The 144,179-nt window shown below is 40.8% G+C and overlaps 9 protein-coding genes across 12 annotated transcripts in view; 4 read left to right on the top strand and 5 right to left on the bottom strand.

The window, feature by feature from the left end:
* The window catches only part of prlhr2b (prolactin releasing hormone receptor 2b), a gene marked incomplete at both ends in the record, with an annotated part of 2,177 nt that extends 1,130 nt beyond the window's left edge, over positions 1–1,047 (top strand). The window contains one exon of the mRNA XM_080510194.1: positions 414–1,047. Within this exon, the coding sequence (XP_080366320.1) occupies positions 414–1,047 (634 nt within the window). The remainder of the gene's footprint in view (positions 1–413) is intronic.
* A 2,904-nt stretch (positions 1,048–3,951) lies between these two features.
* On the bottom strand, positions 3,952–8,168 carry brf2 (BRF2 general transcription factor IIIB subunit; the record flags this gene model as incomplete). The annotated part of the gene is made up of 4 exons (XM_080510191.1): positions 3,952–4,923; positions 5,666–5,987; positions 6,107–6,166; positions 8,021–8,168. 4 exons carry the CDS (start codon positions 8,166–8,168, stop codon positions 4,089–4,091), a joined length of 1,365 nt encoding a protein of 454 aa, XP_080366317.1. The 3' UTR covers positions 3,952–4,088.
* Positions 8,169–9,630: 1,462 nt separating this feature from the next.
* LOC308140406 (uncharacterized protein) lies at positions 9,631–23,931 on the bottom strand. Of its 2 annotated transcripts, none has more exons than XM_080510175.1 (6): positions 23,516–23,931; positions 16,185–16,588; positions 13,728–16,077; positions 11,076–11,876; positions 10,488–10,596; positions 9,631–10,335 (listed from the first exon to the last, which is right to left on the bottom strand). In XM_080510175.1, the coding sequence occupies exons 1-6, from the start codon at positions 23,863–23,865 to the stop codon at positions 10,129–10,131; spliced, it is 4,221 nt and encodes a 1,406-aa protein (XP_080366301.1). In that variant the 5' UTR covers positions 23,866–23,931; the 3' UTR covers positions 9,631–10,128. The 2 variants fall into 2 exon arrangements, with proteins under 2 accessions (XP_080366301.1, XP_080366302.1); XM_080510176.1 differs by having other exon boundaries at positions 9,631–10,332.
* Positions 23,932–25,527: 1,596 nt separating this feature from the next.
* gpat4 (glycerol-3-phosphate acyltransferase 4) lies at positions 25,528–30,659 on the bottom strand (the record flags this gene model as incomplete). The annotated part of the gene is made up of 12 exons (XM_080509906.1): positions 25,528–25,633; positions 26,000–26,079; positions 26,185–26,313; positions 26,386–26,471; positions 26,588–26,643; positions 27,019–27,134; positions 27,248–27,341; positions 27,527–27,616; positions 27,783–27,857; positions 28,125–28,422; positions 28,514–28,583; positions 30,492–30,659. The coding sequence occupies 12 exons, from the start codon at positions 30,657–30,659 to the stop codon at positions 25,528–25,530; spliced, it is 1,368 nt and encodes a 455-aa protein (XP_080366032.1).
* Positions 30,660–35,850: 5,191 nt separating this feature from the next.
* On the bottom strand, positions 35,851–49,620 carry cabp1b (calcium binding protein 1b; the record flags this gene model as incomplete). 2 transcript variants are annotated; one of them, XM_080510192.1, is made up of 8 exons in its annotated part: positions 35,851–35,899; positions 36,657–36,729; positions 36,849–36,923; positions 37,408–37,517; positions 37,612–37,755; positions 37,876–37,906; positions 38,890–39,057; positions 48,943–49,620. In XM_080510192.1, 8 exons carry the CDS (start codon positions 49,618–49,620, stop codon positions 35,874–35,876), a joined length of 1,305 nt encoding a protein of 434 aa, XP_080366318.1. In that variant the 3' UTR covers positions 35,851–35,873. The 2 variants fall into 2 exon arrangements, with proteins under 2 accessions (XP_080366318.1, XP_080366319.1); XM_080510193.1 differs by lacking the exons at positions 38,890–39,057; positions 48,943–49,620 and adding an exon at positions 41,494–41,535.
* Positions 49,621–60,284: 10,664 nt separating this feature from the next.
* Positions 60,285–69,987, top strand: ggt5b (gamma-glutamyltransferase 5b; the record flags this gene model as incomplete). Its single annotated transcript, XM_080510197.1, has 12 exons — positions 60,285–60,457; positions 62,399–62,526; positions 62,653–62,748; positions 63,588–63,783; positions 65,417–65,577; positions 65,706–65,852; positions 66,288–66,418; positions 67,158–67,345; positions 67,442–67,533; positions 67,648–67,757; positions 67,849–67,959; positions 68,141–69,987. 12 exons carry the CDS (start codon positions 60,285–60,287, stop codon positions 68,285–68,287), a joined length of 1,680 nt encoding a protein of 559 aa, XP_080366323.1. The 3' UTR covers positions 68,288–69,987.
* A 2,915-nt stretch (positions 69,988–72,902) lies between these two features.
* Positions 72,903–80,631, bottom strand: ggt1b (gamma-glutamyltransferase 1b; the record flags this gene model as incomplete). The annotated part of the gene is made up of 12 exons (XM_080510188.1): positions 72,903–73,049; positions 73,796–73,909; positions 74,748–74,860; positions 75,142–75,269; positions 75,362–75,549; positions 76,794–76,930; positions 78,220–78,369; positions 79,174–79,334; positions 79,420–79,612; positions 79,897–79,986; positions 80,088–80,218; positions 80,465–80,631. 12 exons carry the CDS (start codon positions 80,629–80,631, stop codon positions 72,903–72,905), a joined length of 1,719 nt encoding a protein of 572 aa, XP_080366314.1.
* A 5,573-nt stretch (positions 80,632–86,204) lies between these two features.
* Positions 86,205–112,134, top strand: lrrc75bb (leucine rich repeat containing 75Bb; the record flags this gene model as incomplete). The annotated part of the gene is made up of 4 exons (XM_080510196.1): positions 86,205–86,513; positions 91,805–91,933; positions 94,534–94,646; positions 111,531–112,134. Exons 1-4 carry the CDS (start codon positions 86,223–86,225, stop codon positions 112,132–112,134), a joined length of 1,137 nt encoding a protein of 378 aa, XP_080366322.1. The 5' UTR covers positions 86,205–86,222.
* Positions 112,135–121,588: 9,454 nt separating this feature from the next.
* On the top strand, positions 121,589–142,473 carry rnf34b (ring finger protein 34b). 2 transcript variants are annotated; one of them, XM_080510189.1, is made up of 8 exons: positions 121,589–121,650; positions 130,468–130,686; positions 132,827–133,375; positions 136,623–136,685; positions 136,797–136,998; positions 137,105–137,128; positions 137,579–137,620; positions 140,072–142,473. In XM_080510189.1, exons 1-8 carry the CDS (start codon positions 121,603–121,605, stop codon positions 140,254–140,256), a joined length of 1,332 nt encoding a protein of 443 aa, XP_080366315.1. In that variant the 5' UTR covers positions 121,589–121,602; the 3' UTR covers positions 140,257–142,473. The 2 variants fall into 2 exon arrangements, with proteins under 2 accessions (XP_080366315.1, XP_080366316.1); XM_080510190.1 differs by lacking the exon at positions 137,579–137,620.
* The last annotated feature ends 1,706 nt before the right edge of the window (positions 142,474–144,179 follow it).

Genomic DNA, 144,179 nt, shown 5'->3' with positions numbered 1-144,179 from the left:
TGCACTGAAAATGGTTTTGCTTCTTTTAGCCTGAAGTCAATTGATATGTCAAGTGATGCTTTTTAAGCACCAGCTGAAAACTCACTTTGCTCTGGCTGAGATTTTATCCCTGCCGCTCTTTTGTGATGCACACCTGTGTGCAATCAGAGATTTTTGCTGCCGTTTCCCGTCTGTATCCATTTCGTCTCAGTCTTTTTGCGAACAGATTTGATGTCCCTATTGTGAAGCATCATTTGAAAGCGGGATATCTTCCTAATAGCTAATTTGACAGTTCTACATTAACGACTACATTTGCAAGTGATTTATCGGGGTTTTTTTTTGTGACGACCATGCTAAAAGAGTTCCTGTTTCCATTCATTAGTGCATAATTAGCTATGCATTACTTCCCTCTGTATATCTTCTCTTGATTGCAGATATTATGCAACAGTTCACCCCTTGAAAAAGCGGACGTCTGTGGCTACGTGTGCCGTCGTTCTGACCGGGATCTGGCTGCTGTCCTGTGCCTTGGTGGCCCCCGCAGTGACCCACACCTACCACGTCGAGTTCAAAGAGGAAGGCTTCACCATCTGTGAGGAGTTCTGGCTGGGTCAGGAGAAAGAGAGACGCGCATACGCATACAGCACGCTGCTGGTCACCTACGTGCTTCCACTCTCTGCAGTCTTTGTCTCTTACCTCTGCATCACCGTCAAACTCAGGAACTGTGTGGCTCCGGGCCACAGGACAAAAAACCAGGCCGGCGCTCATCAGGCCCGCAAGAGAAAGATCTTCCGTTTGGTTGCCCTTTTGGTGTCTGCCTTCGCAGTGTGCTGGCTCCCCATTCACGTGTTCAACGTGCTGCGAGACATCGACATCCACCTGATCAACAAGCGCTACTTTTTGCTCATTCAGTTGCTGTGCCACCTGTGCGCCATGAGCTCGTCTTGTTGCAACCCTTTCCTCTATGCATGGCTGCACGACCGCTTCCGCGCCGAGTTACGGAAGATGTTCAAATGCCACCGCCGCATTGGCGTGCCCGCCAATCACTGCGCTGCCAGTGTGGTCCTTTAAATAGAATAGCATTCTCTGCCTTTAGTGTTTGCAAGTTTGCAGCTTATTTCCCTGGAAAGCAAATTAGTCCAACTAAAATGAATCCGGTCAGTTACATTGTATTGGAGGCTTTTTTTTTTTTTTCAGTTTGAAAATATTAAGGCACTTAAGAAAAACATCACCATTAACATCTGGGATGAAGAATTAAATAGTAGGGAGGTACATTTTGGTGGCTGTGAGCAGTTGGCAGAGGGTCATCTTTCATTCAATGGCTTGCACAGACACTGTGTTGAAATATCTCGGATTAAGACACTAAAATGCTCCCAATGGAGGCCGAGCACCCTGAGCGGCAGAAATCACCAGGAGAGCATGTGAATGGGTCAATGTGACAAATACTGTCAAGACAGAGCTCTGAGACTGCTGAGCCTGTCAAAACACAATGTATATATTGTATTTATTCGCTATGAAACTAAAAATATTCAAAGTTCAGTGTATTTAAACTGTTGGATATCTTGTGTGTATAAAAGTGTGTATAAAATGCAAAGGGTGGCGCCAGTGAAAATAAAGACTCCAATCACGGGGAATCACTAGAGCATCCATTGAGTTTCGTGACTTCTTGAGCTTTGAAATGTTTCACGTTCCAAGCAATGTGGTAGAACTGATCCCTACAGAGATGGAGATGAACACCATCACTATAAGATTAAAAAATAAATGTAAAAAATGCTGTATGTGTTGTGTGGCCACACTTTTGCTAAACCAATAAGTGTCATGAGTTTGTTGATAAAACGTTTGCAATAGATTTTGTGGGAAGTTTCTGCTGTGAATCTGGCAGAGAGCTGACGGGGTTGATGCTTTCAAACTGAAAGTCCAAAGAGGTCAGACAGAGGTCATGTAAGATGACGTCGCCTTATTGAATATGAGGAGAAAACATAAGCAATAGTTTGAATTATGTTGGGAAGTTGCTGATGTTGCCACTTGTCTTTGCATTTTGTGGAATGAATAAACGATTTGAAATTGCCTTGTAGGATGACAATTTTTAGCATTATTTGCCTGTAGTATTAAACAGATTAAATTAATGATATTAATCAGATTGTTTTGGGTTTTTTCTCTGCTCGGTGCTGCACTGTGTTACCATTTGTACAAAGGTGCATGACTACTTGTTGTGGCATTAATGAATAAGCTTACAGTTACAATCCTGAAATTATATTAAAAAAATGTCTGTCAGTATTTGTTTAGTGTCAGCATCTTTTCTCCTTTCACAGTATTGTTTTGTATCATCATACTTGTCTCAGGACAGTCAACATGAGGTGCTCCTTCTGTTAAAACAATCTTGTGCAGTTTATGTAACACTAGAGCTTTTTTTCCGTCGTGGTGCTCGCTGATGTTTGTTTCGGGGCTTCTGTTTCCTCACATCTGTCACCGTTTTTCTTGTAGTTTTGTGGCGTATTATGTGGAAGCGGTATTGTGTAGCATGCACAAGTACTGTACTGTGGAAAATCGTGAATTAATAAATATTCAAACGAAAGGAGTGTTTGATATGAATGTGAATTTGTGATCGCAGGAGGAAGAATTAAATTATGCCGCACTCGTTCAGAGAGCGGTTGCTCATTTGCTAATTAAACGATTGAATGTGTCTGCATATTAACCAGGCCTGATCAAGACAATGAAAAAAAGTTCTGTTAATTTATTGATCTCCAAATCATGTCAGCACGTCAGGTGCTTGCCAACAGTGACGTCCGCTGCAGTAAAATGTCGTTAACTCAGCAGTTTGGCCAAAGTTAATGCGGAGAAGCAAATAATAAACATAATATACTGAAATGATTGTATTTTTCGCAGATCACATGATTATTGTAATGCAATCAAATGCAGCACAAGCTGTGAATCTCACATAAAGATGTTGGAGCTTAATCAGATTACTGAAGATTTTACATATATATTTTTTTTACCAAAGGATGTCAATCGGAGAGTTTTGGTTTTATTTGTGATCTGTTGAAAGAGTTGGAATTTCCACGCAACTCGTGTACAATTAAAATAAAGAAAACAAGCAATTATTCTGTCTGACAATTTAGATTATATTTCTTGCTAAAAAACAGATGTGAATGTTGTACAAGGGATTAAAACTAAGGATTTCTTTTATTGCCTTTTCCTCTTTGCAGCTTAATTAAACTTGAATTAAACTGGAATCGACTGTTTTCATATGGAAAACAGGAATGCTGGAAAGTGTTTCACATGGGAGATCAACACACAGAGCAACAGAAAACATTCAGTGTGTGAATTATTGATGATTTTCTGGTCTAAATTGGCAGGACTGAAGCTCACACACAGACTGACGACACTCCTCAGAGAGAAACAAGACCGCCTGACGAAACGCCATCCATGAACATTCAAAGCACTGGTCAGTAGCGTAACCGGTTGCAGACAATCCTGGAACATGTTTATTACGTGGGTTTTTATTTTTATATTTACTGAGTTTAATACAGAAGACAGCAGGTCATCCCCGGGGGAGCAGAGAGCGTTTAATGTGTCTACAAGTGGTTTTTCTCTATGTTTTCTGGTGCAAACACATTAAACCTAATTCAATTCAGAGATTATTGTCAATCAAGCAGTTCATATTACCTGCACAGAACTGTTAGCCACAGATTCAACAAGTTTTATAAATCACACAATGGTGACATATTAGTTATTTGGCAACACAACTCCCCAGTCAATGCTGCATACCTGAGTAAACTAATAAATTACACATATGGTATGTTTGGTACCTCAGTTGTAGTATTTTACAAGCTTGTGTAAAGATACGTATATATGAAAGGACTGAGAGAGAGATCATGCCTAAATGTTTTTAATATCAAAATTCCATTAAAGACACCAACAACAACAAAAAACATTACACAGTTCTGGCTCCTTCACATTCCCATCAGAGGCTGCTTACTCATTTTATTGATTTCAACTTACAGTTTGCCACTTGGATTGAACACTAAAATTTCAACAACAAAAAAAAAAAAGAAAGTTGAAAACAAAGATGAAACTGAAATAGTCAAAAAGCTTAATCCTGACTACACAATTCACGACTTCCTCATTTCAGATAATATCTCCTGCGACTTGGCAAAATCTCGAGTCTCCTGAGGGGTGCGAATATATGAGTCGATTTCGCTGTCGGAGATTTCCTCGTCTCCAGTAACATCCCTGAGTGTGTCGGGCTGCTCCACTCTCTTCCTCTTACAGTGAATCACACACGGGGGAGCAAAAAGCTCTCTTTTACCCCAGTGTGTTTCCGTGTCTGGGCTCTGTGGTGTGTTGACGCGCTGCAGCACTGTGGCTGGATTACTTTCTCCATCTCCTGTTTGCTCCGTCTTTGCAGCAGCCTTTCCATTTTGCTGCACGGATAAGTCATTTGGAGTCTGACCGACGGGCTCAGAGGTCTGGGAGGGAGCGGGTTCCTCAGAAGGACTGTCCCCGGCACCGCCGGCCGGGCACTCGGCCAGCAGAGCCTCCTCGTGGTTTCGCAGAGCCTTCCTCAGCAGGGCGCTCCTGTTCTGCAGAATATCCTCCACCTGCCGAATCACATTATCTGGAGTCACTGCCTCCCTGATCCAGGGGAGTTCCCTCCCGAGCTTACACAGCACCTCCTTCATCTCAGCGATCCTCTTCAGTGCGGGCTTCTGCTGTTTCACTTTGGCCATCTGACAGAATTTGCTCAGAGAGAAACTGAGGCGAAGCTTACTGGGTTTCAGGGACTGCCAGGCTAAATAGACTGCCGCCATCATGACCGGGATGGGCTTACGGCCCGTCACGATCCAGGTATCTGCTGCCAGCTCCACCAGCGCCACAGCTCGCTTGGTCAGGTCACGGGAGTTCTCCGATAACTCTTCGGGAACCTGAGTCGCACTGATTTTGTATCTGCCAGAAAGACATAAAAACATTCTCAGACAGTTTCAGATTTTTTAAAAACAAGCACGTTTGAACTTGGCACATTTGATCTAATCTTTTAACATAAAAGCACCTTGTATGAATAATTGAGACCACTGCTGTAGTTTATATTCTACCAAGCAGCTTTCAAGAAAGACAAGTTACCTAAAATAACTGCAGTTAAATCATTATAAAAGCTTGACAAAGGTTCAGACCTGAGATGGCGTGTCTCAAGGTAAATCAAGGCCCTTCAAAGCTGAACATTCACTTCAGAAAAAAATTAAATCCCTTTAATTACATCACAACAAAACCAAATGAAAATCATGTAAATTCACTTTCTTTCAAAAACACCCTTAATCTACCCATCACTCAGAACTATACTATAATTTTTTTTTAAAGAGTGGTTTGAATAAAATCAAACTTGATTTGTATAGCACTTTTAGCCCAAACAAATGCAGCAAAAAGTGCTTTACAAGGTAAAAACTGAATAAAAACAAAGTGATACAAACCCGCCCAATGTCATTGTACTGTATATACATACATATAAATAAATAAAATAAATAAATGAATATTCAAAGAAAAAGGGGTGAAATGGGGACCTTATCTAAAAGCCTCATTAAAAAGGAAGGTCTTGATCCTGCCATTTAAAACATGATGGTAAAGCCACGAGACAAGAGATTGGCACTTTTGCACGACTGACAAATGTAAAAAGAAATATTCATTTCTCACTCACTCTTCACTGTGAGCCTGCAGTACGTCGGTGACGCCGATAATCGGAGCATCGACGTTGAGAATCTTCAGCATATCTTGATAAATCCCTCCAACCTCGACTGGGTGGGCATCCACCAGGTAGCCGATGGTTCCCATCGCGAGGGGCCAGTTGCGCTGTCTGCAGCTCACGAGCACGCAGCAGCCAGCGAGAATGTGCTTTTTATGGAGAGTGACGTTTATGAAACTCTGATGCCGGTACGCCCGGTTGTAATACGCATCTGAGAGGTCTTCGATTTCTTCGTGGACCCTGAGGATTCGACAGATGGCTTTTACACGCTGGAGGCCTAAAACCATGGAGCAGAATGTATTAGTGTGTGTGTGTGTGTGTGTACATACAGCAATGTGTAAAAGAGAGAGGTTATGGCGCGATAACATTTACAGGATGCGACAGGAAAGAGCTCACCTTCTATCAGGTTTTTACAGGGCTTTTTGTCCACAGCTGTGGTCCTGCTGTAGCTGACAGCTGCAGGAGAAAAAAAAAATAGCATCACAGAATGTATTTCAATTGACAAATGAAAAGCTTTTTCTTTAAGGGATACTCTGGATTATTTGAAATTACGTCATAAGAAGTACTTATGGCTTTACTCTACTGATGAGGTTTTTGTGTGGCCTGTATGTGTTGTAATGTCGGTCCGGTGATGCTGCAACACTAAAAAAAAAATCTGTTGAAGGTCCTCTGGAAGAGTTGTCATACTAGCATGAGACGCATGTTGTGCAAAAACTTCAGTCTGAGTGTCTATTTGAGGCGTACACAGAGTTCAGTGCATTGATTTCTTGCATTTTAGGAAACTGGAGTTCAGAGTACAACGGTTGTTGTGGTATAGATGGAAAAAAAATCTTTTGTAACTGAATAATCTACCTTAAGCTGTGGCTCAAGTCTCTCAAAGGCTGTGCAATTCCATACTAATAGCTCATTTTACTTCTGATCAAACCGCAAACGCATTACCTTGAGTCACAAGAAACGATTAAATTCATTGAAGAATATAACATTCAACTGAGCCTTAATTTTGTAGTGTTACACCTTACTGACACAAATATTATAATATTATGATAAGGATTTATGTCGGACTCCAAGTTTATTCCATAATAATCATAGATTAGAACAGAAATGTTATAATTCTTGAAACCCTTTGGCTGCCTTCTCCAACAGGTAGTAATAATAGATCGCTTGCAACAGACGTCACATTTCCCATGATCCTCTCCGATTCGCTTGGGTCCGCCATCTTTTCTGCATACAGCTGCATAACAACATACATTCAATGGCGGATTCATGTGATTTTTCCCAAATTTATCAAGGGTTAAATATTCCAGATAAAGCGAAGTATCGCAGTAAGATAGAGGAGTGCGGTAGGGCTGACCCCTGCTGCGACAACACAGAGTGAGTGGAAATGGTTCTATGTTGACTGCCTGGGATTGAAGAGAGCTCCTGAATCAGGGCTATGCTCAGCATGTCACAAGCTGCAAGATTTTTTTTTAAAAAGAGAAAAGAATAAGGCCTGTGGCACAAAATGCACTCTTAAAGCAGTTGAATGTTTAAGTATTCTCAAAAAAGTGACACTCACACTCTAAGAACGTACCAGTGTTAAACTGTGTTGCTATGTACCCTTTGTTTTGCCATGTGTTTTGTACATTTCTATAGTCCAATAATACAATTGTCATAACAATACAGTCCTCGTGCTATCTAAATCTACATGCACACAGTCTTTAGTATAAATTTAACGTTTGGAAAGTACACAAGGCAATTTATTAATTCACAGGTGCATCATAAATGTCGTAACAATTGATCTCTGCTAACTTTTTAGTGGGAAATGTGTACTTCCACTTCTCCTAAATATTCTAAAGTCATTCCAATACTATGCCCGTAAAGAATAGATACAATTCTTGACTTTCTGTCTTCATTCGTCCTTTTCTATATTCCTGGTAGAATTGTTCATTCAAAAGACACAAGTTGGTCAGGGCACAGCCAAGTCTAACAAGCATGTCAAGTGGCATGTCTTCTTGTCCCCCCTCACACACGACAGTCTCTATAGGCAAAGTTGACTGTAAAATCTGGCACTTCCTTCGAACTAATCCAATCACTCGTTCAACATTTGAATTCCGTGATCCACTGACTGACCCGGGCTGACCCGGGAAAATTTTCCGCGAAAATCTCCCGCGAAATCCTGTGGGGGTTATTTAATGTTGCTGCTTCCGCATAGCTTAGGATGTAGAGCCAATCATCTACTGTAATGCAGAGAAGTGGTAAAACACTGTGTAAAATCGTATATGTTTTCTTTTAACATGTACTTATTCCGCTAGTTTTCCCAGTTTCACTTGCCTGTTCCTTCGAGCGGGTCCGCAGCCAGAACTCCTTCCGACACCACGGAGCCGCAGTCCACGCAAACCATCTGAGCCTGCGAGTACAAATCATCCTCCACGATGTTCGAGGAGCCGCAGCCAGGACACAGCAAACCAGCCGCAGACATGATCACCGCTGAAACACTGCAGCTGCAGGTTAAGTTTCAAGAGAAACGAGTGAAAGAAGCTTCGAGCCAGACGATAGCTGTAAACAGCGCGAGCGCAGCATTACCGGACCGACTGTTAAATTTGTCCGGGCTTGTAAACACAGCCCGGACGCTTAAAGGTTCCGCTTCGCTGAAAAGTTCACAACAAAATGTTTTTCTCTATTTAAATCAAAAGTCTGCAACCTATATTATGAAAAAAAAAGCCACTTGTGTCACTTTCCACTAAGTCAAATATTACTGGAGCCACAAAACATGTTTGCTTTCTAAAATGAGGCTGACACACCTTTTAAAGTTTTATTTATATATATAATCTTACATTGCATTTATGTTAGAGTTCCCATAATAAGTTAGGAGAGTAAAAACTGTGTTCTCAGCTGTTTTCGCACCTGACTTTTTAAAAGCAATGTAGAGATTTTAGCAGTCTACTGTGACTTTTTTTTAATGAATTTTGTACGTTTTTTTTCTCTCCAATTTAAAATGCCTTTTACAAATTCTACTAATATCAGTTTGTTTAAGCATTTTTTTAACGATGTTTTAGAAGTTGTTATAATTTCTTTTGGTTATAACTTATTTGTCCCATTCTAGGTAGTATTTGTTTTCAATCCCTTTTTAACCAAGAGATGAGAGACCTTTTGAAAATTATTCTGATGTGCAAATAATTAAAAAAAGATCAAATGTTACTTCTGTATAATTTTGAGAACGGTTCAGGCAGCCACTGTGGCTCCAGACCTGCAGGTCACAGACCCCCGATTTCAATGGATGGGACTGGACATACAGGGGTCCAACTCTAATAGCCCTTACCCGGTTCCTCCAGCTTAGGGTTGCAGGGATGTTGCCACAATATACTGTAATGTAGATTACTAATAGTTTGGTCAATTACCAATTGCTCTCAATGCACAGTTGTCTTGTAGCATCTGTTCAGTCTCTGTAGCACAGGATTGACAGTTAAGGGATGTTCAATATTCATCCCAGTCATTTCCCAAGCACCCATAACTACTTCAGAACAAAGACACCCAAGCAGTGTTTCTATTTTGGGTATGGTAAATTGATTTCTCTTTTACAGTGCTTTTACGGTTTGAGCAGCTCCCAAAGTGCTTCACACTGTTAAAGCTGCAAAAAAGAAAATGAAAAGGTTTCACAGATTGCTTGGTGCTTCCTCTTTTTTTGGTGTCGGTTGGTGTTCAATAGCCACACGAGTGAAGTTGCTTATTAAGCAGAATGTGTGTGACTCACAATGAATCACAGAAACCATCTCAGCTTTTCAGAGTAAGACCTTTAAGTAGCTCACCAAAATATTAAATTGTTAAGAAAATACAGAAATCAGTGAATTTATTAATGCAAAGGTTTATTTAATTTCAGAATGCAAAGTTGACAAAGCAGCAACCTTCATACAGTACAAGAATTCAGTGTAAGCTAATTAAAGTGCTTAGAGGGGGTTAGCAAAAATCATGTAAACTTTTGACGTTAAAGAAACTAGTGTATAGACTCAGAATAAGGCTCGTTCCGTTTGAACAACAGTATGCATTTATGCATTGGACACTTGTCAGAACGTCCTGGAGGATTCATTTTACTCTGCATAGAATGTGTGACAGAATATAGTAAGGACATGTCGGACTAGGGTATCACACACTGAAAAAAAACATATAACAAAAAACACTGTTTAACTGAAAGAAATTTCAATTTACTGGAAGATACCCATTATAAATGGGCTGTAGGTGAAACTATCAATGCACTTGCATTGCCATCTATACCCTGTGCTCCAATATGTCAACCTTGAAAAGCAACTGTACACTGTCAATTAAAAAACATTTCCAGTTGTCAGAATTTATTCAAATGGTCCTTCAAAGTAAAGTTTCAAAAGGCAATATAAAGTTAGATCATTGTGATTTAGACAGTAATAAAATGGCAGCTGTGAATCCACCTATGCAGGTTTCTTCACAGCACTCAGGGACATCAGGATACTTGGCTGCTCCTCTATAACTCGCACGAGTAAGCTATCGATGTACAGCTCCAGGTCCGATATCTTCTTCTGCCTCTCCGAGAGCTGCCGCTCCTGTTTCACCACCAGAGAGATCAGCTCCTCCTGAGTCAGCTGGGAGTACGGTCCTTTGTTCCCTGTGTCAATCTGCTGAAGTACATAGGGAACATCAAATTAAGTTTTACATTAGTGCCTGGCTATAACAGAAAAAAAAAAATGTACCTTGTGTTTGTTTGTTTGTTTTTTAAATAGCAAAACACACCAATAACATTTAACTGAAAACAAAGGGAGATAAACGATACCTTTGTTTTGTCTTGACTGAGGATTCCTGGAGACTTGTTATCATTTTCTCCTTGAATGACTGAGACGGCCGGCTGTTCCACAGGATTCAGAGGCTTAACAGGCTGAAGCCTGAAAATACAGAGTACAAGCAAGAGTTAAGCCTGTCTACATTAAACACATTACAAACAGAATGCAGAAAGCTTTTTACACCTACAATCAAATTGATTTATATTCATTTATGGCTGTATGATTATTAAAATATGCATAAAAGGAATTTTCACCGCCGAGCAGTTTGGTATATGGTGGAGAGAAGCTCATGCTACAAGAGGAGGCGCACTGTAATAATTAGTATAGAAGTGCAAATCAATTTCTCACTTATCATAAAGAGTCTAGGAGTCATGGTTATGAGAAGTGTGCATATAAATTATGGTTGGAAGTGAAAATAATGCACACACCAATAGAGCATAATTTCTTACAAGGAAGAACAAATAAATATCAAATACAAACGTTACTGATGAATTACTTTACCGTTGAAGAAACGAGCATTGTACATGCATCTAAACTTAAAGGCAGCATAATTATTGAAGTCAGTTTTTGCTCCGTCTCACCTGCGTGAAGTCACGAGAGTGCCCTGCTTCTTCACACCTGCCTCCAAGTCATTCTGCACCGTTGTAGGTGGAGCTTCTTGCAGCGGCCTCTCCTCCACATGGTCGGAGCGGAATCCCTCAATCGGTACTTTGTTAACAGCTTTATCGGGTTCAGTTTCACCGGTATTCTCCGTGATAGTGTCTTGGCTGATCGCGGCACCGGATGTGGGATCGTTCTGTGCAGGCGATGGAGGAGGAGGAGCACGGGCCACTTTGGAAGATCTGATTTTGGCCAGAGAGGCCGCGTCGTGATCGGCGGTCGGCGACACAGACCGGGTGCCACCAGACACCGTCGTGTCATCATTGACGGCGAGCTCACTTTCATCTTCGTCGTCTTCAAAAGGATTCAAGCCATGAACAACTTGGACTCGCTTCGTGCCCGAACCATGGGGACTAGTGTTCTTCGATGGCAGCTCTTCAGACTGAGGTTTGGACGGCGCAGGACATTTAGCTGGTTTGACCGTTTCTCTGACAGCAGCACTTTCCGTCAAGCCGTGGGCATCCCTCGAATCTGTGGGACACCTCGTCAGCGGGGAGATCGACTGCACATGGCGTTGAGGGGGAACACTGACGGTTTTTATGTCTCTGCCGTGCTTGTTCATTTGCGACTGAAGTGGCGTGGAGGCAAGCTGCTCCGTCTGACAGGGTTTCTCAGGTTGATTTCTTCCCGGCGGCTGCGGAGCCGGTCGCTTCTCCCGTTGGGAACCGACCAGGTCCTTCTCTTCAGCGTTGCTTCCAGACGATGACATCGCAGACTGACACCTGGGAACAAGACAAACAACTTAACATTTAGGGAAAGATACAAGTTATAGTAATAATGTCTGTCAGTCAAACTGTATCTGCTTCGATAAAACTCCATTTTACTCAAACTTTGGATTTCTTTTCACTTCTTATTCACACAACATCTGACACCAGAGGGTGCATTGAGGTCAGTCTGCACACTCACGTAACCCAATTCTCACACACACAGAGTTGTTCAATTTTCATGCCGGTGTTGAGTTGCATTACACACAGACGTGCCAAGAGGAACAGCTGCTGGATTGTGCCAAAGACAAAAAAAAAAGGAGATCAAATCTAACACTTTGTGTGGATTATGCTTTATATATTTTCATCAAGTGTGAAAAGTGTCACTACTTCCTCTGCTGCCATGTTCTGCTTTAACTCGGTATTCACTGTGCAGTCCCAGAGCCACAACTCCACTTTAACCTCGACTGAAATATCACAACAAATATTACGTTTTGTTTATGGATTTCAAAGAGTAGATTTTTGCCTTTACTGGTCATAAGTTTTTGTCATTATTTTTTATGTTTGTTTTTAGATGTTTCATGTCTTAACTTGTATTTGTCATTTAATTAGTCAAACTTTAAGTATAAATCCATCTGTAGCTTACATTTAATTTTTTCTCTCTAGTGTGCTGCACTGTATTTACTACTGTTATTTTATTCTCGTCTTATCATTGTCAATTATTCTATGAAGTAAATATGATTATACCAATGTAACTGGAAAAAAAAACAGAAATGAAATGTGAAACATGTGATTGATTGATTCCGATATAAAAGGACTTTCATGGCCACCCTCAATCAGTTTTAACAGCTGGGGTGACTTTTCATCCTTTGAGTCGTCAGTTCGGTCCTTAAATTCTTCTGATTGGCTGATTTATGTTCAGTTACAAAATAAAACTATAATACTTATAGACAAAGTGCGAGTAAGACTGTTCTGTTGAGACATTCACAATTTACATTTCTCGCAACCAATTATCTTTCACTTCTGAAAATGTATGCATTACTTTGCATTAATTTAATGATTTATGACTACATGGGTTTGATCAGGTTTCCATTTTCTACCACAGAGACACTTCACAGCTCAATCACAGGGGTTTTCAATGTTGACAACTTGGACCTGCTCCAGCTGGATTAGTGAATGGATGTACATAATCTGTAAGAACAAAGAAACTTGCTCATTCTATCAACACGGCCAAAACAAGAAGTTATTTTTTGGACACTTGCATGAGAATCGCTAGTGCACAATTCCTGTTTGCATAAGATTCGGACTACCCCTTTCCATTAATCATTAGCGCTCCTTAGGTGCCTCACAAGATGTGGCGTCTATACGCAAACAGACACAAGGAAGACGTGTTGAGAACGAGCCAGAAGAACTCGAACCAGAGTTGTGGGGAAAATAACGTAGCGATTTTCTCACGGCCCTGGGAGAGAAAACGCAAGATTCTTCTTGTGGGATAAGCAAAGATGTTTAGTGGGAAGGCTGTGGTAGAAGAAAACAAGTTAGTAGAGCAGGTTGTTCTTCAATCGTAAGGTTACAGCTTCAATCCCAAATGTCTGTCTCCGCACCACACAAGTGAAATCAATCTACCATTCCTGTTAAAGGAGGCATAACAAATGATAAATCAATTTTCTTATTTCCGTCAAATCGTTACATTTCTGTTTTGCCACGTCTGTTAAACGACAATTGTTGCACGAAAGGTGAGGGTTGCTGTTGTGCTATTCAGTAGAACGGCAGCTCCGCCCGTGTTCTTTTGTCCGAGCGCTGGTGATGCAGGTCGTTCAGACAATGGAGCAGAAAGCGTTTCTGGTCGACGGCACGTCTTTAACTGACCTTTGTTGAGAAGCCGCCTGACGTCCAGAATCGGAACTGCACGGCTCCTCGAAGGGATTTGAAGAAAAGTCTTCATCAAAAGGATTTGTGGAGAGGATTTCTGCCGGGACGCTCAGTTTTATTCTCCTCCCTGCAACTTTTTTAACATGTTCCTTTTTCTCCTTTTCTGAACGCTCCTTCTCCAGCCTTCTTGCCTCCTCCGCTCGCTTTTCTCTCTCCTTTTCCTTTCGAACCCTCTTTTCTTGTTCTTCCTTTAACTTGCTTCTTTCTTGTTCCACTCTCTCCATTTCCTTCTTTTTCCTTTCTTCTTCCCTCCTGTTCTGCTCCTCTTTCCTCATTCTCTCTTCTTCTGCCAACATCCCATGTTCTTCCTTTTCCTTCCCAATTTCTTCTTCCTCCACTCTCCTGATTCTTTCCTTTTCCTCTTTTTGCATTTTTTCTTTCTTCAATCTCTCTTCTTTCGCTAGCCTGATTTCTTTTTGTCTTCTCACCCTCATTTCCTGTTCTTTTCTTTCCCTTTCTTCCTCTTCCTCAATTCTTTTCCTTTGTGCCTCCATCCTGACCCTTCTCTCTTCCTCCAGTCTGATCTTTTCTTCCTCAACTCTTTTCCTCTCTTCCTCAATGCTTTTCCTCTCCTCCTCCTTTCTGATTCTGTCTTCCTCCTCAATCCTTTTCTTCTTTTTTGCAAGCCTGGCTTGTTCCTCTTCTTCCTTTTGGATTCTCTTCTGCATTTCAATCCTTTTCCTCTCTTCTTCCATTTTGATCCTCTTCTCTTCCTCAATCTTCTTCCTCTCTTTGTCCAATCTGATCCTTTCTTCCTCCATTTTGATCCTCTCCTCTTCTGCAACCCTTTTCTTCTCTTCCTCAATCTTCTTCCTCTCTTCCTTCAATCTAATCCTTTCTTCTTCCTCCATTTTGATCCTCTCCTCTTCTGCAACCCTTTTCTTCTCTTCCTCTTGTTTAACCCTCTCCTCTTCCTCAATCTTCTTCCCCTCTTCCTCCAATCTGATCCTTTCTTCTTCCTCCATTTTGATCCTCTCTTCTGCAACCTTTTTCTTCTCTTCCTCTTGTTTAACCCTCTCATCTTCCTCAATCTTCTTCCTCTCTTCCTCCAATCTGATCCTTTCTTCTTCCTCCATTTTGATCCTCTTCTCTTCTGCAACCCTTTTCTTCTCTTCCTCTTGTTTAACCCTCTCGTCTTCCTCAATCTTCTTCCTCTCTTCCTCCAATCTGATCCTTTCTTCTTCCTCCATTTTGATCCTCTTCTCTTCTGCAACCCTTTTCTTCTCTTCCTCTTGTTTAACCCTCTCGCCTTCCTCAATCTTCTTCCTCTCTTCCTCCAATCTGATCCTTTCTTCTTCCTCCTCCATTTTGACCCTCTCCTCTTCTGCAACCCTTTTCTTCTCTTCCTCTTGTTTAACCCTCTCCTCTTCCTCCAATCTGATCCTTTTTTCTTCCATTTTGATCCTCTTCTTTTCTGCAACCCTTTTCTGCTCTTGTTTAACCCTCTCCTCTTCCTCAATCTTTTTCCTCTCTTCTGTCAATCTAATCCTTTCTTCTTCCAATTTGATCCTCTCCTCTTCCTCAATCCTTTTCCTCTCTTCCTCCAATCTGATATTTTCTTCTTCCTCCATTTGAATCCTTTTCTCTTCCTCAACCCTTTTCCCCTCTTCCTCCAATCTGATCCTTTCTTCTTCCATTTTGATCCTCTCCTCCTCCTCAATCCTTTTCCTCTCTTCCTCCAGCCTGATTCTTTCCTCTTCTTCCTTTTGCATTCTCTCTAGTGATTCAATCCTTTCCCTCTCTTCCTCTTGTTTCTTCTCCAACGCTTCTCGTTCCCTCTTGGCCCTCGCCTCTTCCTCTCTTGTGGACTTTTCCTCCTCTTCCCTTCTATAGTTCTCTTCTTCAACCCTTCTCTTTTCTTGCTCTTGTCTCGTTTCCTCAGACAACTTCTCAAACTCCTCTTGCTGTTTCCTGCCCTCCTCTTCCATCCTCGACTTTTCCTCTTCCTTCACTCTTGATTTGTCTACCTCTTCTTTAGGGTTTTCTTCTTCAACTGCCTCTTCCTCCTCCTCGGTCCAGGGTGAACACTGCCTCCCTCCTCTCAGTGACTCAATAGATGAAGGGGAGTTTTCCGGAACATATTCCATTGATCCGTGCCCTGAACTGGTCAGACTGAAGTTGGAGCCGATGCGCGAGGTCCGAGCAGGCGGCTCTTCGCAGTACACATGACTGCCGTTGATGCACAGGTTACTCTGTTCCACAGGAACCTGCTTTTGGCCAGATGATGAATCCTTCAGGTCCGAGCTGCCCGACCGTTTGTGTATCTTGAACTTAAACTTCTTCTTACCTGAAAAGACATGAGAGTTACAAGAATGTAAAAAAAAAACAAAAAAAAAAACAACTGCATGGAAAAAAAAAAAAGCGTAGTGATGCGGATTAAAAAAATGGACTGACCCTGAGAGGAGTCTAGGTTCAGACCAGATGATTGGCTGCCACTCAGAGAGGAATTGTTTGCAGGTAGAACAGACATAGACTGAGACATGGTCTTCTGCAGATTGGACTTTGAAGAAAACAAAGACTTCATCTTGTGTTTTTTAGTTTTTCCATCCCCGTTGGCCTCGTCCTCGCTGTCCGTGAGAACCTGAGAGAAGGATGGCGCCACACCAGACCCAGAATCCGACTCCTTTTTCTTGCCCCGAACCTTATCCTTGAGCTTGCCCAGGCGAGACCGGGATTTCCCGGCAGCAGAGAGGTCGAACATGCTGGAAGTCATGTTGTTTCTCATGAACTGAATGTCCAGAAGAACTTCTCCCCTGTCTTTGTCAGGCTTCCCAGTTTTGTCCAGCAACTTAAACCATCTGTTAAAAAAAAAAAAAGGGGGGGGCACATTGTTAGATGCTTTGCCAAATAAAAAATACCACATACAAAACAATTGCTTATGAAACCCCCCCCGTTATACAGAAACACATTTCGAAGTGCATTTAAGCCCGACCCAAAGTGGTTATAAATTTGACAAATAACTCCAGTAAAAGCCCATCAATAATATGAACATAGAACTTATCCAGTTGCTCTGCCACATCTTTACACTGACCCTGTTTTTTTTTCTTTTTTTAAGCGTCTCTGAAGTAAATACAAGTGCAGAAATTCTTTAAACATCAATACATAATCCGTCTGATCTCCAGCAGAACACCGGCGGTTCACCTCAGCTCATCAGTTTTCTCCAAAACACATGGAGGTTTTATTCCTAGTCATTTTCTTTGTGGAAACTGTAAGCACAGGGTAGTAAATGGAAAGCGTCTCTGCAGCAACTCAAATGTTTTTGGAAAGTCTGATGATCTGAGCACATCGACCAGAAAGGAAAGTCTTTAAAAAGAAAAAATGGGGGGGGGGATAAAACAACTCGCACTACCATGTCTGTAGTGTGGAGCCAATAAGGACAATTTATGAAAGCTTGGATGCAGTTAAAATTTCATAAACATTGTTCCTTTTCGTCCTCATGCCTCACACTTTGATAGATAGTGACAGAACTGAAATAGAAAATAAAGAGTTACAAAAAGATTCCTCATTGTGGCAAGAAAGAGAACGCCAATGCGAAACGACTGCTCAGCAAAGTCAACAGACCACCTTTCCTGCCAAATTTACTGCTGATCTACAAGGAAAAAAAACAAAACAAAAAACTCAAACTAAACAAGGATGTTGTCTAGAAACTTGACAAATACTGGTCACAACAAGCAAGTAAACTCAAAGCGTCAAAACTGGCAGAAGAGTCTCAGAACAATTTAACAGAACTAAAGGAAAACAACAGTCAGCACAAAAAGTGCTTATCAGGCAGAAATCTGAGGTCAGCTCACCACTGGGCAAACAACTCCAAATGAAATCTGGATTCCTGGGGAAATGAGGAAATGATGAGGGGGGTGTGAGGGGGGACATTTTGTCTCTGTGTGCTATCTCTGAGTTGAGGCTGTTAGCTTCTTGGTTGTTGTTTAATGCATCACATAGGAGTGTTAAATACATTGTGCCATTTTATGTCCCACAAAGTATATTTTCCTTACTCGATAAGAAAAAAAAAAAAAAAAGGCTTCCTGTAAATCACTGATAAGATATAAGATGTGAATAATGCTGCTCTCCCATCATGGCCTGGTTTAACCCCACCCCCACATCCAAGAATGCTTCAGATGTGTGCCCCAAACAAATTAAAGAGAGAAACCGCTTTCCTGGAATCTGTGAAATAGTTGAGTGGTCGCGTACCTTCTTGGCCTCCCACTTGCTGACAAATAATGAACAGTACCATACGGATCAGAAGGATATTCTACTGCAGTGATCTCCCTCATGAAAGTTGCTTCATTTCTCAAGCAGCATTTTTTTTTCTCCCAAACACATCAACTGTGATCAGAGTTCTTAGCCATTATGTGAAACACTGATGTTACACCAATCTGAAAAGAAAACTAAGTTTAAATCATAATGTAATGACCACACTGCGGTTTTTCCACCATAAAAGTAAAAAAAATCCAATCGATCATCATCATGGTACATAATTAGTATATTAAAACAGCTGACCTCACAGGGGATATGTTAATAATTTGCATAAGCAGATCTACAAATGCCTTTGATTTTGCAGTAATAAACCAAATTATGTTGTCCAACATTGTGAGGCTTGCATAACATACATTTTCCTCACAAGATATAGTATAATATACAAATGACATAAAGCAGCTTAATACAGCACTAAACAGCATGTGTCATAGCATAGCAGAGTAGAACTAGTAGTCGAGTGTAGTTCAGTACAGTATTCCAGTTAACAAGGCACAACACTGCATATATGACATCTGTAAATTATGCTATATTATGGTTTAACAGTATCACGTGACATAACATAGCTTTGTACAGCAGATGAGTATAGAGTATGTCAGTAAAGCACATCAGTTTACCGGTTCATAGTTGTGAAGTGAATTATAAGTGTTTGAATTGTACAGCCAAATATGCAGGAGGCAGTACACTGCCATTTAGTCCCTTGTTGTGTAATGCAATGTGCTCCAGCATAAGTCAGTGCAGTACAGTAACATATAGCAAAGAGCAGCATAAAATACTGCAGTATTTCATACAAGATCCAGTGCAGCACATCATAGAATAGCAGAGGATACAAACGCTACAGCAAATTTTAAAGAACATATGAATTCCACAACATGGTGGGGAACTACTTCTGTTGAATCAGACATTGCAGGAAGTTGCAACAGTTCATGGGCGTTAGCTGGTTGGGGTGAATGCAGAAGGCAGAAAATAAAGTGGCTCCAACTTGAAGCCCAAGTGATGATACAACTTTTCTGCAGATCTCAATGCGTGTGGTTTGCAGAAAAAGCACTGCTCTGATGGAGAGACAGTAACAGGAGGACAACGCATGACTCTACATTTTGCAAATTTCTGCCCACACACATCCTTCCTCGTTGTAGCCTGAAGCACTGATAAGACCATGTGCTGAGTGGGTCAAGCCTTTCTTATCACAGAACACAGCTGTGACTGGGGGAAAATGAAAATGTAGCCATGATAATGTCAGAGGACAAAAAAATTAAAACAGTCCAGGACTTCTTGTAACTAAAAGGGTCATTCATGATACAAATCAGCACGACAAAGAGTTGTCTCAAACTGAAAGGGAGTCATCTTTCCTGGGTATCCCAAAACCAGCTGGAGTAACTTATTTGTAAACCAAAGCTAATGACATTGCATGTTTAAGCACCAACTACAATTTGACAATGAAGTGGCACCAAATTGTGAATAACTTCCTGAAAAATGAAATCATTAAACTCTTGAGCTTAAGCTCAGTGTAATTTATAGAAAGCTTGTTTTTTATGCAGATGACCTCAAATAATTTTCCAACAGTATTTGGTGCCATCAGAATGAAGTACATGCATTCATCCTCAATTATTAGAGGTTTTCATGTCATTGTGGATGATGGTGTATTTTTTTTCTTTTTTAAATGACTGGCTTCTATATATATCTATATATCTATATAGATATATATATATAAAAGCCAAGGGGCAAGTTTTGAAGGGTCTGACAGCTTGGTTAGCTTATTTTATCATGTTGCATTACTCTTCCATTTACACGTTACAAAGATCCCCACCTTGTGATCAAAATCAAATAATCATCACTTTGGCTTATGTGCCTGGCTTAAGCTCGGTTTTTGTTACCATTATATCTTCTAATGGGGAGCCCATTTTACTTCTTCGTATTTTAAAAGCTTTAAATAGGAATACATTGCTATTGAAATAAATAAAAAATTAGGCAAGAGGATGTCAGCAGAAAGTTTGGGTTTCTATTGCAGATGCTTCAACTGAAACATTCTTTTTTTTAACATGCTGGGGGCAATAGAGGCTCAGGGCATTTGAAAGAAGGTTTAGAAGGAGAAAAAGGTTTAAAAGCGAAGCTAAAACTGCCAGTTTAGACAGATAGTGGGACAGGGTGCTGTAGAAAAATGTAGCAACGATAAATTAAATGCAATTTTGTTCATTGAACTAAAAAAAAAAATGAAAAGAAACTTGTGAATTAAAAAAAAAAAACCAGTACAGTTTACCGTTTGTGCATGAACCTTGTGGAGACGAAAAGCAAAACAACTTTAATTTCTCTCAAAGCTCCACATTTAAATTTACATTTCGGGATTCACAAGAGGCCCTTATTCATACAACGTGAAGACGCCGACAATACAGGTACACACATTAGTAGCTGGAAGACAATGACAAGCTGAAGTGCAGAGTTCTGTTCCAGCAGGAATCAGCATGGAGCGCTACAAGGACAAGTGAAGTGCATCTCATCTTTGATGGATTGGTGAAACGGGCCTGAAGCCGTCAGGGAGGTTCGTTAGATGACACCAGTTAAGAATTTGATAAAGAGTTTAGCTTTAAGCCTTTCATTGTGGTGAAAGCTACATTTCAAGTGCGCTCAGCTTTATCAACTGAAACCTTCGTCATGTTTGTCAGCTCAGACGATCAACTGGCAAAGTCAGTTTCTCTCCCTCTCGAAAATGAGCTGAACATTTACTTGGTGGTTTTCAAAAGGCCCTTGAAACAGAAGTGCTGTTGTACTGGCGGCTCCTGGCATGTGCGGCACTGTTTGTCTGTCCAGACTCAATATAACCTCGGTGCTCAGAAAAACTGACCTCGCTTCGACGGCCGCTGTTGCTTTCTCTGTTTGTTTTTCTTTGATAAGACAGTGAGGAATGTAAGGCCAACGCGGGACTGAAATCTCAGAGGTGACGTGGATTCAGCCAAGCTTAAAAGAGAAATCGAGACAATTTCCGCTTCAGCTCGGAGAAATTTGTTGAAAAGAAAAAAAAACAACAACACACCAAATTATTTGTGACCCACAGCTCATTTCATGCTTACACAGTGTCCTATACCAGGAATGTTTTCCACGTGGCAGCCTGCAGAGAAATTCCAGTAGGATCACTTGACTACTTGCCCTGTTTTATGAACAATTTACCACAATGGGAACATGCACAAAAAAATCCTAGCGGTTTTACAACGTCCGCAAATACGAGATGTAAATAACCATAATACAGTGTCCGACCCTCTGGACTTACTGCACTGCTTCAACGCTTCAAACAGAGCAGGCAAGTCTAAAAACAAGGAGGGGCTGTGTGTTTGTGCATGTAAATAAACAGACTGATGTTGCTGTAATACTGGTCACACGTGCAGGGGCCGAAACCCTCGGGAGCAGCTCAGCACAAGAAAGCATTCTCCATTCTCACTGCATAACAGACGTCTAGCTGTTATGGGCAGATTAGCCTTGCATATCAAATCTGAACTTGCACTAAAGATAAACCCAGTAAATTGAAGAAAAGAGCAGATTTTCTGCTTAAACAAGCAGGTATAATGACGATTACTGCGGCTGGGTTGACGAGGGCTGTAAAACCTGATCACTGCCATTAAAACTGCACAAGAAGGGATGGCCGTAAATATTTTGTCAAGATAACAATCTTTACTTCCCTCACTTAATTTTCCCGGGGCCCCATTTGGAGCATATGGACAATTTTAAAGTCCTGACAGGTCTTTGAATGGATTATCTTTATGGGAAACATGCAGTGAAGTGAAGTTTGAAGTCTTCTTTGGTGGAATTACTTCCTTGTTGACAAACGAAGCCAGTTAAAGTGACTATTTTAACTCCCTTCATTCACCTGAGGAAGTAATGCTGCTTGGCATCCTCAAAGCCCGCTGCCAAGGGAACAAATCCTTTAAGCTGCACTGGAGCGAGTGGGAAACATTCATGAGTCGTACACACCAGAGCCGTTTGGTGCAGTTACGCGTGTCTGCTCAAATGGCTCACATCACTACCGACATGGCTTCAAATTTCACTGAGAGGAGTAAAGGCTCACCTTCAAAGAGGCAGAGGTAATAAATTAAACAGAGAACATGCGTGGAATAATTTCAGTCAACATTATCGGGGGTTCAATTCAACAGACATGAAGCACTAAACCTCACTGGTGCATCATGACTGACAGCACCAGGAGTTCCCCCATAATGCAGATGAAAAATCAGTTACTCATAATTTATGGTAAAAACCTGAATGTCCTCATTGGCATGCAGGCAGGAGTAACATTTTTAGTTTATCGAAGAGGGCCAGCTGTCAACTAATAGACAGCTCGGTCAATAATTCAAAGAAACTCAAGTGTTGAAACGATGGTGTTGAACTTAAAATTGAAAGATGAAAGCTTCTGAAACTGACGAGTTGCTCAATCATTTTACATGACATTGCATCTAGTTTCATTGTTATCTTAGTGTGAAAAGCACGTCTTGGACAGACGCGTTCAGACTACAAGGCCTTCTAGTTGACATTTTAGATAAGAGTACTCAATATATGTATATATATATATATATATATATATATATATATATATAATTACTTGCAGTTTTTAGTCTAGATCCAACCATCCATTCTTCTACAGGTGGGAAACTATATTAAAAAGCTATTTCATCAAAGTTATGAGGCAGTGACAACCAGTGTGTGCACCTCTAACAGCCATTGTTGTGTTATTGACATCAACCATTGTTTAAAATTTCCGCCATTGTATAATGAAGAGAAATCGAACCCAAGCAATGAATGCTATTTGAGAAGGAAGTGAGAGATAAGAACAGGTTCTTGATTTCACTTTTAGGGTTTTTCAGCAAGGTCGTTCAAATGTCAAAAACAAAAGAAATTAAAGTTACACTCTGATGATAGACAATGGCGATTGTGTAGCAACTCTTGAGGCAGGATACACCCTGGACAGGTCATCAGTCCATCATCGGGCAAACAGAAGGAGACCGACAACCACACACACTCAAAATCACAACTTGGAGAAATTTCAGGTGACCAATTAAAATCACATGCTGCAGTGACTAAACTGATGCTGAAGGGCACAATAACCAAGCAGGCACATCACATCGAATCTAAATATTGTTAGAGGTGTATCAAGGTGTCTTCTACACCCACTCTACAAAGAAATGATGAACGTCACCCAACTACAAGTTAAAATATCCCTCAAGTTTAACCCCCTGTAAGCCACAGTAAAATGTTCATGAGCCTTCCCTGCAAAGTATTATTACTCCATAACCTGTTCAAATAAAGTCCTTCCTAAAACACGTGTAGGGATAGAAATAAGGTATTTATCCAGTTTTGAAATACTGTGTTGCCAGATCAACCTTTTAATAACTTTCTTTTTGTGCAACATCAACACTTTCATATTCCCATTCCAATACACCGAGCGCGTGTTTTCCTCCAGTGGATGACCAAACGGGTCTCCTCCTTGAACTTACTCCGTCTTGTTGCGGCTCTTGTCGTCGCTGAGCTGCAGCAGGTTGATGACAGCCTGACCCAACAGCTTGTCCGGGCCCACCAGAGCCCGGTGCAGGACGTGGACGTGCAGCGTGGTGCGCTCCGTCCCTGCGCCTCCGCCTCCAGCCGCCGGCAGGTCGAAGGCGGCCTCCTCCTGCCACACCGGAGCCACGCTCTTCTCCGCCACCGACGTCTGGTACTTCTCCTTGGCCACTTGCATGACCGCGTACGCGTCGTTGGTGCCGCTCTTGCCCTTGATCCTCAGGCCCCGGGCTTGCAGCGCCGTTACCTGCACGCTGGTGGGACTCCACTGCTGCTCCGTCAGAGACATGCTGACCCGCGGTGGTTCACCGGATCAACGCCGCGAGAGAGAGAACGAAAACCCCAGCCACGAAAAGTAAAGTCCGCGTGTGCCACGGGGGATCAGCTCACCGTCTGGCTCATCTGGAGGGAGGGAAAGTTTTCTCAGGAGCTCCACTCCACTTCATGAGCCAAATCCATTGGGCGTGGTTACACCGTGGAGGTTCCCCTTTACGCACGGCGCCACCCACAAAGCAACAGGTTGCTTCGGCCCTCAGACAAATGGGGATTGGGAATACATTTAGACTGGGACTAAATTGCAGGGGTCTTCATTAAATCGGGGCTGAAATAGGAGGATTCTGTTTCTGGTGTTGTGATTAATGATCCCACCGACTGTGCCAATAACATGAGCCTGTCCTTTAATGAGTCTGTCACTTGAGGAGAGGACGGGTTACTCAACAGGCTTCACCTGATATTGTCTATTGTTCGACTCACTTCCACATGCAGATGAGGTCCTGATTGTTATCAGGATGATGCGTCTTCATCCCACCTACACATTGATCCAAAACTCTAAAATAACTGGAAAGTATTTCTATCAGTTAGCGAACAGTCCTCATAGGCCATGAATAGGGCTCACTAAATATATAGAAAATATTTTTTACTATTCTTATAACATGTATTTATTGCAACCATAGTATGTCTTGATTTGTGTTCAAATAGTGACTCCTGCTGTTTGAGGAAGGAAATAATCAAGCCCGTTTATAAGGAACAATTGAACATAATTGGAAATGTCAAATGAAATAAGCTTGACTGACAAAAGAAGTAGATTATAACCCTTCATTGTTGTCGGTTGCATTCTTTATAGTGCTAAAAAAAAAAGCCAGACTTCACAGAGCTCTGAGGACATTTATAGAAACTTGAGCCAATTAGTAAATTGCCACGTGTGTTGACATTACCGAAGAGCCTGACTGTGACGTAAGAGACTGTGTGCCTGCAGCCTGCTGGCAAACTGTGTTTTCAAGAGATGCTTGGAAATATTTTAATACAAACTGCATTTTTCAAAATGTTTTTAACATTTTAAAGTTATTAAAAAAAACTTAAGTCATCTGGTTACTATGACATCTCAGTTATATAGAGACTACATGAAAGAAAATGTGAAATTCTCATGATTTCATGCAGGTAAACTGAATTAGTATCTTCCAGTGATGGTAAAAAAAAATTTAATTAAAATCTGTGTTTTTCATTAAAATGCCTCAATAAAAAGACAATTTTCATTTTTATTGAGTCACAATTGTTTGAGTGAGAACTCAGAGGTACTCGCTGTGTGTGTCATTCAAAATTAAAGCAGGGGTGTGTGTGGTTACCTTAATAAGAACCGTTCAACACTCGCATTTCAAGTTACTTTCAGGATTTATTTGTATTTGCTTTGGAACAAAATGACTTGTCAACTACACAAAACTTAAAAGTAATGACATTTAGAGCCACAATCTTACCATCAGAATACACGTTGGACACTCCGCTACTCACTTTACTTGTGTCCACAATAGATAGGTTTAAAAAATATTCATCATTATTAAAAGCTCAAGTATCAAAATATTTCTTTCCCCATTTTACCAACAAAAAAGGCAATTCTTATATTTGTTTGTAATTCATCACACCCTCAAGGTCAGTGTTGATAAAAGTTCATCTTTTTTCATCTTAACTGATGGTCACTGTTGTCCACGAGAACGCTGCTGTAAAGTGTCTGCTGTTTTTCTTTGTAGATTTTCTTTACATTTGCTCTTTTCAGCTCCCCATCCCTGTGAAAAGAAAATGAGAACAAATCAGCAATATCATGGGTAAACCACAAAGTTGTCCCTGTCCACCCTCAATAAAGAACACATATATATTACAATTAGGTGTACAACACTCAGTATTACTCACTATTAAAGTGTGACCAATTGTTGAAAGATTGATAGCTAAATCTGACTCCAGTAATTAAACAATATAAAATAGATTAACATTTTTCTATATTTTAATGTTTTGCTGCGCAATACCCCTCTAACACCAATCCTACATTCATCCTTGAGTGACAACTATTAATTAATGTAGTTACATACATTCATTTCATAGATAAATACCTAACAAAATCCAAATAAAAAAAATTAAATACAAGAGGGACTCACCAAATGAGATCCATCAATCCTCCCTGAACAGCGATTGCTGCTTTCACTCTGTTGGCAAACTGGACAGCATCCTCCCCTTCCTAAACCAGGAAGACAGGAAAAAAAGAGGTGATTAAAATATATAGTGTAAGGATATGTATCAACAGTATTGTCAATATGCTGAATGTTAGTTTGTGAGGTTTCACCTGTTTGTTCATAGGAGGCAGGTACCAGATGTTGCAGACGATGGCCCAGCTGCTCATCATGGTCAGGAGGTAAGTCACCAGCCCAAACTTACTGCTGTTCCAGAAAGCATTTCCAAACCGTGGATCATACTGTTGACCAAAACTCCCGTCAGAATTAGATGGAATATCTAAACAAATGTGGAAAGAGAGTAAAGTTTCTACCTTGATGGCAACTGGATAAACTGTGCAGCCAATTTCAAAGCTGCCCTTCCTGAACATCATCACTGATGTGTTGTTAATGCAAGTACCTGGAGAAGAAAGTCTGAAGAGCTCAACTACACTTAATACATTTTATAGACTTATCACGCTAAATATGGATTATATCATGAGCTATATGAAATAGCTACATGAGAGTGACACAAACCCTCAGGGAACATGACAACGGGTGGTTTTGTTTTATCAGCAACATGATCACTCAGTCTGAAATCACAAGAAACATGTATCAAAATCCAATATGAACTCATACTTCTACTAAGTTGGAGACCTTTATTGTAATTTAACTTTCAGTGAACAAATTACTCATTTAATGCTCAGTCATTACTTTTGTTTATTGAACTGACCTTTATTTAAAAAATAAATATATATTTGATTGTTTTACATTTTCTTGTTTCCCTTGCATTTATCTGCTTTTCATGCCTTGCTGCTACAATGTGCTGGATAAACGAGGAAAAAACTTTAATAGTTAAGAATGTTGACACCTTCTAATAAAGTACAATTACAAGTTAAGAATCAGCGTTTGTATTTGGCGTTTTCTGCTTCAGCGTTAAAACTGCTGTATAGAAAATGTCGTTTCACCTTTTGGCCACTAGATGTCGCTCTTTGACTTCTGTTCTTTCAAACCAGATGTGAGGAGAAGATTTCACCATGGCTCTTTGGATCATTCCAAACAACCCTTGATGGAGCTGGCCAACCTGAGAGATAAACACACTTAACCTCAACAACAACAACACTTCTCCACATGCAACGCAGCGATGGTTCATGATTTATTGATTTTCAACACACTAGAAAAAAAAAAAAAGACTACCATTGAGCAGCTGCCATCATTGGCCAGGATTATGACATCCATCGGTGTTGTGTGATTGGCCACACAGATGCCATCATTTTTTGGTTTGTTCTCTCTGCATTTAAACAAGATGCAGACATGTACGGTAACTCTTTGACGCTGAATACAGGTCAACGTTTGTTATTAATTCACAAGGTTATTTTCGGTGATCTAATGGTTAATTCATGAGCAAGACCTACAAAAGATTGCCATTAAAAGTACAAGAATATGACATGTTGCTGAATATTTAGTATCCTGTACCTGTTGTTGTAGGTGATGACTGCAGTGAGAGATGTGACGCAGATGCGATAACCAAGCCAATGAACCTTTTCACTCAAGTAAAATCTTATCCTGAAGACAGACAGCACAGTGCCACACCAGTAAACCCCATCACCTCAGATTGTTGCACACGTATAGTGATCACCACTCTCTTGCGTTTATGACGATCCAAACATAATTCGATTATTGCACGTCACAATAACTGCATAAAGTGTAATGCAGAGGAGTCAAAAGTCACCTTGTGTTTGGTAGCAAGCCCACGAACATGGTCGAGACCAGGAACAGACAAATTCCAGCAGCTGCAAGAGTAACCCTGCAGAAAACAGAGCATGTTGATCAGTGTTATCCAGCAGCGCCACTAATGTATTATTGTCAATGTCTTCTTTGCTCCATCACACCTGAATCTAATGTGTCTCTGAAGAAAGCCTGATTATAAGCCACGAATTGTGTTGAAGGAGGGAAACATCTAAAACACTCTGAGATTTTTTTTTTTTTTTAGTTCACCCCGTTATTGACAAATTCTGTATTGAAATAAGAACAAACAGTCTTGTTGCCTCTGCAGCATGTGTTCCCCTCTGACCTGACAGGCAGCAGGACTGCATAGCGGACCACGACCCCCAGGCCCCACAGGACAGTGACACTTCTAGTGATGTGACAGAAGTTTCTGTTGCTCCGCGTCAACAAGTTCCAGCCCTCCAGTTCCTGGGCTGAAAAGCACTTGGTCACCTCATCATCCACAATGCTCTCCACACCTCGCCGGCAGAAAAACATGACGTCCACCAGCTTAAACTCTGAGTATGACGTCAAGTCATCCACAGGACCCCGGATCTTCTGGATCTCCTGCTGCAGCGACACTATTGGTTCTTTAACTATGATACCTGTAATAGTAACAAGGGGAACAGAGTCACTTGTCAGCATACAATACCGACAACGTTCAATACTCATTCAGGTGCACAGACTTTGCTTTACCGGTTGCATGTGGTTTGTAAAGTTGCTGGTTCTTTTCCTTTGCTCTCAACTCCATTTGTATGGTTGCCCACTAATTCAAGACAAAAACATTGAAATAGAAGGATTACAGATGCAGCATTAGCATGTACAAATATTGGTGTGTTTAAGTAAAAAATTACAAAAAAAACACTTAATACAGTATATACTATCAATGACGAATAACTATGGATATTTCATCCACCAATTCATCTTTTGTATGAGGTTATCCAATTTGGACTGACAGCCGGGGGACACTCAGGGCAGGTTGCTGCTACAGACCAGATGAAGAGCAAAAGAAACAGTCTCATACACGCCGACAGGAAATTCAAAATTGATGACTCTGCCTAATTAGTATGTTTTTGACCAGTAGGAAGAATTGTGCCCACAGAAAACCAAAAGAGGAAATTTGGGACTCAAACGAGTGACCTTTTATTTCTAAAAGTAACAGTGCTACCACTGACTCTACACTGCAGTGTGGATGTTTTATTCTTTTTTTTATATGTCCATGGTTTCATTAAAATTGGCTATATATTGACATTTCAGTAATTTTTTGTATCAATTGTTTAATTTCATGAAAATAGACATTTGCATCACATATACTCCACACCAAAGAAAAACTTTATAGTTTAAATTTAAAGGTTATTATGGCAATATTTTACTGGTAGGCCCACTCACGATGAAACTGGGCTTTATGCTGCCCCTGAACTAAAATGTGTTTGACGCCACTGCACTAAAGCCAGCATTTGCGATGCCTGTTCTTCGTTCGGTTTAAGACACAAACAATTCAGCAAGAGACTTTAAACAACCTGTAAATAATCACTATATCAATGCAGTAATACAGATTAAATCATAGAAATGAGCAGTGGAAATTGCATTTGGATCCAAGTCATGCAACTGCAGCTCTGCAATAGAAATAGTTTGTATAGCCTGTCTTGACAAAATAACATGACATAAAAAAAAAATCATACAAACATTCATCGCAGTTGTGATTCAGTTTCAGTGGCTCTGAACAACTCAACCATGAACAGGACATGCATTTGATGGCTCTGATCTTAGTGCCAGACCAGGGAGAGGATATTTAAAGCGGCACTGCCGAGTTTGTGCTCTTGACTGACCCTTTTTGCGCCTCTGTCATTCACATGGGGAGATGTGGACTAAAGGCACAAGAACATTTTATATTCAAGTCCCTCCAAATAACACCTTTTTTTCCCCCTGCGTGTTTGTTTGTTTGTTTGATTTTCAGTGTGAACACTTCCATTCTGGGTGTAAAGTCGGACTTCTAAATATGACAACTGCAAAAACTGCGACACCACAGGGGTTTAGCTTGGGAAGGGAATTATCATATGCCCAGATATGCTCCTTCCCAGGAGTCCAGGAGCCCTCCAGGGTTTGCATCAGACAGTTGTCCCATAGCTGAAGGCTTGTTCCTCTCTTTGTTGTGTCCCAAAGCTTTACTCCCGGAGGGAGGGGATCCAGAAGCACGTGTCTGACAGGCCCTCTGAGCATTGAAAGCAAAGGGCTCTTATTCAGTGTGGAGTGCATTTTTCTAAAATGGTGGGATAAACACAGCAACTTTGTCTAAAAAAATCAAATCAAATCTTTGTGTAACTTCTATCAGGACACTGTTATGTCACAGTAGAACAGCCTTGGGGGCTTTTTCAGTGCAGAGTTTGCATCTTCACTCTATGCCTGCATTGGTTTTCTCTCGTTTCCTGCCACACGTGAAAGACATGCTTCTTTGATTGATTGTGGGGTTTTTATTTCATGACTTGACCTCAGATGTGAGCGTATGTATCCATCTGGCTCACCGGTGTACCCTGCATCTTGCCAGCTCGGATCATAAATTTGGACAAAGTGATTGAAGATGGATGGATGGATGGACCCTGTACTCATTTCATAATCTCAAAACAATTTGACTTTTACCATTCTTAAAGTGAATGTGACTCAATATCAAACTCACGTCAAATATCTTGAGGAGGGTCCTCAGGTAGAAGGCGCTGACACCGAAAACATCTCCCAGTACAGCTGGAACAATGATGAAGATGACGACAAGAGCAGACCACACCGTGATGCTGATGTTGAGACATTTCCAGAGCAGACCGTCAGCAGCCAGCGTGAAACAAGCCATGTTGTCTTCTTTCAGAAGGCTGAACACCAGACTCACACCCAAAGCTGAAGGCAAGACCATCCGCTCTGTTGGAAAACACAACGACCGACAGTGGTTACTGATTATTTATTGTCTGCATGAGATTACAATGCTCAGACACACACCTAGTCCATTGTGTTTACTTTCCTGGGGACATATACTCTTTAAAAGACCTTATGAAAAACATTGCACGTTGATGAAGACTGGGTACCGATTTTTCTTCCTTGAAAGCTTTTCTATGAGTTACTTTTGCTTTCTAACAATGGGGTGGTGGCTGTTGCTCACAGCTGCATGTTGGCAGTCATTGTCAAAACTGGAATAACTCTTACGCAAGCTGTCAGAGTCGATGTGTGAATGCAGAATAGAATTCATGAGGGCTTATTTGGTGACTTGTGCACCCATCTATTCATGCAAGAGTTAACATGCTCCAAGATTTTATATAATAATACTTTATCATCTGATATAAATTAGTATTAGTTTAGTTTCTGTTGAGCAAATATCTGGATTACTAACTGGGCGTAAGGGAAGGAGGGAAAATAGAGTCAAAAGTTTTAAGATAGGTGGAGGTAAATCAAAATAGTTTCTCTTTGCTGGTTTCATATCAAACTAAATAAAACTCGAGACAGCTCTTAAAAAAGGCAAATATTTTTTCTCAGTGTGCTGTTTTTTGGAATGATTAGGATTTATTTCCAATGAAAGAAAACTCAGAATTCGTCCCAACTCTTGCCAGTCTACCGTTTCCTATAAAGGGCTGCTATATGTTGAGACTGGTGGGATAAATTCACTGAGGTGGTGTTTCTTTTTCTCACTCCAGATATTCATGTGTCACAAACTGTCTGAGAATGAGAGAGAGAGAGAGAGAGAGAGAGAGAGAGAGAGAGAGGTGCAGGAGGTGCAAGCGGGATGCTGACCAGAAAAGCAAGAGGCTAACAGACGAAGAGCAAGAGAGAGAGAGAGAGAGAGAGAGAGAGAGAGATTCCAGCCTACTCACTACACTATTAAAATGGTCCATAACCTTTTATTTTCACTTATTCGCTATTAGAATATTCACACAGTATTAACTATACACTGGCCTGACCCATAGGTAACATTATAAAACAAATATATGAAATGAAATAAACCCTCTTCTTCTCTGTGTCCTTCATCTGTGCAACACACTTGTATCTTTCTCAAAGTGACAATAATATGACGAAAACCAGGAAAAGACTGCAGTTCTCTGCAGGTAGGCCCACTCTCTTGGAAGAATCGGGAGGAACAGCAGATGCTGAAATAACATGACAGGTATTTGACCTCTGGTTGGAAAAAAAACTGATGTTTCTGATTCAGACTGTCTGCTGAGATGCACCGCTACCATTTCCAGGCACTCAAGATGCTCATGACAGAAAGCAGAAATAAACTATAATGTTGTTGCAATAAGGTGACACACGTCACCACTTTTGAGTGCATTTTGATAACATCTTGGGCAGGAAGTGTGCCGGTGCCGACCACTCACCGTCTCATTTGCACCGTGTATTTGGCCTAAACCGTGGGGAAACTCCAGCACAACTCAGAGAAATGTTTTGTGAATGTTTTTATAGACTTGTTGCAATTTGTATGCCATAAATAAATTCATACTCATTTGGAAATGTTAATCTGCCACCTTGTTCTTTTTAGTCCGCCACAACGGAAAAACATCCCTCCATGTTTTGGCACCAAGTCATCAATTGAAACACACCTTGATCTCACCAGTCTCTGTAAAAAAAAAAAAAAAAACCCACTAGAATTGGTGAAGAGTTGTCTACCTGCTACTAAATGTGGGTTTGGAGTTGTTCAAATCTGCTGCACTGGAGCAACATCTTATAAAACAAATTTCATATGCAACAAGATTAGCGCATACAAACATCCTGTCCTCATATATATATATATATATATATATATATGAGACCCTGCAGAATAAATGCTGCAAAGGTGAATGCTTCAAAATGCCTCTTTTTATACAGGTGAGTTATTATTCCACAGCACTATTGACATGAACCTCAGCTCACAGCACAATAGTGTTATGAACCATTGACACTATATAAATTGTTAAAGCTCATTTTTGTGGACATGCATGTCAGATTTGCTTTATTGTTCATGTATTAGCCCATCAAGAGTTAAATGGCATTATTTTTTTAAGTTAAATGTTGGAGAAGTTGTATTTCCATGTAAATTAGTTTTGTTTTATTGCCTTTTCACCTTGTTAATAATCACATTTTCAAACAAAACAAAAGCACTGAAGGACATATCATTTATGTCACAATGTTTTAAATTCATTTAAACATCTCACTGCTCATGTGTTTAAAAATCGGTTTTGATTTTGTAGTTGTTAAATAAATCCTGTGGTGGAGCTGAATGTACTGAAAAAAAAAACCACTATTAACCTGTAAGCTTTCTCCCTGAACCTTAAAGGCTTTCCAATTAAATAAATACAAAAAAAAAATGGAAATGAATTAATGTAACTGATCTTGGGGACCTTAATGTGGTCATCAGCAGAGTTTTTGACATTGCATCAATGCTTTAAAACATCATTTAATTACTGGTGTAATTAAGGCCAGCCTCACCATCACCAGTCGATTATCAGGTCACGTCATGCAGCCACTATCCTCCACAGGAGTGATCCAACTTTACTATATTTTTACCACCTCTACAGGGAGACTCCTGCTGACTTAAATAATGAATTGATTATCAGTCCTTTGAACTTCCAACATACAAACAAATTGTCAATATATCAGCACTTAACTAATAGATCTAGTGGAAGCACTTACCGTCGTCTTAGCAGTGGAGGATTGAGATAACAAGGACCAGGTGGTGCTCCATCTGGACTGTGCAGCCTGAACTGCTGGGTTTTGCAGGATCTTAGTGGTATGTTGCAGCTGCAGCCTGAGTTGTATTGAGTTGTCACAGCAACAGGTGGCCAATGAGAGCCGCTGTCACTACACTGTGGACTGGCTGCTAATCTGATTACAGTAGATCCAACACAAAGCACCACAAGAAGCATGCAGCCAGACACAAGGAATTTGTACTTTGTATTCAATGCAAAGCATTTATTGTGACACCTGAAATTCACCAGTAGGCTTTGATTTGACTGTTTTTTTTGTTTGTCTATGTTTTTCTTGTGATGGGCTGGTTAACAGTCCAAAGGGTGCATTTGTACGCAGTCAATTGATCAGCTGTCCACCACAATCCTATACTGTTTAAAGCTGGACAAAAGATGAATGGATATTCGAAGAAACTCAGGAAAAGATATATGCTAAATAGGAAGAAAGTCAGAAATTCATTCCCCTCACAAATGCGAAATGAACTGTAGCTTTACTGTATGGCCTATCTACACACAAACTATATCTGAAGGTTTTCAGCTATGTCAACTCATGTTTGGAGGTTTGTTTGGCGATCGGGACACAAAATTGCCCCTTTTAATCAGAAATGTTGCCTGTACGCTCTGATAAGAGTCAAACTACGACAACCACATTTTTTAAAAGAAAGGGTGACAATCTAAAACATGAACCAATAAAGATTTACTTGGTCTGTGATTAGTCCGACTGAAGCAGAGATTTTATAATGTGTCTCTCTGGACGGACTCTTATTCAAACGACATGATTAGTAGAAACACACAAGCACTTCTCAGGTTGAAATAAAAACCTTTATTGTCATATCATCTGCTGCAAATCGCAGTTCTTTGAAGCATGCATAGTTACACACAATTAAGACAAGTTAAATCACGCAGTATGCTTCCTTTTTAGAAAGCATCTGAACTTCATCGCATGCATGTACCAATAACTCTATTCGTGAACACTCTTCCAAACCTGCATCTGTCCAAACTATCAGAGGACATTTACAGCAGTCATTGTGAAAAGATCATCCACTGCATGAGATTTCTGAAAGATACAGCATGAACTTACTACAATAAATTAGACTCGTGATATTTTTGTAAACTTTCTTTGGCTTTTTGCATAAAGAAGCTGAGGCAGCCTCCTTACAAGTATTGATAATGAAGGTAATGCAGTAGGTGCTCGAGATCAGAGTGCGCTGACATTATGGATGAGGTTGATTGTTCAATTGGATTTGAGGTATTCAAGTTAAAAATGTAAATGCTGCACCAGAAGTGAAACATTTTCACCTCAGAAGTTTTCTGCAGACTCATAAAAACCCAGTAAACAAACATATGTATCAAAGCTCTCGGATAAACGATTTAAAGCATCAAGAGAAACTTTCTTTTCATCTTTCATAATGCTCCTCTGATCACCTGCCGCAGTGAGGTGCAGATTATTTCTCAGCCGCAAAACAGGTTTTATGTGTTCTGAGTATTCATGCCGCAGAGTAATATTCAGAATGAGGAAAACATGGATGTAAAATGACAGCTCCCCAAATGAGCAAGTATATTTTTCACTCAAACAAAAGTACCAGCAATGCACTCTTGAAAGTTATGTTTTTATATATATATATATATACGTACATCACAGTAAGATAATAATGTCAGAAGAACTGTATCATTGCTACATTACACACAATTCCCAAACAAATGCAGTCACATCTTAACAGGGGTTTAACAGTAGTGTCCAGTGACATAATAATTCTACAGCAAAGGATAGAGAGAAAAAAGGTATACATGAAACACAAACACAGATCTGACAGGACCACATGAAATCCTTTCGTATTGCCTTTTTGTATTTGTGCTTAGCTGTACCGTACTGGCTTGAGTGTTTGCTGGCATACCGCAAGAAGCAAAGTCTTGATTGCTACAGTTACAAACAACAACGTTAGCTGCAGGTGTTTGAGCAAAATGGCTCAAATGTCACATTAGTATATTTCAGCAAACACATCGACAGTACAAACCCTGTGTTCACGGAATAGAAATAGATTTTTTTTTAATATACTTTGCAAAAGTCACTGATAAAGTGATTGGGTTTGTTTATTCTCTAAGGAACAGCAGCAGCTTAATATTAACAGTGTTGCTTCTGGCTGTTTTTACCAGCCTTTGTGCTTCAGCAAGGCAGTTTCAGGGCAGGGTTGATATGTTTTTGCTGTCTTGTTCATTGACAGTTCAAGAAATCCACAATCCTTTAGTTTTGTTTGGTTTTTTTTGCTTTAGTTTTTTTGTATGCGTGTTTCACAGACCCACTCCTCTTCCCTTTTTTATTCAGCCAAGGATCCAGGTTGCAATTCGATGGTTCAGATCTCTCATCGAGACATCATCCTCACAAACTCTGTGAATTACAGAAGAGGGTCGTAAGGAGGACATATGCAATACAATTCTTCATCCTAGTTTCTGGTGCTGGAAGCAGCTGATACCTCTGTCTGGTTTAACAGTCACTAAATTGTTTGTTGCGAGTCAGACATTCAACCAAACTACTTAACACTTTGTAAAATATCAACCTTAGATAGTAGTTCAAACCTGCATGTTTAATTTGAGGAAGAATATACAGTTAGTTTGAGAAAAGTGCATAATCTACCAGCAGACTGAGCAGATTCCTTCAGCAGTCGTGTTCAGCTCACTCTTATTGCACACTTTTTCTTTCCAGCTTGAAAGCTTTTCTCTCTGCTTCATGTTTCTCAACACAAAACAACCAAAAAATGTTCCACTGACTGTCTGGTGAGCACAGTTAGATATTTTAGAGCTAATTATTTTCTGATGTTTCAAGCCTGCTAGACACAAAAATATGAAGAAACACAGTTATAAACACAATGGATGCCACTTTGTGTTACCAGTTGATGTTGCACGTATAAAAGAGAGAATGCCAAATTAAAAAGGAAACAGGCAAGACACATGTTGGGGTTTTTACTTATTCTTAAAATAATTCTGTGTGGACATCTGGGGTGTGAGTATAACTTTAACATATTTACAGACGTATGTGTGCCAACATACAATTGTAACTTCTGATCACTTTTTCTAAATGTGAAACATCATATTGCACATGGTCTGAGTATAGTGTCATTGTCCATAATTTAATTAAATGAATTTACCTTCAAAGTCTACATGTCCATCTCCATTGAGGTCGATGTCGCGGAGGATGTCCTCCAGGTCTCTGTGTCCAACCTGCATGTTGTTTGGAAATGTGTCAATGTCTGCTGCACAAACTCAGATAACATTTATAACTATGAAGTGGAGCAAATTCAGTGATTGATGGAGGACAAACTCTGCTCGCAGCACTGTACCTGTTGTCCTAACAGTTTTTTCATCGCCTCTCGGAGTTCTGCTGTGCTGATCTGGCCGTCGCCATTGGTGTCAAACTAAAAATGTAAAAAAAGAAAAAGAAAAAAAGAAATGGGATGTAAAAATACATTCAGTAAGAAAACTATGTAATATTTTTTTTCATATTCAACACTGCTTGGATAATAAGGAGTCAAAGTCAGATCCCTCAATGCTTGTCTTCAATGGTGGTAGAACCGAGAATTTCTAACCTGTTCAAACCTCATCATTACAAAAAAAATCCACCAGCAAAGCCATTGCACTCTGCTGTGAAACGACGGGTTGACAGGTGCTTGCAGAAGACCTGTGCTCCTTCAGAAACCACAGGTCAATCAGAAAACATGTATTGGGCAGAAGCAGTTGTCATTTCCTGTTGGCCGATGGCCGGCTCATTTAGTCGTCTCGCTCGCATCCTCTTCTGAACAGACACATTAGCTCTGTACTCAAGACTCGTCTTTGTTATTTAGAGAATGTAGTTGGTAGATAATGTCCTGTTGTCAGGCCAGCTTTTCTTTTCTTGCTCACCTCCTTGAACGCGTCCCTCAGCTCCTTCACTCCAATCATGTCTGCTGTTTCAGCCAGAAGTTTTGGCCCCATGAGTTCAACAAAGTCCTCAAAGTCAACGTGTCCTCCCACTGATGGACAGATTGCAAAAAGGAAACTGAGTTAGCATCAATACACAAAGACTGACAAGAGCATATATGAATACTCAGTTACAGTTTTAATCACAGTTCATGTTGATCTGCTGGCTCAGCTCGATGAGCTCCATCTCTGTTGGCATGTAGCCCATCGTCCTCATGCAGTTTCCCAGGTCTTTACAGCCAATGAATCCATCTTTGTCTTTGTCAAACTCCTTAAAAGCCTCACGCAACTCTGAAAAAAAGTGAAACAAAACATGGGAATGAGCCAGCTTCTGTTTTTTTGTTTTGTTTTCTGAATTTAATGAAAATTGCAGTGCTTTTGCATCATATCCTTCTTGTGAATACACTGTACCATCCATTTCTTCTGGCCTCAGCTCTCGGTCCTGTAAAAGATCAGAGAGCGGGGTTAGGCACCAAACACGGTGTCTTAAAGAAATCATGCCAATAAGCAGTCTGCTTTACGCAACATGACGCTGTAAATGATGAGCAGGCAATGACTGCATCGTGCCAGCAGCACTTCAAGTTTCCAGCTTGAGAGGAAGATCAGTGAGATCACACAGTGAGGAAAACATGCTGTCTTGGCATTATGTGACATGATAGGGCATCAAGAATTATTTGTAATAGGACACTGTAAGTTAGTAGAGAAAGCCTTTTAAACCTTTTGTGGCAATGCTGTGGAGCTGTGTGAGATTAACATGTTTCTGCTGGTGGTGTTGCTGATTTTTCGTGAGGTAGAGTGACTTAGTCGCAGCGACTGTATCCATGTATCCGGGATGTTCATCACCAGAACAGTTGTCAACACTGAGGAGTTCGGCATTGTTTTCTTTCATAACAAGAAGTCGACTCGTGTCGTCAACTGCTGGAGGGGGGGGGGGGGGGGGCATTACTGCCATGTGAAGAGTCATTCTGGTGTCTCTATAGCCCCTGTGAGTAATCCTCCATCCTGCAGCAAATGTCCAGCATATTTTTGTGTGGCCTCTCACACACACGCACGCATGCACACACACACACACACATACACACACACACACACACACACACATACACACACACACACACACACACACACACACACACACACACACACACACACACACACACACACACACACACACACACACACACACACACACACACACACACACAAAGCATACAAACATTCCAAACATAAACATTCTGAGCTGTCGTATTCTGAAAATACCCGATGCCTCAGCTCCACCGCTCTTCTTTATATGTGCTGACATTACAGTGGAAGGTGATTACTACTACACACATTCCTGATGAGATTTGGTTATTGTGCATGTACTGCACTGTGTGCTAATCTCTCTCGGCATGCATGCACATGATATTTTCTGGACTTACGTACAGCCTGCCGGCTCTCAGCGAAGCCCTTGCGCAGAAAGATGCATGCGGGCCCCAACACGTTGTGCATGTTGGCTCCGTTCTGGGCCAGGGCCACTAGTGGCTCAAGATAGGCCCCCCCAGATCCCCCCTCCTCACAGGACTGCACTGCTTTGTAGTTCTTCTTCTGGTCCTGGAGCAGCATCCGGAGTGGGGGGGGCCGGATGTGGGAGCAGATGCAAAGACAGGGGTAGAGACTGTGACTCAGTTTGTTGATGCATTTTGTCAACAAGGAGCCAACGTGGAGTCGGGGAGGAGGGATGTTCACTGAGGGATCATAATCAACTGACACATGTCGGTCAGCCACAACAATGTGTTGAGTCGGGTCAGTCTGATCGAGGAGAGGTGTGATATCATGACAGAGCAACTGATGCCATCTGTGACTTCATCCGGTAGATCACCATCCTGTGCGACTCAGTCTCCACATCATGTGTGAGATCAGGTCACTGGTTGAATTGATCATTTAGCCCTCTGTACAGCAGATGTATAATCATCATTCAACTGCATGGATTCTTACTTTAAAGGCTTATTTACTTGCGTTTTTGTAGTTTGAGCTAACCTGATACCCTGTATCATCCTGTTAAAATCACACTGGCTTTACGTGGAGATATGCCCATTGATAGAATGATCAATGGGCATATACATGTTTATCTCTATTATTGTAGTTTTTCAAATCTCAGAAATAAATCAAGTCAATATATTATTGTTATGCCAGACAGGAAAAAATCTAATCTGACTGATGCTGTGCTAAACTTCGATGATTTGAAATATAGAATCTACAATAGTGCATTTCTGCTACTTTGGAACTTTGAGGGAAATTCAAGGGTTGACAGCTCATCATATTAATAATCAAGGGCTGGACTCATGTTGCAACAGCTCCTCAGATTTCTCCTCGATTCTGAAGATGACGTCACAGATTTCTTGATGAAATTTCAGTTCACTCAGCCATGTAATTATAATCACCAATTAACCAGTCAACCAGGGGGCAAATGTTATTTTTACATCAGTGGTCCCAATTACTGAGAGAGCTACAGGTTAATTAAAATCAGGCAATCACTGCCTGGCTGTGGACAAAAGCTTCCTCGAAACAAAGCCATATGAGGGACAACAATTGCTCTCACTAATGTTTAAATTAGAGAGCAGCAGCCTGATGCCATTCACACAGGCTCTCGGAAAATTTCCTCTGTTACTACTGCACATTTGCATCAAGCCGATTTGAAGGTGGTAATTTATCGGGTATAAAACATGTAATTTTGGTTTGGTCTCAGTGGAGAAACATTCAACTTGAAGCAAGTGAAGTAGACTTCACATCACAGCAAATCAACAAGGGAGCATTTTGCTGCTGCTTTAAATCTCCCTGACATGACCTAATATTATCTCCAGATGAGTTATAGAGCAAATATAAGACATTTTCAGGAATGCGTAACCAATATTAATATGCATTTTTGTCCTTTAGGTAAATGCACACAGCGTCATGGGCTTTTCAAATGACCTTCACACTTGATCTGTTATCGTGCCAGTGCTAATGCCAGCCCTTGCTTTCCTGCAGTTCTCACCACAGGAACGGATGCCCACTGGGTAATCTGACCTAGTGATGCATGGAGCAGAGCTGTCCAAGGCTGTATCGTGCCAGATAACTATGATGAAGCAACGTTTTAGCCATTATATAAAAGAAAAGGAAAAAGAACGGAAAAGAAAAGAAGAAATGCACGCACGAGAACAGAAAAGAAGAAAAAAAAAGACTCAACTCGGGCAAGAACTTCTGTAGCTCTCCACCACCATTTTGCACAGATGGCATCAACAGTTGCTTGTCATATTGTGCTTCCTCAAGGATGTGCAGCTGCTGATATGAAGGAGGAAATTCTATTTGTGGGACTGACTCTTTGCCACACTGAGAATCCATTCAAGCATGCATTGATAGGACAAGGACAGCAGATGCAAGAGATAGTAAAGTGGATGTGGTAATATACCAAACGACCCACTGCCAGTGGTGCTTTTGAGCCAAAGGAATCTGATGTGGTTGCATGCCTGTTTACTAAATTTCTACTGACTGATTATGTCCTGCAGGTGAATGTTCAACAGGGCAGCATCTTGTTCTCGTTGGGAAAGTGGAATTCATGGTCGACTTGACTGCCTCTAAAGGTTAGTGACATGGTTGTAATTCATAATCTCAGTCATCAGGTCAAGTTCTGACCTCCGTCTGCGTCCATGATCTGAAAAGCGTCACGAGAATATATATTCTAAAACCTTTGATATTGTCAAATCACAAAAACGTCTATGTCAGTAAGCCACTCTGATGGTAAAGGTGGACTAAAACAACAACAGTGGACACGAGCTTTGCATTGAAGTAGTGGTTCATTATTCTCCAACGCGCTCCAGCATGACAAAACACAGTTTTAAAACGTTCATCACAACAGGTAAAATACAAAGAGCTCTGTCAGTGCACATCCAGTCAAATAGTTGTTGGTCAAAGTGGGAACACACCATGAAAACAAGCATGCATCAGAGTCGGGGGGGTTTCGGGTAGGGGAGACCACACCGGAGTGAAAAACTTCAAAGCAGACCTTACCTTTTTGGTGAAAATTTTAAGCGACTTTACAGAGTTGCCCATTGCAAGGAAAAAAAAAATCCTTCTTGTTTTATGTTTTCTCTCTAACTTTGTCTGTGTTTGTGTGCCTGTATTTAAATGCACGTGTATGCATGTGTGTATGCATGTGTTTCCAGGCATGCATGGGAATAGCAGTGATTAGAAAGGGAGAGACGGTTCAGTGGGTCATTGACTAATATAACGGGACATTTGGGAAAAGGCAGGGAGAAGAGCAGGGGTATCATTAGGAGGGACAACGGAGCACGAGGGAAAGGAGTTAGCAGGGAGGACCTCAAGGCAAGGACAGTGGAAGGTAGAGGGGAGGGAGGGATGCTCAGACAAAGGAGGAAATATGTAAACAATAAGCAAGGACAGATCAGAGCAGCAGAAAGATACACGAGGAAAAGGAAGCATGCATGTGATCAGTGCGAGATGCAAGAGGCAGGAGTGGAAAAGCAAGATTGCTTATTCATTCCATCCTCTCTCCTACAGTGTCATTCCTCCCTCCCCTGTACGCTCTCTCTCTCTCTCTCTCTCTCTCTCTCTCTCTCTCTCTCTCTCTCTCTATCTCTCTCTCTCCCTCTTTCTCTCTTGCTCTTCGTCCGTCAGTCTCTTTTGCTTTTCCTCCTCACTCTCTCCCTCAGCTCCTGCTCACCCCACAGTTGTAGACCGTCTATGCGAACGTGACAGAAAAAGCTCGTTCGGACAAGCATATTACCTTCCCCTGAGCAAGACGCTGGAGACAGTAATCCAAACACGCTCACGCTCACTCACACACACACACACACACACACACACACACACACACACACACACACACACACACACACACACACACACACACACACACACACACACACACACACACACACACACACACACACACACACACACACACACACACACATACACACACACACACACGATTAAACCCACATGGATGTGGGGCTGTAGAGCTAAAAATACAACACCACTCTCTCTTTCCCCCTACTCTACCCACAGCATCCATCCCCCTCTTTTTCTGAAAAACACACCAAGATACACACACACACACACACACACACACACACACACACACACACACACACACACACACACACACACACACACACACACACACACACAGAGGCAGCACAAAGTCATGTTAAGCTTGAGGGGTTTTGGCTTGAGATCAAAGTGAAAATGTGCAAGAAATGACACATGGATTCTGGAGGAAGCAAAACAGCACGTGCAAATGCAAACAAACGCACACACGCACACACACATACACACACTTTTTGTTTTTTGCCACAATATCTAAAAAAGGTTCTTTCTAAATATGGAGCTTTTCTTAACATTGTGTGCTACAGAAACAAAATCATGTCAGCACTGCAACAGCTTCTGGCATTATTTTCTGATTAATACTCTGGAACAGTAACCTGCTTGGAATGGCATCAAACCCACTATAATAGCATTATTATTATTTCCCTATATGTGTATCACGCTGTACTTTTGCCTTAAGTTGTTTCAGTGAGACAATATTGAATCCAAATACACGACTGATTATTGGAATATACCAGACCTTTATCACCATTAAAGGGATCATATTATACAGCTTTTCAACACTTTCACATGAGTCTCATTGCAATCAACAATGCCTGACTAGTACTGTGCCAGAATAGAGCTGCGGGAGGTGGGAGGGTCAAAGGGAGGGCCTACCTTGATTGGGATAGGCTAAACGACCGATGACACTATATAGGGTTTGGTTTCTGATTTGCTCATTGGAGGACACATTTTTTTTGTTCAATGAAATGAGACAGGGAGAGAGATGACAGACATTTTTCCATTTGAAAGTGAATTTTGCATAATATGACCACTTTAAAGACAAACATGTTATTAAGCAAAAGGTATATTTGATATTGACATAATTCAATTGAAGGCCAGATTAATCCTCATCAAATGTAAGGTCTTTATCAAAAAGCAATACTAACAAGTGACTATAGTTAGACAATGGCCTGTGGATCGTATAAAGCCACTCATAGAAACACAGGAGTGTTTAGGGCTCAAACCAGCATGGCATGGAAGGCAGTTGGTGTCCACCCTGGTGTGGCTGCTTTCACAATACATTTGCTCCGAAATGCAGGTTGAGCTGCAATGAAACCACGTCTTCAGGCGAGTCTCAGTGTGATGGTTTTGCTCAGCAAAACAGTGTAAGTGTCATGTTGGTTCCTTCCCCGCTACACTGCACTCGGTCCTAAAATCCAGCTGGGTCCACCAGAATTCACCAGGTGTGAAAGCCAGAAAAAATATAAATGTAGTCATGTAGAAATAATGTCATCCTAAAGAAATAATTTGTTATTTACGGGGGGGAAAAAAGTCTGAATTATTTATTAGAAAATAGTGCTTAGAATTTAATTCAAAGTGCATGTGATGATTATATTGCAAGTAAAACAAATATGTATCAACCGGGTGATTTCACTTGTTCAAAATCCAACTTTAAGCACCAACCTGCTGTTTGACTCAGACTTCCTGCCCCGTTATGCATTATCTCCTGACTCCATACACTGTTGCCTCCATAATCACTATGACTGCTCGATGGGGGCAAAAATCTGTCCTGGCAGGCCGAACTGACCTCCTGGCCTTGTAAGTGACAAAAATCGACAGTTGTAGTAATAACTTTTGAATCTACTGCTACATTTTCGAGCCAGATGTTGTGCTGTTGTGCCGCATACAGAAGCGACAATCCCGCTAACAAATGCTCCTTTTGTTAAAGAGTCAAAGTTCACCCAGATCAAGTATATAATTACCTGCAACACCAATATTATAGCATGCATAAGAGCATTTTGATGATACATGTACAGTTTTAGATAGAAGCTTTTCTGGGGGGGGATTTGAAGGAGCTCTGTACTTCTCCAACCTCTGTCAAAAACGCTGCAATTCTACATGCAACAAAAGCCATTTCTACGGGGAACCCTCTTCAGTATCGTTCACTGCAGCACAGGCGTACATCGGCATTCCCCTCTCCCGTTCGACCTTGTTTGTTCTCTGCTATTTTTAATAAACACATTCACGCCAAACTTGTTTCAGATCTCACTCCCATTCAGTATCTGCGCTGCTCCTCTGTGCTGCTCCACCAATGATTCATCCAGCCTCTCACCGGAGGCTCATTGTGAACTTCAGAACACATCAGATGTCAGACACAGGAACCGTCAGCTCTCATAATGTCATTCTATATAGTATGCAAAGGAAATAGCTCTCCCTCTCTTTTTCTCTTGCTCTCTCTCACTCTATTACTCTCTTACTTTCTTTTTCCTTTTACACACACGACTCAGAAACACTGGATTTAGCAGGTAACTGTTGCAGCATCAATTTATCAGGAGCCATTAACAGACTCATTGAGATCAACATAGTTGTTTCTGTAATAAATATATTTTTAATATAATATTTAAACACTTAGAAGATGGAAACTTCACTCAGGGAAGAGATTCATTAAGACCATAAGGTGAAATATGATCCTATTTTGTGAACTGTTACATGAGCTGAGATAGTAGAGGACAAATATTGTTTCTGCAGACAAGATATTTGTCCTATAAAGTGGAATGATGTGAACATTTCACATACTCATTGATTATTCCTCCAAAGCAAAAAGCAAGTCAGTTTTTTTGTTTTGTTTTTTATCGCAGTGTATCCTGATGCAGAGAGTGAAACCGAGACCTTGAGGCTTTTCTGTGTGCATGTTCATCATCAGAGGACGTCTCTGCAGTAAAAAAAAAAAAAAAGAAGAAGAAAGAAATGCACAATGAATACTTGCGTCATCTTCTCGTGCGCAAACTGAGACGCCACGGTTTCATCTTCCAGCTGATTAAACCATTCGAATCAGATTAGCTACAACTGTCAAAAGAGGAATATTGTGGGATTTGAGAGTAATTTTCACAAAATACAGTCACTCCGGTTTAACATCTCACACCTGCATATCAATTAAACCTCTGCTGTTTTCCCTCTGACTCATTCATCCTTTGTCCTCGGTCTCCTTTGCTGTGATTTACTCTCTGCCTCGGGTCTCTATGAATATTTAGCGTCATCATGCATATTGTGGTACTATGCAGTTGTGTGCATGGGCTTTAATCCCCATCTCAAAAAGGGGTTTAGCCAAGAGTGAATTTTCTACCGCCTCCTTTTTGCCAGCACTGATATAAAAATACCCATGTGTGTCCAAAAATAGCCCGTTACACTCCAGATATAGAGGAGGCATATGCTGTAGTGAATGCGCTGATGCCACTCGTTTCCTCCCATCTCCTCTCAGATTTCCCCCCTTTTGTGAAACTCATTTTCACCCTTTTTTATTATTTTTTTTAAAATGAAGACTCTTTTATCTTTTCCCCTGTCAGATGTCATCAAGGTCAGTGTGACCCAAGAGCAAAAAGAGGAAGAGAAATGTTTTGCAAGAGCAAAGAATGAAGGAGAAATTGACTGTCAGACTGGAAACATGAGTTGGCTGCACATGCAAGGAGAGTAACAGGAAAACCATTCGAGGATGTAAGGATCTAATCTGTGTTATAAGACCTTTCCTCACATTGTCTTCTGAGTTGTCAGGTGGGAGCGGGGAAGTGAGAGCTGATGTGTGTTTGTCTTACATAACAATCATCAGGTCTTCCAGCCCATTTTACTCTTTGTCCTCCTGATTTGTCCAATTCCCTCTTCACTCTTCCTCTCTTGTCCTTTCACTTTTTCCGAACTCAGTGATGTGACACGCACTCTCTCTCTCTCTCTCTCTCTCTCTCTCTCTCTCTCTCTCTCTCTCTCTCTCTCTCTCTCTCTCTCTCTCTCTCTCTCTCTCTCTCTCTCTCTCTCTCTCTCTCTCTCTCTCTCTCGGCTCTCATTGGCTTTAAAGCATCTGGTTCAAATGGTACTTGCTCCCTCTGCTGGTTAACACGCACGCACAACTCCATCTCAATTTAAATTTGAATTAGACTGATCCTTGATAATGTCTCTGCAGAAGATAGCGGCGCTTCGCTCAGTAATGGGCCTGTATTCATTCCCAGATTTGCTGTGAGTGTTTTCTGGGACAAGGTCAGAGAGGGTCACAAAAACTGACGTCTGAAGTGATTATTCGGAGTTTCTTAAAATAGAAACATATCTATTGGGACAGGGGAACAAAAAAACCAAAAACTGCTCGTGTTCTGCCCTCGAACAAGGTGTCAGTTTAAACTTGGGGTCAGAATGTGCATCCATCTATGACGCAATAAGGCCTTAAAGATATAAAGTAAAAAATGTAAAAGCACATGAATTCATTGCATCCAAACCTACATTTGACCAAGAAATATGACCCCACACACACACACACACACACACACACACACACACACACACACACACACACACACACACACACACACACACACACACACACACACACACACACACACACACACACACACACACACACACACACACACACACACACACACACTCGCTCAGCTCTTCGGTCACCATGATTCATCCTACGAATATAAAAATGTGAACTATAAACTGGCAACACAGATAGAAATAACTGCACATGCTGGAAACTACTTCTTCTTTTATTGGCTTGTGTTTATGATTGTATTTCAGGTGGAATGTATTTCGAATTCTTTGAAGATTTTAGCAGGACAAAAACAAAACGAAACAAAAATTTCTCTCTTCCCTCCAGTCTCTCATAATCAGGTCTTGATGCGCTATTTTTAGCTTCTTCTACTCGCAGCCAGTGAGTTCAGTTGAGATTGTATGCAGATCTTGATGTTACATAAGAAAATGTGAAATGAAAGAGTTGGAATCTGATTCTGCATCATGTAACTAGCCGTCTTCCAGGAGCAAGATGAGAAGAAACCTTTTCATTACTATGGGGTCAAGTGAGTTTAACAACTTTAGTCAAATTGAGCAGGTGAAAACATTGTTTTCAAACTCTCACATTCACATGACTTCAAGCTCTCTATATTTTTCTTGTACTTTCACATGATTGATCTCTCATTCACACTGTATAACAAAATGGTTTATATCCACATATACAGTCTTTCTGACTATTAAAAGCTTCTTTTGATAGGTGATAATGTCGATGTGACTTCATGCAGTTTCCAATCACTTTGAAGACTCAGAAAAAAAACAGATTTGCTACAACTTGGAAGCAGTCCCTCTTTACACGCAGACACACAGGCACACACACACACACACACACACACACACACTGACAGACACACACATCTGCAGCTCTGGAGACCTTATATAGCACACTGCTGGATGGGTTTCGCCTCACTGGAACCCCTAAGACTGATTGAAGCTCTGGCCTGGATTGAAGGAGTTATTTCTGGAACACATTAGCGCACACAAGGAGGTAATTGTCTCCTCCTGAGCTTTTTATCATTGACTCCTAAAGAAGGATTTCAATGAAACAAGAAAAGGAGTGGGGGGAGGACAGATCACATCCTCTGCGATCTGTCCGAGTAACTGCAGAAATTGGTACCTTGCAGAAAATGTATGCAATAGTAGGCAAACAAAAGCCTATTGTGTATCAAGTAGTCAGGTGATGTTGAAGTTACATCATTGTGCATCAGCATGAATGGATCATTTACCCTTGGCTCTGTGTTGTCAGTGAATGAGTGCCTGACAAGTGTTTATGGTTGAAGTATTTTCCATACAGAGGGAAAGTTGATCCCCGCTGGTGACACAAACAAAGAAAGTGACTGTATGAACTTCACCGCCCCATTGAGAAAGTAATGGATCCCAGGTATATACAGGAGCCAGGTTTTCATTGAAAACACATTAATTTTTAATCTGTTCTGCTGAGGTGACTGGACGTGCGTCTCAACTGACAACCATTTCTGATAGTTACCCATGTTAATGTTAATACTAATGCCAAACCATGTTAGTCAACCAAATGTGAACACGGGAGGAGGAAACTTCAAACTTAAAAAGAGAAATATGATACAAAATAAGGTTTATTCTTGAAAACTTTTTAAGTTATTTGATCTTGCCATATATAGTGGTTTCCTTTTCCATTTGTGACTGTTTTACATCAATTTTGTGTTGATGCCTCATTGTACACTGTGAATGTGACTGGGATCAATTGAATTTTAAACAATTTCATTATACACAGCAGTAATACAAGTGTGATCCCTGATGATGATTTCTTTTCTTTCAAGCTTGTAATGCAACCCTGTGCACTGTGCCACATGGAAAAAGACACACGCTTTTCAGAGCTTAATAGAGTTTTGAGGAATATACTATGTTGATAGAATCCTCTTCAAATGTCCTTTTATGTGCTTTAAATTATGAAAGTTGGAAAGAAGTAGATGAAATATTAAGACATCGTTATATAGTGCATAGACTAATACACGTGGTAGATTATCTGCAGTTACTTTAGTTTTAAATAGTTCCATGGCGGTTTTCGGGTTTTATTTCCCCTCGATACCTCCTTACCTGCCCAAAGACGGACTTGACTATGGGATGGAGAGAGGAGTCATACTCAGACAACGTTGCGCTCAGGCGTTTGGACGTGCGGCTGGATGCGGGCTTTGCAGGTGCGCTGGCAGCGTGTTGGTCCGAGCCGAGACTGGAAGAGGACACGGTGACGACTCTCTCACTGGACTCGAAGAAAAAAGCCGCCTCGTCCGCGTGCTTTGGGTACGATGGGGTCGGTGACGTCCTCCTGTCCTGCCGGGAGCCGGCGTGGGGATGCGGTGAATGAGGCATCTCACCTCTGGAGGAGTCATGGTGATGCTGCGACTGTTTGTATTTGGAGGACTTGCCACGCTCCTTTGAGTGTCTGCTCGCCCTGATCCTCGCGTCCTCCGGCGCGTAATTGTCATCCAGCGACCCTGGCTGCCGGTGAGAGTGGCTCTTGTGCGCCCGGTGGGGATCACCTGAATGTCGAGAGTCGGCGTGTCTTGGTTGACAGAGAGGTCTCCGCGCACTGGTCTCGCAGTCCTCCGTCCAGACTTCATCGTCGCCGCCTCTGGCTCCGGTGGAATGATGATGGTGCGCGCGGTTGCTCCGGTGACCGTGCGGACCGTGATCGGAGTGCGCAGACCTGCGGTTCAGACCGGAGGACCTCAGCAGGGAGGTGGTCGACTCGCTTTTGGGCAGAGAGGAGCTCATCCTCCGCTTTCTCTCGCCTGTACAGTGCGAAGTGAATTTGACGAGAGGCTGAAGGTCGTGCGCAAATGAAAAGAAGGCAGTCCTCCTCCACGTGCAGGTGTGCAGTCTCACACTCCTCGCTCTTCTACCCCTCGTGCACACCGCGGACCCTCGCCACCTGACTTCGCCCTTTGCAGCAGGAGATGTGAAGTGCAGCTGGAAGTGGCAGCCAGGCGGTCGGTCGGTCAGTCTGACGCCTCTCGTGGGGGCTCCGCGAAGTTTGGATGGCAGCACAGTGTTGCGCTGGCGCGTGTCTCACCGAGATGCTGCACACGCACAAAGTTCATCACGTCACCACAGATGGGATTTCTTGCATAATGAGCCGCTTGGTTAACCTTATTTATTTGCTCGTACAAGAAATTCATCTACCACTCATTCACACATATTTTGACGTCACGTGTCTTCAGAAGAAGTCACAAGCGTCTGTGGCCAAATATTTTTAGAAACAGTGAAAAGTCAACAAGTGTCTGCAGTGACACTAATGCCAGTGGACAGTGGTCTTTTTCAAGGACGTGTTTGGGAATGGATGCGTGTCCTGCAGACAGGCTGCTGTAACCTTTAGGTCAGTTCAACTAAACACAAGACAAAAAGAGCACAAGTTGTTCGTGAAAATAAAAACAAAAAACATTTAAATGAGTCCCTCAAATAAAGCAATATGGTATAATTTATCACAATTCAGGAGCTTGATGGAGCTTTGAGAATAACCTGAATGAAATAGGTTAACTAATTGGTAACATTTAGGATAACCATTACTTTTGGAATAAAGAATTATATCACCAAGCAAAGTAAGATTCAACAAAAGTTTTTTTCAAAGTTTTGGCATTGTTTTTAGTTTAACCAAGAATAAAAATAATTTGCTATCTTGAAGTACCTATACAGACTAATTGTTCTAAACATCTTCCTAATATTGCTATTAATTTATCAAACTTACTTTAATTTAGTTTTAATAACAACGTAGTCATGGTTTCATTTAGGAAGTTCTTAGGCTGTCATTCTTTAAAAGTTTCCTGTCCACAAGAGACCATGAAAACGATTCAAAACAATATAGTTAATTTGCCCGTAGGTGGCACTGAAACTCAACGCAAATGTGCCCATCCCCATGTCAACGCCCAAATTAAAATTTCTCCTGTGTGATTGTTGTCATGATGTGATTTCATGGCACAGCATTGTCTTGTGGACCTTGTGAAAAACAGCAAAGATTATTACTTGGTGTAGGACGATGCAGGTGCATCATGAGTACTGGATGGTGCATAATGCGTTTTGAATTCTGTGACGGCTCACGCTTTAAAAAGTGGATGAAAACAAATATGCAATATCCAGTGATGTACAATTAAGACAAGCTGCAATTGTAAGAAACTGGTAAAGCATTATTCAGAAGAAATAGCAGTTGGTAATGTGTCACACTGTGGATGTATATATATATAATTTATTATTATTTTTTTTTTAATCAACACAAAGTTCTATAATGATCACTGGGATTTTAACCTGTGAGAATAAATCATAGAGAGACCCAGTTGGCTCTCTGTCACTTTTCGGTAAACAAACAACACTGTTGTGTAATCACAGTGTGATGGTGTCAATAACCTGATAATTTGTCTTTGGGTTACTAAACAACAGTGACTACGAAGTTCAAACGGAAAAATTGACTTGAACAGCAGCGTGGCAATCCTTCAGCCTCATCCCATCTGCACACCCAGGGTCATAATTCTCAGAGCAGATGTCCGGGGATGCAACGCAGAAGTATGTGAGGCTGTGAACGTATGCGGCCAATTAGACATACAAGCTCTCACGAATTGTGTGTCAGTGTGCAGAGCTGAGAAATGAGCAGATTTTGCCCTCTTCTCTCAGGGGAATTTTTGTTCTCTGACATCTGTGTCTCTGTCTCTTTTTGCTCCAGGGAGAGGCAAAGTATCTCAACTCCATCGCACCCATCCCCCTCCTCCTCTTCAACACAGGCCTGTGCTGACTCCTCTGCTACCTTTTTATCCTCTCAAGTGCAGGAGAGTGTCGCCAATGCTGAGCCACCACTACTCTGCACAGTCAATATCAGGTGCCGCACTATTGCTCTCGTCATACAACATCCCCCTGCTTTTAATTATCAGTTGAAATCGTGCTCTCTTTAAATGTTATTGAGAAAAAAAACAAAAAAACAAGAAGAAATGTGATTCTTGTCGATAATGACATTTTAAACATTGATATTTTTTTCCCCCTATGTGTTGCTCTTAATGTGCCCCTATGTTTACGTCCCCCTTCTGACAGACTTTGGGCTCCAGCAGGGGACATTCTTGCCTCAGGGTGCAATATGGCCCAATTAATGTCCACACAGACGAGGTGAGAGTTGAAAATGGGAAAATATGATCTGCTTCAATAAACAAAAATAAACACGAATAATCTGAAAGGTTTCATCTAAAGCATTGCTATAAAAAGCTGTATAAAAAAAACAAAAACAAAAATCTAAATTAGACATATCTTTTCAAGCTGTTTTGGGTTTAAATCATCAACCCCCACCCTGCTCACCCCAACATCACACTTGAACTCTCAGCAGGGTCAGATGGCAAAACTTTCATGGCAAGTGCCGCAATGCACCCAGCTGCTGCCCCGCACTCACTATCAGCACAGTCACTTTGAATATTTTGGGATATGCTTGAAGACTTTAAGAGTAAAAAGAGTCTTATTTCAAACACCGCTTACTTGCTTTTTTTGCTCCCGTTGAGACCAAAGTCTTCATAATTAGCTACTGAGTGGCTCTTAGGATTGAGATTTATTCATAAAAATTTTTTTTTTTTTCAAGGGTTAGCCAAGGGAGGGACCCCAAACACCAGGAGAAATTTGCTTCACACAATCAAGACTGTAAAGTACTTCTCTCTGAGAGGTCCCCTGCATCTTAACCCTGTCCTCTAACACAGTATGATATTAATGAAAGATTAATCAGCAGAGTAAATAATTAACCACACAGCAGCTTGGGGCCCATGAGGTGAAGAAAGAGTTCGCTCTCCCGAATCATCAAAACATTTTCCCCCACTTACTAAACGAACATCTCCTGCAGAATGTGATATCAATACTGAAATACAACTATGCTGCATCATAAACTGATACCACAGCCTACGTGTTTATTATATATAGACGGTAACATATTTAAATGGAAGCTACAGTAAACCATTAAGCATTCTGTAATGAAATATTTATTTAACACTCGACACTTTACACCAGGCTTTCAGTGAAGTTTATGCACTTATGGGAGCATCTGTGTGTCACAACTGCAACTCTGGAGTGATAATTTCCCAGATAGCAAAGCTTCGAGCATCAACTTTATGTTCTGGAATGATTTTCACTTTGTATTCTGATTATCGCCACATATTTCTCAGAGTTTACTTTCATTCAACAAGACTAAACAAGTTCTGCTTATGTGGAAGTTCCACATAGCTGTCAATGATTTCACCGATACTAATATGTTCTGCTAGTATCAAAAACAAGTTGTTTTTGTTTACATGTTTCAATAAAGCTATTTAAAGTTTTGCTTCAAGAAAATTGTTCCCCAAGTAGTTCCCCTTTTGTGTGAGTCGCTCATGGTTTCTAATATTTTTGATGTGTTGCCTGTTCGCTGTTTCTCCTCTTGCCTCAGTTGTGTTTCTCAGCTCTTCATGCGTTTCACCTGATTGTTTCCTGCTGTGTATCATTAAGTCTTCACTCCATGTGTGTCATGCCATGTTATCTCACTGTTTGCTTTTCTTAATCAGTTTTGGAAAATTGGTTTTCTTGCTGTTTGAAAAAAAACTATTTTTGCAAACCACTTCAATGTGCTTCTGTGCTCCAATTCCCAATAGCTCTCCATCTTCAAAGTTGCAAAAACATCTTTTATATAAACATTTATATTATTGTCATTTGCTTTTTTTTTTTATTCTCTATTTTGATTATTTGATCCCAAATCATTATTTTCTTACTTTCATTGGATGATTTGTTTCCGCCATGTCAAATCTATTCATGTTGTGAAAAGCCTGTCTTTTCCTGAACAGGCAAGTCATGACAAGGAAAGCAAAGGTGTAATAATAATAATAACTCCAATTAACGCTGCTGTGCACACAGGTGCTCCAGCACCCTTTGAAAGCTCGCAACCACCATCAGAGGAGGACATTAACAAGTTATCTAACACAACATAAATCACATCTACTTCCTCGACGTGACAGTTTTGTCCAACGTGTGTGTCATCACAAACTGGCCCAAAGTGTGTTTGACAAGGAAGGAAATGGCTTCAAGGTCGAGTGCCAGGAGTTGTTATTGTTTCAAGTCTCTGTGGGAGTTCCAAGATTAAAAACAACAGCAACAACAAAAAACGTACACGCATGCAAACACACGAGTGATGCTGCGATTATGACTGTGACCATTTAATCAATATATTTTTATCTTAACATGTTGAAGATATTTTAATTATTTTAGTTCAAAAATACAATGAAAAGTGATGAAAAAGCAATAAATAAAGAGCTAATAAGGTTTTATAAAATGTGATCACAAAGTATATATAGTGTTTAAAAAACCCCAATAATCTTTACGTAATATTTGGTTTACATGTAACGTGAAGGACTAGTTAAGTTAAGAGTAAAATATGGAATATTGTTATGTCAGGCATTATGGACCAGAACTAACATGAAAACACAGAACTTTTTTTTTTAATGGTCCTTGAAGTGCACACAGTAATTATGCTTTATTTGATCAATATTCACATTATATTTCTGTAATCATACCTTTTTATTGAAATTGGTGATCCTGTTGGGCATTTTATATGATTGCAGAACATTTATGGTATCTTAAACTGAAAGTTATTTAACACCGAAGAAAGACTATGTTTGGTAATTCTATGCCTTTGACCTTGTTGTAATGTTTCATGGTGTCTGTCGTGTCTGCTTCAAAAGCTGTGCGAAAGATGTCAGTTTGAATTGTGGATATGTAACTCCCACAAAGTGGTTGCATTTCTATTCACAGTGGAGATAAACAACATCTCCTGCTTTATGTGTCGGGAATCTGACTCGATAGAACTCCTCTCTTCAAAAGACTTCAACATAATCACTTGGTACTTGTTTCCTGGGTTGTTGAAAGTGTCTCAGATATTCTTTGCTGCTGCTACAATTCTGTTTCCTGGTTGTGTGAGGCTCAGGGGACTGAGTTTGTTGTCAACTTCTTGTCAATTATTCAATTGTTCTCTGCTTCCCTACACACTGCACAATTCTATTTAAACCAGTTTTTTTGTTTTTTTTCATTGCAGAAAACTGCAGGGCCACTGAATTCACCTATGATCTAATTTGATTTCTACAAAAGCTCTGTCGGCAAACACGTGCTTTATGGTGTCAGCCAATCACAAAGCCTTTCATACTTTGTGATCAATATGCCAGTTGTTTCTTCTATTGATAATTTTCAATGGTCCCATGTCTGTCTGTGTTTTGGTCTTCTTGTGTTTTAACATCCAGGGATCTACGTACTTTTGCTTCACTCTGTTGACTGTGTTTGCTGAAATATCTCTTTCTGTTTGTCTGATCCGTCTTTCAATATGAAGTTATTGTATTTTTATAAGATGGTGTTTTTCTCTAATTTGAGCTTTGGTCAGGTCTTGGCAATAAAGTTGATGAATTGACATAGATTTAGTCTCATCTGTATGTTCATGTTTGTGTTTAATGTTTTGTTTTTTGGGGTTTTCTTTGTGGCAGGTTGATGTATAATTGTGCAACAACATCCCGCTTGCTTTAGAGTGCATCCCTCCCCACCGTCTGTGTGTCAGCTGTTCCCTGATTGACTGCACCTGCCTCTTGTCAGCCCTTCTCCCTCTCTGTATGTTTATAAGCCTTCATCCATGTTTTCTGCCACTTCGTTCTCTGAGTGTTTGGTGTCACTTGACACCCCCGTTCCTGCCACCGTCACTCTTGACTCTTTAAGTCTCCATGAGTTTTTCCTCCTCCTAACCCTCGCCTGATATCTGGTTTTGTCTTTTGTCTTGTCCTGCCCGCCCTTTGTCTCATGTAAAATCCGTGTTTGACCGAACAAGAATAAACACTTGAACCAAATACTGTTTCTGAATCTTGTGTTTGAGCACGGTATTTAATCAAGAAAGCCACAAGGGAAAAAAACAAATAGAGCAAAAATTCTTTAGACACAAAACATTAACTGACCTCCAGTCATCAACATTACAGTTTTTTACATGCATGTGAACATCTGCCACCATTAACACTTAATCGGACCAACATACTGCTTTGGAGAAAGTTGCTCAATAGATTTGTGGGTGGAAGGATGTGTGGATGTCCAATCAGCTGCAGCTCTATGGGGGGAGCATTAATTCCTTTGGAGCTTAAACTGCTTAATTTCCACCCACTCCAATAATGGTTTCATCACAGTAAATGGAGGGCTGGTGCAGCTCAATCGTTTTTTCAGTCAGCAGACACAGTGGGTGTGTTTCAGTTTTAATGCAGTCGATTTAGGGAGAAAACTAATGTTTAAACTTGTGTTACTCTGTGTTTCTTTGCTTAACCCCATTTCAAGTAGAATTTTTAGAGAGTACACTTATTTTACCTTTATTTTACCAGACTTAAGAATAATCTTGACCAAATACAAAAGAAAGCATCAAACACAATCTTGTTTGAATCAGATGTTATAATTTGACTCTCCGGTGTTGTCTGTATATTAACTATACTGAATGCATAGACTGTACTCCTTACTATATTCTATCGTTTGGTTAAAACTGGGATGTTTATAGTTCATTTGGACATTTTATATTAAATAAAAATGTATACAATTACATATGAGCCATAATGGAAAGTATTCCAAGTTTGTTGTCTTTTTAATGAGCAGATAAAACCTCTTATAAGCATTATAGGGCTGCAGAAGTTAGTAGCAATGTGTATTTTGGCTGAGGATGCAGTGGAGTCAGCAAATAGAATAGTGAAGATATAATTAAGTTCACTGGAAGGGTGTACACAATCAGAGCCACAGCAACCCAGTTCAATTTGTTCATTTTGTCTGTTTCATGGAATTGATTATTAAAATCGGGATACATGGTATTTTACAGAAATATAAAATCCTATTATTTTTTTCAGATTTGATCCAGTTTAATGAAAACAATGATTGTCAATCCTCTTGCACAAAAGAAGGGCTTGAGTCATTGTTTTTCAGTGCATAGTCCACATAATTTTGTCTGTACATTTCTCTCCATTGTCAACATTCATTGTGACATTTCCAAAAGAGAAAAAGTAAGATCCCATGAGCCAGGAGCAGTGAAAGGGAAATGCTTTCACAGGCTGGTGCATTTGAGTGAACGGGGGCTGGTTGGGGGTTTCGATGTGACGTTGAAAAGGGTCAAATAATAACCATACACTATTTATAGGATCCACACTATTTATAGGAACACAGCGACCTCCAGTATGAAGCTTTGCTGAATTTTCTCCTTCACCACCCCTGTGTGCTTACGTGCACTAAATTTATAACACACTGTCTTCTATTTTACCCGGATTAATTATTACATCAATGCTAAAAATACACTAATCCACCTCCCTCCTGCTGCATACACAACGTTACAATTTATAGTGTAATAATGTTCTTATTTTTAAATTAACGGCGTTTATTATAAACTGTCTTATCAAATGACACAACCATGATTTATTAAATCCCCTTTTTAATGTTTCACTTCTTTTACACATAATGTTCAATGAAATGAGAGCTCAATGTTCATTTGACAAATCCATCATCGAAGTGAAGAAGAAATTGACAAACAGAAAAAGTTGTGCAATCAATATTATCAGCATCAGTATTGTTATCAGTGGCTGTGAGGCATCATTTACAGTTATTATTCATTGGAAACGCAGCAGTCAAGGGCTTAAACGGTGAAAAAAGACACACCATCTCCCCCTTGTGTTGAAGATTTATTGGGTCGTCGGTGGCTCTGGACACTGAATTTAAATAATATACTTCCTGTAGAACAATAGTCACGTAATATAAAGCTGTCGCTTAAAAACCATAAACATCATAAGTGCAATTCTTCACCAACACGTTACTGTCAAAACAAGGTATACTTAGCAGTTCATGAATGTTAAATACAACTAATGACTAAGATAAAATTAGATCCACGACAATAATTGGTGTAAATAAAAATTGAAGGACCAAAGCAGGTTGCTCTCATGTCTTTGAACTCTCACTTTGCTTATTTGGCACCGACAAAGCGGTCAACGCCCTGGAGAGTGACGATTGATGCCATCTTTGCAAATTCAGGACCTTGGTCAGCGACAGATGTGCCGCATGCAGGAGGGCGCTGGAGTCAGGTTGCCCTTTGGCAGTTTAAGCCTGTGTTTCACCCAGAAACTCTGCTTGTGTTTGAATCCCACATTGGGATGGTGGCGGCTGCTTTTCTAAACATCTGTGTCAACTATATAAGTATCTGATACATCAGATGTGGAAGTCTTTTTTTCCTGCACCCCATTTTTTTCTTCAATGTTATTTTTTTTTTCATCTTTAACACAAGGAATATGATTTTCACCCATGCATCAAGCAGAATATGAAGAAAACCACTTTGACCTCTATTCAGCCATAGTTTATATGCTTTTCTACTATTTAGATCTAATAGAAATTTAATCTATCCTCAAATTCATCTTTTTCGATTGTGGGACGAAACTGAAGGATCCTGACAAAACCCACATACAGGGAGAACATGGAAATTCAGAAAGGCACCAATAGCCAGCTCCAGACTCAAACTACAGTACAAACATTCATGCTATGAAGTGAAAGTTATAACCATTAGTCCACAGTGCAGTTTAATTAAGTTGTTTTTTATTAATGTGAGTTTGAGTTTAAAAAAAAAAAAAATCCTGTTCTTTCATAAGTATTCCATCTCTTGGCTAATTTGTCATGACCCCAAAACCAGGTTATGACCTAAAGTTTCTGTTGTGTGCTTTTTACATTCTTTGTGTTAAATGTCAGGACAATCGCTGAAACACGTCAATTGTCAGACTCCAGGCTTTCTGAAAGATGGAAGCAGAGTAAACAATGGACTTGGTCTGATAACTTAATTAACCTTGCTGGTTTGTGTTGCCAAGTGCTGGATGTGTTGAATCTTAGTTTGGCTTTAATTCCAAATGTCTCTCACATCTGGTTATGAACCGAAAGCCCACATACTCAAATGTCTTGCTGTTTCAGTCACCCGCTGCCTCTCACATGCTCTGGGTGAAGCATTTTCTAACTCGACGCTGCCACATCTAGTTGTATCAACTTCCAGACGCAGGCGAAGGGAGCAAGGTTCAGTGACCATCTGAGGTGTTGAAGGAAAAACGATGCAATTCTGTTGGTTGTTTCTGCCACCTCTTGCTGCTCAAGCCATCCCACTTGGCACATATACACATGCTGCAACGTTATTTTGTCTGGAGCCGGTCCTATTCAGAGGAAAACCAGTGAAGAAGTTTGTGGTCGGTCCTGATTTCATCATGTGTCATCACTCTTCATTCACTGACACCGGATGATTCCCATCAGCCTGTGTTGCTTCTTTGCAGGGTTCAGATATGCATTATTCCTCTTGACATATAATTTTACAGATTAAACTGCATATGTTGAAGAAGCATAACAGAAAAATTAAAAATTAACATTATTGGCTCAGATAGCTGAGATATTCAGCCTTTTTTAATTAATAAAATCTGATAAGACATCATACATGTCAGTACAGATTTTCTGAGTTGTTTCCATCCACTGAGCAACATTTTTATGTTGCAGCTTTTGATTGATTTACTGTCTGCGCTTTTCCTTTCTTCCTGGGCTCCTGACACTGTCTTACCCTCAGGTTCCTTGAAACACACACTCCTCTCTGACTTGTAATATATTCCACTTAAATCCAAAGCGCTGATACTTTATCTCTCTTTTGTGACACCAGTGTCTCATTTAAACATCTCTATCACTTTTACAGATTCATGGAACATTTTTAAATGAATTAATCTGCAGAAATGTATTGCTGAGAAATGTACCTGGATTTGGAGGTGAGAAAGCCACTGCATCAAGTTGCAGCAACATTTAATGGGAAAAGCTCAGCACTGGAGGCAAATGCTTACAGCCTGCAGTGTAGATTGGATCTGCAAGGCAGCATCTGCAAGGTATCTCGCTGTGCCTGTCTCCACTGGGTCACTGACACTGAGTTCACGTGGCCTCCAGCAGGGTGCTGCGTTGCTTCCCACATTCTCAAAATAGGGAGGGATGTTGGAGGCCCGGGTAATGGAAAAAATAGGGCACGGAAGTAGGATTCCATCTAATGTTGCGCAAAAATGACTTAACATTTCACCTCCCATCCCAAGTGCTTAAGATGCCTGGAAGTGATACAGGCTGCCTTGTTCACACTAAATTCCAGCCATATAAGTCAACCAACTCTCCTGGGAATTTCCCCATTTTTTTTCTCCCCGGATTTTTTATTTCTTCTGTGCTGTCCACTCATTCAGTCTTTTGGGCTGTTTACTTTCACTTCAGGAGAACAGTAGTAGAAGGAGGGGGAGGGAGGCCCCCGTTGAGGATAAGACCGATTTGAATGAGCGTGTGTGCGCACTGATCGCTCTCAGCAGCAGCAGCAGCAGCAGCAGCAAGCAACAGGTCCGGAGGCACAAAACTTCTTCCAAATTCAAATGGCGAAATATAAGCCTTTGCTGGTGGGCTGCTTTATTCTTGTCGGGATCATTTGCACGGTTGCCCTCGTCGCTCTGTGCATCGCTTCACTCGCTGACAGGAGTTGCTCCGGTGGCGGTTTCAGACACGCGGCTGTTTCTGCAGACTCACTAATGTGCTCCGAGATTGGCAGGTAAGTCTCCAACTGACACCCTGCATCAAGTCTGAATGTGAATTCACCTCAACTTTCAATAAAAAAAAAAAAACCCAGCAGATTCCTGGGACATTTCTTGAAATAAATGTTGTGGACTGCTCATACATGCTGTAACTACTTTGTGCCAAATATTGAAGAGGTTTATTTGACCAAGTTTGGACAATACTTGTTTCGTCATTCTCAGAGTTTTGCTGTTTTTGTTTTTTTTCCCCCGTCAGTGTTTGCAGGCTACTTGCAGGCTGCACCTTCCTGCTCATGTGGGCGAGGTAAAACAGCTGAAGTGAGCAATGGCATAAGCAGTTTAAGAGATTTGATAGGCTCCGTCTGAAGAATAGAGATAATACTGTGAGGAGACGGCTTCTCCTCACCCCTTGTTGATCCTTTTCTAACTTCTTTTTTTTTTTACTGGATGTGGGACAAAAGTCCAAATATCCCAGCCAATTTCATTCTTTATGATAAGACGTGACATCGTGTTAAATTTGAGACTCTAAAATCTTTAGTCTCAGGCCTGAATGTCCGAATTACTATATGTTATGAAGTACTCTGACCCCACAGACTATGAAAAGAAGATAAAGAAGCATTTGGTATCTTTGTTCAGCACCTGTGTAAATAACTGTCAGCTCATTTAATTTATGGTTTACATCAGTGTTGACTGAAGTTTACTATTAAATAAGCTATGCAACTTACTGTTAAGATAGGCCTGAGTGCCAGCTGTTACTTTTCCTTGTGTTAATGTTTCACTACTCTTCCTTTCATGTTATATTTTAATGTATGTTCAGGTTGTTCAAAAGCCCACTCCTGTGTCTGAATGCTGCTATATAAACAAACTTGCCATGTCTTGCCTTCCTTTCACTCTTCCCGGTTCACTGTCTTGAAACAGTTTTGTCTTGTGGTTAACAAGAATGTGGACTCAGTTAATCTATCATCATAGGTCCAAATATATAAAAAAAAAAAAAAAAGGAAAAGGTGATGTTATTTAATTTTTTTCCTTCCTCTCTTGACAATGTGTTTTGGATGTGGTTTCTGCCTCATTGTTCTCAGTTGTAAAGAGAGGTTTTCTTTCCTTTTGTCCTCTGCCAAAATCTGTGAGAGGTTCATTTCTCGGGTCACAGCAGAAACAATGAATGTGTTCAGGTCACAGTGGCAGAGATTACAGTGGGCCAACAGGCCGCCTGGTGAGAGGACATTTAAGAACAAGCCCTGACTTTCGGATTCATAAACCCAGTAGCAGTGAGACAAGGCAGTGTGTTTAGTCAGAATGATATAATGAGCTAAACTTCCGCAAAACTTTTTTTTTTTTTTTTTTTGCATGAATTGAATCATTTCATTGTATTGATCAGTGCATGAGGTTCCTTTGTCTTTCTGCCTCTTTCATTTTCCCCATCCTGAAAGACTCTGAGCTGGCTTGACCTCAGCAGAAGCAAAACATCCCTAAAACTGGCATCTCAAGTCACTCAGTGAACACTTCTGATCTCAGGCCAACTTCTCAGTGAAAAGACCCATTCAGTGGCAGCTTCGACTTTAGGTGATGTGCCCTGTTGTGTCTCTTGATTTAGTTGTACAACCGATTGAAAAGTGCTGACATGTCTCACTTTACTTTCTGAGTCAAGTTTATAAAAGTGCCCCGGTGACTTCCTGGCATTGAGACTGAATTCTACACTGAGCATCAGCACATGGTTCAAACTTGCCTTTTGGCAACACTCGCACTAGTACTTTGATGGCCTTAAAAAAAAAAAAAAAAAAAAAATCCCGTTCTGATCTCATTCGGCAATTTAAAAAAAAAAGAAGAAGAAGAGAAAGAAGAAAAAAAACAAATTTGTGAGTTTGGGGGTGGGAAAATATGTAGGCAGAGAGGTAGTGACTGAGCATGTGTTCACACAGTTCCCATAAATGAAGACAATAAATCCGGATGTTTTCCAGGAACATGCTCCTGCAAGGGGGATCAGCAGTAGATGGCGCCATTGCAGCTCTTCTGTGCACGTCGGTGGTCAATCCTCAGAGCATGGGCATCGGAGGAGGATCCATTGTAACTGTGAGGAACAAGACAGGCGAGTCCTCTGCTGTCACCTCTTTGTCTCTGTTAAGTTTTGTTTGCCCGAAAGCATAAAAGAAAAATTCAACTGAAATGTTGTTTTTGTTGGTTTTTTGTTTGTTTGTTTGTTTGTTTGTTTTAGGGGGCATCCAAGTCTTTAACTTCAGAGAGACTGTCCCAAAGTCATTCAAACCCACGCTGTTAAATGACTGTCCAAGTACATTCAGGCTGTCCACTGGTATGCTGCTTCTTCTTCCATTTACACAAATTCAAAGTGTTTACTGACAAATATATGTTCCTGGGACCCAAATACATTGAGCAGCTACATTAAATTCATTCAAACCCTGAATTCTCATTTACTAACCTTTCTAGCGATTAAATTAACTGCCTATACAGGAGAACTTAAGACATCCTTATACCTTAACGTACATTATATTTGCTATTAAGAAGTGCGCGTTAATGTAGTCTGTGGTCTGTTTATAAAGCAGACATCACTTCCATACAAATAGGAGAGGTTGAACTTGTTAGTTTTTAGCATAAAAAAAAATAGAAATATATGTTTTCAATGTAATCCATTCAACCGTCATCTAAACTGCTGTTTACTATATATATTCCAGAATAAGATGAGACTGCTTAACATTATTCCGCCATGCTGGCCTCAGGTCAATCCAGTTCTATTCATATTGTATCAAAATCCATATCCGAGGAGGAATCCAGCCTCGGAGAGGAAAACATCGCTAACAGATCTCGATAGGAGCTTTTCTGCTTGTGCTGGTTGGGTTATAGTGGAGGAGTTGGCATCAGACGGAAAGCCTATCTGCAGCATTCTTGTGAGGGTAGAAAGCATGGATCGTAAACTTTCAGTTCCACAGCCAGAGTTACCTGCTTAACCATTATGTTTATGTTGTTGATAACCAATTAAAGCTTAGAGCTTTGGGACTTTTATTACATAAAACACATTTCCACTGTGTCATGAAAAACTGTCGATAATTACTAATGAAAACACATAAACTATGGATATCTGGTTAGCAAACGTCATCTATTTCAGCTGCTCTATTTCCTCTTTGCTCTTCAAAGGTGCCCAGTGGATCGGCGTTCCTGGAGAGCTGTTGGGCTACGAAGAGCTTCATAAACAGTATGGGAAGCTTCCCTGGGCCAAGTTGTTCGAGCCAACTATTCAGCTGGCCAGGGAAGGCATACCAATGCCAGTCTATTTGGGAAACTTCATGAAGTCTGACATTGTGAAAGGCTATGTGGAAAAGTCATCTCTCTGGTACAACTCCTCACACTTACTGGCAAACTGTCTCAAGGCCCATAGATTGAATCACGTTTGAAGAAAAAAAAAAGATTTCTTTAAAAGAAATTAATGAGGTTGTTACAGATGCCATCATTTTAATGCTGCTGTTGCTGCACAGATCCCAAATCAAAGGCATTTCCCATAATTGCATATGCATTAACTTATTTCATGCCCGTTTTACGTAACCCCTCGGTTAACAATTGACTCGGGGAATTTATCCCTCTACACATTGCATAATAGTTTGGCCCATTTGCCATGCTTGATGTGATAGCAGAGCGGTGCAGACAGTTGTTTCTAGCATAACATTTCAGGAGCAGGGTTCACTGGCTTGGAAGGAGTAGAGTTCTTTTGGGGGGGTTTTCCCCTGCAAAATTGGTGCGAAAAGCCTGGAAAGGTGTAGTTAAAGTTGCACAGACGTCACGGTTTTACATGTTCATGAGCCAGAAAGGAGCCTGAGTGTCGGTTAATTCTGCAACGCAGGTCTCAGTTAGACAGTCAAGATTTAACATTTGGCTGATTTCCAAGAAGCCGTTCAGGGACATGGAAAAAGAATAGAAGGGAATAAAATATATGCTTGTGGCTGCTCCTTTCCCCCCCTTGTTTTTTGTCAGGTTGCAGCTCTTTGGTCTGATCGCCTCTGGTGGTGTCTTGAGTATGTGAGTCAATCAGCTCCGGGATAACAAGGGTCCATAAATGAGTCTTGTTTTGGGTGAACTTTATCCAGACGTGCTTTTGATGCAGCTCAAAGGATTATGAGTCACACTGCCTTTTATAGAGATGGAGGAAGTGGGAGGTCAGGGGCCGGTCATCGGCTACTTGGCTGATCCTCTCATACATTGTGTTGATCACTATCAAGGCGTAAACACTCTATAGTAGCATAACTTTCACACTGTTTAGACGTTGATACAAATTGATGAATTTGTTGCATTCCCATGGGATTCACGCACACGTCTGAGACTTGACCCTGATATTAGATAGAACTGCTGGTCAAAGGAAGTGCTGAAGCTGTCGTTTTTTTCTTGTTTGACGTTAGAAGTGCGTTGTACTTTGTATGTCTGGTGATATCATGGATTTTACATAATCTACTGATGGTCAGTGTGTTTATAAAACGTCATTGAGTCCGCAGTCAAGCTGAACAAAAAAAAAAAAAAAATACCTTGGAATTTAAACAAATTAAACTTGTGCCTCTCTTTAGCATCAAATTACAGTGGCAAGAACAAGTTTGTGAGCCATTTCCGATGAAACATTCTATGTGTTATTAGTAATGCATTTCGATGTGAGCTTCTTTCAAGTCAGACATAGAAACAAACAGTCATTAAAAATTGTGATGAGTAAAGTGCAGCTCTAAATTTTTCACAACTAATTGAAGCTTTTATGATAAATGCAGGTCAGAGCTGAGCTGCTTTCAGGAGCAGTTTGATTCATTTGATTCATTACAGCATCTTCAGCTTGGACATATTCTGAGGACCTCTGTAAGAACAGCTGAGACTGTTGGACACTTATTGTTTCGATGTCTGATAAGAAACATCTTTCTTTCTCTCCTACACTTTGCTGATTATGTGATTAAATGTATTTGTCTGTTTTTTGTTTTTTTTCCTTCTTCTATCAGTGAAATTTTGTGCAACAAGAACAAAACTGTTCTGGGACAGGGAGACGTCCTGAAGTTTCCTAAACTTGCAGAAACCATGGAAACCATCGCACAGAAAGGGGCAGATGCCTTTTACAATGGCAAGATAGGACAAGACTTGATTCAAGACATAAGAGCCGCAGGTTGGTGCTGTGTCAACACAGACAAGCTTGGGGATGCATACCTAAAGAAGGCTTTCAGCTTTTTGTTATTAGAGTGAAACATTATACGTGCATTTACAATCAATCAATAATCTATATGTCTGTCTTAGGTGGAACCTTAAAAATGGAGGACCTGAAATCCTTCCGGGTTCGGGTACAGGAGGCCTGGACTGTTCCACTGGGAAACTATCAGATGCACGTCCCTCCTCCACCTGCTGGAGGCGCTCTGCTCGCCTTCATTCTTCAAATCATGAAAGGTTTGGTGTGACCAGTGTTAATTGCTGTGATTTTGTGATGATTGGTCATGTGCAATGACTCAATATACAGTTTAATCTAGTGCAAAGCTATAACTGAACCTTGATAACAAAGCACAGAGCAAACGGCTAAGATTGGGGGATCATGAATGCAATTTTAATATTTCGCATTCGTTCTGCACCCGCATCACAGGAATAGGATGTATTTATAGCACATATGCATGTGGATTGTTATTTACATGTTAATTGATCCCAGAGCCAGCACAATTGGAATTATAAGTATCAATATTTTAGTGAAAAAGTTCCAGTGAGTCAATGCAATAATGCAAAGAAGTGCTTTTTGTTATAATACTGTCATTCCTCAATAACAGGAAGCAGAACATTTTGTGTGTCACAGTTACATCAACGTCTGTTGTTTGTTCTTGTTTTATTTTGCAGGATTCTCCTTGACTCCAGACTCGCTGGTTGGAGACAAGAAAATTCAGATGTACCATCATTATATAGAGGCTGCAAAATTTGCAAATGGACAAAAGAAGAATGTTTGTGATCCAAGGTTTAACCGTGAGAAGGTTGGTATCTAAATCTCTTTTCAGTGTATATATACGAAAACAAAACTCACATGATCTTAAAGATAAGAGCATGTGTTTGATAACAGTTATACTAAAGTCACAATTTGCACTGGGTACAACTGCAATTTGCTGAAGTCCTGAGGAGTGTTTTAGTGTCTGTTGGTTTTTATTGTTTTGTATGTATAAGGTGTAACTGCTTCGCTCGAGAACTGTTGTCTTCAGCCTTGTTTCCTTGTACAGCTTTTTATCAGCAAAATACTTTTTTACATTTTAGATGTTTGTGTGAAAAGACAGCTCAATGCAAACACATTACATATGTTGGTGATTTTGTTAAAAATGTTTTCTGTTACCTTATTGAGACTAAAATTCTGTTTTCTGATGATTTTGCTGGTTTGTGTCACTAAAAACTAACCTGGCTGATCTACCATAAAAAGAGTGTCCTTCCTTTTATTGTGATCAGCCGAAGACACACCTGTGCAATAATCCCGATGTTTAGTCAGCATCTCAATATGCCACACCTGCGGGGTGGATGGATTACAAAGAAGAAGTGTTCACAAACACAGATTGAGACACGTTTGTGAAAAATATTTGAGAGAAATAAGCCTCTTTGTGTACATAGAAAAAATACAATACCACAGAATATTCAGTAAAATAAGGGGAAAACTTTTTTTTTTAAGTTAAAGATGAACACACCAATATTGCATTATTTCAGATTATCCAATGATATTCTTCTTTGCAGAGTGCTGCCCACTTGATTGACCCCTCGTTTATTAAGCGCATCAGAGAGATGATTTCATCAAATCGCACTTTTGACAACTCTTACTACAACAACATCGACCCCGTCTCTGACCACTTTGGGACCACACATGTGTCCGTCCTGGATGAAGATGGACTGGCAGTTTCAGCCACCAGCACAATCAATCAACTGTGAGCATGAAACTAGAAAAAAAAAAAATCATCAGTAAATTGTGATATGATATCTGTTTATTGTATGAGTCTATGTTTGTATGTTTTGCTGTGTAGGTTCGGTGGAGCGGTTTACTCTCCAAGAACTGGCATCATTCTCAACAATGAGCTGGCTGACTTCTGCGGGAGAGTGGACACACTGAGGGCAGGTAAAGTCACGGACATAAACATTTCCTTTCAAACTATAGTTTAATCGAATCAGGCACCGCAGTCAGTCGGTCTGTTTCCTGTCTGATGTGCTCTGTGATTTTTATCTGACGCAGGTGAACAGCCTCCCTCTTCCATGGCTCCTGTGATTCTGGAGTCAAAGTCTGGGAGCATCCTTGTGATCGGTGGATCGGGAGGAAGCCTGATTACCACATCAGTGGCCTTGGTAACGCAATGATTTTTAAACTATTTCTTTTTTTGTTTGTTTGTTTGCTTCATTGTTTGTTTGCTCACACAACTCTCCTTTAATGTTCTAGTCTTTAATTAATCACCTGTGGCTGGGAATGGACCTAAAAGATGCCATTAAAGCTCGTATAGTGTTTGTGGACGCACAGAACAATGTGAATTTTGAGCCTGGTTTCGACGAGGTGAGGCAGTTTTTGGTGCTGTACTCAAATTACATCATTATTCCCTCATCTGATTAAATTTGCTATTTAAATCACTGGATTCAGACTCCGGTTATAATCCTCCGAAGTCGGACTTGATCTCATAATCACTTCAGGAGTTTCAAGGTAAGACGTATTAATGTGTTCGTGTTTGTGTCTTCAGCCTGTGGCGGACGGTCTCAGAGGTTTCGGCCACAACGTTGGGAGGTGGAAATACTTTCTCAATGTGGTCAATGCAGTTGAAAAAGACAACGGCTGCATCGGGGCCGTGTCCGACAGCAGGAAGATGGGAGCGTCAGCTGGATACTGACCGCATGGACACTTGACCTTCCCACTAAAATATGACCTTAATACTGACAAAACCTTTGGCCTTTTAGAACCAATGAATGTGACGCAGCAACAAAAATGCTGAAGTTTTCTTGCCTGTGTGAAGCTAGTGAGCAACACAGTCAAAAAAAAACCCCAAAAAACAACAATTCAGCCTGAAGGTAATTACAGAATGATTGTGACAGTTTCAAAGCTCTGGAAAGAAATCTGTCGCCAACTAAAGTAAGTGCTCATGCCTTGGCACAATGCAACATGGTTGAAAAGAATTGAAACTAGTCAGGAAACAGCAGCAGTTTGATGTTAACAGGATCAAATCAGGATAACTTTTTAACTATTAGATTTTACAGAAAATCTGCAAAAGATGCTTCAGGAGTTGGAACATAAATAAGCAAAACCTAATACTTAATTTTTGTGCCTTTAATCAAATGTTAAAGGGGGGGGCACAGAAACAGGATTATTTATTAGATATGACAGACTACACAGAATGTTTTGACATGCTCAATATCTGGCATGCATCCCTGAGTTTGTTTTTCTGCCCATATTGACAGCTACCATCACAGCAGGCAGCTAAAACCACTTCCACTGAGTGCCCCAGATACTGTAGTAATCCACTTTTAGGCTGGGAAAGTTTTCATGCACAACTACGAGTGAGGTTGATTGGACAAAAGTGAAGCGAGAAGTTGGTCTTTAAGGTGCTGTAGGTGTAGATCTCAGCTCTTTGTATTGACTGTCCTGTGATGAGCGAGGGACTCATCCATTGCTATTGACTGTGCTCTACTCCCCTACGTGTGATAGATAGTTATTGAAGATCTTCATTATTCTACTACTTTTGTCAGCATCATATTTCAACAGTGAATTGTCAAATACTTAAAGCTGAAACCTCAGACAGAAAGCACTTGAGAGGGTTGTGACTTTGTTTGTCAAAACACTTTTATTCTCTTTCTAAACAAGCATGACTATTTTTTTTTTTAATCAATTGGCAGCTCAGGTCTCTTGTCTTGTTATAACTTTTAGTGACGTGCTCTTCTTCTTTATCTTGGACAGTATAAATACTCACCAGTAATGTCTAACCGTGTTTTGAATCACATTATGTAAACCTGTTTCTCTCACTACTGTCACGTATGGTAGGATTTCATACTCCTTACCATTGTGTTTACTAGAAATGTATGATGAAGGGTGGTAAACAGTGATTAGGACTGTCACCTCAGAGGAAGTAAGTGGAGTTTCCTGTTCTCCGTGTGCCTCTGTGTGATCTCATAAGATACTCCGTGTACTTCCTAGAATCCAGAGGCGTTTGTTCGGCTGACTGGTGACTTCACTTAAGTGCAGGATTGAAATTAAAGCGTGTGTTTGTGAATATCCTGTGTTGGCTGGCAAATACTACTGCTCCCTGCTACCCTGGTCTGTATGATGCAGGCAGAAGATAGATGTATGATCTTTTTCTCCTTTTTTTTAACTGTGTAATTATTTGTGTGAACTGTTTACTGAAGATGAGCCATTAAACTTTAAAGTGACTGAATTGCTCTCAGTTGCCTGCAGAGGCAACTTTTACTGTGACTTTAGAAATGATCTGACACCAACTTGTCTTTTTGTACTCACCTTGTTTTGGTCAAATGTTTTTTATATATATCTATATGGCCTATATCTTTTTATGATGTGAATGTGAATATGGGCGTGATAACAATAAAACATGAAGTTTAAAACAAGACAAGTTTCCAATCTTCTTCATGCATCTCTCACAGCCAAAAGCTCTGATCACTGTTTCAAAGACAAGTGAAACACTTTTCAGTGCAAAGTACATTTCTTCAATCATTTATTCCTAGAGGAGTTTGACGAGCAATAATCGGTACCAGGTTTTCCCATTTGCCCTGTTTTGAACCAGCAAGGAGACAAAGAAAGCAGTAATGAGATATATTTGAGAAGAGAAACTTCGGAATTAGTAATGATTTCTTAAGTACATTCTGCTCTGATTTCCTTTGGGGTACGAAATGGGACTTATGAGAACATGCAGATTTCAGTCTGTGTGTGTTAAGTGTCGCTGTCTTTGTCGTATGACAAATGACTTAATCTGGGTAGGTTGTGACTTCATAGCTTCAGTGTCACGATAATATGTTATTTATGCAAATAACAGCCATATAAAGGAAGGATCATTTTAAAGTATGTAGAAAATGCCACTCCACTAATGGGTTTTCACTCAAAGAGCTAAATAATCCTGTAACGACTCTTCACACTCTCAGTGACAAAGGTCCTTGATGCAGCAAATTATCTCAACTGAGGTTTTCAGATACTTTTTTGCATGTGTTGGTTTTTTCTTTTCTTTTTTTTGTTAGTTTTTTTTTTTTTTGTATCTGTCCCAAGGCAATAAATCAAATTAAAAGTACTCACAGACTACGATTTACACAGAAACTTTTTTTTTTGTTCATGCCTGGAGGGTTAGTAAATTGGCCTGTCAGAGTTACATAATTTGGAAGTTCATCATAACTGTAGAAATAAGACTGTGCTTAATTGGGCCTTCAGGAAAAATACAAGTGTGGCAGAGATTTCCTCTTTTTTTTTTTTTTTTTTTTTTTAATTCTTCCTGTTCTTCATAGTATGCAACTGGTATCAGGTACTATATCTGAAAATCATATGAAACTGGGCTGATAAGGTGTATATTTGAAGAAACACTGATGTTCGGAATGTGAGTCTGTGCACCTCTTAAACCAGCTCTCCTTTTTGTCCATATCGACTTAAGCTCACTTATGAAAAAGAATGAAATATCAATTTCCTAGAATGTATTTTTTTCCCCCTAAATCTTTAACTTTCTATCTTCACTCTCACTTCAAGCAGCCTATCGGTGACTCAAATGGACAAGAAATAAGTAATCTATTATAACTTTTCCATCATTTCAATATGGTCCTCAACATTGTAGCATATCAACATTTGAACATTATATCACCACAGTGAGTCGGCGGTTTTCATCTTTTTGGGGATGTTTTGCTGTATAATAGCTGTTTGAAAAGATGTGTGTGGGAGGCTGCAAAGAAATTGCCCATATGGGATGAATAAATTTGTCTGAATCTGAATCTCAACATTTGATTTCTGGTGAGAAATCAGATCACTTGAACTCTTCTGAGGAGGAATTCCTTTCAGGTGTGTGACATTTTACAAAAAGTAGTGTGTAGCGCATGTTCCAGTTCTCATGTCTACCAGTTGTGAACAGCTGCACTAAATCCCACAGCTTTTTGTAAGACGCCCCACACCACAATGGTTGGAAACCAGCGCTTTAATCTTCAACAATGCGTTGCCTTTTAAGCTGCTTATATTATCCGTCGTGCCTTATCTCTTGCTGAAAACTGTCAGTGGAGTATAAAAGGCAAATATTTCCCTCGGAAATGCTGACAACTGACTGTACAAAGTTTCATCAAACAGTAGTACCCCAGTAAAGCGCCACAAAACTGCCAAAAAGTTAAAGATTCCCCCCCCCCCGGGATTAATAAAGTATCACTCCTTTATTCTATTAACTGTACACATGTGCAGTAACAGAGATAACTTCAACAGCAGCTAAGTTCACAGACAAATGCAACAAAAAAACTAAAAATCTCTACATACAGTATACATTCAATAGGTGGTCAGTCTAACAAAATGATTAAAAACGGTGAATGAGAGCACTTACACAAGGGTTGTAAATTGTTTTATTCTTTTAAATAAATATTTATCTGGCGGGTATTGTGGATACTAAACCACTTAGTTTCATGACATCTGAACCTGTCATCTAAGGCAACAAGCTCACATGGAATCTCGTACATTTCAGTAATTATGTAAGTCATTTATGATCCAGCTGAGGAGAGCGGCTGTGAGTCCCAGCGGTAACAGTGGGCAGCAACAGCTGTAATGTTGTTATGAGGTCATTATAGGCCATTGCACTATGGGCCGAGAGAAAAAATTACTTGAAGTCATTATCTGTATTACGTGGGACTGAGGTGATGAAGTCCTTCATTTTCACAGCCGCTCATGTCTGATCCCTGTCTCACCTCAAATGAACGGTCCTGATATTATACATTAGAAATGTAAATGACAGAAACTCATCCTGAGATCTGCTCTCTTTGTTTTTTGTAGATTTTCCACGTTGATAAATCCTTAATTTCAGGCTTATTCGTATCTGATCTTTGCTGAGCAATTAAAATGGCTTGACACTACTAAGCATTCAGAACAAAAGAAAGCCCCGTAAATAAAAGAGTTCACGATTGCCTGTGAGAACATTGTGTTCACAGATGAAGATTTCCACATTTTCAGGTACTTTTTTTTTTTCATACATCAGCCAAAACAAAACAACAAAGAACAACAACAACAAAACTGAGTCTATCCTCCAATGACAAGCAATTTTTTCAAGAATGTGTTAATCACACTAAATGTTGAGGTAACATTATTTCAGTAGATTCAGCCGAGGCACTGTGTTTTACGAACGATGTGCACATCTTTCAAAGCAAAGAATGGAACATCCGGTGCCAGAAACAAACATTGTCAGTTCCAACTTTCTAATCTCTAAGGGTTGTAGCACTGGTGTCAAGGTTCACGCAACCACAGTCTCTCTGTGTAATCGTAGACATGTTTATGACTCAGTAACCTGCTGCATACGCCCACTTGCGAGGATCTGACTGAGCGTGGAGTCCCTCTTTATGACGAACGATGGCCTGCACCACAGCTCCCGTTGATTTGAGGTACTCTGTCTCGTGGTTCTTACTTGCCAAACCTTCCATGACGTCCTGTGAAAAGCAAAACGCCTTTGAGCATACGATGGCTTTGTGCAAAAGAACGGAACCGCTATGTACTCTACATAAACGCTTTATAATTATTTTGACGTCACAGTTCTTGTTTCTACATGCACTGTGAGTCCTAACTGAGTCACCAGGAGCTAAACTATCTGCTGTTGAGGAGGAGAGGGAGACGGTTGATTAAGCTGCAAGAGCTGACAAGAGAAGCAGTAGTTTCTATTGAAAAACATGACATAAAATAGAACACAAATACGTGCTTGGTAGGACAATGGTTCCTGGCTACAAATCATACGTCACTCATAAACAACGATGCATTTGTGAGAACAGTGTGTTTGTGGGATGAGCAGCAGAGCTGAAATGACCAGTTCTTTTCTGTCAATTCCATGAAGACAATTCAACTTTTAAGTATTGCTCTGTATTGGAGAACATATTTGCAAGTCATGCATGTTCTTATCTCTATTGCTCATTGTCTAAATAGCACAACTTTTACAGCCCCATTAGGCAGATTACCGAACACACTGTCGGCATAACGGTGTTGGAAAATTTTCTCCCTGTTGTTACATAACATTGATCCTTGAAGGTAGGCACGATGATGAGTGCCCCTGGTACCGGTCAAGACCGTGCTGTAAGGATTCAGTGCATGCTGGTGTTTGGGATGAGGGATTGTCTCCCTGAACACCACAACACCAGACTTTTAGTTGCATATTTCAACGTTGTTTGCTGTTTGTAACACTCACTTTGTCAAAGCCGGGCTCCGCTACAGTGGTGTTGGGGCTCAGCTGGTTGTGGATCCTTGGGTCAGACACAGCTTTTTCCAGATCGTAGTCAAAGAACAGGGCATTGAGAATCACCTGTAAGGAAAAGGAAAAGGTTGTTGTGAAATTTTCACTTCCCTATGAAAGATCAAAGTTTTAATACCATGATCAAAGATATTGTTACCTTTACATATCTTTCAACTGAGACCGCAAAAATCTCAAAGTGTATAGTCACTTCTTGTTAAGCTTAAAGGGGTCATATTACGCAAAATTGACTTTCTAATGGTTTTCCAACAGTAATATGCATCCCCATATCTGGAAACGATGTCCCAGAAGTGTGCGCTCCAACAAGCGAATCAGAAATCAAGCCCTATATAGTGTCATCTGGGGTTTAGCCAATCGCAATCAAGGCAGGCCCTCCCTTCGACCCTCCCATAATTTGGCAGCTCAGCTCTGGCACATGGCACCATGAGAGGAAGTATTTCCTCCTCTTCCCAGGATAGGCATGTGTGGGCGGAGACAGTCCAGCTCTCAAAGACACAGCCGATTGTGAATGCAGCTCATATGATTAAATATTCAAGTGGATGAAAATCAAATATAAGCTGGATTTGGGACCACAGACTTTGAATACAATGTTTGTGGACCAATGAGACCCATGTGAAAGTGTTGCAAAGCTGTATAATATGACCTCTTTATACATTACAATACATAGCAGAAGTTTTATTCTTGACACAAGAGAGGTGATAGCCCTGCTTCACCTAAATTTAAAAATACTTTTGCTTGATCTGCTTTATCAGCCTACTGGTAAAGAACCATTAATCGGAATTTTGTTGTTGTTGTTGCTGTTGTTGCTGTTGGTGGTGGGTAAGTAGACAAGCATGTTGCACTCTGAATGTAAATGTAAATGTGAATCAGGAATATGTCTTAGTCTTACCTCAGCAATGGAAGTTGTGATTTTTGTTCCTCCTGAGCCTCCAACCACCATCTTAACCACGTTGTTTTTGTCAAACAGGATGGTTGGACACATAGAAGACATAGGTCTCTTCCCTTTAAACACAATTTAAGCATGATATCAATTTCTTGTGAAAACTACAACAAGAATTTATCGGTTCCAATTTGTCTATTTATCTAATCTAAATAATACAAATGTGAATTGATAACCTAAATAACAATCTACAGTTCTCACAAGGACAGGTTGGCAACCAAGTGACCTTTAATTTATCCTACAGCTTAAAATCTTATATATGTGATGGCTTTACTGGTTCTGAGAGCCTCTCCAGTGTGTATAGTTTCAATGTATGTTGATATAAATGTCTTACTAATCTTACCAGGTCTGATGAAGTTGGATGGTGAAGGAGGAACACCAAATCCATTCGTGATGAATGGGGAACTGAAGTCATCCATCTCGTTATTGAGAATGATCCCTGTTGACCTTGACATGACTTTGGAACCCAAACTGCAAGGAAACACCAACCATTAAAACATGATGCCGGTTGCAAGCCTGAAACTGATGGAATAAGATGTTTGGAGTTAATCCGGGCGTCGTACTATTGGTTGATGGTGCTGGTGGCGGCGACTGCGCTCCCATCTTCTGCCACAATAGACAAATGGGCCGTTCCATGGTTTTCTGGCAGGTAGAACTCGGGTTCATAGTAGTTCATATGATGTGTAGTGTTATCCGTAATCTTGTCACGAAGGATGCTGGCATATGATTGGGAAGTCATATTCTGAACCAGCTGATAGGAGAGATTTTTAATCATTACAATCAAATATTGGAAAGCATACCATTTGCCATACATTCACATATTTGAATATTTCTAATCAGCAATAGCAAGTCACTTTTTTTTTCATTTGTGTTGGAGGATACAGAGCAATAGGAATACATATTTACGCTTCAATATTGTATTTGCTATAACAGAAAATGCAAAGTCAGTGTTTGTTTGTTTTTTTCCAAAAAGTTTCATGCCTGAAATGTTATTTGTCCAAACAGTGAATGCTCTTTTTTTATTTGACAGTATCATGGCAGTACAAATACAGCTTTGATGTGTTCATACAAATGGCTCTGATACAAACTGTCCAACTGGTATCACTTTTAAATTTAGTCTTTTCAAGAACAAATCCTGCTACGGATGACCACACTTGTGGGAGGTATGATTTGCAGTTCTGCAGGAATTCAGATCAAGCAGCCGTGACATAGTTAATTTTTAGTTTCATTTAAAACGTTTGTGTTGCAGAGATTTTAAAAATTCATAATACTGCTGTGAAGATTTTGTTAAATAAAACATACAAGTATCAGATTTCTATTTGTTACAGATTATATGCTGACTTTCTTTATTAAGGATCAAAAAATATGTATAGAAATTCTAAAACTTGTGTTTTGTTAAGGGTCCAGGGTGATGTTCACTTCTGAGCTGATCTAAACAACAACTCTTTTAAATAAAGCCAAATCTTTCTTTGATGGCTCTTGTAGTCATGTGCTGTCATTGAGTATAAAATGTATTCAAAAGACTGCATCCAACAAACTTTATGAAGATGAACAACAGAAATAAAGCCCTATTTCAAATACAGACACAAAATAGAGACTGTTCTCTGTTCACTCTGCATGTGTTTTTGTAGTATACTTAATTTAGAAACCTCATTTGGCATGTAACTTAAATTTCCTGTTAATGTTGATAGCTAGAAATTGTTCGACTCCAGAGGTACGAAGACAACTTCTGTAGCAGACCAACCACATTGTGTGGGTGTGCATGTATGTGGTGTATCTTTGTTTGACTAATTTGGGTTTTGTTCATTGAGGCCGATACCAACTGAGCTGTGAAGCTGTAAAGCTGCTGTGAATGTGAAACGTGCAAAAGTCTTTTCACCTTCAATGATGAATACACATTTATTTATATATTAGAAAGAACCTTAAAAATTATATGATGACATCAAATATGAAGCCCATTCCCTCAACTTCAAAAGAAAGTGGCAATCAACTCACATCTGTTATGTTGAGATACGCGGGATCTCCGAGCAAGGTCCTCTTTGCATAAGCAAAGCGAAAAGCCTCCAAAATACGATGGTAGGTCAGGATCTTTTTCTCAGTGCTTGAGACACTATCTGGGGTGAAGTTGTAACCTGTTCAGAACACAGCAAAGTAAGATCTGTTGAACTATAGCCTCACTTGTCGGTTCTTGTGGGATTCTGTGGGCATAAGCGAGTGGCAGAGACAAAACGGACATCATCTGGACTGTTCTGGTGTTTCCATCTGCCCTAAATGAGGCTGTGAGCAGAACCGGGGCATTAGCCTGAGCTGACAGATACGGGAGGAGACGACAGGGAGGCTGGTGGAACAGGAGGGTTTTGGTTTGATGGGTTTCAGCTGTCGGACAGAGACAGGAAGTCACGGTAAATCACAAGGATGGGGAATTTTTTTTTTTGCCAGTGACTAAAATGTGTGTTTCGTGTCACACAACCCTTTGACTGTGTCCAATTAGAGGTAAATTGCTGAGATTAGTGTAAGTGTGTGTATGTGTGTGTGTGTGTGGGGGGGGGGTTACACTGAGTGGGCGTCCAGTCAGAGGAAAGGAAAGGTTTGAGGAGATTAATTACTTGAGAAGGAAGTTTCCCAACTAATCCTCAGAGGCAGACATAGTCAGTGTACTGAGGCGGAGCTGAAGCAGTGAGGCAGCGGCTTCACAGACCAACAATTTGGATTTTATGGCCCGTGTTTAAGTGTATGACAAGGCAACAGAAGGAGAAGATCCAACGGATGATTCAGACAGAAAAAAGATAATGACTACATGATGAAAAAGATCAATGTTTGGACTGAATTCATAAGCGACATCTTCATTTTCTGATCCGACTCCAAGCTTCTCAGGTGTGAAGGCACGGATTGCAATTACCTTTGGATCTTAATTACTCTAATAAAACAAAAGTCCTCCTGTCATGATTGCAGAGCAGTTCCCTCATGGATTTTCGCTTCACTCCCTAAATTAGACAAAGCTGAATCCCTACTTGATGTTGCTTCAGTAGCTTTGCTTTGTGTGATTTTGAGGCACCATCTGTTTGCATTCAACAAGTCATCCTGTCCATTTGCACAACTCAAATGAGAAAATGACAAGTTCATTGTGGATGGAAATAAATTCTACATTGTCTTGTTTAGATTTGTTGCCTTTGACAGTCAAAATGAAGTCGCTCTGTGTCTTACAGTTTTGTTGAAGAAGCTTAATGTAACCTTCAATCAAAAAAGGTTGTTTTTTTTTTATTTATTTATTTCAAGAGTGGATTTGAAGTGCAGCGGATCAACAAAGTGCTTACAGCAGAATCCATCCTGTGAGAGTGATTACGGAAGAGAAGGCATGCTCACATTAAAGCACATTCTCTCCCACTCGGGATGTTTTTTTGGACAAGACATCAAGGCTTACCGTTCAAGATGTTTAATATCAGTGCAAGCACAGGGCCGCTAGCGGGGGCACCGGGAACCGCCATGGTGTACTCCCCCACATTCACCCTCAAATGGGTCTCATCCAAGACAGGCGTATAATCCTCCAGATCCTTCATTGTAATGATACCGCCTAAACATGGAAACATGAATTGACAAACACTGCAACTGCACTTGAAAAGAACCGATAATTCCATTTCTCCTCAGCCTAGAAATTGCACATGCAGAGAGTGTCTGCATACAGGCGACATGTGAATTCATATATATATATATATATTCCAAAACAATGCAGTCTACAGAAATAGATGCTCTGGCACCACCACCAGTTTGATCGTTTATTGTTATTAAACAAGAAACGATCAAACTGGAATCTCAACCACTGATGTTATTACAATGGGCTTGTTCAACTTTTGAGTCAGTGAGAACAAATCTACTCTATTGCTGATAAAGCAGCATTCATAATGCGACTTTATGAGGGACTAAACATTTCTACAAATTGTAAATTACTTTAAGACGGGAGATTTCAAAGTGGAAAACGCTCTCACGTGCTTTGTCTCATGATAAGTTGTATTTGGTTGGATGCCATATCTAATCTTGTTTTACAATACGAGTTACGGTAATATTTTTAACAGCTGCTTTGCTCCAAAGCCATTAAACCACAGAACTCTTCTTGTGTTACTTTTAGGGCTTGAGAACGAGTCAAGCATATTTTGCATTGCAACTGTTACACTATTACAGGCATTGGCCTGTAATAGTGTAACAGTTGCAATGAACAAAAGCTACATTACATTGTCAATAGTTAACAAATAGTTCATAGTTCTGCCATCACCTTCTTTCATATTATTGTGATTCATTCTTCAGTTGGAGCCTGTCCCACACTTTGAAAACTAAGATGCAAGACTCTACATGGGATCTTAGAAGATAGTAGAAATACTACCTGCTGCCTGAATATCATTCACCAGGTTCAAAGCCAGTTCTCCCTTGTAGAAGGCATCAGGTCCTTCTTCGGCTATTCTTCTGTAGGTTTTTGCCAGCTGGGGAAATCTGATGGTGTCATTTTCTTTGAGAATGTCACCATTTTCCCCACAAAACACTTCGCTGGGAGAACAGAGGGGTACATATTTTCAGGACGCCGGTCAACAATATAATCATACATAACTGATAATTGGTTTCTACTTCTCACCACAGAGCTGTGTCATTCAGGATTGTCTCCCTCTTGCTGGACAGAGCTTTGGCCAGTGCCCTTCCTAAAGGAAATCCTTCTTCTGCCAGAGCAATGCTCGGCAGAAACAAGTCCCTCCAAGGTAGTTTCCCATGTCGTTTGTGTGCCAGCTCATAACCTCGAATCTCCCCCGGCACAGCAATGGACAGCCCTCCTGCAAACCATACAGGCCATTTAAACAGATGGTTGTGCTCACTGAATAATTCTGCTTCGTGTTAGGACACCAGTACTCATCATTTTTTAATATCTCTGCTATGTGATTGATATTTGTCTCAAACTTTACGCATAACTCTTTTTGCTCTATTGCAATGTACCATACAGCTTAAAAAAATTTAATTTTGTCTGCTCGTGTTTCAAGTTCAGTTGTCCTGCACTGTTAACATGTCAACAGCTTGATTACACTTCTACCCATGCCCGATGACGCCGGTTAAAAATTACCTGTCTGAGATAAATCCGTACTGTTCTTAAACATGTTCTCCGTCGCATTGAGTGGTGCCACCTCCCTGGCATTGATGGTCTCAGTTTTGCCTGTGTAAAGATCACAAAACTGAATTAAAGGATTTCTGATCATCAGAAAATTTTTTATGTTTACGTTGTGCTCTTGAATGGAACTGTTTGCAAAAGTGTACCAGTCTTTGCATCAAAGATGGTAAAGAAAACCCCTCCTCCTATGCCCATACTGTGAGCATTCATCAATCCAACACACAGTAAAGCAGCTATAGATGCATCCACCGCAGATCCCCCTTTCAGCAGCATGTCTCTGTGGTATAAAATAAAATAAAAAAAGGATACAAACACACATGAGGAAGAGAAGAGGTGTAGATTTGTTTTACACTTAAGATCTTAAGACCGTGTGGGCAGAAAGAGAAATAAATAAAGCAGGTTATTCTGCTAAATTTATGTGTGTGATTATGTGTGGAGTCTCTTTGATTACTCCGTAGGTTTGCATAGACTGATATGTACATTTGTGTATACTGTAACTCATCTCAAAGAAACAAGATCTCACCTGCCAACATCTGAACATGTCCCAGCATCTGCTGCCACCGCTGCTTTCCAGTTCCCCTGCTTACTTGGGTGCTTTTGACTCCCAATACCAAAGTAGACGCCGCAAAAAGTGGCAACTGCTGCGATGAGCAGCAAACCCAGTGCCACAATCACTGTCTTCTTCACCATTTTTGTAGTGATAAGTGAACAATTCAATACCTAAAAATAGAGAAACGCATCTGTAGTATGTGCCACCATAAACCAAACCCATATGACTTTAGTTTAGTGTCCTGAAACATTTCATATACTTTCTAAAAATTCTAAATATAATTCAATGAAAGTAAGTTGAATAAGCTATGAAAAAAAATTGCAAACTTTTTCCACAATCAAAAATGACATTGTAATCATAAAACAGGACAAAATCATTTAACCTATTTCAACAGCCATACATTTAAGTTAAGGTGCTACAACAACGTACATGTTACAAGTTCATGCCTACCAATTAAATCCAGATTGTAGCATTCGAAACACCTTGACGGCAGCTTGTTGCTCAGATGCTGGTGTCCTAATAGTGACCAAGAAAAAGGACATAAGCTACTCTCCCCTTAATACCAGGAAGTTGTGTCTTTGTATCTTTGTGTTGTGTGACAGCATGTGCAAACATGCGAGGAAATAACTATAATTTGTTTTCAAATTGTCTTTGCAGCAATGTAACTGCTCCGCCTCCCCGGGGAGGCTCGCTTGAAAGTGTGAATGCACGCTGGCTAAAGTATATCATTTGCTCACATATATATTTGAATAATCATACTGCTTCATGTCTTAAAACAATGTGGTTTCGATTACATGATTAAGATGAAGGTCAGACGACACTTTTCGAAGAATTACACTTAAAAATCAATAGCACATTCATCCAAACCTCAACCTGCCCTCTTCAAGTCAATCATTTTATCACCCTGATCCTCACTACTTAAATGTTTTACGTTGGCCTCATTAGAGAAGCCTCGGGCACAGCAGCACAGGCAGATCCTAAAAGCTTTGGGATACATGTTAACACATAGCTTTATAGAGAGGAAAATGTATGAAGCGCCTTTAGGCCCTCAGATTTTCTTCCCCCATAAACTTTTCCGACAATTGAATAAATGAATATTGTTGTTGTATAGCACCTGCGTTTGGGGCTGCACTGTGCCAAATAACAGTGAGATTAACATTTGATTGTTCCCACCATAATGTTCACAAAAAGCAGGATTGGATTTAAAAACAAAACAAAACACTATAGTTGGCTGTCACAAAGACATTTTCCAGTGAACGATTAGCAATTGCCATCGCCTTCTGGATATAAATGCTTAAAATAATAAGGTCCACTCAAATATTGAAAGTGCATATTACAAAGACTAAAATTTGGTTCGTTCCTGCCAAGAACTCTTTAAATTGTTATTCCAACAAAGTAAGGTGGTGTGATTCATGTATTACAATGCAGAATAGCTCTGAATAAATATTTGAAATGATGTGACTTGGAGGCACTCAGTGTACCCTCTTGTCTGAGCTTTCTGCAGCTAAAAAGACAAAAGAAAAAAGAAAGCTTGAGTATTTTAGCGTAATGTTACCTCCAAACCCTCAAGCGTCTTAAATGCAGATTCTTTGGTCTGTCAATGGAATATTATATAAGAGTAAAGGGCATTACATCACGTCTCAAACTACAAAATCATCTGAATAACTGAAAGTTAGAGGCACAATATTGAAGTAAAAGAACCTGTGGAACGATTTAAACTCAATCCCATGTCTCCAATTTAGAAAAGGGTTCTTGTGTTTTTTTTAATATAATTTACCTTCACAGACATTTAAAAGAAGTTTCTCTCTTACCTTGATTCCTGTGCGGGCCTTGGCAGCTGGCTGTTCACTCTGAGCCTCTAGAGCAAATGATAAGTAAGAGAGTTACTGAGCTTCTCAATATTTAACTGTCACAAAGTCATTAAACTTTAACCCCTGCCGCCATAAACTTTTGTTACTAATTTGGTTAAAAAATGCAGGCAGAAAACTGAGATGTCATTCTTAAGCAATCACTTGTCTGTACTCAGTCTGTACACACACACATACATGTTATTCACAGACAAAATGTAAGACCCTGAAACTACAGGAAGTAAACAGCCATCTCATGAAAGGTTCTTTATCTGCACTAATAATTAAACTTATCTGTGAAAAAAAGATTAACCAGCAGTAGCCTTGGCTTGCTGAGTTGTTCATTTTGTATAGATGACACATGACTCCAAGTAATCAGCATTTCCACAAATGATAAAGTCGGGCCCTGTTTCACATCTCGAATGCGATGCAACTCTAGAGTAAATGTTGATATTTTTTTATTATTTTTTTTTTTAATATGACAGCTCACAAAACCTTTGATATTTATAAGCTTTAAATAAAGTGCCTCCTCACCAGGAAAATGAAGGCTTTCAGGGCTGCGAGGGAGAGGATCACATCTGCCATGAAGGGAGGAAAAAAGAACAAACTGCGGGGGGACGGTGTGAAGGACTGCAGGGCCGGAGGAGAAGGGTCAGTTAAATAAGCAGCCAGGCCAATAAGGTGGAGAGCAGCAAGGAGAGGGCAGAGGACTTACTCAACTTTGACACAGTCATCCCACACATCCTCTCCCAGGTAAAAGAACAGCTACTCCTACCAATTACAAAGGAACCTTTGAATCGGTCCGTTCATGCCTCACTTCACTCACACCCTTCTTGAAACTCCACCTATTAGATGCTTTAAAGAAGACCACGCTGGAACAAAATATCTAAATTACCCTCCCTCCTGATTGTCTGAAGGTGTTCATATACAATTATCCCAAAGAAATCTTCCTCGGATATAAGTTGTAGCTGTAGGTTATTCCGGGTGAACAGACCTCCTTCATAAGGAAAACACGTACACACGCTTTAACACATTTCACAAACAAAATGATTCCACTTTCCAAACCTGAATTCAAATGAGAGCGATCATCAAAGAAGTCTGCATATGCGTAATCTCTGTTTCCTCTCATTCGTCTCCATCATTGGACACGTAGATCCAGCTGTGACAACACCAACAGTTGATGTTTGTTTTTCTCACAGCTGTAGCCCTCGGTGCTGAACTGAAGAGCCATGCTCAGTCACTCCCCAGTGTTTCGCAAAAAAAGAAAAGAAATGCATCCAAGGATGGTCAAGAACAACACAGTTGTGTGTGCGTCCAGCATATGACAAAATTGAGTTACACACTGTAGATGGGGAGTACACAGTATTATTCACAAAAACAGCAGGTGGGGATACTGACCCGTGTTCCAACTGATTTACTAGGAACTAAAAATGTACTTTAACAACAACTTCAACGTATGCAGCTTACATATTAGTCCAAAGTCGACTTAAACTTTTTTCTTTTTTTTTCCTCTCTGAAGAAATGGGAGAGTAAAATGCTTCACTGTTGGGTGGACAGCTGTTTACTCCTGGGACAAACATTTACCACAGGTATACAACAAGGAGCACACAACAAACACTGGCCGAGGAACTGATTTACAGAGACGAGTATCCTGTTCGTGGTTGGGGAGGTGTTAACGCTACCAATGGACAGCAGTGGTTTGTGAATCAGTTAATATAGTAGACAGACCCGATATGTCACACCATTAAAAAATAACCTGGATGCCTGAGTCAGACAATGTGGGATAAGCGACCATCTGGCCACCAAATACTCAGTGTCAACAGGTTAGTCGGAACGAGCTTGTGATTCTCTTTGAATTTAAATGGCTGCAAAATGTCTCATAAACCACAGAGTGATGGCAGTGTCCCTCAGTGAGCGTGAAACATTAACAGAAGGCAAACAAGCTCTGAAGAGAATCAAGCATTGTTTCTTGCATGCTGTCGGGAGGGCCTCTAGCTGCAAACCCTGACACATCCTGCAGCACAGTATTCACGATCTCTACGCATCTGTTTGGAGAAACAAGGCAGACAAAACTCTAGGTGTGCAGTGCCATTATAAACTCACGAAAAGATGGTTTTAACTTCTCAAATACGCTCTTGTCCCTCTTGTCTTTCTTGATCTGAAGCAACTCTCCAGAGGATAGGAAAGGAAATCCAGGTCTGCTTGATGCAGCTACAGCAACCAAGTTTCTCATCACACATCAATCTTTTGAACAAGAGTCGTCAACAAAAGAACCATATTGAATGTGACGTGATGTGATTACCGAAATAGTGGTCAGCGCCAGATGAATCTCTACAATCCATTTAGGATCAGCATTGAGGTGCACAACAAAACCCTCAAATCCAGACTGATTCAGTTGAAGCCTTCAGACTTTAGCTCCAGTAAGTCGGGGATGTATTCTCAGGCAAAAGTTCACTATTCTTGAGATGCTGAGTGTGGTTGTACATGTGCTGTCTTTGCGATTTAAAAAAAGATCCTGGCTGCCGCTGACCAACTGCTGTACACTTGACAAGACTGACAGTGGATCTCAGGATAGAAATATGGGCCCCGATTTTCCTCATTTCTGAGGTAAGCAATGTCAATGTAGTAAATGGGATTTATATTCCTACAAAAGATGCAACTGTCAAATTTGTTTATGTTCACCGATCAAAGGTAATGTGGTTTCCCATTTTATTCTGGTGTTGTAAATAAAACTTAAATATCCACAACTTCTGGCTGGATTTGTACTCGCAGATATCTTTGCACAAACCTTTGATGGATCAACTTTTGTTTACCTTTATGTGTTTTTTGCAGTCCAAAATCTTAAAATGTTAGTGATGCATTACCTCATGTTGTATAAAATACATTTAGCGTGTATCACACATTGTGTGTGTGTGTGTGTGTGTGTGTGTGTGTGTGTGTGTGTGTGTGTGTGTGTGTGTGTGTGTGTGTGTGTGTGTGTGTGTGTGTGTGTGTGTTGGTGCTACAGCATAAACACTAAAATACTACGAAATTCAGAAAACAGCACAAAAGAAAAAAAAGACGTTTTCTGAATTTCAGAGGGATTCCTTATCATTTTATTGTTATTTTCTCAATTTTGTCGTGTTTTCTGCTTATTTTTTATCTGGGTTTTTTTTTTCCTCTCGCTTTTGTAGTATTTTTTAAATTGTGTAGTGTTTCTCAGTGTTCTGTGATGTTTTGCGCTCCCGGGCCACCCCAATTAACGATATTTATTAATAAACTATTTTATCTCTCACTGATCTCCAAATCCTCGGAGCCGCCTGTGATCTCACGGAGATGCAACTGGTCATGTGAAGGATTAGCCGTCGTAACGGGATTAAGGAAGTCTACTTTCTGTCAAACAGTGTGTGTGTGTGTGTGTGTGTGTGTGTGTGTGTGTGTGTGTGTGTGTGTGTGTGTGTGTGTGTGTGTGTGTGTGTGTGTGTGTGTGTGTGTGTGTGTGTGTGTGTGTGTGTGTGTGTGTGTGTGTTGTTGGGTTGAGGTGAGAGCTGCTCACCGGGAACTGTCTCGAGCTGCGCAGCTCGGCTTCTGATTGGCTTAGAGCTGCACCAGCTCCGAGTAAAGCGGAGGATGTCACGGAGCGCAGGCAGTGCATGCACGGATGCAGACTGGGGAAGACGACGAGATCGGGCGCAAATTATATATATTTTGTGTGTGTGTGTGTGTGTGTGTGTGTGTGTGTTGAAGGGGGGGGAGGAGGGATAAGGTACGTTTTACGGTCTTGAAACTTTGTGCAACTGCTTTGTGTGTTTTGGCTCCTCGCGCTGGCAAGTTCAGTGTGATGTTTTGGCTGCGCGTGGTCAATTCCCCCTCATTACCACCGCCGACACGTCCTCTCGGGAGTGATGGGTTCCAAGTTGACCAGACAGAGAAGTCTTGATTTTGAGAGCAAACTGTCCAAGAGGAGGCGTCAGAGGAGCGATGCGGCCGCGGAGGGGGAGAGAAGTGGCGTCAGGAGCGGCGGAGACTTCTTGTTTACCTCCTTGATGCTCAAGTCCGACAAGCTGCCGGGGATGCTGCGGAAAACCAACCACAGCCCGTATGTGCGGCGTGTGGCGTGGGTCCGGGAGATCCAGAGGCTCCTCCGGGAGCAGAAGATGGAGCAGGCTGCTGAAGTGCTCAAACTGCTCAGAAAGGTACAGGATCTTACTGGATCTGATCACAACATGCCGGGAGTACTTTATTTCTCTGTCTGAAACTTTGGTATGCAAACAGGCTGCATGTTCCTATACTCCACTTTGCATTAAAAATTAATTGGAAAAAAAAAAGTTTTCTTTGACAATCTTTAGAGATCCTTGAGTAGTGCAGCAGCTCAGTGGTTTTGTCCTAAATTCTCTTCCTCCAAACATTCACAGAGCATCACAAAAGCTCAAATAGAGATGCAATGATCACACTCCCACTAGCAGCCAACAGCCACATTCCTCTGTAGGTGTCAGTGTGTTGATGATTTTTTTTTTTTTCACAAAGTTGAACACTTGTAATGCTCTTCTATTTGCAAGAGGTCATTCTGACACAGCCAGTATGCCAAAACATGGCAGATTGCTTCTTCTGTTGAATATCAGAAAGAACATCTCTCGCTTTTGGTGAAAGGCTGTTCGAAATCGACCACCTGTTTCATCTTAGACGGACTGCAAATAATTCAGCTATATTTTTTTGATACGACAGCAGCGCAATGTAGGACATACGTGTGTAATATATGTACTGAAACATGGGAGTTAAAAAATAATGCGGAAGATTTGATCTCAATTTACTTGGTTTTCAGACTAATGACATACGAAGCCTTTTCCAGCTTAAGGTTTTATGGAAATAGCTTGAACAATTGGAAAGCTATCCATGTCCTCTTTTCCCCATGTGAAGGAGGTTTAAAATATACATAAGAAAAGCCTAAAATATCTAAATCCACACATGCAGGAGCAGTTTATCTGAACTCGATTGATGCTGTGGCGTGGTATTGTTAAACAGCTCTAATCTGTCTCCGATGCACAGCATTGTGCAAACGACTCTTTTTTTCCTCAGCACCGTGGCTCCAAACTGTAGGTAAGGCAAGGGTTTTCTCCCTTATCAGTAACACATTCCCATGTAACACCATCACAAGTTTAATCCGCACTTTGTGAAGATTTATCCAAACTATAGAAGTGAAGGGGGGGGGGGTATTTCTCTGAGCTCAGCTTGAGCTTTCTGCTGCCTTCTGGTAGCTGCACATTGATCAAAGGAGAACAGTTCTCGAGTTCAGACAAAAGCAGGTTTGATCAAGAGGGGCCCCCTGTCAGGAAAACTCCCTGCCCATCTGCATGGCGCTGGAGAATAAATTATACTGATGTGTGTTGATTACAGCAGGAAACAATGCAGATGCGAAGCTCCGAAAAGTCATCATTAAAGACAGATTATTTCTTTTTAACACAGACAGCTGTAATGAGCAGAGAACAGACGTATGATGCATTCAGTCTATATTGTAAAGCTACATGTTCACATTTGTTTGAAGTCTAAAAAGAAGCTATGCATGAGTCACCTCCCTTCTGCTTCAAAGTGTCCATATTTATTAAAGCCACCATGCAGTCAGTCACATATTGCACATATATTGCAAAATAAATAAAGAAGCAAGTAAAGATCAACATGCAGATTTGTTGGTCGTGAACAGGGGCAGCGTTCTCCATAGCTCGGCATTTAAACTGCTCACGAAGCACGCATTCTCTCTCCATCGCTCAGTGAGGTGAAGCCAGAGCACTGCTACGCTGTTGGGGCTGAAGCCAAGTGTCTGACTAATAATACTTCAAGATTGGAAGAAGGAAAAAAAAAAAAAACTGGCAGTAGATCTCCTGTTGTTGTTCTCCAGCAGTAAAGCTGCTTTTCCTCCCAGGGATAGATGGATTTGAAGATAATCACCTTGAGATGACGGATGCTGGAACATGTTTCATTCACAATGAGGAAGTCATTACAAAGAGGAACCAATAACACCGGCCTCCAAGCTGTATCTCCATCATAGATCTGTCTTCTGGGCCATTTGGATAATTAGTTTGGGATCTTCTAGATATTCATTAGTAAACAAAGAATCAGCAAATACTCATATCAATTACACTCGACAGCATGCACACCCACTCACCAATGTGCAGCAATGGAGAAAACACTAATTGAAGTGCTTTCTCTTCTAAATTAAGACCTTTGAAAGCTAAAGATTAGTTGTCACGGCGCACTTTTCTTATTCAGCTTAAGACGCGCCATTTAAAAACTAGAGGTGATATCGTCATTCATTGGTCCCTGAAACAATGTCTTTCTATACCCAGAGTGAGCATAAAGGTCAGTGGCAGAAAATGTAATCTGAAATAATCTTGATTTTAACAATTTGCTTTTAGTTTTAACCAGAGAGGCCTGGAAAAGAAGTGTCGAAAAAATTGAGATGTTGCAAATGTCTTTAAGAAAAGTTAAGAATTTAAGCTATTTTAAATAATAAAAAAAAAAATAATGTGTGTTATGAAAAGCAGAAAGTGTAGTGCTTAACCTCACAAGTGTACAGTGAAGCTAAGCACGTACTGAAATCATGACAGTTACTTGTTGAGAAATAATGCCAAAATTCCCATCATAAAAATGGTCATTTGTAATAGGATGCCACACAAACCCATAAATAATTCAGTCACTACTAGTTGTTTGCAAGCCCCTCCCATCTGTTCATTATTCATTATGCAAGACATGAAGTAAAATATTGATACTGCTGTCATGCCAGAATGCAAATTACAAAGAAGCAATTATCTGCGAGTTAGTTTAAGTTGGCATACGACGTGGAGACAGAGCACTCAGCTGTCCTGGCTCGAAGAAAGGATATCCAACCACCAGCACCTCCAACATTTTTGCTAGAGGTTATCTGAAGGACTATTTTGCGGGGGGGGGGGGCTCCTGCAATCACAGCTGGACTGCAGGAGTTCAAAAATGTGTTGTTTTCGCATGCTTGAACAAACACTCCGGAATAGTGGATATTTTTGCAATCTAGTCACCGCCGCCTGCAGCCTGATAATTATGACAGAGGAGAGCTTTAGTTTTGATGAATCTCTGCCTGAAAAGTTGAATTATTGTGTTCTCTAAAATGCTTTCAGGTAAAATGGCCATTAGGGCTTTGCGGCATAAAATGTAATAGAAGCTCACATTGTGGACCCACGTGTCCATTTAAAAGTCAAACAATGGACGGTACGTCTTGGTTTTTGTGGATAGTTAATTTTATAGAGACAGAATGTTGTCCGACTGAAATATAGAAAATGGAATGTGTTTACAAAGGTCTCATAAATTATTGTGATGGATTGTGGATGCTTTTTTTTCTTACATTATGTGATATCACCTCTGTGTAAGTGGACATGTTGACTTTCTATCCGTCTGAAATTCTTGCCAAAGCATTGTTTCCATCAGCTCTTCGTCGGTGCCTTTGAATTTTACTTTACTTTACTTTACAAAATAAAAAGAATCAGTGGGACTGGATTTTTTGCACTCCACACTATATTTAATTGGATTCTAATGAACTGTGCGTGTGTGCGTGTGTGTGTGTGTGAGTGTGTGTGTGTGTGTGTGTGTGTGTGTGTGTGTAGGCTGATGTTCTGCACTTCAGAGCTCATCGTCTTATTCATACATTTTTGCAGATTGGATGTGCATCTTTTGCAAGGGCATTTGTGATCAGATGTAAAAGCACGCAGGCACCCCAAGTCAGTGACAAATAGCAAAACACTGTGTGTGTCTATATAGAGATCAGTCATCTGAACCGATGTCCGTTTAGACTTTTTTTACGTGTATTTAAAGCCTGTGACTCATTGCAAAGATTTACTGGAATAACTCGGGATGCTGCAGCTGTTCCACATGGTTAACACACATTATATTCATGATATAATCTTCCAATTTATCCATGAGTCCTCTTTTGGACACACATGGTACCCTCCATCTGCAGTTAATGAGGTTTGTGGAGGTGGAGGGAGCCGGTATGGAGGATAGCCCAGCGTCAGGGAATCCCACAGATCTCCCCTGTAATAAATCAACCTAAAAGCTGGAGGTGGAAAAAACGCTGATGGGAGTTTTCCTCTTTGCTTCCTCTCTGCCCCAAAGTGTTGAGGCTGTCAGTGCATTCATAGCATGTTTTATGCAGCTACAACCTCCAGCCTGCAATTTGAAAAGCCTGTCGGTCCCTGAAATCAAATGCACAGCTTCTAGTTGTACGACCGCCGTCACTAGAGAGCTTGTGTTTTCTTGCACTTTGCATGCAGGAAAATGGTTCAGTCAGTAGTATAACAGTATGCACAAGTGCTGAAAGTAATCTTTTTGAATTAGCATGGATTTTCTCATCTATATATAGCTCAGCGAAGGCATTATGTTGCTTTAAACCTAAACAAATTTGAGATTTCCGTAGACTTATTTCTGTCCTTTTTTTTTTTCACTTCCACCCTTTCAACTCCTGATCATTTGGCTTCATCTGCTTGGCTTCTTGTCTCCCCTGCTGTTTGCTGTTGCTTTTTTTAATCTAGTTCGTCGTGTGTGTGCATGCCAGTGTGGCAGCATCGCCCCTGAAAAGGCGGGTGACACCACACGCTTGTCAGGCTATTCGATGTGTCTGAGATTATTACCCCCCCCCCAACATTGGCTGTTAATGACACGTTGGCACTCGAAGCATGGCCTGAAGACAATTTATTTCAATATATTTATCTACATTGGCACTACAAATGTAAATAGAAGACAGTACTAATGTCATCAGCACCAGGGGATATATCCCAGTTCCTGGCTTTATTAAACTTTTCTGCCCATGAGATGATCTTGTATGGTGGACCTTTGAAGACAGATGAGAGATGATGTGCAATAAAAATGATTGCAAAAAAAAAAAAAAAAAAAAAAGAAGGCATCCCCTTGACCCCAGATTAGATTGTTCCTGCTGTTCCACTTCCCACCAAATCTCTCTGGCACCCCACCAAAGGGTATTGTCAAATCACACCACTCTTTTAGCGTTTTTGTTCTGCAAAAAATGATAGCAAGTCCTGCGGGAATCGTAACTTGCAAATGAGATTAAAAAAAGAAGAAGAAGAAGAAGAACTTTTATTTTCTTCACTAGAAGAGTTTAACTATGATATTAAAAACAAGTACCACATTAATCTATACTTCCTTTATGCTACACACACGCATACACACACCACCCACACTGCTAATCAGCTGTCTTACCTCTTTACAGTCACTCCAGTGGAAAACCTTTATCAGCTCTCGCTGATAAGAAAAGATGAAACGGGATAATGAACAAAGCTTATAAATACTGACAATCTATTTTCATTAAACGGACCATGAAAATGTCAGCAGAATATTAAGAGGGTGGTTCAGAAGTGACGGCATTAATCAACTGAACCTCTGCGGCACACGTTTGATTTCATAAAAGTTAACCATGTCGTTTTTGTCTCATCCCTTCTTCTTCTGTCAGGACTTGGGACTTCAAGGAACGTCGCTCAATGACATTCTGTACAAGAATGCAGCTTTTCTCAACCTCGTGGATCCTATTTCTCACGAGCTGCTGCTCAGCCTCGCCCGGGACCTGCAGTGTCCAAAAAGGGTAAAGAAAAAATCTGTCTACCATCCTTTTTTTTTTTAATATATATATATTATTATATGCTACATTCAAAACAACACCATGATGTGGATAAGCACTCCAATTCTGCAAGCTACAACATGTCCGCATCTATTTGCTATGCTTAAGTGCACGCGTCATGACCTGTCAGTTTGCCTCATGCAAACCCAAACTCAGAAGTTACACAGAAAGTAGAAAATGGGATTTTGTGTGTCCGGGTGTGAGCCTGCAGATGCATGGAGAGGTCCGGTGCTCTGTTAGCGGACTACCAAATGGTTTCCAGCCGTGCTGGGTCTGCAGGTATATTAGCTTATCTGCTTTGGCTGCTTTATATCTGGACAGCGCAGGTCGGCGCCCCCACAGGTACCACGCTGGGGTCAATAGGGCTGGCGGTCAGGCAGCAATGGGGCAGTGTGGCCGTTGATGTTGATGGAGTTCACGTGCAATTTGTGCTCACACTGGAGATGCCTTTCATGGTTTCCAAGAGCTATACAAATATGAGTAATAGAAGAAAAATGTGGACACAGAAAAGGAAGACATTCTTCCTATTCTTTTGGCTTGATGTAGACTTCCTTTCCAAAGTAGTTGATAGAAGAATGCAATTGCAGTGTATTCTTAAGATGACAGCAGTACACAAACAGGATATTTCCATTATCTATGATAAGATTTATTACACAGTGGATCTGAGAAACAAAATATCTTTCTGCTCTGGAAACAGAAATAGCTGCCGTGATAAATGACAACAAATTCTTCATATGCAGAATTTCCCACTTTCCGTTTGGGAATGTCTCAGTGTAAACGATGTACAGAACAAATTTACCCACTAGAACCTGGGAATATTCCGACTTCCCACTTATTCAAGGGGTCAAGAGGAGATATGGGATCTTTAATAATGAGGTTGTACCAGTTCTGTGATGTTGCATTTATTTGACATGCACAGGGGATCTTGCTCTTTCTCAAAAGGAAACATAATGAACATTCAGTGTGTGGTACAACTTAAGGAAACATTGGAGATAGTCCAAAATAATGTGACGATGCAAAATAAATTAGTTTAATGTGCCATGATAACCATCTGATTGATTGGAGAAGGAAATAATAACAGGGACTGGTCCTTTGAGAAATAAGTCGTGCTTTATCCAAACTGGCCGTCATTTGATTGCAGAACAGCATACAAATCAGACCTGTTAAAATTCAAAGTACATCTTAATCTTAGGTATGAGGATGAAAACACTACAGAAGCTACTCAGACTGGCTATAACACAGGGACCCTGTGGCAATTGCAGTTATTTCAGGTCTGTCGTTATCTCCTTTAAGAAACAATGTGCAGCTTTAAGATAAAGTCACTGTGATCCAGTCTCTACGTACAGAGTCCAGATGATAATCACCTGCAAGAAACTCTTGTCTTATCATCGTTTGCTTAACAAGGAAAGCCCAGAAGGAAGGAAAGTGAGGCACCGGCAGCAATGTTCTCCTGGCTGGCTCGCGACCCATGGCGGGATACTGTGTCAGACGTGACAGGGATGTAGAGAGGCAGCATGCTGGATTCAGGCCCCGGCTGCTGCTTTGAGAGGCCAGCACCTTTCACCACACTGAGATTTATTTATGTTAGATGCAGTATTCCAGGACTGATCGCAGACTTTTACATACATAATTTGCACACGTTCTGAACTTCAGCTCATTTTTCAAGACAGTCTATCGATGTTCTCTCCTGACGCACGCGGGTTTACGGACACGTGGTTATTGTCCAACTGCGCCTGCATCGTTGTACTGATCAGATTGTGTTACTTCCTACAGACTACACATTGCCTAAGAATACTTTTACATGGTACATCAGTATGCACGGCAATAGCATCATGTTCAGTCATCCAAGTGGCTGAAACAGCAGCACTGAATGTTTTGAAGCATGAGGCATGTTTGTTTGTCGCTCAGGAAAAGATGTGGCAGCAGCAATGGTTAATCGCCTTAAGGTAAATTGCCCCTGTCTTTTTCCTCTCTCGCCACATTGCCTCTTTCTTGTTTTCTTGTTGTACCATTAATTAGATTTAGCCTGCTCGGCGCAACCCATTCCATTTAAAGTCTTTAACAGAGGAGAAAGAGAGCGAAAGAAGAGGAGGTGGAGGAAAGACATGAAGGATATAGGAGGCAAAAGAGAAACCGCATTAACGAGACGAAGGAGTGAAAATGTCTGAAGCATAAAATAAACGCTTTGTAAATATGTGAATATCAGTATACCTGTTGGCATGATTTACATGTTCAGAAGTAAAGCTCAGCATTTGCCAGTGACCTTGACTTTGTCAGTGTGTAACCTTTTGAAACAGATCGGTTGTGTAAATAATAATCCCCCGAGGTTGAAGACGAAAAACGAAGACAGTGCATTTATATAGTCCTCTTCATGTGCAAGTCGCACTATTTAAAACTAAATTGAAAAGATTGTAGAAATTATTCAAATAAAACACAAGGTCATCCACTCCTCATGGATTCATGTCACCCAAACACACAAATGCCTTGGTTTAGTTTCCAGTCATTCCTTTGTTTCTTTGATGTATTTTTTTTGTCCCTCATTGGCCTTTTTGTGTGTGCTGCAGGAGACTGAGTCGCACAAGTCTACCAACAAGATCTGCCGCCAGCTGATTTACCACCTGACCCCTCACTCCAAGTGGACCAGACAGAGCGTGCCCAGGAGGAAGTCTCAGGCATGGTGAGTGCCGCTGCCGCTGCCACTGCTGCTGCTTCTGCTGCCGCTGCTGCTGCAGTCTGACGCCAAACCGACAGGCCCTGTCACAATAAACACACCCTCCCCACCTCTTAATCCTGTGACGCCTCGGACCGAGGAGATTTGGGGGAAACTCCTCTCCCTCTTCACTCGAAGGTTTGCTAAGCCTCACTTAGCAAGTATCCAGTTTCCACTCGTAGGAGCAGCAGATTCATAATGTCGCTGCCGTTTTCTAGTAGAACATCACATTGTGGCTATAAATATTCTGTTTATTGTTACAGCAATAAAGACTTTCATCAGAGAAGTAGTTGGACTTAATTGAGGTTTTTCAGAACATTTCACGTCTATCCAGATTTGATCAGCCTTTAACTTTGAGACTTCAAGTAATTTAGCTTGTCTTTATGGTACCATTAGATTCAGTGACATGACCTAAACGAAGCCTTATGGTGGTACAGTCTTTAACACTCTCATCCCTCAGGAAGGTCAGGGCTTGACTTGGGTTTGCTTTTTCTCCCTGTGCATGTGTTGATTTATACTGGACATTCCAGCTTCCTTCCACAACCCAAAGTCATCAGGATTATTAGCAACTGAAAATCATCCACAGGTGTAAAACAGCACTTGTCTGTATTTGTTTGTTCACCATGTGTTGGTCTCGTCCGTTGAACTTGTGCCTGCTTTTGGCCTACTGCTGTCTGGTTATAGAAGTGGGATGGCTCGATACATCGGTGGATGACTTGGATTCCATGAACACAGATATCTGGCGACAGCAGTTCTTTCATTGCAGTTTTAAGATTACCTTTCTTTTATTGGACAATCAATTGTCAATGCAAGATTTCAGTTGAAGATAACATTGTTTAGCAACTCATTGACAGACTTTTTAATTATTAATCGTATCACAATAGTCTATTTAGACATTTACACTGACCGACGACACAGAAAGGTCAGTTCCATGGTGGAAGTGCAATAATGCCCTTTGTCTCATTGTTTCAGTAACAACTATCATGAAGTGCCTTCTGTTCTATCCAATATGTTACAATAACATAGTTACTATGTAAAGATTAGTTTTGCAAACAGCCGGTTTAAATTTTGTTTGCACCTCTGCATCCAGAAAACCATATACCTTCATGAATGACAGAACCACGTTCATTAAAAAACAATCCACGGTACTTCACTGAAGTAAACCAGAAGAGCCAACCTTCAGTTATAAATGAAACGTGAACTCAATCATTCAATCATGGCTTGCCTCATGAGGAAATAAGGAATATGAAGGAAGAAATAATAGCACATCTCTCTCTATCTCTCTCGCTCTCTCATATAAAAAAAATCTTATCATCTTAGAATTGTATTAGTTTATAAGGTTTTGCTTTAAACTGCATTTGTGTTTAATTTCTTCAGTAGTGATTAATCTTTTTAAAACGCAAGCCGTGCTCTTCCTTGAACAATAGCTTGATTAAGATCTTAACACGTCTATAATAAAAACAGCAAACGTGGGTGCAATTTGTGACGAGGGTTTGCTTGAGGTCTTTGTAAACCAAAACACAGTCGAAGCTTCAGGTTGTTCCATTTTTCTCCAATTTGAGGTACAGTGAAGAAGATAGCTCATTTTGGGCTTAAATTGAAGCTCATGAACTTGGAAAGTTTTGTTTTTTTGGTTTTTTTTACATACAAATTGGACAGACACATATTTAATAAAGTGCTTGAATATAATTACTTGAATGAGAACTTGTCAAGCAGATAGACATATGTTTTTGCCTTTTGTTCAGGGTGAGAAGTTTCTCCTACGAGCCAGGATACTCTATGCATGACATTCCATGCAGTTGCACTATCTTAATATTTACATAATTAAGCCAAAAACATTTCCTTTAAAGGGGGTTTTCTGGCCCCAAATGGGCCCAAGTTGGTCAATTTCAACATGTTAAGCTTAAGGTGTATACAGGAAATAATAGTGGACGTCCTCAACCTTGCTATATTTTAAACATTTGTACTTTTCAAATAAAGAGGTTTCTTTCTTACCAATTTGAACGTTTTCTGTTGCACCACAACAAATCACAACACCTTCTGACAAATATGTGTCCATTTTCACACTTTTCTCTCACCAGTGAAGCGAGTTTTCTTCTTAATACTACGGTGAAAGTAACAGTCTCACACCCACTTAAACGCGAGCGTGATTTACATAGAAACATTTCAGCAGCTGAAAGCATCGTTTTCTTCATAACGTCTCATTAAAGCAAAACTGTCACTGTGCCTCTCGGTGTGATCCGGAGAATCCCAAAGCTGGAAACTAATGAGAAACCATCTTCTTGACTCAAAACAAAAACAGGCCAACGTGGACGCATTGCCACCAAACTGCAGACATTCAGAGATCGGACCTAAAATAAGAGCGACCAGAAGACATTGATTACAGCAACTGTTGAAAAACTGTGTAAACAAACAGAAAAGGTCTTGAGCTTAAATTAATTAACAGGTGCATTTGAGGAAGTGATACAATGGAACAAAAACGTCTCTGATTATAATCATACGGCTCTCTCCCTGAGCAATTAACCCAGATTGAAAGATTTTTTTGACAGCTTGAGTTAACTTCCTGCCCCAGTCTCTTGGTTGCAATGTTTCGAAATAACACTCAACAAAACAACAAGGCAGACTCTCCCAGCGTGCTCATTAGCAAGCTCTGTCTCTCTCACAGCTTCCACTGCAAACAACCAGACAGCATCACTTCACTGTGAGACTCTGTGAAAATCACTACAACGTGCAGGAAACGTGAACGTCTTTAGTGGAATTGAAGAATCGCAACACAGTTTCTAATGTTCCGCGCTCTGTGGTGTTTTTCATGATCATCCTGTCCTCTATTTCTCTTGCTTGTCGTCTTTTCCTCCTTCACCTCCCTGCTTCTTCCTTGTCTGCTTTCCCCTCCATTCCACCTATCTGAAAACCTCTTCCTCGCATTGATTTTCCTCCACTCCTCTCTCTCTCCTGTGGGATTTCGCCCTCCTTCTTGTGCGGGCCCATTTTGCTCAACAGTTGCCACACAGAGCGGTTCTGCAGTTTGAGCCGAGGCTCTGGGGGAAGGCTCTGGGGGAAGGCTCTGTCAGATGGAGAGAAGAAGGGGGAGGCGGCATCACTGCAAGGTTGCAGATTAGAAGTCATGTGTTTCCCTCTCTCTCTCTCGCTCGCTCTCTCTCTCTCTCTTTCTCTCTCTCTCTCTCTCCTTCTTCCTACCTCACGACGAATCAATGAATTTGATCTTTCCATATGTAGGAAAAGAAAAGTATTGGCTCTAATTTAATATGTACTGAGTTTTTACATTCCTATTATTCCGGTGAAGAGATCGGGAGAGGTCTATTTGAAAATGTGCTGCAGCCTGCTCCCTGTGTCTCATATTAGATTGTTTCCATGAAATATATGCAGGTGCCTGCAAATGTTCTGGATATAACACATAAATCCTAATTCAAGCTTTATTACTGAGGCCTGGTTTGCTTCTGTAACACCGAGCACAGAGCAAGTGTGCCATGCTTAATATATTATCAAGTCAATTTCATTTTTCTCTGCGGCTGCCTGTGCCAGGTTTCCGCAAAGTACAGTATCACTCAGTCCCCGGAGGAGTTTTTAATGGTATTGTAATTGGTATTGAATTTCAGATTAATCAAGCTCATATTTTTTTATTACACTAGAATTGCCCTTCCAGCACATTTTGAAGAGATTGGACTGCGATTGCTGTTGCTATTTCATTACTTGTCTTTACTGTGAGGCAATAATTGATGTGATGCTCTTACAGCAGCAATTACACACATCTTCAGTACTTTTAGGAAATCACTTGAGTTCAAGAACACTTTATCTCGTGTGCTGTTTTAATTTCATCATGTAGAAATGCTCAACGTATATGAAGGCGTCTTTGTGCATCTGGTGTTTTGGTAATTGAATCACAACTGTGTTGTTCAAGAGAGATGTGGCTAATTGCAAATCTACACTCTGTTTGGACATTCACTCTGATGAAAGACAGAAATGCGTCGTGGCTGTGACAGCTGTTACGAGCGGGTGTCATCAGTCGCCGGTGAGTCCTGATGTTTGACCCTGAACTCACGCTGACTTTCCTCCCACAAGGTCATTCTGTGAGGGCTATCTGGAACCTCTTTCCTCAATTCAATCCAACTTTATAAACAGCTCTGAACACAGTGCTGCTGGAATACTAACAAACAGTAATAGGGTTTTGCCAAATAGTGCTGTGCATTCATGCTAAGCAGAAATAAAGTTAAGGTTTAAACAACTTGGGTGAGTTAAATGTGTCATATGATGCTTGTTGGAGTGCACACAATTTAAGAATTGAAACAAGCCAGGGAGAGAGATGACAGAATTCTCACTTCTGGGGCGTCATTCCAGGTATAGGGACGATTATGACTGTTGGAAAACCATTAGAAAGTGAATTTTGCATAATATGACCCCTTTAAGATCACACTTATTGCCTTTATTTTCATAACAACAGGTGTTTATAACTGTTGGAGAATATGCGCAACCTTCATAGTGCTTGTACCACATTATTCCGCCCAGACACTGAACACTGAACATCTTCATTTTATTCATATTATAAGATATTATTGGTAACAGCTGTTTGGATCCCAGGACAAAACTCTTTTCCTGCTGATTAGATGCCATATTATTGTTTTTTGTTTTTTGTTGTTGTTGTTGTTTTCTTTGCTACAGCTTCATATATAGCCTGCAATTACCATAACTGTTCGATCAGGGTTTTCATTGAAGCACATTTCATAATTTAGTAAATGTCTGTTGAACGTCCAAATAATTTTGTTTAAAAGGTTCACACGGGTTCTTTATGCAGACACACAAGAGCTAAATTGTAGCAAAAGCAGAAGAGGGTAGCTTTTTATACTTAAAATGTATATAGGCTAAGCGCTGTCTCTCGATGTACAAGTAAATAGGAGCCTTTTGAAGAACCTCTTTGCCAGTTCTCCCTGTTTAGAGGTCACACTCATTGGATGTGGGCTTTTCCACCAGAAAGAACTCGGTTCGAGTTTCGGGGCCAGGGCTGGATTGAGCACCAGTTCTTATGTGGCCAGGTCTGCCTCTCTTGTCTGTTCCCTCCAGTTATGTCTTATACAGCCTTATCAACTTTTTTCATCTGTCATGGTTTAAATGTACTGAGGGATTCACAATGAAACTGTCTTGTCTATGTGGCATTGTCAGAGCCATGTAGGTGGAAGTCAGTCTGGGTGTTATGAAAGCATTGAATGATGGCGGAAAAAGAAGGAAAACTCTCAGATGTAAAGTGGAATCTAAAATATAAAGTGCAAGCAGTAGAAGCTCTAAAGTAAAGTTAATGCAACACTATGCAATAAAATATTTGTCACCATGTGGTGATGAGGTGGTCTGTACTCGAGTCTCATAGGGAGCAAATTCTTGGTTCAACTCTGGGCTTCAGGACCTTTCTGTGTAGAGTTTGCAAGTCTTTGCCCTCTTGGTGAGAGTTTGTTTCAGGTTTAACGCCATCGTCCAAACACGTGTGTATAAGCTTAATTTGTATCTCAAATTTGTCTGTTTGTTCTTTGAACTGTGTTCAAAGAGAAATGGAGTTTATGCATTTTAGTTTTGGTTCATCCTGATGGCTAGGTGAATACGAGACTGGCTTCAAATGCTTGATGTGTTATCTGAAGCCCAGATTACTTTTTCTGAGCAAAGCATAATTTCCTATCAATTGTCCACTCAATTTTGCTGACAAGATAGTAAATGAGGTCCAACATGAAGCCACTGCAGTTTGGTGGACAATGTCAGACTGGCGTCTTAGATTGAAAAGTTGGTAAATATTCTGCTACTTAGGAAAAGTAATTGAAACTCAAAATTTAAATAGTGAAAATATGTAAATGTCTGTATATTGTTCATGTGTAAAAGCCCTCAAATTGCTGAAATCACAGTTACAAAAGTGTTAAAACGAAAACACACTTGCTCTGATTTTTAAATTACGCGTCTGTGGCCTAAATTACGACTCCGCCACATTGCCCTTGTAAATGTGTTTCTTTCACCTTTATCATCGTTGTTGGAACGTCCTTCCCACTATAACAAGATCACCTTTTCCATGTCTTTGCTGATAGGCTGAAAACTCATTTTCTTAAGTGGCGTTACACATCATCCTGTCACTTCTAAATCATACACTGGTGAGGCATTAGCCAGCGGAAAGACGTTGAAGCATCTTGACTACAAATGCATTTCATTTAGCACTGAATTTTTAATTTTTTTTCTAATATCTCTTTAATACATTGTGGACAACTTTTTTTTTTTTTTTCTGCAGCATTTCACTGCTCTATTTCTAGACCAGATTCCTTGACAGCTCTCCGCTAATCAACCGGAAAGTGCTCTCTGGGATTCTCCAAGTAGTATTTCCATGCTCTGCTCAGCCTAGTTTGCACTAACCTTTAAAGAAATCCCATCCTCTCCCTTTCTTTGTAAATATTTCCATCATTTTCCCCACATAAGAGCCTTTCCACGTGTTATTATTATCTCTCAGGACATTCCTGTATATCTCTTTGTTTTCATACTGAGAGTGCAGATGTACGCGATAAGATAAAAGCTTATTATCTCATGCGGGAGACATCCTTAATAAAACTGTGACTCAAGAGGTTGCAGGGTCATCCACACTGAAATGTCTCAATAGCTGTTGGCAATACTATTCTGCAGACATAAAGCTGAGAGGAAAGCCATTAAGAAAGAAATAAGTTGAATACGTAGCGGGTACATTTTTTTTTAAAGTAAAAGCTCAATGCCTTAATGTTTTTTCTAAGAATTACTGTAATAAATGTGGGGTGGTATGAAGAGAAGAGTAACTCATCGAGGCCAATCTTACAATTTTGCACTTGAGCCTGCATCAGAATTACTATAGCTTTAACTTTTAATATAAAGGCCTTAAATGTCACAATACAGACACCCTAGTCAAACCACATAATGTGTTGCTTTCCAATATCAATACTGATTTTCACAGAATTGGTTGGCACTACAATGAACAGTAAGGACGGATATATTGAGTATCCGTCATTCACTGTATTGTACTGCAGATATATAACGATGAAAACTCCATAGAAGATGAAACTTGATGAAATAGAGGAGTCCAGGCAAATATGACCATGAAGAAAAAGTGCCTATTGAATGAATTCATTGTGTTCGACAAGAGAGAACGTGCAGCCATACGCTAACCACACATGACTGTATTCAGCAGAAATGTTTGTAGGGTGTAACTATTGTCCAGATTCTGCGCTTTTGCTTTTACTTCAGTTAAAAAAATAAATAAATAAATTGTCGTTTCACCCATTTTTGGACACAAGAATCTATTTCACAGCTAATCAGTGTATTTTTGCTGCATCTCATCATGATAAAATTGTGGCAAAGCACTATGAATTGAATTGTTCAGTCTGAAAAGAAACTGGCTGTGATTTGCCTTTGGGGCATGGGGGGGGGGGGATCTACCCCCCTCTGGTTAACGCATCGCCTCTTTTGCTGAATTATTTTTATCACAGGATGACAAAAGCTATCTCTCACAGCCATTAAAGCTGCTTGTCTCCTGATATCCAAGTGAACGCAGGGCTCCAATACGCGCACATCGAGAGTGAAATTTACACTATAATTTTAGTTGATGTTTCTTGTCACATGTTTTTTTTGGGGGCCTGCTGCATCCAAAGTCAACAAACGTGTTATTAGATCCATTCATTATTGCACTTTATTTTATTTCAATGTGTCTTCAGTACAATTTTTATTAGATTCAGCTCTGACTCAGTGTTTTAATTCATATCAAAATTACTTTGGGACTTCATTTATTCCCTTTTTATTATGACTTCTTTTTTTTTATATATTATATGGAAAATTTAATAAACAGACAGTGTGAATATGCATTATTTAAGATAACATTAGTGATTCGTTTTCATTAAAATGTTGAAACTTCAGATGATCCAACACTTTGATTAATAGCTTGTCAGCTTTATTCATATTTGACTTCCTTTCACTCTAAAGTCGGTTGTGTCACGTCCACTAAAATGAACTACATGGTTCCTCCTTGTGTACATGGGACACGTGTTCACTGCCTTATGTCATCTGCCTGTAATACATGTATGACCCATTTCTCTGTCATCCACATCACTCCCCTGAGGGATGCCCCGTCAGTCCAAACAGACTCTGACACAGCTTCCCCGTCGTCTGACCGACCCACAAGGTCGACCCCTCAGGTGAGGGCGAAAACTCTTGAGGAGGGTGGTAAAGTGTTTGTGGAAAGTCTGAGTCTGTGAGTGTTTTTGAATCCCTATAAAGCAGAAGTTGGGTCCATTTCTCCTCATATTTCCATTTTGCTATGAAGTATTGCACTTGACTGCACGCTGCTCTCAGTCTGCTCAATCTGCTTTCTGTTTGACCTCCGCTTTTAATAGAGACTTAAAGATCCAGCCACCATCCTCGGCCATGAATAATTGAGGGCTTCCCGTGGTACAGACTGAGATCCTGCAGGATGAGAAAGGGGGGGTGGAAAAACTGTATCCATTGCTCTAATCTTCAGGGTATAGAGCTGTAAAGATAACTAGATTAATCAAATCTGTTGATCAGTTGCCTCATAAATGAAGGTACATGTAATTGTACAGAAATTCCAAATGCTGATATGTGTTAAATAACTGCTGCGGGCGTTCCTCGGTTTTCATCGAGGGATTGAACCTCTCTTAGCCTTTCATTGATTGGATTTTAACTGTAAATCAGAGATAAGGCAGGCGCTGCTCAAGCATAGCAGAAACAGGAATTGTCATGCCTTTGATAATTTGTGGGCTTCTTTGAGTCTAATCCAGATCGCTCCCTGCGATCAAGCCCCTCGGTCTGTGTTTGGAGCCCTGCATTTTAATGCTGGTTTCATAACTGTGCCTTGACATAGTATAGGAGACACAGGCGCACTCCTCCATAATACTCAGTTATGTAATACAAACTGTTTTCTGTGTGTCCTGTCGCAGTATTCTTTCCTCCTAAGCATTCAGTTTGTCACATCACATCAAACCATGGGTGAATTTATAGCTCATCCAAGGAGTACATATACCATTTTGCATGCTGCATCGTCGTATTATGGTACATTCTGTACCAAGAGGTTGTGTCATCCTTGGCACAAAAGTGAAAATGTGGCTTTATCTTGCGTTGCAAGTCGCATATTACTTGAAGGAATATGTGTCACATCGATGTTCGGCTGTTTGTGTTATTTTTGAAGTGGACATTAGGTAGCAGAAAGGGATGTATTGTCATTTTCCTTTTGTAAGAATTTATTATATCATGCATTCCCCCTTTCTATGCTATACAATACACAATACACTGTGTTGTTCAGATGCAGGACCGAGGGGGGGGGGAGGAAAATACTGTATTTTCTACATAACAAAATATCTCATACACAACTTCTTAAGAAGCAGAAAGCAGTGTGCTTTGAGCACACGCATTATGAAGAAAATGAGGTTCAAACAGCTGAGGACTGGAGCACAAATCATTTGAAAACATTCACAAAAACCACTGCACCAAAAAAAAAAAAAAACGTATGAAGCGCATCTATGATAAAAGCACATTGTTTTGCAGTAGTTTTGTGTTGAGAGGAAAAGTCACGCCCATTTCACATGTTTTCTACATCCGTCTCCAAGCAGCCCAGGAGAGTTGTATGATGGAGTAGCTTAAAGCTGCAGAGTTCTTTGTCTTCTGCTTGACAGCTCCTTCGAGCATTTTCCTTTCTCATTTTGTGCTCATTAAAACTCCACCTTCAGTCCTGGATAAAAAGACTGATTGGGTTATCAACCAAAAAAATGTTTGTGGGGGGGGGGGGGGGGGGGGGGGCTTTTTCAGGTAGGGGATTTTTCTTTCATGAGTATTAAAGTATATAGCATATTATATATGACAGTGCCATGGTACTTATGACACTATCATGGTATCTCTGACTGTCTATCAAGCTATTTTTAACATTACTAAACTGCATAGCAGAGTTTCTTTGATAATATTATTGTCAGGTCTCCTGAAAATTGTGGTATTTTTGAAAGGACCATATTATATAAGATCATATTTTTTGAGAGAATATTTTTCGACAGCATGTGAATGCACTACCCTACAGGATATTGCACTGTCAAAATGTACCATTCTACAAATATCTTTATAACCATGTTACTTATTCAGTGGTAAAGTTTCTTACGCTTTTTTTTTTTGTTTTTTTGTTTTTGTACATTTTCATTTTCTGAGGGCACATGTGCCATCACTTCACTCTGTGTTAACGTCAACATTTCCCCAAGCTTTGGATTCAAAGTTTCCAAGAACTAAGTGACTGATCTGAGATGTCAAAACACTGCACGGCCCCGGAGCAGCTCCATTGACGACACACAATGAATGCAGCCTTAATCAGCCCATCCGCTAAATGTTTCACTGAAATTTAATCCAAATCCAAATGAGCTTTGAGGCTATTTTTTCCCTTCCCAGAAAATATGCCATTATCCCCATGAAACAGGAAGACAGTGGATGGTATGTGCAATCACCACTTTCATGTTTCCCAGTACATTTCCTGCAAAACCGTAGTATTAATATGACAGTTGCATATTCGAGGAAACTGCAAATTTAACCACATTTTCTTGCTCACAGTGGTTGTAAAGGACTCTCATTAACACGGTCCAAAGTGCCCGAAGGCATAACAGCAGCATATTTGATGCTAAAACTGAGTTGAGTTGAACAAACTGGTGGAGGAAGTGTTCATCGCCGCAGCCTGCAGTCACAGGCTTGAAGGCACATTCAGATAAGAAGAGACGAATACAGAAATAAAAGAGAGAAGTCCTTCACCGGCTCACTTCTCAAGGATGTTCAGTAGACCCTTGTAGGCTCTCCCACAGCTCAGCCATACTACAGTGCATTTATTATACAAATGCCTGGCGGCAAAACAGTCCGGATCGATCTGAGAAATAAACAAGTCAAGACCAAAGCGTTGATGAAGCAGACATTGATCTGGCCATCCCACGGGTTTGTGGAGCAGTGTCCACATCCAATGTTTCTGAAGTGCTTTTAAATCATTCCCCTGAAATGAGTCAAGTGTCTCTCTGCACACTCAGCAGGAAATACATTTTAATTTGTGTTTCACCGAGTTTGTCCTCCCAGCTGAGTTAGGAGTGGATATTATCTCTGACCTGATCACTGATGTGCAAAACTTGGTCAAATCCTTGCAGCTTTCAACACTTGTTCCACGGAGTCAGAAACTAGGCCATCATGAATGGTATTTATTCATCTCAAAGCTGCCTGTGAGACAGTTATTGATGCTTTTTTTCTAACGTTTGGGATGTTTACTGTGATGCTATATTGTGAATGTAAAAATGCTCATTGTCCTCTTCATGAGAAAATCGCGTTTCTACTTTACCAATAAAGACTTTTTTCGATTTCGTTAACCAGTCCACCAAAGGACTGGTTAAGTTTTAACCATGTGAGACAGACAGCCACATTTATGGGTAATTTAAAATCACCAATCTTTCTCACACATACATTACCTCTTTGATATTAATCCTTTTTAAAGACTTTGGTTGTATTACTTCTTTATTGATCTAAAAATCTACTTTATCTTATAAATCTGTAGAAATAATTATAAAGTGTCATCTCACTGCAGCCTCAGTACGTTTACTGAATGAACGCGACAAATTAGCATGAATATTCAACTTTTAAATATTGAAACTTTTAATTAGTTTTACCAAACATGATCTTCTGACATTGCTGCATTGAAAAAGTGAACGTGGGGGGGAAATGCTCAAACACCACCGTCTGCCGCTTAATGCATTACTGATTCATGAGAGTAAATGAAGGGGAACATGTTTTCTATGTGGGAAGACACATGACAAGTTTCTGCTGCCATTTGCTTTTAGCTCTCAACCAGTGGCAGAATATCGAGGGCTCGTTAGATTTTCTGTGTAAAACATTGACGGATTTTAATTTAGGTGAATGTACATGTTCGACCTGACCCCATCAGCCCTTCTCTCCTTTTTTTTTTTTTTTTTCAAACACTAATTTGTCCAGCACTCTGTCTCTGTCAGGACTGAGCATGGAGAAAGTGTTTGGTTGCATTCAAGCGGAAATTGATTAGCGGGCTGGTGGAGCGCGGAAAACTGCAGAGTAACGATGAGCACTTAACTTTAGAGCATCAGGACAGACAGAGTGGAGATCACGCTGATACTCAGAGGCACCAAACATGAGCCAGAAAAATGAAATCAATTAATGGGGAAGTTTTATTGTTGTCTTGAGGTGTACGACACTCATACACATGGATGACACCAAAGAAACAAACTATGGATAAAGTTGGTAAATATTGAGAGCAAACAATCGGGAAAAAATCAACAGTTTATTCAATCTGAAAGGCAATATTGCAATTTTAAGGAGATAATATGAAGGTTTGACTGGTGCAGATGCGGACACTCGCCGTAGCTGTTTCCAAACACCTGAGGTTTGGACGGGTAGTGGGAGAATAGTCAATTCTTTCAATGAATCCTAATTATGTAATCATTTCCAAACAGCATTTTTAGCATTGCCCCCCATAGCAATGCAATTTGCAGTTAGTACTTTTTCTGAGGGAAAATTGTGTGAGGAAAACATAATGTATGTTTAACACGCGCTGCGTCTTAATCCTTTTTTCCATACTGTAATATTCTCCATGTCTCTCTTTTTTCAGAGAATGGCTTTGAGTTGATTGTTTTGTTCTGGGTTATTTCTATTGATGTGGTATAAAATCAATCTCCCTCTCACAGAGATTAAAGCTCCTTTACCAGCAGGCTGGACAAAAACACATCAAATTATTGCAATTGCAAATCCAAGTGGAGCAGGGGCTGCCAACTCTCAGTGATCCAGAGTGAAAGTCCCATTATTGACTTCAAGACTGCCTCATACTGAGGAGTAGTAAATTTCAATTGAAGTCGGACTATCGAATTGATTGCACATTTTGTTGTAAAGCAGTTGAGATCCATTATTATAGGCTACTGTGAAAGTTGGAGTCAGGTAGGGTGGGTTCCTACATATCACAGTACCAGTGTCAGCTATTACATAATAAGAAGAAAAAGACTAAGGACGATGGTTGGTTTAACACATCTTAGTGACAGGTAACTATAACAGGACGTATTAGGAGCAGGGGGCTGTTGAGGGTCAAGGGTCATGCTCAGGGACCCACAGTGGTAACCTGGGAACATCCAAACACTCCTGCATGCATGGTTGTTGCTATAGCTTATTTAAAAATTGTCATTCTACCTACTATAAATCACATTAATTTATTAAAAAAAAAAAAAATGTAATTAATATAATTTTTAAAAGCCTGTGTCAGTAGTAATTAATATGCTGATTGGCTATTGTTTTATTGGATCGTCCTTTATTGTGACAGTCTTATGGATGTTTTGTGGGTTGTAATTTGTCCTGTAATTGTATTTTTTTTACTGGCTGCCACCTTGACCAGGTCTTCCTTGAAAAAGAGATATTAATCTGATTAATGATGGAGTTGCTGAAGTATATTTTATTGATCTCTCTTTTGGAAATTACTTTATAGCTAATAGCTAATCTTAACTACACCTACTAAGAGCAGGTGGAGGTCGAGACTCATTCGAACCAGCAAACCTCTGATGGCATGTGCGTGTCTCTCACCTCTAGACCACCATCATTTTGTGATAGAATTTAGGTTAAAAAGATGTTTCGTTAGGAGTCACGATTATGTTTTTGTTCCAACCTTTTCTGTAAGTGCGATCTTCTTCCCCTGCACTTGACTTGAACATCACAATTCCCAGATGTTTTATTTCTCGCCCCTGGGGTTTACATAACTATAGAACAGCGAGGACCCTTGTTCAGTGTGTAACAGTTAACAATATCCCTGAGGAAAGATAGACCATGAAAAGCAATTAGACAGTCTGCCTGAACTCACATTTAAGCAGCCAATAGTTTGACACATGAGACTCGGCTCTTATTAGATTCCTGTGCTGTTTTATCAGTTGCTCCTGAGGATGTCAATAGATGGATTTCCCTCAGTTATTTGATTTGAGTGTCAAAACGGTAGCAAACTCTTGTTTGCGTCATGTTTGTGCCAGTATTCCTTAGAAGTTGTTTGTGTCTGAGCTGGTCCAAGAGGATATGTACCACAACCCACGAGCATGGCAGTCACATCAGAGGGAGTGAGATGAGACGCTTCGCTGTTTATGTTGTTATCATGTTATGCCGACGGACTATAGCGCACACTGTGGCTTTGGAAACGCTCGCTGTGCCCCTGGGCCCGCGGCCAGCCGAGCGGCCCGTGGGTGGAACTGTGACCACAGAGCCGGCAGGCGGCAGATTTCGAAGGAAGTTGCCTTCACTCCATCTCATTAGAGGCGCATTAGAGAACCCCCCCCACCCACCCACCCACCCACCCACACCACCCACTCAGCATTTGTATCCACCCAGCCTGCCTAATGGAATAAACCCAAGCGCACAGGTGAGAGGGAAAAGCTTCAGGAGAGGCTGGAAAACCCTCCTATAAATAAGTCAGAGTCAACAAAAGTCGGTTTCATTATCGTGGAGTGCAGAGGCTGTGCAGTGAGGAGGTACAGTAAACCTTGTGAAGTCTTGAGTGTGCCAAGAAGAAGGCTTTCCCAGGAGACGCTCGTCAGTAATGTTTCAGTGCTGAAACCTTAAATCACTGCATGTGAGTCATATTAATACAATGCATTCGAGATAAATATCATTGTGTTCAATCTTATGATGCCGAAACAAGAATTCCAGGAGCGTTTCCAGTGAGAATAGTCACATTTCATTTCGCTACGAAGGTTTGTCAGGTGACTTGTTTTTTTGATTGATTCACAAGCCTCTAAAGTAAGCCATTCAAACTAGAAAAAAAAAAGAAAGAAAAAAAAGTTAATACATTTGCTTTGGCAGGACACATTTAGAACAAAGGAGATGGTGATATTGCACAAGAGTAAGAAAACGAAACGAAAAGAGGGCCAAGAAAATACAAAGAGCAAGAAAGTGAGAGGCAGTGAGCAGGAGTAAGGATATGAGGGAGGGAGAGTTGAATTATAGCCTCCTCCTGGAATCAATAATCTTGCGAATCACAGCCCCGGTGTGCCGCAGATCTTTCTCTTCCCTTTAACCAAGCCGAGAGGGTGACAGATGTAAAGAGCACAGCCTGACGATTTATGAGGCTCCCAGACAGACCAGAGAGCAGAACGAGAGAGAGAGAGAGAGAGAGAGAGAGAGAGAGAGCGAGAGAGAGAGATGTAGGGATGATAATCCTCGCCGTGCCCGAGGAGGTCGAGGGACGAGTCGAGGCAAACTGGGCTGAGACAGAGTGGATCAACATTAGCCCACTTAAACATTCGTCTTCTGTTTGGCAGTCTTTCTTGAAAACATTTCTTCTCCTCCTTCATCCTCTCATGTTTGGCAGGCGCATTCTTGCCGACTTCTTCCAATTGTAGCACCGTGGGGTGACGCGCCTGTGCAGCGCTGACATGGATGCCACCGCCTTATAGTTCCTCCTATGCATATTTAACCACACTCTGATATAGAGAGAACATTTAGCTACAGATTGTCTGGTGCGAGCGGAGGCAGCGAGGGATGCAATAATCCAACCTGACAGGTGGACTCTCATAGTACTTTTCCTCTAGATGGACGCATACGACACCTGTTGTCTCAAGTTACCAAAATAGATCATGATAGCTTGCCTTTATCAGTTTTGTCTCTCCCTGCTACAAAGCTTCCATCCATCTGTCTTTTACCCTTTAGTCGTCCTGCCTTTGAAGCACAGTATCTCCAAAGAAATTCATCAAATCCTCACTAAACTTTTAAAAAAAACTAAAAAAAAACCTGAATGCTACATGAGTGCAATGATACAACCCTCAAGTATGTGAGCTAAATATAAATCTACTCCCAGCAGTTGGGAACAAGGAGAAACAGCTCGTCCACCTCTGGACAATAAGCTAATAAAAATCTGGCTGTCAGCGCCTCCAAAGCTCAAGAGAGTCACTGCAACTTTTCACTGTCCAGATTGTTACAGACATACTGTGTGAGAGAAATGAATCTTGTGCAATGAGTTTTACTTGAAGCCGAATGGATGCATGTTTCACTGGAGCGAACCAAACGGTGACTTCTCACATATTTTAAATCTCACCCAGCTCAGCTCAAGTGTCTTATTAACCCGTCACTCACAGTACTTCAAACACAAGTGACCTGATTTTGGGAAAATCCGATAAAAAAAAGAAGCATCTCACTGCTGAATTTCTAGTTTTAATATGATGCTCATCCACAGGTTAAAGGTGCAGCAACACCTGGTTTGTAACTGGTCAAACAGAAGTTCATCAACTTTACTCATATTCATTTATTCAAAGTCTTTGATGGGCTCCTCTTTCCTCAGAGCAGGCTTAAAGATTGCTGCGTGGAAAAGATATGACAAGCCAAACTGAAAACAGCTGGTGCCTTTCCCGCAGTTGACATTCAGCCCGGGAGAGAGATTTTGTTGCTTGAGGACTGAGAGACATTTAAATGCAAATTCTCTTCTTCACAATATTGATTGCGAAACTCTATACGCTGGTAGATGCTGTTTCTTTTTTTGTGCATACTTTGCAGTTCCCCTGTACTTTTGAGACAGTGTAGCACCACATTACAGAGTCCCTTTAAATCAATGACCTGAGTATCACAGAGAAAAGATTGCTTGTCTTTGCTTAACGAACTGCGAGCATCCCCAGAGGAACTGTCTACCGCATTTTGTGGACTTCTCTGGAGTCAAAAGCTCTTGATTGCTGTACAAATATAGGTTGATTGATGAACTGGATGCTCTTTTTTTTTTTGGTCTGTTGATTGCTTACTTAATGTTTAGACTGAATGGATTTTCTTATCTTCTTATCTTTGAAACAGCCTGAAGACCACCCTGAAGAAGAAGATGTCGGGGGATGTGGTCAACCTGTCAGGGATCCCCCTGTCTGGCCGGGACATCCACCGCGTGGCCTTCCACCTTCAGAGCAGCAGCGACGCGGTGTCGGCTGTGGACTTGAGCTTCACCGAGCTGCAGGACGACAGCTTGCGGCTGCTGCTCCCGTCCCTCTGCGTCCTGCCGAAGCTCACGATACTCGCTGTCAACGGGAACCGTCTGACAGTGGCCGTCCTGAAAGACCTCACCGACACCGTGAAAGACCCCAAGAAGTTCCCCTGCCTCGCCTGGATCGACCTGGGCAACAATGTGGACATCTTCACCGTCCCCCAGCCGCTGCTCGTGGCCCTGCGGCGGCGCTTCGGCCTGCGCAGCAGCCTCCCCACCATCTACGAGTACAAAGAGGCGCAGGCGTTCAGTGGTTACAACCCGAACATGGAGACCTCGGTGGAGGAGCCCAGTCTGTACGAAGAGGCAGACGTGGAAGAAGACGATAGAGAGGATGAGGAGGACAGACTGGAGCTTCAGGCCTGGGGCTTCGGAGATACGAGTGCAACGAAAAACGTGGCGGTACACTTCTGTGAAAGGTGATCGCCCCAAATACGCGCTTCGTTTCGGACCGACAACCCTCGTTTCCCTCGGTACCACCCCGCCCTACATCTCGCCTCCTGCATTCATCCGGTGTCAGCGTGGCAGAAGACGCACACAGTGACCCACACTTCTCTGAAAATAACTCTAAAGTGAGTCGCTGTGTTGTGTGTCCCCCTGGATGCTGCCCGATGCGATGCAGACCGCTCCGTGGTTGTACAGTCAGTAAAGAATATATCTGTGGACAGATTTAACTTTCATCTACCCGGCGGGTATTCAGCTGAACAGGCTTGCTGTTTTCCAACACTCCCCTTTCTCTAAAGTTGCGCGCTCTCCCACCGAGAAGCTTCCTGTTATCTGTCACTGTCCACTGGAGCGGCTGGGGATTAAGTGCCTTGCACAAGGGCACCTCAGTAGTGAGGAACGGCATATAGTTACTACTTTACATTCCCCAAGCACACTTTTTTAGCCGGTTTTATCCGTTTCAGTGTCTCTACTGCTGCCGTATTTCTGTGAGACGTCTCACAATGGTAAATAACTAAACATCCTACATGACAAATCTGTGTTTTTCATAAGAAATAGATGCAGAAGCTTCCTTTTTTTCCCCCAACTGAGACACAATATTTATTCAGGAGTTGCTTTAAAATAAAATCGCCCACTGAAGGAGTCTAAATTCACATTCTTTTACATTTCCTGTAAAAATGTTTTAGTCAGTGTCGATGATAAGATGCTGTAAGCTTCAGCCTGATGCACACATGCAGACGGTCAGCTCACACACACACACACACACACACACACACACACACACACACACACACACACACACACACACACACACACACACACACACACACAGTGTTTGGGTGAAGGCCGCTGATGAACTGATTACTGCCTCTATCAGATGTCGTTATGCCCCTTCAGTCACAGACGGTGAGCAGAGGATCTATTTTTTCTCTGCAAATAGGACTAGCCCCAGATAATTTCACCCAATGGTGGCTCGGAGACGATTTCTATTTATGAGTCAGACCACGAGCAACAAGAGAGAGAGAGAGAGAGAGAGAGCGAGAGAGACATGCTCCTTTTGAAAGTGTTTCTTCTTCACACAAAAAACAAAATACACTGAAAACAACTTTTTTTTTTATTTTCCTTCTGTGGTGCTTCAAGGTACACAAAAGTCTTTGTTGTGGCATGAAGTAATTACAGTTTTCTTTGCAGCTTTTATATGTTTAGATGTCATCCTTTTGTATTGGTTTTAACTGACAGGCGCGGCTGTTTATTGTAGCAAAGTGTCACACCCTGCAGACAGAGAGCGTGTTTACATATACAATGATTTTTCCAATATATTGTCGAGTCCAATCCAAAAATGACTGCCTGGGAACACAAATGTACAAAAGTCAGTGTTTCATCAGGCACACAGATGTTAATGCAGTGCAACCCATTTCTATAGTATTATTCAGGAAAATCTGTTTTGTGTTTACAGGGATATTAATGAATAGGATGCCTGGGTTGTGTGATTCTGTGCGTGTGCGTGTGTCCATGGGAGGGTAATTAAAGAGTGTGTGCATGAGCGTGCTGTGGACATGCAGAGTAAATTACTACCTTTGATCATAGAAATGAAATGTTTGCTCATTTGCACTTTAAGGACGACTTTGTCCCTGAATACACAAGCTCCAGGTTGTTGTTGTTGCTGTTGTTGTTGTGGTTGTGGTTGTTGACATCGAAACAAGTTACTGAGTCATCCACAACCTCACATAAATGTCACGCGTCAACTCTTTGATTTGAAGAAGGGTTCATCAAATTTCACCTGTAAATTTAATTTATTCATCACGACGTTATAGCTTGTTTTTAAGGTAAAATTTATGTTTGCCTGCAATTGCTTCAAAAAATAAACATGATTTAAATAAGACGTGCTCTTGGGGGTTTCTGTATGGCGATGGTGAGCAACAAGACGGTATATCTAAGTGAATTTAAGCTATTGCAACAAAGAGTTGTTTATTTCTGAGTTCTATGGAAACTACCTGAGGTTCAAACTATGTTTTAGTTCAGTAGAAAATGGGTTTTTTTCTTTATTTTGACAGAGCTTGAATAATAAAATGACTGACTACTCCAAATATTTTGTTTGTTTGAGGTCAAGTTCAAGGATGTTTAATCTACATAACAAGTTTCCATTGAATCCAAACCTTTTTGAGCCAAAGGTGGTTGTTACCTAGCAAAACACAAAAAAAACTGTTTTCTAAAAGCACTTAATTTTTTTTTTTTTTTTCAAAATTTTTGGAGCATCCAAAATGTGAAGAAATGACTGCAGGCAATGGCCTGTTGCTTCATGGGAAGAACTGAATTGTCTTTTCTTTTATAACTTTTTCTTGCTTTTGTTTCTCACTGCTTTCCAACGTTTTTAGCAAGGCACCTCTTTCATACATTTTACATGTAAATTTTCCTATAAAATGGGAAGTACATTATGAATAAAACGCATAGAGAAAGCTTTTACTGCTGCCTTTCGTGTGATGTTGGCTACTCTAAATAAAACAGTGCAGTCTGAAGAGTGTGTGTGTGTGTGTGGCGGTTTGTCCCTCTGTATTTGCAGTGTGATGGACGAGTGGTCCGTCCAGGATGTATACTTTGTTATATACATGGGAAGCCTTGCTCTCCAGGCCACCATAAGGCAGATAAATTACATAAAACAATATATAAGAAGGATAGTTTAATATTATTACATAATCAATATGAACAAATAGATCTTTAGTTTTTCTTACAGGTTGAATGAGTTTGGGGTTTTTTTTCGATTTATAGTGCTGTAAAACTTTTTTGTATCTTACTTTTTTTTTTAGAAATCTATAAAGCCATGCAGCCAAAAGGCTGTCATATTCCAGGAGAGCTTTCTACATATTGTGATGTGTCGGGTTTCAGCAGCTATGCTTCCTATGTCAGCATTTTCATACCGTGTGTGAATGAGGTTGTTTCCCTGCGCGGGCCTGTCAGAGGCACAATGATATCAACATCCTGCTGACTTGTGGCCGTTCTGCCAGCGAGGCATTTTCATGTTTGTAGGGGCAGAGCCCGGGGCCATCCATCTGCAGTCCCCGTTTGTCCCACTGGAGGAAGAAGGAGGAGTGTCAGATAACAAGAGGATCCTGTTCTGGTTTGAAAAGGACACAGAAACAGCCCATAAACGTTCACAGGCTCAAGGGTTTTTTCGTGTCCATGCATCAGACAGTACATTAATTCTCTCAAACACAGTGGCGGGAGGCAGCAGAGCATATTTACTCAAGGTCAAGAACATTTACATTGAACTTTAGGACGCATCACAGCTGTAGGGTACATCTGTAGGTAAATATTGTCACAGAACTACAATAAACATGAGGTTTATGGCGTTATTAGGATTTTATTCACAGTATAAGAACATATAGGAGCGAAAGAAGGTTTTTTTTTTTGTCTCCAAACTTTCTCAAACTACAGTGACCAGTTCTGGTATACTGTTCTGCGACCTCTCTGACTATGGTAATGATATCTTGACGTAAAGTAAAGTAACGTAACGTAACGTAACGTAACGTGACGTAACATGACATAACGTGACATAACAAGAGACACGGTAAAAATCAATAGATTTGTCTGGATTGTCTGTTAAACAGTTGATGTAAAATTGGCAACAATAGTGTAAAAATGTTTAGGTTTTTTGGAGTCTTATTCATTTTGATTGTTCTTAAAACTGGTTCACTGGCGATACCATTCTTATTTGCTCCAATGATTACTGTAACTTTCCTGCAGTTAATTTTAAGCCATAACTATTCATTTGGATCTTTGCTTTTGGTTGTATTACATGTAAAAAAAAACATCTGAGTGACTTTCAAGTCGGCTGCATTTATTAGCTCCCTTGCCTTGGACTATTGGAGCCTAGGTAAAGTAAACACCAACCTAAAACTTTTTCATTCAAGAATGTTTCTTTTGTAAGTTTGATCTATTATTGGTCTCAATAGACTCCATCTTCATCTGTTGTGGGTGTCTGTTCTTGTTGCACAAAGGCCTATAAGATAAAAGCGTCTAACGCTAACAGAGGCTTCAGACATTTGTTTATTTCTGCAGATTGATAAAACAATGCAGCTCAAGGTTGGACTGAAACTTTTCTCGTGGGTGAATGCAGGTTGTACCACGGAAACAAACAAACAAACAAACACACACACACACACACACACACACACACACACACACACACACACACACACGCACACACTAGGAGAGAGAAAGACTCGAACAAGAAACAACACTTCCAACATATTTGAGAACTTATGTCTTATGTATTGCAGTGTCATGTAACCAAAATGACTGTGCACGTAACGTATAATATATCTGTTTATCCCTCCATGTGACAGGAAAGATAAACTCAGAGGTGCTTATTCAAAGGTGTTTTTATTTTTCAGGGCATTTGTTATTTCTTAAAACAACATTTATGCAGTTACGTGTCCAAACACACCAGTTCTTTGGGAATAGGCAAGTTTACATCTCAATAAGTCTGTTTATCTGAAAGAGATGATTTATCACTGTCTGTCCAACACCTAAGGATTCATCTCCATATGACGACAACTCAAGGTTTCTTTCACTGTCTTTAACAGCACCTAAATAGGATCTTTAGATAGTGCAGATGGTTGAAACACTGTGGGATGTATAGTATTTTGTAAATCACACACTATACCAGCTACCTAGATAAGGCAATATAGAAGTCCAAACAATTGATGGATGGTGCCTGGATAGATTGAATTTACTCATTACATTGTCACCTTCTAATGTAATTTGTTGCTTTTCGAAGTAGCTTCCAAGTACTTTCACAATCTGCATTTTTGTAGCGAATAAAGTTACTCCTGTAGAAAAATTCCTGATTCATATTTTCTTTACTTACTAAAGCAAATAACCATGCATGTAACTTTCATATTTCAGATTGTTTACATTTCTATGATGTGTTAGCCCGGACTTTAGATGATTTACAAACCAGGTGAAGAGGGAAAAATACAAAGTGAGAAAGGAATGATATTTCAAGCTCTCTTTATTACCGCCTACAAGGAGCTTTGCACTACTTTCTCAGAGCCCAAGCGTTGACAGGTCTCTTTTGAGAAGCTCACATGCGCCATCTAGAGGCGCGTATCGGTCACAGAGACCAGAGTCATGAGGTTTATGTCGAAGTGAACTCAATGTTCTTTTTAAATTGCACCCACATTCATCTTACTTTTAACGAGACAGATGAGCTTTTCTGACCTCCTACCCTCACATAAACACACATTCATGTTCATCTTTGAGATGGGAGGACAAGTTTTGCTTAGGAAAAAAGAGAAAAGAGGGTCTAAAAGAAACACCTGATCAGAAATACATTTAGATTTTGTGTGCGTGCGTGTGCGTGCGTGCGTGTTTTGGGGGGAAGAAGGTGATCACTCATGCTTACAATGCGCTCTTGTTTCACAATCTTGGAAACACAAATCGTTGGACTTTCTCCAAGATCTTTAAAGTCCAATAATCCTTGAACTTGTCATCTGGTTCTCATTCCAAGTCCATTTGTAAAATCAACCGACCAAAATGTTCCCCCTGTGGTATGTGTGTGATCTAATATTTCACTAGAAAAAGTGCTGCGCTGGTCATCCAGGACTCCTGATTTCCCACAGCTGGACATGTTTCCCAGTAAACTGGAAGTTTTAACAGAATGTTAGTGATTTTCTCATTTTCTTTCTGAAGCGTTTTACCTACAGTTACAGAGAATGAATTATATTTCAGCTGAGTTGTGCAACTGGAAATACATGGCAGGCAGCTATGAGAAAAAGAAAGAAAAAAACCCCCAAGAATAATTGCATTCGTGTGTGCCTGTAAAATGTCAATGAAGTGAAACACTGGAGTTCATTCAGGCAGTAAATTAATCAAGCACGCTTGTGATGCTTATGTTTAAATAATTGATTGGGTAAATTAGAGACACTGAGTCTGTGTATCTCAGTGTCATAAATTTACCATGATGATCTTCTCTGTCAAACATCCAAATAAAACTAATTCACCATGTCAATATGTCGCCGCTGACTTTGAGAGGTTAACTAGAGCAGTTTTCCTCATCATGTCTCTTCCTGTAAAAGCCAATAACTTTCAGTAGAAATGTGTTTTTGCTTGTCATTATTATGTCAATCAGTTTCAATTCGAACAATTCAATTCAAAGTGTATTGTCATGTGCACAACTGCTCTGTACAATGATATTATCTCTCTGCTGTCTACAGACAATGCCAGCAGTAAAAATAGCATGTGAAGAAAAACAAACACTCAAAGTTGGAGAGGTTTTATAGTTTCAATGAAATATATGATTGTTAATGGCTCTGGGGATTCATAGGCCACTGTGTGTTGAGGGCCAGTATTTAGACACTTTTACTTTGAAATTAACTGACAGTTATGTACAGTTGTTTCACCTGTTACATTTAAAAAGTTTGTAATTGGCTGAAATTCTCCCTGGATTTTTGTAAATGATTGCCCACGTGCTATTTCGTACCACCCTCCTGTATAATGTACATTTTGCACAAACAAAAAAACACTTATTAGTATATTAGAATATAAAATCTAGATTACTGTCTCCACACACACAGTCAATGTATTTAAGCTCCTATCATACCCAAACAACTGAAATACATATTTATATGACTGTAAGTTCATTATAAACATGACGAATTGCTATAATTACCATATATAGTCACTTGACTGAAGGGTTAAATACTCCAGATGACTAAGTAGGCATGCTGGGAATACCCAGACTCCCCCATGTTGACCAGAAGTTGGATCCATGTTTGAATTTATAAATGGGGAGAATAATGTTGGTGCGCAGTTTCACATTATTGTCTGTTTTCACTTTGTCTGTGTGTGTATTTTCTAGAGTTGCATGTTGTCGTGGGGGGGTATAAAAACCATAGGTCTGCGTAAAGCATATTATTGTGTTTTAAAATATCACCGACAGGATAATTGATAAGCTGTATTTAAAAGGTAAACACAAGAGACGTGATTCTTACTGTGGTTTAGTTGCTGTGGGGCCTGTGGGGTATACAACAAACATGAGAGAGAAATTGAGCAGAAACTGAAACTGTGTCCATGTGGGTCAATGAAACAAACAGGAAGGAGTGAAATGAAAGAAGAAGAATTGGAACAAACAAAACTCCCACTGTGTGGTGGGTCGGGACTGGGCAGGAAACTGGAGACATTAACAAATCCAGTGGTGCTAAAAATGAAACAGATGTGTATTTTTAATTTTCAGTGTTGGGAGAGTTGGAAAATCACGTCCCTTTTAACAGTCACAATGACGTTTGTTGAGTGAGAGGGGCTGACTAAATGACTACTAATTACGACTAAATTATCTTTTTTTTAAATGGCTGTCGACTTCAAAACCAATAAAGCAACTTCCCAGACCAACCGGACAGAAATGCAAAAATAAAAATCTGAATACTGCCAACTCCTACAAATCTATAAAGAAACTTCCAACTATACTAACTGCAATCAAGTTCAACTGTTTCTCAAAAATGAGAATCAATAAAGCATTCCAATGAAATGTCTTGTCTATTAATAAGATAAATGAATTCATGGACATCACAAAAAATAAACTACCTTATATTTCTCACTTTCTTGTGTCCACAGACATATTATGGGATTGACGACACTAAATACTTGGACTTTCATGCCCATAAATTCCAAAAGTCTTTGACCAGTCCTAGTGTTATCTGCTTCCTCGTGTATTCTCTGACTGTCACCTACTCATCAGTATGAGGTTGGCAGAAACAAGAAATGTGGAAATTACCAAATGTGCTCACTTACCTGAGGAATGGTTCAGGTTTCAAAGCACAAACTCAGTTCCATCAGTGTTCACAGTAATACCAAATAGGACATTTGGGAGGTTTATCTTTGGAGAAATATTGTCCTTGAAATATTGTCCTTGTCATTCCAGTTTATCTTTTTTTATTTTTAATTAGAACCTATTTCTACACCAAGGAAAGTGAAGTCTTGTAGGTTTTGGAAGTATCTTCAATTATTGTCATTGATAAATGCATATTTCCAGTCACTTTCACCAGAGAATGGTATGTAGTGTATGCATGTCAGAAGCTAAACCAGAGATCTGCAACCTGCAGCTCTGGAGCCACATGTTTTCACAAAATGATATGGAAATAAACATCTTATCTTATTTTTTAGCTTATTTACACACCAGCCAAAAGGATTATTAACTAAATGGCTGAAAGACTCTTATGGTCCTAGATGTTACAGACCCCTGAGCTAGACTGACATCAGAAAGTTTACTGAGAAAAGTTACAAAACTTTTCTTAGTTAATATGAGACCCACATACAGATTTTACACCCACTGGGTTGCATCTTCCACACTGGAGAAATAGCTGCACTCCTTCATCCTCCGACAGAGGAGGAATATCCAGGCCAAGTCTAAAAGCTCTAAAGTGTGTCACCGCTGGCCTCGGGGTCTCCACACATCTTTCTAATGTAGTTGTGAGCAATAATATCAACATAGGTTTGATGTACTGAGGATGAATTTAAAGAGACTCAGTGCTGTAGCATTACAATCCCCCCCCCCCCCCCCCCCCCCCTCCCTCTCTCTCTCTATCTTTCGTTTTCTCTCTATCTCGCTCTCTCTCTGGCATTATACTGTACAAACATCACGGGCATTATTCCACCCTGTGGCTGGGTCCTGTCTGACCGATAACAAACAATAATATAGTAATAGTGTTATTATTATAAATAATAATAATGTGGCATCGCTATCTGCTGCCCCCCTCTGGTTCACAGTGGATACTGGATGTGATGGAAGAAAACCCCTCTAATCTCCTTACTGCAGCCCAGTGCGCACACACATCATCCAGGCACAGGCGCAGACACTCTCCGTCTAAATATGGCGCTAAATAAGATTGTGTACGCATTTAGTTTTGGTACCTAACAAACAGAAATAACATTGCATGTGCTGGTGCGGGAGATAAGCTCGGGTTTGACTCTTCTTACTGAAAAGGAACATCAAAAAGAAAAGAAAAAAGGGGGGGGGGGGGGGGATTCACGGCTTCTTAAGCTTTAAATACTGTGGATTATTTTACGATGCACCAAATTTGAGATTTTTTTTAAATTAATTTTTTTTAGCTGAGCGCCTTATTAAACACCTTCATCAGTGTTAAGAGAGAAAACAGCTAATTCACCACAATGAAGCGCCGCTGTGCAAATAGCACGACGCGTCCTGCGTCTTTACGCACGGCTCTGGCGCCTCCTCCTCTGCTTTGGAGCGCACCGGCGGATTGGAGGGTAAAGATACCAGCGCCCGGCTGCGCTCCGCCATTGGCTGCGCCTCTCTTGACCATGACGTTATGCCTACTCCACACACAGTGGCAGCTGGAGAGAGGGAAGACGTAATGGTTTGATTCCCGGTGCACTTGCAATGGTCGTCGTCCCGACATTACTCGGCAGATTCCTCAGACGGGAGGTGCAATGAAGGTATGTGCGTCCTTCTGCAGCCGAGCGGAGCTTTGCGTGATGGTGGGTTGCTTTTTTTGTTTTCTTCTTCTTCTTTTTTTCTATAAGGGTTTGCACACGATACTGCACCGAGAGGCAGGGAATACCCTCATCCTAATGTGTCTTCATCTGTATGCACTTAATTATATCAACAGGCTTTAATGCAGCATTGGTGTCTTTAAATATCAGGTTTCCTCCATTTCTTTCTTCTTCTTCTTCTTCTTCTTTTTGGGGCCTGGAAACAAACGTTTTCCCTGCATCGACCTGACAAATAGTGGCAACAGTGTCCAGCCTCTTTAATGAGCCTGCGTTGACCCTGGCGCGATAGTTCAGTGTACTAAAGCCGTCGGAGCGACGTCCATTCATGGTCCGGCTGTAATCCGCTCTAACGAGATGGAGGCTGCGGTCAGTGAGAGAGAGAGAGAGAGAGAGAGAGAGAGAGAGAGAGAGAGAGAGAGAGAGAGAGAGAGAGACAGACAGACAGACAGACAGACAGACAGACAGACAGACAGACAGAGAGAGAGGATACCTAGGATCACCTCTCAGGTATCAGCTTGTGCAGGAGTCTCCTTCGTGTGTGTGTGTGTGTGTGTGTGTGTGTGTGTGTGTGTGTGTGTGTGTGTGTGTGTGTGTGTGTGTGTGTGTGTGTGTGTGTGTGTGTGTGTGTGTGTGTGTGTGTGTGTGTGTGTGTGTGTGTGTGTGTGAGCCAGTTGCAGCAGCACGCTGAGGGGAGGTGATGATGCTGTTTGGCAGCTCAGGACTGGTGATGATGATGAAGAGGAAGGCTGGTGATGTCATTGGGGCTCGCAGGTTTGTGGTGTCAGTCTCGGTGGAAGGTGAAGTGGAGGCAGGACTCACACTGCAGTGATCAGCATCAGTCACACACGGCTGGCAGGAGGTGGAGAGGATCATGGGAACGTGTCCTCAGTTATACATGCAGAAGTACTGATGTGTTGTCAGCGCACAGCGGGGCAGCAGTTTGCTTTCCTCACGCCGAGGACATCCCCCGTTTCAAGTACAGGCTTGGGGGCCTTTCTTTGTTTACAGTGTCCCTTTGCTCCCTGTGAGTGCGTGGGTTTCCTCTCACAGTCCAAAAACTCGAGGTTAATTGGAGACTAAATTGCCCGAGGATGTCAACTTGCCCCTCTCTCTCTCTCTCGCTCTCTCTCTCTCTCTCTCTGTCTCTGTCTCATCAGGGTCTATCCTGCCTTTCACATCAGCTGGAACATGTCCAGTTCCCTGTGACCCTCAGACATTCAGTTTATCTTCCTCTGGCAAAATGGTATCCAAAGCATTTTTCCTAAACAAAAACATCAAGCCCATTGTAATTAGACTTTGATAAACAAATGCAAAGGCTACCAACATGTCTCTCAAAAGGTTTGAATATCAATTCCAATTGTGCTCATATACTCAAGATCACTCGTGTTTATAAATGACAAATTACCCCAAAATCCTTCAAAGTTGCATTAATGTGAGTATTTGTCATCGGTTATTATCTCACAAGCTTTAAAGAGGGAATCTCTTAAGTTCCGAGGTGCAAAGTAAGTCAGTGTTTCAAATTGTCGAGGCTTCGCTGAAGCTCTGTGCTTGAGGAGCAGCAAACTGCGGGTGCAGTTGGTTTCTGCAGTTACCCCGAGACGAAAGGGAAGACGCGCAAACACAACAAACACCAGCAAACTAAGATAACGTGAACGTTGAGGCGCTGCGGGGTGAGCTGGAGATTTGTCTGAACAACCAAGCCGATGCCTCAAAACAAACAAAAAACATTCAGCTACTGGCAGCGTGTCTGTGTTTGTTGTGTTTCCTCACTTTGCGGCGCTTCTTTTTAAGTGTTGTGCAGCGTTGTCACATGGGTGCAGATGATTTTCTTTGTTTGTGTTTCGCCTGTTTTTCCTGTGTGCTTCGGAAGCTGTCAGAACCTCGCCGCAGCAGCTCACGCAAAGTCTTCGTTCTCAGGCGTGTTTTAAACGTCTGTCTGAAGCTTTTGGGAATTAAGACCCGATAATGTCTTGAAACACTGACTTTGCAGCATGATGCCTTTGATGGTCTGCAGTTTAGGTCTCTTGTGTTCATGAACTTGATGTTTTGAAGTGTCCTTTTGTCCAAACTTTTCAGATTTAAACAGTTGCACACACACACAAAAAAAAGTTAATTTGTTTAGTTGTTTCTACTTGTAGATTTACGACAGAAGTAAACAAGCTCTCCCCAAGTGGTTTTCCCCTTTTGTTTGTCTTTTGGGAACTTGTTTATTTTATACATTAGACCCTTGAAAGAATAGAAAGTAATGAGGAATAGAATATAAAGCAGTGTTGGAGAATAAAAATGCTGGCAGCACACGATGCCTCTGGAGTTACTCCAGTGTTTTATTGGGCCAAGTTGCAGACGCAGAGGATATTTCTCTCTCCTCAGACACAACACAATGTAATTGAACTTGTATAATGCATCAGTGATGCCCTGTGACGTTGATGGAATCGATTACCACAATAAAAGCACCATATTTAAAACTGTTTTAAACTGATTTGATGCAAAAACCAATAGACATTTGAGCATTTTCTTAATTGAAATGTATAAATAGGCTTCTTTTCTTTTTTTTTTCATGGCTGTTTATCAAGATATTTTTTTCAGAGAGCAGAACAGAGGGCTTAACTGTGTGAAGTTATTTTTCCTAAGGCGCATCATCACTCAAACATCACTGTGTCCCAGGACAACAAAATGGATGCAGTTTTTTATTGACTAATCTGGTTTGAATTGAAAAGCAGCTTTTCCGCCCCTGTGGAAGAGGACGGTGTGAGCCGGGTTGTGTAAGCATGCTTCTCGAAGCGGGAAAGATCGCCGTACACTCTGCACCGCCAAGGTCATTTTAGTCGGGGATCAACGTACGATTTAGATACTAAAAACATGCTGGTTTGAGGGTTTTTTTCACCCCCCCCAACATACTTGCATATATTTTGAATTTTCCCATCGTCGATAAGCACACATTTGACATCGTGGGAGATAATACCCATAAATTATAGGATGCAGCACAGAGCATCATGCTATCTTCCAAATGACACTCACGTCTCTTGGATATGACTTCTAAAGTAGCAATAGAAGCCGTAAAGAGAGAGGGGGGGGGGGGGGGGGGTCCAATAGTCCAGTTGTATTTTTGTATTGCAAGACAGTCCCCACAGCAGTCACAATATGTTTATTTTGCTACACCGAAGGCTAAAGTCTGGTCTGAGCGCTCCCCTACAATCAGTGCAGACTGTGTAAATCTGCTAGTTTGTCGACACAAATCCAAACATTGCTGGTAGCAGCTTAAGATCTATGTGCACATCTCACCACAGTTCTGCAGATTTAGCATCTGCAAGCTCCAGTGTCACCACATCGGATTGTGTAATATGCACTCAAACAAGATATTGCATTTAGCCTCATTACTTTAACACACCTGACCAAAAAAAAGGCCATAAATGAATAATTAGACATTTTTTTGACATTATTTTTTGGTATAAACATACAGCGAGCTGAGTTTTCACAGCAGGAGTGACATTTGCAGTCGATGCATGAGGGGATGAATAAAGAGTGTGCCGACAGAAAGAGGAAATGAAAGGTGTGTGAGAGACAGAAGATGATTAAAATATATCGATAAAGGTCCTTCTTCATAAAATGCATGCAAATGCCATGTCTTCAGCGCTTATCAGCGTGTGTATGGATGAAACGGCCTTATAAATGTGAAGAATCAGCCGAAGCGACGTGGCAGTAAACATTAGATCCATGCAAATGTTTGCCCCTTAAAAGAGAAGCGCTTCAATATTTATGTTGAAAATCAGCAAGTTGGGAGGATTTATATTTTATGACAGTTTGCTCAATGTAATAAGGTTCTCTTTTAAATTCCTTTTATTCTTTCTTCTTCTTCTTTATGGTTAAGGGAGACAAGTGGGATGTAGGAGACGGAGGGAAGTCCGAGTTAAGAATGCTAAAGAGAAACCCACCACTGTATTCATCGCTGACAGTGGGTGTTGGCAGGTTATACACTTTGGACAGGTTGCCAGTCCATCACAGGGCGAACACACACACACACAAACACACACACACACCCTGCAGCAATTTATATTCACTATTCAACCTCAAATGCATTTTTGGATGTTTTCAGGAGAAAAACAACTCACGCAAAGGGATCAACATGCAAACTTCAAACCTGAGCCAAAAGACTGGGGATATTCTTTGCTGCAAAGTAGTTTATATAAAATAAAATATAAAAGTTCTGCATCAGATGTTTTGTACGTTGTATGGTATTTCATGGACTATTTCTCAAAAGAAGTAGGTCAGCATTTTTTTTCCGCCTTAATCTTTATACAGTTTAGAAGAAGGGAGGCAGGAGGAAAAAAAAGTATATCGAAATTCAGGTTGAGAAGTTCTGACTTTTGATACCAAACACATGGTTTCCCATAATACAATTTCCCAAGGAAATTCATCATCACTTAAATAATTGCGCCAGTCAATTTCTGTTTGAATGGATTGTTGACTCTTCAGCAATAAACAATCCTAATCTCACGCACAACAACAACAAAAAAAAAACATGACCAATAGCTTGATACAGCCTCGGGGAGGTAAAAGCCCCTCTGTTTCTTTCAGTTTTAATTCATTCATAGTCAAACGCTCCAGCCTGTGTCGATCTGTCAGTGACCCATTTAGGCTCCAGATATGTTCCTGCCCCCAACGGACGCACTTGTTGATTTCAAGGCTGCTTGTGAGTTTTATAGTCGAAAAAGCTCATTTTATGGGGTCAGATATTTGTTTGCCTTCCCTTTGTGTGTTATTCTATTTAAATCTGTGTATCTCTCAGTTTGTGCATGTCTAGGTGAACTTGTTTCCTGGCTGGAAGTGTGTGAGCGATATAAATCTCAATAATGCGCTCAAGGAAGGACATCTTATATAGGTCCAGAAGTTGTGAAGAGGAGTGACACAGATTGAAGCGGTATCTTCAGAAGTAGAGTTCAAGTTAAAGGAGTCCAACCACACAACTTTTCAACACTTTCACGTGGTTCCTATTGGTCCAAAAACATTGTTTTCAAAGTTTTTTGGCCCAAATCCAGCTTGTCCTTGATTTTCAGCCAGTTGAATATTTGATCATTGGAGCCTCATTCAGAATCTGCTGGGTTTCAGGGAGCTGGGACTGGCTCCGCCCCATGTGCCCATTTTGGGAAGAGGTGGAAGTACTTCCTCTCTTTATGCCATGCGATATTGTTTACATTCTATCTGTCTATCTTTACAAAGAAATGTGCTGTTTTAACAGCAAATAAAATACTATTCAGACCAGCCTGCGTGACTACGCACTTATCTAAGTATGTGCATGCCACACTGAGATCAGATAATGTAATGATCCTCTACTAATGATCATAATTAATCGTTGACAGGAGAATATAGCGAGCCCCCATTTAATCATAGAAATATATTAAAAGATCAGCTCACAATTATCAAGCCCATACACAGACCTCAGACTCTGCAAAGCCTACATTTGATCTACAGTCTCTATCAGCACCACTTTGCAGACATGAACAATACCTCACAATGAACAAAAGAAACCAACGTGAGGTCGGCTGTTGCAAACTAACCCGCCTGGTGCTTCGAAAAGTAATATAAAGGCATATAAAACAGAATATTTTACTTACAGTTCTCACATTTGCTTTATTAGAAGTTTTGTCGGCGAATCCAGCGTCGTTCTGGCCGATGTTCTGAAAACGCTCCTCCGTGAAGTGCCGGGAGCGACATATAAAACTTTGGGAAGTCTTGTTGTGGGTTCCCATTAAAAATAAAATCAATCCACTGGGTCCTCACAAGCTCAGACGAAGGCAGTAAAAATCAACTCCTTTGCTTGTTGATACAGTTAATAACTGTGCATCTGGAGTGTTTTGCTCGTATCTTCACCCATATCTTCAGGTCAACACCTGCGGTTGGAGCGAGATGAACCGCCTGGTTGTGGGCGGGTCAAAGGGAGGGTGTACCTGGATTTGGGAGTTGACTAAAATAAAATCCTGGTGACGCTACCTGGGGTTTACTTTCCGATTCGCTCATTGGAGCACACACTTTAGGAAAAAAAAAAGCCAGAGAAAGAGAGACGGCAGACTTTCTTCACTTCTGGACTGACATTCCCACGTATGGGGACGCATATTACTGTAGGAAAACCATTAGAAAGTGAATTTTGCATGATATGGCCCCTTTTAAGAGATGGTGAGAGGAATGTAAATCATAAAACAAGTTTTAAAAAAAACAACACACAAATAAAAAAAAAAACCTCCCCGTGTATGACATGCGATGTTTGCTCTTGTCACTTGTTTGTTGGAGACTCCCTGCTTGCACGGCTTACAGTGCGCTAATTGAAGTGACAGGGAACTCGTGCTGCTGGCTCAAAGCCAAACCAGGCTGATTTCATGGGCCCGCTCCAGTAAATGTTGCTCTTAGTGGCTTCACTCGCATACGAGGGAGGCTGCGTCTAACCGGGGAGACTTTTTTAAAGCAGCAAACCACTGGGTCAAGTTGATGCCACGGGCGAGTAATGCAAGTTATTATGCATCATGGTCTTATTGTTCACAGAAAGCCAGGAGAGTAAATTATGATGAAGTCAGCTGTGTGGGTGATTACACCGAGAACAATGTGCAGAACAACAACAACAACAACAAAAAAAACACTACTTTATTAGTGCAGAATCACTGGATGGACACATTTATTAGGCAATTACACACTTTTCTCCATTAATTTGAACTCATAATTGCCTCCTCGGATTTGCAGCTTTACTTTGGCTGGGCAGGCAAAGCAACTCATTTGAAGATATCACCACGGCCTTTGGGTAATTGTCACTTTTTCCCCCCTCCATTTTATGCTATTGATCATTTCATTGAAAAATAATCAAAAGAATAAATGTGTTTTGAAAATGGCTGCTGTCCTACAAAAAAGAAAAAAGAAAGAAACTGAGCTCATCTAAATTTTATTTAATTAGTTCAATGACGGGAGGATGATGGGGCAGAAGAATTGACACATTTTGCCAGAAAGAGTTAAATGAATGAACTTGCTGATGGTTTTGGGCTCCGGAGATGCATCGTGGCTCTGCGGTGGGGGCAGACAGTCCTCCTCGCCCTGACTCCACATATAGTGCCTTGTTCCTGAGATTACATAACAGATCCCTAAGCAGATGGGTGAGGTCAGATCACAGGGTGTTTGTGACAAGCCAGAGCCGAGCGCTGCCTTTAGAAAAGACATGGCAGGACCCTGTGAATTCCATTGTTTCCCCCACATGGAGCCGGGAACCACAGTGGGCCTCCATTATGCTTGCTTCAGCTATTGATTCTGCAGGCTGGAGGGGGGGGAGGACAACAGAAGACATATTCTCCCCCACCCTCCCTCCCTCCTCCTCTCATCAGTATGCTCCAAGGAGCCGTGACTCCCATCACGCCATCTTTGCTCTCCGTCTCTGGACTGTCTGCTGGAAAAAAAAACACAACACACATCCGCCTGATCTCACTTCAGTTTACAGGCCGAGTGTTCCAACTTAAATAAGTTTGAATGTGTCCCAGGGACATTCAGAGAAAGCACTAACACTCGTTTGACCCGAAACAAGATCGTTGTTGTGTGGCTGAGACACCTCACATGTCTTCTTATTCAGCACAGCGACCGAGACTGTTAAGCCTCAGCACTTGTTGGAAAGCGTTATTAAAAGAAGGCATTAGAGTCTTGCGCTGCCAAATTATTTCTAACCTCAAAGAGCACTCTGAATAACGTGCCGCCCTGTCTGTCTCTCTCTCTTTACATTCATTGATCTGTCTCGTTTTTAACTTGTGCCAAGGGACAGCGTCTCCTTCAGCAAGTGCTTTAACATGATCGGGGAACTCTATCTGAATAAGTGCATCTCAGGCTTCTTGGCAGGCTACTGGATGCCTTAATGACAGACATGAGTCTATAGGCAATGGCTTTAATGTCATAAGTTTTCCTGTTTACGTTTTATTGTTTGTTTTTTGTTGCTGAACTACAGATTTGAATTAAATAGCAATTGATGAAGTTTCCCTGAATATACTTCACTTGTTTGTTAATTTGATATATTTTGAAAATTCCATCAAAAACATTCAATGAAAATGAATAAATGATATATGAGGAACTACGTTGTAATCAAGACGAGATGATAGTGTTTTGGCTCCCGGGAGAGGACGTCAAAGACTAATAGTGGCGCAAACAAGCATCAGCTCGGCCTTTTTCAGGTCCACCATTCAGAGATGTACAAATAAATGCATCAGTTACAGTCCGTTTAAAGAGTTTATATTATATAGCGACCAGTAAGTGTTGATGTCACCACCTAAAGCAAAGGGGGAAACTCTGTTTTTTTGTAAATTAGTCATTTATTTCATCGATTTAAAAAAAAAACAGTCAAGTGTCAAACAGGCGTTGGATTAAGTTTTAATCTCGAGTGTGTGCAAGCCAGCGCAGAAACCAACACTGTGTATTTAGTTGTATTTACACTCTTCATTTCCCAAGCAATATCTTTATACCGTCACACTTCTACTGAGCAAACTTCTGAGGACCAAACTTTAAAAAAAAAATAATAATTCTTATTTGACAGAACTATGCATGTTTAAAAATGTTTCTATAAAATGTGAACTTTTACATTTCATGCAGTGTGAGTATATTAAATACCTAAACACGTGGCACTGACCAACACTTTCACAGATAAACTAGTCTAAGTTTTACTATGAAAATGAGGAAACTGTGTGTGAAATCAGGTAAACCGCGCCATGAAGGAATAAACAGATCTCATTCATGCGTGAACAGAAACCAGAGAGCCTGGATTTTGATTCTGCTTTGGCGTCTTCACAGGCAGGGGCATCGTCCATGTGGGCGTCATGCTGCGGACTGCTGAACGAGGTGATGGGCACGGGCACGGTGCGAGCGCAGCAGCCGGGGTTTGGAGCTGGGGCAGGGCCCTTCCGCTTTGCCCCCAGCGCCGGGTACTCCACTTACCCACCCACCAGCTCAGGGAGCGCCGGGCAGCTGTGCAAGGCCTGCGGACTGGCCTTCTCTGTCTTCAGACGCAAGGTTTGGTGTTTCAATCTTAACACACTTTATTAGAAAGCTCAGTTTAAATGGACTTTCGAACTGCACGCCTTCTCCTCGTGGCAGGGTCAATGTCCGAAATAATGGAATACAAAGCCTGTGCAGAGCTCAAGTGTTTCGTCATCATTTAGTCAGCTTTTTTCGCCATCTGGGTTGTGGCGTGCTGTTATAAAGAGCAGCTCTGTTCATAATGCATGGAAGGATAAAGTGATATCTATAATTACCCAGTCAGATTTTAGATCAAGGTCATTTTTTTCTATCTTGAAAACCTGCAAAAGCAAAACTATATTATGTCCATTTCCAAGCTGTCATAAATAGATTTGGCTTGTTCGACCTTCTACCTTTTATCTAGTTGCTTTTGTGTGTGTGTGTGTGACAATTTGTGAACTTCGTCATCATTGACTGCGCTAATAATGGTATAATTAAAAATTCCTTTCGTCACATCTTTATTTACTCAGGTGAGATTGCCTTTGCACACAAGCCGTGTCACAGCAACATGCCGTCACGGTGGCATTTCCAGGATCTCTGCACAACTCGCCGTGTCAGAGTTTAATGGCAGAGTATTTCTGTCTGACTGTCAGACGCACTGACGAGAACGCCGCAGTGCTCCTCTTCCTCGCCACACCAGTTGCCTTTCTGACGGCGGGTCGACGCCGTCACGGTGATATTTTCATAGTATGAATAAAAAATAAATAAATTTAAAAAAGCCCCGAGAAGAAATTAACGATAAATGACTGAAGAAAAAAGTCTCTGTTAACTGTGGAAATGTGCTTCTGGTGGACCCGGAGCACATTTGTGCACAAGTGATAAGGAAATGTTTCGAGCCGTGGCCGACCTGCTTTTCTGCCCATTTGAAGTGTCAATCTACTCGGTTGCTCTGTATCAGGAGGCAACGTGAAGCCTGCGAAATGTCAAACATCACCAGGAGCTACAGATAGTTTGTTCATCTATGTTCTCTCCTCAGAATGACTGGGCTCCGTGGGCTCCCGATTCTGTTCTTTATTATTTGAATCCATTTCAAGTACCTATATGGCCAAATGAGGATCAGTTTTGAGATCATGTTTAAAAAAAAGAAAAGCGTGGTTGTCTTTGTCACAAATCATTTAAAACTTCCATAAACCAGCACAGATCCAAGGAAGGAGGACTGAATACTTAGATTTAATACTATTTGTTGCTACAACGCTGCTGAAGAGGATCAAACTCATTTATTGACTTTCCCGTTTTACACTTGGCTGATACATTCCTGTTCTTGTGTGAAAACAAAATCAGAGTAATTAATATTTTTATGTCCACCCTGAAAATCCGTTTTTTTTTCTTGTCTGTTTGATAAAGTCATGCCATGTGACACGTAGAACAGTTGTTTGCAGCATTCGGGTCCAGGACCTGCTGAGACTAAAGCACCGTGAGGCTATCAAAATTAGAAAAACATTTAAAAGAATTAATTAAATTAAAGCAACACCGGCTTTAATCTTGAGTACATTTGGAAAACTTCTGAAGGGTTGAGTTTTTAAGATTTTCTGTTATTTCATCTTCGGGCATTTGTCTTAGCCAGTTACAGATCGTGACCGTTGTTAGAGGTGATCTTTGGAGGCCCCAAGGAAAATCGGTTGAAAATTAATGATGCAGATAGAAACATTATTTGTAAAGATTCAAGCATAAACGTTCTCTCATTGATCATGTTGACAAAAGAAAGAGGTCAAGCTGATTGTTCATAACGTTTTATGTAATGAAAGAATCACCTTTCGCATTAGACTGTAAGAGAATCACTCAATCCAATGTTGTAAGTTGTTTCATTACTGCATAATAGAAAGTTTTAATATGTTTACAGTCATACCCTAACTTATAGGCCTTTGCAAACCTGATCAGGGAAGATTTACCATCTCTGACTTTAGTGTCTCTTGTCCCCCTTTTCAATGCTCCAATCAGATAAATCTTTTCCATTAGATTGTTTATTCATCAAAAGCAAAGCGCAGTGTAAACAGTTTAACATGCTATCAGAAGTCACTCATCGGGGTCTGTCTTGAAAGGATGAGCACAGTTTTTGAAATGAGGCTTCGGCGCTTTCAGCCGCTAGAAAAAGAATAGCTGATCAGATCTCTCACTCCCTCCTCTCCGTTCACAGCACATCTGCTGCGACTGTAAGAAGAGCTTCTGCGCCCTGTGTTCGGTGCTGCAAGAAAACCTGCGCTGCTGCACGACCTGCCACCTGCTGCGGGGCACGGCCTTCCAGCGGCCGCTGCTCATGCAGCTCCGGGTGAAGGACCTGCGCCAGTACCTGCTGCTACGCAACATCCCCACCGACACCTGCAGGGAGAAGGAGGACCTGGTGGACCTGGTGCTCTGCCACCAGGGCACGAGGGAGACCCCGAGGCCGGTGATGGAGGAAGACGAGGAGGACGAGGAGGAAGAGGAGGAAGACGACGAGGACGAGGAGGAGGAGGAGGAGGAGGAGGAGGAGGAGGAAGAAGAGGACACACATGAGGAGGAAGAGGAAGAAGAGGAGGAGGAGGAGGAGGAGGATGAAGGGGACACAGACAGCCTACACTCGCTCCCCCACTCGCACGCCGCCTCGCCCCGCTGCGCGACGCGCTCCACCTCTGAACAGTCGGTGCTGTCCGCTTCTCAGGGAGACGTGCTCAGCCCAAGTGACAGCTCAGGGACCACCAGCCAGGTTGGAGCGCACAAACACAAACACACCGCAGACATGCAGGCACACACGCCGTTCCCCACTCTCTTGATTTACGTACGCCATACTTCTCTCACATCTGTCCTCATTCCGTCCCGGCTGATTAACTTCAAAGGTGAAATCAACTCTCCGACAGACGAACCCGCCCGTCTTCAGACGTCAGATATTTCAGGCTTTAAACGTTTCTCCTCTTTCCCGGATTCGTCATGAATGAAACCCAGAAAAGTCGTCCACGTGTTCTCCCCCGCAGTTGTTTTGAAAAAAAGCTCAGCTTCGTAGCACGAGTCCAGTGTCCAACAGCACGTCCATGTGACAGCTGGAAACAGCTGTGTAAGCCCTGTGTGAGCACACAGTCCTCAGCCAGCCAGGCAGCTTATGCCCTTTGCCTTTTTTAGTTCTGTTACATGGGCTGATTCTGTTATGTAACAGGCCCACCGGTTGAGAAGTCCTCGCAGCGTCACAGCTGCCGCCAGACAACAGAAACACGGCAGCTTCTCCTCTCATCTGCACACATATGGGCTCCGTGTATGAATTCTACTTCCTCCTCTAAATTTATACCTCACGTATCTCTTAATTCTCATCAGGGTTTCTGAGTTTTAAAGTCAGATTCTCGGTTACGAACATAAAACTGTGCTGCTTACTTGAGCTTGTGAAATGGAAACTAGTTTTTTAACTCCTGCAGCAACTGAAGCTTGACAGTGCCGGTTTCACTGGATAACTATTTTGATGAGATGTTTGCGGAACATTGATGTCATCTGATCCACTTTTCAGGCTTCTTCCTTGACAGCTGGAGCTGAAAAATACATTGAATATGTGATATCTGGATCAGTTACCTTGGGATTTAATATTTTAATGCACATGATGATTGACAGGATGAGAGAATATGACACTTAATCATAAAATAAATATGTTTTTTTGTTGTTGTTAATATTCTGCGATTTCTCCGTAGCTATAATGTAGTAGGTCTACATGGGATTTTTTTTTTTTGACAGATTTTATTTATAAATAATAATGTTCTGGCCCACAAGTTTGGGCAAGTGAAAACTCACCAACATTTTCACATTTATCTCACCAAGATTTAGTAGAACAAATCTATGTCGGAGAAATCGTATATTATTTAATAAAAAAAAAAAGTCAGTTAAAATGTTAAGTTGCTTCACACTTATTATAGTCGGAGACGTCAAATACTCTTAACAAAGTACTTTTAACAACAGAAAGAAATGCATGTGGAGTTGTGATTGTCCATTAGAGTCATTAGTCAATTTCACCGTTACTGAGATTAAGCACATTGTGTCTCATGTTTCCTGATACAGATCAGGACACAGTTTGAATTCCGTCTTGCTCAAAATGTCCAATCTTGTCAAACCTCTTCTACACCAATCAGTATAGATCTTACGCTTAAGTCTGACACGTTATGCGGTTTGATGTCCCTTTAAATGAATCTGTATAAAAACCTTGCAAAAGCTGTTACACTTACGAGTTAGCTTTTTTTTTCTTTTTTTTTTTTTAATTTTCCTGAGTTACACCGAGATAACATTCAGGATGTTTTGCCAAAATATGAATAATTTGAAGAATGAGTAGCAGTGTTGTCTAGCGGTTGGCACTCTCACCTCCCAAGGTTAATTGTTGTCGCCATTGCACGTGTCTCTCTGTTGCCTTGTGATGGACTGGCAACCTGTCCAGGGTGTAACCTGCCTTTTTATACATTATTAAGGCACACTGGCAAAAAAAACAACCTCTATACGTCTCTCTCATTGGAGAGGTTCACAATGTTTGCTCCGGTGGTATCAATAATGTACAAATAGATGGATTTACATTCGGTTGCATTGTTTCTGAACATTCGCAGTTGAAACAAAAGTGAGGAGACGCTTGTGCACATTATACAAGTGCTTTCTAGTACTTGTGTGTGCGTTTTGCGATGGTTGAATGGAATCTAACAAGTCGGAGAAGTGTTGTGCTCCGCAGAGGTTTGGTTCTCAGCACGAGTCTGAGGCTGCTGCTCGTGTTCCGTGTCTCTGAGGAGTCCCGTCTGAGCAAAAGCACGAGGGCAGCCGTCTCGCACCGCGACGCCGACGGCTGCATTATTAACACATCCTAACACAAACGATGTGGTCGGCGAGAGGAAAAGAACGTTTTTCTTCCTGTTTTTTTTTAGCGCTGAACTCCATGATATCAGTTGTAGCTTATTTCAGAGCTTCACAAGTGCTCTTTTTGTTAAGCAGATAAAAAAGAATAAAGAGACAATATCGCCTCCTCAAAGTGCACCAGAGGCTGAGATAATACCGCTCCACGCTCTTGTACCGAACAGCGCCTGCACTGCTCTGCTGCTCCGCTAGATTCTCTTTTGATCCAGCAAATTCCTGACCTCCACCTTCAAAGAGAATAATTAACTGCTGAGTTAAGGAGAGCTGAGTCAGTATTTGAACATGGCTTCATTAGATATCGGAGCAGTTGCAACTTAATTCTCGGATCGCTGTGAAATCTTTTTTTTTTTTTTTTTTTAATGGAGGCACCGATAGTCATGCGGTGTGGAAAGAAATTATAAATCACGATCAGCCACAGTCTTGACTTCTGGGACGTCGAGTAACATTTTCAGTTATTAGTATTTTTACAATGTTGTTAATAAGCAAATAGCTGACATTTAGAGATAATGGATTGGTTGCATTTTGAGCCTGTTTCGCTGCAGCTTTCATTAATTTAACTCAGAGAAGATGTCTTTTTTTTCACGTTTCATGCATCTTGATCATATCAGGGAGAGGGGGGGGGGGGGGGGGGGTGGATAAAGAAAGTCTGGCGTCTCCCTCGCGTGCTTGCTCCACCTGTTGGCGAATGTGTGTTCATGCAGGCAAATCAGAGATTTTTCCCTTAATGAAGTCAACTGGGGAAATAACCGCTCCTTCTGGTAGTGCATCCTCCCTTTGACCCTCAACCCTCCCACAGGTAGATGAGCTCTGCCCTCCAAAATGAAGAGCGGGCGCCATTTTTTTTCTCCTCGCAGACAGACACAACTCATTAGCATTTAAAGGTACAGACAGAAAACAGTCTGTTGTCAGTGGAGCTCACGAGAGGGATTTTTAGACTGACATAGAGGACCAAGGATTTGAGACAGTACACTTTGAATACAGTGTTGTTGTACCTGACCACTATGTGAAATTGATGGGAAAAAAAATCTAATATGGGACCTTTAATAATGCGAATTTTCCTAAATTCACTTAATTTTCCACTCACACAGGAACACGAGGATACTCCAACAGCATCCCTCTTGAACCTGGAACCCACTGAGAATCTCATGGAGGTTCGATGCTTGTTTTCTTTCATTCTGGATTTCTGCAGACCGCCTCCCGGCAGTGGAGTCGCTCCTGCTTGCGGAGTTAGTGATCGCAGCTCTGTTCCCCCCGTGTCGCAGGTCAGCCCGGCGACGCAGAGGAGGATCAGGGCGTCGCTGTCGGATCTCGACAACGAGGAGGCGATAGAGAACCTCTCCGTCCGCCAGCTGAAAGAGATTCTCGCCAGAAACTTTGTCAATTACTCCGGCTGCTGCGAAAAGTGGGAGCTTTTGGAGCGGGTGCACCGGCTCTACAGAGAAAATGAGCAGAACAGGAAATCTAGTGAGCATCTTTGTAAATGATATTTATTTTTCTGAGCTTTATTTAATTTCACTTTATCAGTGCTGTCATGTCTAATCTAATATTCTTCCTTTTTTTTTTCTTTTAGTGGAAAATGTGAGCATAACTGCAGGTAATTATCCTTTTGATCTTTATATTTGTGAATGTAATACAGGTGCCTTTCAAAAATTCCAATGAAAACATAAATGTCCACCATTATTTAGTTCACACATTGAAAGTTCTATACAGTTCAGATTTATTTCATATGAACTAAAATATTTAAATACATTTTCCAAATTCCAAGATCATTTTATTTCCTTCTATTTTTAAATCCGGAATAAGAATTCAATTGATGTTTTTTTTGTTTGTTTTTTTTGTTGTTTTTTTTAGATGTGCCTGTATATGACCTTGCCTTTTCATGTGTTCACTAATGTAATGAGCGCCTGATTACGTAAAGAAGCTCACAATGCAAAACAATACTGACATCGCTGTTGCTTCACTGTTTACTTTCCATGAAAGGGCAGAGTCACTGTTCCCTGAACTAATCAATTTTCTTTATTACTGCTCGTTCTCATATATAAAGTGGTTGCATATCCTCCACCTCTCTGCGACAGTGGAGTTGGAGGTAAGATATTATTCTAAAAGCCCCTTAATGCACCTTTTTCATCCCCATGAACATCACCGCATTGCCGCTGTTACTGTCCATCTGCTCGCAGTCAGCAGAAACGGCACGCCGCAGCCATTTCTCCCCCGCTCCATTCTTATCGCCATCCTTCATATTATCACATTTCAGCGTCTGGAGTCGTTATCTCCTGCCCCTTTCAATGTCTTCTCGTCCTGTCACTTGTGTTTCTTTTCTTTCTGTGCGCCATCCCATTTTATTATGAAGGACAGCCTCTCATCCTGTTAATGCGCTCTCTCTCTCTCTCTCTCTCTCCGAGAGCTTTTAAGGCTTGATGAGCCATAATAGTACTCCAGTGGCAGCACGTCTCCATCAGGTGTAATTACACTATCAAGCTTCCCTGTTGACATAAAAGGCTCAATACTCTGCAGTGTGGAGGGAACTGACAGGCTGCGACTGGATTGGCCTTTTACTGTCGCAGAAGAAGTGAGCGGCAGCAGCCACATTTAGGCCACTTGTCCCCTGATCAACCGGGAATCAGCTGGTTAACTCCAGTGTGTGTGTGTATGAATAAGGATTAGTGCATCGTCCTGCCCCAAAAGGTGTAAATAGACAGCTAATGGCTTTTTTGGTTTTTCATTTGGGCATCAGTCGTCCATCTCATTTCAGAGGCAAAAACATTTTATTGCACCTTGTGAGACGATGACATTCAGAATAAAATTTTGCAGATCCTGTCAGGGAAGTTGCTTTAATATGCAGTTCGAACAAAGAAGCCGGGGGCTGGGGGGGTTGGGGCTTGGCAGGGCCCTTGGTAGACCTCAGGGACCTTCTGAGTACCCCCTCCGGCCAAATTCTAAATACAATACGATTTAAGAATATCAGTGACTGACTCCTCTGAAAAATGTCCACAAATTCAATAAATCGTACAGATGTCTAAACACAACTGTGCTAATTCATTCAAAACAATCAAACAATCAAAGACAAGTATTTACAAAAGGATCTGAGTTTGTTCACTGACTTTGACAAATTCCGATCAACAGACATAAATAATGGTGCATGCTAAAATACATCTTCATCGTAGTAAATCATATTTGATAACTGTCTGTTACCCTGGAGAGTCGTTAGAGGATATTTCAAGACCTAAAGTCTCACGCGTCACTATTTATACCTTAAATATTCCATGCACAAAGTCCTGAAAGATTTTTGTTGAAGGTTATACACTTATTCTATGAAATGTATATGTAATACTGCTGTCCTGCAGTATTCACAGTAAACATGATCTCATAGATGCATCACTTATATGTTCCTGTCACTGGAACCAACCGCATTTTTAATGTCAAATTATGAAATACGCTTTTGTTTTTACATGATGAAATGAGACGTATCACTCGGGTACTCTGACTGTTTTCTGTTACTATAAGAAACAAAACGTATGTCAAGTCTTGTCAAAATCTCATTGACTCTCGTTGTCATGCACACACAAGACAAACATCAATGGTAATTACAGCTATTTAGTCTCTGCCACCTGATTATTACTGTGAGACATAAACAACCGGAGGAAATGTAAGTTACTCAATAAGATCATTTGCCTGATGAAGGGTTATGTGTGATAAATCCAGCTTCTGTCATGCTTCATACAATTTAGGGTCGCGAGGTGCTGGAGCCGCTCTTCGCTCAGTGATTTATAGATTTATGATAGAAAAAAGCAGAAATGTCAATGTGCACCATTATCTGTGGCTGAATTGGGAATTAACAGTAATCAGCAGAAATTTAATCTATTGTCCATCCAGCCAATCGCCACTTTTGTAGACAAAAGGCTGAAAGTTCACTCTGAACAACCATAAATATCCATGTATTGTCTGTGAGACGGTTCAGACAACGATCAACACTATAATTCACTGTGACAGATCTATTTAAACATGAAACATTCTTCATTAATGTTATTCTCAATTCATCTAAACACTTACTAGTCAGTAAACACTGTTTTTTGGTTATTACATTAAAAATAATGTTGATGCTTCTCAATGAATGAGCACATTTGTAGGATTTAGTCATAGTAACTTGAGTCAAAAACTCACATATTAATGAATCTAATCCTGCAATGACCACTATTTTTAGACATGCCCACTCACCAGATCCCTGCTGGAAACCAGCCGCCTGCCAGCACCGTGTTGGGAGCTCCTGATTAATAGTGTTGTAATTTCAGATAGCGTTACAGAAAAGATCCAGAAAAGCATTAGTAATTTTGAACGTATTTTAGATTCAAAAAGAGGTCAAACTCACTGGAGCACAGAGTTGCAGGATAGGGGAACAGCTCTGATGTTGATTGTGTCATTTCCTTTTGTTCTCGGCTTCACCTGCACATCATTTCTTAGTTTAATGAGATCACACAGAACAACTGTTGACTGAATTGTCTTTCTATTTCTTTTTTTATTATTACATTTCCATGCACAGATGGTGTCAAAGCTCAGCTGGCGGGTGACGAGAACCTGTGTCGTATCTGTATGGACGCCATCATTGACTGTGTGCTACTGGAATGTGGTCACATGGTCACCTGCACCAAATGTGGCAAGAGGATGAGCGAGTGTCCCATCTGCAGGCAGTACGTCGTGCGGGCCGTGCATGTCTTCAAGTCTTAAAAAAAAACTAAAAACTCTGTCTGTGTGTGTGTGTGTGTGTGTGTGTGTGTGTGTGTGTGTGTGTGTGTGTGTGTGTGTGTGTGTGTGTGTGTGTGTGTGTGTGTGTGTGTGTGTGTGTGTGTGTGTGTGTGTGTGTGTGTGAGAGAGAGAGTGCATCAGAGCGGCCCTCGGGCGTGCACGTGTCCCGAGCACTGAGTTTTATCACTGAGGATGAACTGCCGTGCATGACGTCTCGCAGGGCCGGACGCTGCGGCAGACGTGAGCAACTTCCCGGTCTTCAAGAATCAGACTGTTGCCTCTGGCCTACCATGGTTTTGACCCCCCCACCCCCACCCCCACCCCCACACCCCCCTCTCTGACTAACTCGTGGCCCGGTCCCACTTGTCCTCCCTGACGGGCCGTCATCGACTGGACGGGGACGCTCTCACTCTTGTCGCTCTCTCCGGTCTGTCAAACACACAGCAGAACAACCTGCCATCACTTCCTGCTCTCCATCCTCCGTTAAGATTCTGCTCACAGGGGAGGAGACGAGGTGATCCTGTGGATACTTGAAGTGAAGCGTGTTGATGGCGGTTGAGAATGGCGGCAAGCGGCGCGATGGAAAAAATATATAAGATCCCAGGGTTAGAGTCAATATGGTTTACACAGTCATGCCACATGACACAGTGATATCTCCCCTCAGTGTTATTATAGGATGTGCAATATTAAAAGAAGAAGGAAAAAAAAAAAGGAAAAAAATCTTATCTGTTGATCCACATGCACTGAGTCATCTCTTTTCACACACAGAGCAACGTAGGGTGCCAAAAATCATGCCTTCAGTGGGTATTTGGTTCAGATTTAGCAGTATATGCATCTCATAACCAGCAAGCTTGGTGTGATAGTTTACTCTCTTTTTTCCACTTTAAGGAAATAAAAGTGTGTATATGTAAACTGTTTAACTCTTGCTGTGTGAACGATGTGATAGTTTCACCTCTTTTTGTCCCCTCAAAAACTCTCTCTGCTCGTTGGGCCACGCCACATTGCAGATGCACATTCCTGTTGTGAAATCGGACGAGAAGATCAGTCTGATGTCGGGACCACGTACGGGCGTTCTGTGGCGCTTTCAGACGCATTTCATAGTTTCTTTATGAATGTCAGTGAGTCATCTCCTTTTGAAGGTGCAGCAGTAGGTGGCTGCAGACTCCAGCATTGGGATTATATACACTGTGTGTAACATAGCCCCAGCCTACAGAGTACACAGTCTATTTTCAGTGCAATTTTTATTTTTCTTCACCGTTCACAACAGCACGTAGGCATCAATGGAAATTATTACACACTGCGTCTTTAAAGAACATTCTGAAATGCATCTGAAAGCTTCAGCAGAACAAAAACCACAAGGGGACCTTCCGTTTTGGAGACTTTTTTTCAAAATATACTTTAGAGGCTCGTTGTTACATAATTTTGAATAACTTTCATCCAGCAATACCACCCCACTCAAAGTGTTTTGATTGTGTTTTATGTCAAATCTTAGGTAGATAACAGGTGCTACTTCCTCTCTTTTTTTTTTCTTTTTTTTGATTGTGACATGAACTTTTATCGTCATATCGTTGAGCCGACCTACCAAATATCAAAGCCGGAGGCAGAGGAAGCCCTTTTTACTTTAACCTGTTATGCAAATAAAACACGTTCTTCTTGTCATGAGATCCAGTTTAACTCAGATGTCACTAAAATATGTGTACAGTATGCCTGTGGTATGTTTAAAACAAACAAAAAAAATGCAATTGAATTGCTGTTAAGTGAATTGCATAGATAGCTTTTATTGTTGTTTATTGATAAGTTATTAAATGTATATTTTTCCATTTACTAGGGAGATGACACGATCTAAAAGTCTAATCAAGTGCAAGAGGTTTAAAAAATAAAAGAAACTACCAGGGTTTTTTTTCAGAATGTATTTCTGCTGGTTTTGGTGAGAAGAGTTTCATTTCCATGGTGTCACTCTCCGGCCATTAAAGCTGCGTCATCCTCCTGCTTTCTAGCACCTTTTTTTTGTTTGTTGGTTTTTTGTCGTCGTCATCGTCTGCTTTAAATCCCCCAAAAAAGTGACACTCGCACTGTAATCAACACCGTAACCGTCGGTCCGTTTGTTCATGCTGCTGTTTCTCCAAGATGTCTCTCATGGGCAGCTCCAGTCTTATCCTGAGTGGGAGGATATCATGAGCACTCATAATCCTGGATCTTTATATTTTGAATGTTGAACCTTTTTATTTTGGTAAACAAGAGGAAATGATTTATTAGATTCAATAAAATGCAGTACTACCAATCAGAAGGTAAAAAAAAAAAAAAACTGCTCTTCATTTTTGGAACTGGTGAGATTAGAATTAGAAAGTGTTTATAAGTACAAACATATGTACAAGATCAGAGGAAGTATTTGCATTACATCGCAAGGATTTGTGCTTGTTTGAAAAGTATTTTAAGTGTTAAAACACAATACCATCTGTCACAGGGAGCAGGACAGAATAACTCGAGGACATCCTCGAAGCAGCCATTTCTCCCTCTACCACCAAGGTACTTTTGCTTTTCCAAATAAGAACTTCTTGATCACTTACCCAGGTACAAAAAAAAAAAGGTAAAATATCAAATAAATTGTAGAAAATGAGTTTTGAGGCATTTGGCTTTCTGACCTGGAGCGTCTGCCTGACAGCAGCAGGAGACGTCAGGCATCAAATAAAAGTGTTCATTTTCCCAAAAGGACCAAACTTACACACAGCTCAGTATTTAAAATGATTTTAATGTCTCAAAGGTTCCTAGAAGCTTTTATGTGTACATTATGTACAGATAGATAGATCTGAAGTAATGTACTAAAATATTTCGTGGAGACTTTTTTTTTTTCTTTCTTCTTCATAAAAACATAAAACTTTAATGTAAACCCATCCAATGGACTGTATGGACTGCTTTTCAGGAGTTACACAAAAGACTTCAGAACAATTCCAGCATTAAAAGGTGAAAAATGAAAACTTAATAAATCTGTAAGATGGACATATCTTTTTTTTTTTTCTTTTTTCTTTTTTTTTTTAATCATGCTCCGACAGCAAAATCCCTCGTTGGGAAGATGAACATAGTTTCCATCATTAACAAGAAAGAAAAAAAAAAGAAAAGAAAAAACGCTTATCTGAAATAAAAACAACCAGTGTCAATACACAAGATCTTCAGATGAACTCTCAGATGAAAGAACAAACAAAAAATCTATTTCAGCATTTCTTTTCCACAAATCTTTAGGAAAATCTGCCTCTTTACAGAAAATATAGAAACAAAAACAAACGGGGGTCTTTTTTCTCAACGACAATAAAAAACAACAATGTTTGGTGTTATATTTTCTTGGTTAGTTTATTAGTTTGACTTTCTGAACTATATCTTTAGAGCCATCTTGAAAGATTCTACCACTGCTTCATAATACTTGAAATAAAACTATTATTCACTTCTTAGAAACAGAAATCACCATTTTTGGCAAATTTTCTGGAATTATATATTTTTGGAATAAACACCACATGGGGAAAATAAACAATCTTGGCTTAAAAAAAAAAAAAAGGTAAATAATCAGTCATTTATCCATTTATACTTGCCAGTCTGCTCACAAGTCTCTTTTTTGGGGGGAAATAACTCGCCTCAGTGACTTTTGAAGAATTATTATCTCGCCCTCCAGGCCTGCCGATTCCTGACTCAGCACTTCTTTTCTCATCGGGACGGCCGTCAAGCACTGGGCTAAACGGATGGTTACATTAGTTAACGTTGACTTGATCTACTGGCTGTGGTGTAAACGCTGCTTTTGCTGCATGCAGAGCTGAGAGGCCTCCTCCGCAAAGCAGCCATAATACTGACGAAGGGACGGAGACTGGACGGAGAAGTCTGAGTGCACGTACGTCGCAATGTAACCCGGTTAACTACGA

This window comes from Blennius ocellaris (assembly GCF_963422515.1).
Source record: "Blennius ocellaris genome assembly, chromosome: 15".
Taxonomy (NCBI): Eukaryota; Metazoa; Chordata; class Actinopteri; order Blenniiformes; family Blenniidae; genus Blennius; species Blennius ocellaris.
This window is presented reverse-complemented; position numbering and strand designations above follow the sequence as displayed.

What these genes read in the sequence shown, in the direction of transcription:
- LOC308140406 (XM_080510175.1), bottom strand. Translation starts at nt 23,865, where the DNA reads ATGTCTCTGACGGAGCAGCAGTGGAGTCCCACCAGCGTGCAGGTAACG. An exon ending in GAACCTAGACTCCTCTCAGG is followed by an intron (nt 16,078 to 16,184) that starts GTCAGTCCATTT and finishes ATGTCTTTTCAG; the next exon opens with GTAAGAAGAAGTTTAAGTTC. An exon ending in TCAGTCAAGACAAAACAAAG is followed by an intron (nt 10,336 to 10,487) that starts GTATCGTTTATC and finishes TATGTACTTCAG; the next exon opens with CAGATTGACACAGGGAACAA.
- rnf34b (XM_080510189.1), top strand. Translation starts at nt 121,603, where the DNA reads ATGAAGGTATGTGCGTCCTTCTGCAGCCGAGCGGAGCTTTGCGTGATG. An exon ending in CCACTGAGAATCTCATGGAG is followed by an intron (nt 136,686 to 136,796) that starts GTTCGATGCTTG and finishes CCCGTGTCGCAG; the next exon opens with GTCAGCCCGGCGACGCAGAG. An exon ending in AAATGTGAGCATAACTGCAG is followed by an intron (nt 137,129 to 137,578) that starts GTAATTATCCTT and finishes TCATATATAAAG; the next exon opens with TGGTTGCATATCCTCCACCT.